Source organism: Paralichthys olivaceus, chromosome 4, assembly GCF_024713975.1.
Source record: "Paralichthys olivaceus isolate ysfri-2021 chromosome 4, ASM2471397v2, whole genome shotgun sequence".
Taxonomy (NCBI): domain Eukaryota; kingdom Metazoa; phylum Chordata; class Actinopteri; order Pleuronectiformes; family Paralichthyidae; genus Paralichthys; species Paralichthys olivaceus.
This window is the reverse complement of record NC_091096.1, coordinates 24,616,482-24,718,053: the sequence shown is the minus strand read 5'-3', so window position 1 is coordinate 24,718,053 and position 101,572 is coordinate 24,616,482. Positions and strand designations below refer to the sequence as shown.

Genomic DNA, 101,572 nt, shown 5'->3' with positions numbered 1-101,572 from the left:
AATGTGATTGGTCAAACTAGAAACTGAAACCAAAAGCGTGCAGCCACAAAGTCTTGTCCCTCACTTATAGATTCTGTATATTCACATGCAGAATCGGTTTATAAACACTACTTACACGACCAGCAGCCAAGTGAACATGTTGAACCATCACGTGACCAAGTCTGTAATCGCATTCTGCAACTGTCTTGATTTGTGTGATGATGTATAGACTTCCATTTCATTGATTTCAGGCTCCATCGTCTGTTTCAGACACTTTTCCTTTTTACAAAAATGATTCAAATAACATTGCTACAAAATAAAAAAGGCCCAAGAAGATTTGTGTCAGTCTTAAACCCATATTCATTGAGAACTTAGTTTCCAAAACCGACTTCACAAAAGGGAGATTAATGATTGTGAGGATGATGGAATATAAATGAAAACATGGATTAATACACCCAGATTCTCCATACCACTCAATCTGTAAGTGAACCAAAAGTAAACACAGCTGTTGTCACAACTATCTCCCAATGCCTTGCTTTTAATCATGTCTCTCTGTCGTTTCAGATCCAGTCACCCTCACTTCCCCTCACCTGAGTCCCCCCACACACACTCACCTGAACTTAGTGTATTTATACCGGTCAGTTTCATTCACTCTCTGCCAGATTGTCCAGCGTGTTCCTGCCCAGCTATCCTGCATTATACTCCGAATTCTTGCCTCCCTGTTCCTGACCTGAATATGACCCTGTTTGGATTATGTTTTCCCGTCTGGCCTGCCCCTTCGGATTTGTTTGCTGTACGGACTGATATCCCGGTTTTGACCCTTGCCTGTCTTTCTTCTGTAAATAAACCACACTGCCTGCACTAAGACTGTCTGTTGTCGTGCTCTTGGGTTCAGTTTTGTCTGATAGCTGAACTGCTAAGGTAAATAACATATGACTACAAGGTTGTTTCATGATATTCCCTCCTCTTGTTGGGGTCTGTGACTCTCCACACCTGCCCACCACAGTGCCCTTTCCATCCTGGAGAGGGATGTTAACAAGCTCTTCAGGAGACAGGACCCCGCAAAGCAGCCAGACCTGACTCTGCCTCCCCGCCCACCCTGAAGCACTGTGCCGATCAGCTGTCTCCAATGTTCACAAGCTTTTTTAACACCTCACTGGAGACTTGCCAGCCTGCTTCAAATCATTCCCATCCCCCAAAAACCAAGGACCACAGGACTTAATGATTACCGACCTTGGTTATAGTATTTTTCATATTTTATTTTTGCTTTTATTTTTATATTTTATATATTTATACTTGCACATATACACCACAGCAAATTCTTTGTATGTGTAAACCTGCAAACCCAATTCTGAGTCTTTCTCCTCCTTTCCTGTCTGTCTCTATGCTATCACTTTTCTGATTGAACAATAAATAAATAAATAAATCCTTCATCTGTAACACTGGTAGCAATATATCCTCTGATATCTTAGTTATTACTTTGGTGAAAACAATAACCAACATAATCAATAGTTTGAGCCATGATAAAACTGAGTTTAAAAAATAAGTTGCAATAGACCATTTATAGTTTAGGGGAACGAAATGCATACTGAACCATACTCTTAATAAAAACCTTTACAGATGCTTTGTGCTGCTTCTTTTAAGTTTTACATTTGTGCTACAAATCTTTTCACACATGGCATTGATATACTATGGCCTTGTTTACACTTGGCATCTAAGTGTGAATGGGGTAAATATATTCCACAACCAGGACACATCTGGATCACACTTCTCCAATTCACAGATACAGTATACAGAATGCTAATTCAATGCAAATGCATTCTTTACTACATTAAAGGACCAGCTTGTTGTTGAGTGCTGCGTGGCAAGCCAAAGTAACTCCGCTGATTTTTTGATGTCAAATAACTAGGACAACTTTCTGAGGATGGTTCTCGACACAGTCCTTTCTTTCAGCAAAGAGGTATGTTATTTATGTTTAGCAGTGGTTGCAGAAATAGATGATGTGCTGTAATGCATGTCATATGTTGGAGATAAATCTCGGTACATGACACAGATTGTAAGTCTTTCTGTCAAATTTCCATATCATCAAAAATGTAATTCAAGTCATGTGTTGCGTGTTGAAACTTTGTCAGACTTCACAGCATAAACAAGGTTTGTCTGAGAGCAACATCTTTTCTCTATTATGAAAACTTATTGATGTGTACATAGTCTGAGATCTTACTATGGGAACTAACACTAGCACACACACTGCTACTGCGGAAGCTTATGACTGACGGTTTTCACAAAAACATTTTGAGGTTCCACAAATCCTCTCTAAATGTTCCAAAGTAGTTTATCTAAAATACCACAAATCTGTCTGTCCATGTGTCTGTGTCTTGCATATCTGGAGAACTGTTCATCTTATCAGCTTAACACAATCCAGTGGTTAAGGGTCAAATCAATTGAATTTGTTGTGAACAGGACACATGATTTGTTTAATGTTAATTAAATTGGAATCAAAAGGTGGCCAGTGCACTGTAGCAGCTGCGGCAAGGACTCATCAACGTAAGTGACATTGTCGATCATGACAATGGTTCATTCACGACAATGGGTGCATTTATGACAATGGGCCTGTTAATAACAAAGGCAAAGAGAGATGATTCTGCACTTCAGTGTTCTGTGTACTGAGTCGAGCTGCACTGAACTTTGAGAAACAGGTGATCAGCTCTTTGTGTAGCAACGGTGGTGCAGCTTCAAGGTTCTGTGTGCTGAGTCCAGCTGCAGGTCCTTAACTCCCAGGTCTTTTTGTTTTAGGTTTCAGATGAAAGCTGCAACCAGCATTACCACAAGACAAGCAAACAGCCTGTTCCAAACAGGCATGTTTAGAATGGACACTAGTTCTAACAAATGACCATCTGCTTGATTAGTTTGGGCGAGGATAGCAGTACTAAGGTTGAGAGGCAAAGCCTGCTGGGCCTTAGACATTTTCTACATGTAGATGACATATCAGAATGGATTTCTCGTCTTAGTGCTGCCCACGGATATTCTGAGGTCCTACATTTGTTTTTTATAAATTCAATTTTGTTGCAGGCTGTACACACAGGACTTTATTTATGAACTAATGGTGCGTAGCTCAATTCCAGTCAAAGGCACAGAACAAGGACGCAGAGTCTGACTTTTAAATTTATAGCCGGGGGCGTGTGGTGTATGTGTGCTGCAGAGGGAAATGTGAAAAATACATTTTCACTAGGTGTTGTATGCCTGACATCAGTCATGATTGATCAAATCACCTTTATTCCCTTCCATTTAAAGCAGCGCATGCAAAACCACAGTGATGTGACAACTTCAAAATGGAAGAGAAAAGCAGACACCATATCATTTGTTCCCAGGGTAAACAGTGTCCTTGCGTGGCGGGTGCAAAACTGTCATAAGACAATATAGGATACCTTTGAAAAACTGAGGTTTAAATCCTTTGAGTTGTAAAGGAACCTATGCCATATATGGACCAGTTTAAATGGAGAAAATCCAAGCAGAAGTCAGAGGCAAACCACAGGGACAGTCTGATTGAGAGGGTGCCATCCCACATTCGACCTCTTACACACAGTATGTGGCTGTGTCAACAATCCCCAGCATGTTGCATGTTGACAGTTGATGCTGGATGGATCATTTACACCACAGCCACATGTGTATACACTATACTGTAATTAAAATGACGAATGTTGGATGGTTTGATTTCCCACACAGGGAACGTGTGTGTCAGACTGACATTCTGAAGGAATTTATAAGCTCTTGAATATGATCTGCTCATGTGTGCATTGCTACTTAAAGCTACTGAAACTGGATATGTCTTTGTGACACAGTTACTACCACAGTGAAGATTTCATGGTCATCTACATCATTTTTCCAGCAATATTCTCCACAGTTAACTGCTAACATTGTTATTGTTATTCAGGCATCTTGAAGCGCTTAAATTGAATTCACTTGTGCAAACCTGACTGTTTGGAATGGCCTGTTCTCTTTTCTTGTGTTATTGCTCCAGAGCTACTCCAGAATTATTCCTTTTAATAGTAAGTCCTCTAGCTCTACGATATACTGTCACTTTTTATTGCTTGTGTGCTGGATGTTGTATGCAGAGCTTTTTAAACAGTCTATGGTACAAAGTGAAGTAAGCAAGTTTGTCTTAATCCTACCTGGTTTATCTGCAAAGAACATTTTATTCTCATAGAATTTACCTTATTACTGTTCAGTCATGTGGTTTATATACATTTAAATGGTTTATTTAACTGCTGTTATTTTTTCATACGTTGCGTGTCGGCTATTTCAGAGGTCTGATCGACACAATCCTCAGACCTTAGTTTACAACTTTTCAAAATAAGAGGTGTGTAATTCACCTCAATATAATTCTTTGCAGTAACAAAACAAACCAAATATATTTACTTTGAAAACAAATTGTCAAACAGGAAGTGATTCTGTGAATGTTGTTGCAATAATAGAGTTTGCAGCCGTTGTGGGACAGTCTGTTTGTGTAAGTGTGTAAAAAATTATCAAATTAAACTGATGGCGATTTTTGACCCGTGGTTTGACAGTTTCCGACCGCTGGTTTAGTTTAAAATAAGAATGCTGTACACAACATAAACTGTATATAAGTTTGGACAACACGTCTACACTTCCTCTCACAATCCAGAAATCAAGTCAAAAATCTGAACGCTGCTACATTGTGCCAAGGCGTCAGTGATGATTGGGATGGAGCCATGGGTTTGAGGTCCTGCTGATAAATGCAAATTAGTAAAAATAGGTTAAAACCAAACTCACTGGAAACACAGCTAATTAATCAATGTGATGAGAACTACCTAAAATGACAAAAAACATCTTTGAAAAAATATGATTAAAGGTTCAGTGTAAAGAATTCAGTGACGTCTTGAGGTGAAGTTGCATGTTGAAGCTGAACACCCCTCACCTCACCATCCCCTTCCAAATATGAAAGAGAACCTGTGGAAGCCTTCAGTTGTCATGAAAACTCTACTTTGTCTAGTTTGGACTACCGTAAAAAACCAGGCGGCCTCCATAGAGAGGACCCACTCCTGATGTTAATATTAAGTATTTAAATATAAAGGGCCCATTCTAGGGTAAAGAAAACAACAATTCTTTGAATTCAAATCTACAATTGATTACACACAACACATCACTAAGCCTATTTCATATTGTATTTCTGATTCCTTTCACCTAAATCATACACACTCAACCTTTAATTATTGATTATAATCATTCATAATTTTGGCAGTTTGGAGGAAGCCGTAATGTCATCCATCTAAATATACAGTCTTTGGTTCACAATGAAAGCTTCAACATGCTAGGACTTATAATGTCGGTCTTAATTATAATTTTGTGTATATGAGCTTGTTGATTACAGGTGGACAAGTGAACATGAACTTCAGCAAAAGATGGGACTAGATTTTCTTTTTTCAACTTGCAATAACCAAAGTGAAACACATAACATTGACATATCGGCGTTTAAGTTGATTGGGCAAACTTTTATACGGAGCCCTTAAGGGCAAAATAAAGTTTCTGGTGGGCACCAGAAAGTACATCTGTCAGACCATAGTGCATTTCGGCTTGTTATGTTTCTGTGTAGAAATGACAGGAGGCAGTTATCTGCGCTGGAAAGATATTTACAGACTTTGTCAGATCAATAACTAATAAACAAAACATCCTTAAAACACAAGTGAAGCGAGTAATACATACATAATAAGCTTTATTTTCATCAAAATGAGCAGAAATCTGATCGAGAGGAAAACCCTTGGTCCCTATGCACAACCGGCAGTGAGATGAGTTTAACGCCGAAAACACATACTGCAAAAATATTAAATATCATGACAGCAGTACAGTGTAGAGTCACACAAATCAAAACCCCCTTAAACAGTCCAACTATCTGGCTCAAATTTCGCAGCTAATATCAAATCAATGGGTGTGTGTGTGTGTGTGTGTGTGTGTTTCCAGAGGGAAATCTGACCTTCATGGTGAAGAACAGAACAGGTGTGTAATGTGACAGTATGCCCATAAATTATAGGCCTTTTGAACTTTTGCAGATTTACATTGTAATGACTCTGGACAAGAATGAACCAGTTTAGTCACTTGTCACATCAAAGAGAAAAAAGCTCTATGAACTTTAATATGAACCACTGAGTCAGAAAAGACGGTATGGGTATAGGCTTACGAGAAACAAGATATGGGCCTCCAACTGTCAAAGGCTACCTTTAGGGGTCCTTTTTCCAAAATGCAGCCAGTGACTCAGGAAGCCTGGCTCGTTTTCAAGAACATTTTCCATCGACACTGTAAAGTCCTCCCAGGTTGTATAACTGGTACAGTTTGTCCAGTTTGTCCCGTCACCACAGGTGGTGGAAGCACAGGCAGAAGGGCCCACACACAGCTATGTGAGGACCCCAGTCCAGACACACCAGCACGCTGGGGAAGTGACTTTAATAGAATAAATGATGAAGGGCAGACAGGCAGATACAGACAACAGGTAAAAGGCAGCATGAACAGCAAACGGAAACACATTGAGACATGAGCAAACGATCTGGAAACTGACTGAGAAAAGGAGTTGGTATAAAAAAGGAGAGAAATGAGGCACAGGTGTGTCGCAGGGCTGAGAAGCTGCAGTGGTTGGAAATTGAAACTTGAGCAGGGGGATCTGGAAGTTGGACGACATCTGGTAGACGGGTAGAGCATGTCAAGAATAAACAAATATGCCTATTAGTGACATTGTTGTTGACTTATTAACACGTCTATCCTGTCCTGTCTGAGGTTAAGGTGACAAAAACACTTTAGAAAAGGTTCGGAGAAGATTGTGGTTTTGATTAAATGTAAGTTCACATGTCTGAAGCCTATGTGAACGTTTTATTTAGCAAAACAAACCAGGACCTTTTTTCTAAGCTAAAACAAGTTCTATGTGAGCACAAAACAAACACTGTTAGTGCAACTTTCTGAATACATACTGAACAACATAATGTCAAAGAACACTGTTGCGTTATTAGATAACACGATCCTATCGCACTTACATTTCAACCAGTCGTATGCAGAACAAGTTCATCGTAAAAGTGGGAGGAAGTGTTGGTGTGAGACGTTTTTCCGAATAGTTTAGACAGTTGCTGCTGCAGAAGCTGTAAATGCCTGAGCTGTGTGGTGTGTAATCACTAAAGAACGAGCACATAGTGCTACTCTGCAGCAAAGATACAGGGGACATCTGTCATTCAGATGAGGACGAATGTAGGTCACTGCTCCTCGTGTCTTTGCTGAGCAGGGCCTGATTAAAGCAGCAACCTATGGCCTAAGATCTCTGCCTCGCTGTCACTGCCAAGTTACACAACATATGAATGTTTTTTTTTTTTTTTCTACTGTCGTGGATGCTGCGTGATTCAACATCCTTTGTCACCGGGAATCCTCGCTCCACGCGACTCTCGCTTAGAAGAGCAGAGATTGGCTTACTCAACTGTCAATCAATCACGCAGGCGTTGATGCAAACCCGCCATGACACATTCCAAACAGATGGCCAGCCACCACCACACGCGCGCACCCCCACCCAGCCCTCACCCTGGACCCAGTCCCTTGGTAAGAGACCATAAGCTCCTTAAATTTTTTTCATGCTTACAGTATCTCTAATTTAGGTCTTTTCAGCAAAGCCATCACAGTCGCATTATTTGCACGAATACTGACGCTCTCGACTTTGGTTATCAGCTACCAATACTTTAATTCACCACATATATTGGTGATGCAACAGTTGAGATGTGTGCACAAATGTCTTAATGAGTTCAGAAATCTGTGGCTGTGCTTAAGATAATAGCATGCCAGGCGGCTGAGCGCTGGGTGTATTTTGGGGCAGGGCGACGACCCCTGACATCTGGGCCGGCAGGCAATGGAGGAGGAGGAGGAGGCTGAGCTAGAGCAGGTGTCTCTGCTGACATCTGCTTCAGTTCACTGGGGAAACACAAGCACCCTGCAGCTACAGCACTGACAATGCCACTGAAGTGCCCCGGCTCCATATAAACAAGGTAGACTTTTTCCACTTCTTCTTGTGGCCCTGGGATTATCTGGCCGGGTGCAGATTTGTTTCTTTCACAGGATTTGTTACACAGGATTGCTGGTTATGGCTTTTATTCTGTCGGAAATTTTTTGTCATGCTCTTAATGTAAGATTAAGGAAAGAAGAGCTGCTCTATCCGCAAAGTATATTGCACAATAGTAAAAGTCAGGAGGCTGCACATTCCAGATAAAGTGGTTAACTTTGGTTGTCCTTGATCAATATTCCTTCCTTTTGACGCTGTCTATGTTTCATGTTCATTTTCAATGTGGAAATGGGAAATAAATCATTTTTCGTGTCGAGAGTATTCAGAGGACTCGACCCAGATCTCTTACAGACATTAAAGAAAGAAATCTTTGGATGTTCACTCTCATGCAATATTGATGCTGTCATGTTTACTCATCAACCCACTTTCCTCCGGAATCTAATCAAGCTGACAGGACGACCCACAAGGCTGTTGATTCAGACACGCTATTGGTCCAAGTTTGCGCTCCATTTAGCCGAGTGAATTTTTAAAGACTTTGTAGTGTAATCAAAGGCTCTGTGAACCCCCCTCTCCTCCCTGACCAGTGCTCTGTAGATATGTCAGATGTAGCCTCTCTGTAGCTCGTATACAGCTCCGACTGGCTTTCACATCACACGTGTGTTTGCTATAATCTGATCGATCTTGCTGTGTGCTCCTCAAACAATGAATTATAATAGGACAATGATATGATAGCAAGTGTGGAGGTGGGGGCAGGAGGACAATGTGGTGAGACGGATTTATATTGACCTGAGGATAAAGACGGTGGGGAGCATCTGACAGGAGTATCTGATAGAAATTCTGAGCATGTACAGGGGTGGCGGTGAATAAAGAATCCGTCGTCTTATCACTGAGTCCACAATGAAGAGGGTCTGATGTTTGTTTTTAAAGGAAAAAATACACATGCACAGCGTTTTCTATCCCTACAACCAGTTCAGAAACACTTTAAGATCCTGAAGGTGAATGACACCAGTGCACGAGAAATTGTAATGACTTGTTTTCAAGGCGCATTGCTTTTTGAATGGTTTACTATTTTGGAGTGGTCCACCAGCAGTAATCTTTCTCAGCTCAAATGCTTTTTGTAGCCAGTAATGTACAATTTACATTTATTAATTTTGCAGATGCTTTTATCCAAAGCAACTTTCAAGTGAGGGCTAATAACTCAGGCTTCAGTACAGAAGGAGATCTTTAAGTAAGCACAGAATCTGTTAACTGAGACCGGATGAAGTGCACAGAAAGTGCTAGTGAGGCATGTTAGGGTGAGAGAATGTTCTCTTCAAGAAGAGATGAGCCTTCAAGTGATTCTTGAAGAGAGTACAATTGCTTATCTCTTAGCAGCCAATAAACGTAACTAAATGTCAAGAGGTGAATCTGATTGCAGGAGCAGAGTAGCAGCAGGGCATCCTGGGAAAATCTGGAAAAATGTGATGGTAGCCTATGATTTAAAAGTCTGATGTGTGGAAGGTGGCATGGTTGAATCCTTGAAAGGGCGGGAAAAAAGTGAATGGCGTCACCTTAGCTAAGGAGCGTAGTTGTGTCCGATGAGAAATTAATAACATGAACTCAGGACGTCGATAGAAAGTCTCATATCAATTTGGTTATTTAGTAACAATTCACAGGTCAACGTGACAAACTATTTAAGCTAACTGCTACATAATGTTCTGTCAGGAACAGGCTAGTGTTCGCAAGTCGCAGCTCTCCAAGCTACGTGGTTTGTTACTGTCAGTCTCTAAGGTGTTTGTCCCATTCACTCATGTTTATTGTGATGTATGTTTATAGGTTATTACTTTATTCAGAAATTATTGCATTTATTTCTTCCATAGAAAATGAACAGGTGAAAATGCTTCAGCACACAGTTTACACAGCACATAAATAGTAAAATAATGTAGCTATAACATCATACAGTGTTAGTAGTATTGTGCAAAGCTGTGTTTTAAAGGGTTTATAAATCACTTATAATTCTGTGATCATTTTCAAGTACATTTCCTGAACAGTTATGTCATGTTGTTAAATTACAGGGAAAATACAGGCAGGTTTGTTAACTTATTAAAGAATTAAAAGCTGATGTTTGTATTTATTTAGCTTTTTGTCAACACATACTCCAAGAGCTCAAAATAAAATGAATGTAGCTACTACCAGTAATGTGTGTGCAATCTAAATGAGTGTGTGTACTTGTGTGCTGCCCTGTAACACCATTGAGTTACAGTTACACTGGATTAGGGTAAATATTCCATCATTGCAAATAAAGGAACAAAAACAGCTTCACAATCTAATAACAGCATTCGCTTTCACAGTCATGGTACACAGATACAGGGCTACACTGCCTCACCTTACCCTGTTGTGCTACATATCACAACCTCCTGACTTTGGGCCTAGGTTTTCTAAGGGTTTTACGATGTCTGGACCCTGCTTGTATGAGTATTCAGAAGATGAAATACAATACTGACATGTTGAGCCTGCACACTCAAACAGAAATACAGGAGACTGATGGTGCAGCGGAGGTCAGCGCTCAGCAATGCCAATCAAGGCAAAAATGTAAATACTGCCATGAATGGGACAGTCTGGAGCCAATACTGCAGGAACTGTAAGATACAGACCAGGACCAGTGTCACACGCTGCCATGACCTCCCCCCACACTAATGTGTATTACACTGTCTTTAAGGTGGTTTAAAATAAATGGAAAGCATAACACAGTAACAACAACAGTATCCAGGAAAAGAGGAAGTGGATAATCATGTGGTCTGGCCTACAACAACTACCTACACAGCAGAGGCATTCTCTAACTTTAAAGTGGTACAAGTTGAAAAAGAAAATTTATTTTATTTTATTTTTTTTACAATATGAGCTGTATGTTCCTGAGCCTGTGCTGTAACTCACAGGAACCTCTCTCCAGAGACTGTGGGGGTGATGACATTCCCCCTATTTTTGTAAAAACATGTCACCTAGTGTTCCAACGTGGCTCACTCATCAATACTTGTTAATTGCATACAGTGATACTTTCTCCACAGAATATATCAACAGTATAGAACAGAAGATCCGTTATCCTTTAATACCAATGAATTGATCGCGCAACCTTTAGCAAGTGCGTCGCAGCTTAGCTGAACAAGCTAAAAGATTTTGTAATTTATCTGCACATAAGCACACTATTCAACATATATGGAAAAGAAAGTTAATGATAATATATATGAAGTAGGAGTATCAAGTGAAATTTGAATCAGGTTTTTTTAGGAAACCTCTTGAAAGTGATGTACTTGAAAATGATAGTGTTATCAGTATATTCTCCGTAAAATCATGTGCATTTGAGGAGAGGAACAGTTGTACAATAAAATGGATGAAAAGATTTATATCGACAGATTTGATGTTGCCTTCTTTTTGTAAATTCTGTTCAATAAATGGCAGCCTTGTAGAAAATGATCACCATGTCATGTGCATGCCCAGGCAGAAAGGAAAGGAGTTGTGTTTATTTGTCTCACCCATACCTTGAACAAATACATGTTAGGTGATTAATGGAGGCTGATCTTCAGGCCAGCAGGCTTATTTATGGAGAGAGGGGTCCCTCCAGCCTGAAGTCACTGCTGATCCCCATCAGCCTGTCTGGGGACAGGATTAGGGGGTGAGTGCGGAGGTGAGGACTTGTAGATAGATCAGCGGCCACTGGCTGAGCCAAACATGCAAACAAGCACATTTCCAACAGCACTAATTAACCTAACATTGCTGAACACATGTCCACCGAAGATTGATCTGCTGCTTAATCCATTCTGCGCAGATCCCAGAATATGATGTGATTACTACAAGCATATGAAGTGTACGAGCCATTGGTAAACCATGCATATCATGTAGAAGGATAGATGAGCTCTCTCTTCCTAGATTGGATTCTGTGGTGATCTCTGTGATCTCTTTAACCAGATTTGGTTGCGAGTGAATGCTGTACACTCAATTTATTTTTTGTTGAAGCCAGTGGATTTTGTATATTGATGGTATTATTATTCACAACAGCCAGTGCAGTCCATGTCATTATCATTTTGTTGTTGCAGAAGACCAGATTAGCTCTTATCCTGCTTATGAGGAATCCAAATGAAATAGCTGGGATTTAGTGTAATTAAATGGGATTCAGAGCTTGTATACAACTTATCCCATTTCGCCTGGAGTTTGCCATCTTTGTTTACAGAGTTTCTGTGGCAATGGCCAAAATAGTTGTAAAGCTTGTTGGTAACTAATTAACTATAATGAATAAATGGGCTTTTATCTGTATCACACTGGAGAAGCAAATATCTGGAAAAACTTTGCAGAGTAGTGAACGTTGTAGCCAGTAATCACAATGACAAAGTTCATTCTCTTAACATTTGAATTAGTTTTTGGTTTTGATGCAGTTTGTCATCATGTAAAAGAAAGAAAATACTATAAATAATAACTACAAATTAATATCATCAAATTCTATTCAGTAATCTGTAAATGTGTAACAAACATTTACAGATAATAGAGTGAAGTTATTTGTTGGTGTCTAGTCCAGTCACGCTATAAGTCTTGCTGCTCTAGATATAAAAAAAACGAAAGAGTTAACGAATAGCCAGGAGCAATAACCCGGTGTGACTATAAAACATGGCATTTACTTTAATTTCCTTAAATAGTAAGGCACCGATTTAATCAATTACATGATTTTCTTGGGCAATCATTTTAGTTAATGCGTTAGAATTCATTGGGTGCAGGATACTGACTACTCGCATAAAGTATGTAGATTTAGTGTTCACCTTCTTTTAACTCAGTTTTGGTCTGCACAAACCACTGAGGCAAATATAAGGGGCTGCCAAATGCTCCATTGTGTTCACCAGCTTGTTGCTAAAACAGCATCTTGCTGGTCCTGGAGAGGCGGTTGAGTGTTGACACTGAAAAAACACAACAACAAGTAAAGGATGCAGAAATGCTCCTTAAAAACTGAGAGGAAGTGCGGTGGTGGGTGATCATTTCCTGTGGAGCAACCCTGTCACTTTACATGCAGTCATTTGTTTCATTGTAAATATGAAATAATGATTCGTTTGGTCAGTTAATGCTAAGTCCCACTGAGTTTCACACAATTCACACCAGCACATTTCTGAAATCAGAGCATTTATAACCAGTTTGACCTTTTCCTCTGTTGTCCCGACATGTCATCTCTTCATGCTCACATACACATACGTCGTGTCCTTTGGGAACACATGGTAAATCCTTGACACTGTTTACCTCACCAGCCACACTCATCCATCTCTCTGGACATATCTTTAAGTGTAAGTCAACACCTACTTTGTCTTAGTACATTAGGAAAGAATCTACATAGTGAAGTTTTGAGTCAAACTCTTTTCAAAGTCTTTGAGCATGAGTGGATGCAAACAAGGGGAAGGATGAAAGGGGAAGGTTAAATGGGGGGTGAAAAATGCCAGTAACACAGCCGTGAGGAGCGAGGATGAAGGAGGTGGTGGAGGTACACACGCACTAATACACACATGCACGCATGCAAACACTCATGCACACACCCCCACAGCGAGTCGATATGCAGCAGATTTAGTTCCCTTCTGAATATGTAATGAGTTTAACATGCACGATGAGCCGCTGGTTGATTCCTGGCAAAGCAGCTGTGATCCAGGCAGCACATTCAGGATAATCTGCCGCCGAAGATAACGGGCAGAACAAAGCTGGGGAGAGCGCTGCAGGCAGAGGAAGCCCTCGCCGCTCTGCAGCACCAGCCCCTCGCAGCTATTTGATTGGAGAATTCCCCCGACATTACCTTCCGATGCCTCCAGGCTGTGCTCGTCTTGTGGGGGTGGGCGGCTCTGGGGGAGGCAGCGCTGGCTCGGGAAACATTGTGTTTAGAAAGTGTCTTTAGAGCAAAGACATTACTTTGAAAAGTTCAGCTTCCCATCAGTTTAGCTTTGATCATGTGGCATCTGATAAACTGAGGAGCCAAGTGGATCAGATTGTAGAATAATGATCTGGGCAGATCCTGATGACACATTTAAATGTTTGTTTTTATCTTTTCTTTTTAATACTGTCATTTTGGTTGCCATATAGTGAGTAATATTGGGAGCTGTGATTTCAAAAGCCTCTCTACTGCTAGTATAATTTAATATTCCACCAGCTGTATTGCAGTGCATAAAACTGGGTGATTTACAGGAGACAGTTTGAAAAGAGAATGGTTCCCTTGAAGTAGAGGACGCCGAGATAATCTCACTTTTCATGCCCATTATTGGTTATCTCCAAAGAAATTTCCCATAATGCAAACTTTCCTGAAGACATGTGTTATTTTCATCACCACCATCACCAAACAACTGTCTTCACAGTCTGAGCAGGGCTCCTTCTCACTACTATATCAATTATTGTAAACACTGTATCTCATTTATATTGCATTCATTAGCAAACTTGGGTCTATGCAGCAGTAATTAAAGCATAAATGACAAAAGGTCTGAGGTTTACTCACAGGGCAACACAAACGGAGAAGTAACACATCTCTTCTAAAAGTGAAAAGTTGAATTCTGTATGTGAAAAGCGAATGTTTGGCAACTTTAGGTATTGACAGTTATTTTCTCCTTTCTCTTCTCTTCTTATTCTTTTTCTTGTGGCTGCTCCCATTGAGGCTCACCACAGTTGACCATCATCATTATATTTGATTTGGCAAAGCCTAGACACTTGCAGTATAACCATTTTCTGCTAGGCACACCATTCATTTTAGAAAATTCAATCCCAATAATGCAGCATGGGCAGTGTTTCAGAGGAAAAGTGAATGAAATGAGTCGACTCCATGAGGCTTGTAACAAAGGAGCAAAGATATTTTCACTACACTGACCTCGTACATTTTACCAGAACCATTTTGTAGGCATAATAGCTGTGCAGGTGCATTTTTAGATGTAGTCATTCATTTTAACCTCAAGCCAATGTGGTGTAAAATGATCTCTGCACAAGTCATTTAAATTCCCACCATTTAACTTGAGAGGGACCTCATTACAGGCAATTCACTGGCTCTTTTTAAAGCCACCAGCGCTTCCAATGGCAGCCGCTGAATGAGGCTGTCCATAGTTGAGATGGCCGTTTTTGAAGAGGTGTATTTTTCTGACATGAATATTTCAAATGAGAAAAAAGGGGGCTTTTTGACTGGCATGTCGGCGACATGACTAATGATTTCTTCTTTTGACTCAGTGGGTGCGTTTCTGTTGAATCTGGGACATGGGGTGGGATGTCTTTCTCAAGCTCGGGTCCTCTACCAGAGGCATGGCAGTTTGAGCGTTCCGCGCAGTATCTTAGCTGTTCCTGTGACTGCACTTGTCTGGACATAGGCTTCAAATGTTGTACCTGGGATCTGCTGAAGCCACTCGCTCAGTTTGGGAGGCACAGCCCCTAATGCTCCTACCAACATGTATATCACATTGCATTTGACCTTTCACATCTATTCTAGCTGTGGCATATATATATATATATATATATATATATAAGCAATATAACAGTGTCGCTATTATTCTGTCTAACCATGCTGGGCCCATTATATGGATCACATATACCCTATATGTGATCCAGCAGAGAGAGCTAAATTAGACTTCTTTTGTGTAACACGTTCGTTCTAGAAATAAAATTAAGACTGTTCTGTTTTTCCGTTCTTGCTTTTCTGTGGCATTTTTTAACAAGGTTCCCAGTTGTGGTTGATGGGGAGTTTAAACAGCTCCTTCTCTTGCATCCAGTCTCCTGCTGGACTTGAATAACACAGTGACCTAGTTAGGAGGAAGCTGATGAACTCCCCCACCTTGTCAGCACTGACCTGAGACTAACGGAGGAAATCATCTCCTCCTATACACGATACTTGATGCAGAGTTTTCCTCCAAAGTGAAAAGCGCAAGAGTGGACCCAGGCCTATAGCTTGGGCTTGTGTGACACATAACAGCTATCTAATCACACCGCATACAAACAGTCCGGCTCTCTGGCGGAATGCCACTGGGAGCTGGCAAAAAAAAACCCTGCTCATCTGGCCCCCAGCTTTCCCTGGACTGAGCTAAAGACCTGCCGAGAGGAGGCTTCAACTCGCTACAGTCAAGTGCTGTTGGCAACCAATTAATGGTAGGAAAAGGTGAAAGGAAGGGTAGGAAAAACCACCTTGCACAGCACTTTTCTCAGGCTCTTGTTTCCATGGGTACAAGCTCTCCAAGGGGCTGATGTCAGATTGAAGCAGGTACCGAGACCACGGTGCCACCTCCTGTGGACTCAATTACATAGTAGGTTTTTTTTAATCAAAACTTTTCTGATGACTGCTGGAATGTGTGATTTCTCCCTTTTTCTGGTCTGTTGGGTATGTGTAGGTGGATTCTGTTTGAGGACCTTTTTTTTTTTTTTTACCCCTTATCCCCTCCCTGAGAGAGGGCGGCACTCTGCCATTGGATCATCTGCCAGCAGAGCTGCCCCTCTGCCAACTCCTTTTCATTCAAACTGAACAAACGCCTGCATTATTCCGGCTGCCATCTCCCTAGAATGCATCGCCCATCGCTCTGCCAGGCCACTGGGCCACACACTTAACCAACAGATATGTTTGCTGTCTGTTTTAGAAGATTTATCTCTTTAGCGGAGTGCATTTTGGGCGCTGCTTCCCCCTGAAGATCCAAAGGCATGTGCCAGAGAGCATGCTAGAGGATCACTGTCAGAGCTCAGAACCCCAGGAGCGTGGGATGTTGTCTGCTTATTTATTGGTCAGTGATGAGCCTGAGTGATATCTGAGTGCTGTTGTGAAGTGTTGTTTCACCAGCACCAGTAAACTGCCAGCAATGTACATTTAAGTATGTCCACGCTCCACATATCCCAGGGTAAATGTGTTTACATAGCACGCTCGGCTCCACACTGCACTCTCGCTAAGTGGCTGTTAAAACACTGCCCCCCACCTCCCCTTTGCCTGGTTAATGGCCAAGTGATGATGTGCAGAAGGTCAGACGGTAGGCTGCCATGACAGTGGCCCAGTGTGTTGGTGCGACCTGCCTGACTTCCTGCTGCTCAGAGTCATTCCTCCCACCGTTGTATTGCGTTAGCTCTAATGTTAGGGGAAGTGTTACTCTCCAAGATGTGATCAGTGTCTGGTCAAAAGAGGCCACATAGGATTTTTTTCCCCTAGTTCTGCTGTACTAACAAAACAGTCATGATGACGCTAGGTGCTGGCAAACTGCACTGCTGAGGTCATTATGCTCCAGGGCTACTGTTGATTGGTGTGACATGTCAGTCCATAAAGAACAATTTAGTCTACTCGCTACTGGATTCAGACGTGGTTTCATTGTCTGTGAATCCTCACTTTCTTTGAGAACCATATTTTATTAACCAAACTTAGCGACTTAGGTCAAACCTGGCTTTGATAATGACAATGCTGCGGTCTCAACAGATTACATACAGATGTATCTGTTATGCAGTTGCATGACTCATCACCCAAGTGAGTCCAAATCTAGATCTGCCACTAAGTCTTCTGATGTCATCATGGAGTCTAACTTGGACTGGCAGAGAGATGCTGTTAGATCCAGTGTCCCTCTCTTGCTCAGAGTGCTTGTATCCTCGTGTAATATAATACATGTATGGTGTCATTGTTTCAGGAGACAGGGGAGGATCTCTGTCTCCACATACCTGCAGTGTAACAGCAGGTCATTGTTGTTGTAATTTACAGCAGCCACCACAGTCTTAAAAGTCCATCCAAGCCCGTGGTGTTTATAGGCTGTGTCATACTGTATGATGATTTTCCCTTCAGCAGCTTCTATTCATCCTCCCTTGTAATACATCTCCACTCAGCACTTAAGTATCAATTATTAAGACAGGTAGATGTGCCTGTGTGTAACGCAACCACTCTTTTTCAAGGACCACTGAGAATGTAGGGGGAGGGAGGCAAAAAAAAACTGTGATGGTCATAAAAAATCCCTCAGAGAATATGAGATCAGTTGACCTGGTATAAATTCTTTCACCAGGTTGTACTTACAGGTTTCCTCAACCCAAAAAGAAGATACTGAAATAAACAAGGGCATCTATTTGTGGTTATAATATAGTAATACATTTTGCTGAAGTCTCTGGTTCCACCCCAATACAATGAAACCACCTATAACCATGGCAATACTTTTGCTTCCTGCTGTGCCAGTCTGTAAAAGAGAATGTAGACTGTGGTTTTATGTTGCCAAACCTGACAGTGATGTATGAAACCTACATTTAATGGTTATACAGCTCAACCTGACCCTTTCTCACAAAAGATATAAATGGATTCCATTGAGCTGCTACAGTTTTTCATGTCTTGTGCACGTTAGTCATAAAATTGCAAAATGTCTCCAAATATGTAGAAAATGTACAAGAAGAAAATGCTTATTAATGCAGGTTTCCATCCACTACTTTAATGTGAGTATTGGGAGTTGGTTCATTGAGATAAAGAGTTGATGTTGTTTTTTTCTCCAGTGAGATCAAACTTATGGGAGAAGATTAAAAAACAATGTTGATAACATCAGTCAGTGTGAGGAATGTTACAGTCTCCTCCTCTGATGGTTTCCTCAGATCTAGGAGCTTAAGTGACAAACATATCACATGCCTCATGGACGTCATGATTTATTCACAGTCTGTTTCCATTGGACTTAAAAACAGAACAAACCAACTTTGACATGCACCTCAGCCAAGCAAAGGATTTTTCTTTTCCCCTTCTGCATTTCACGTTTTGTTTGTACTCAAATTCATAATGATACAAATGTGCACAATAAACAGGTTTATTTATTGTCACATATTACCAGAGACATTTATCGTACAGTAATTATGAAAACATATGACACCTTATTAGGGCCATTATAGCTTAAAAAAGATCTAAATCTAAATAGTGATCCCATTAGTAGACCTTGACATCAGATCTAGCAATAAGGCAACACTTGTTATTCTATGCCAGAATCAGTTATGTTTGAATAGTTGAACTTAAACGTAGAACACAGGTTCAAGAGATAAAGTGAAGACTTACGTGGGCCAAGGCTATAAAAATGTATCGGAGCATTTCCAGCTTGAAATTTCCACTTTTTGAAATATCATTTAGAAACAACAGTTAAATGGAATTCGGAAAGTCAAGATGTGATCGGAAAGAGCAATAAAACCTCCAGATAAATAAAACTGCAGGTCTGCTGGGAAGACAAAGCTGAACCCACGTGACTGCAGGGAGGACACATGAGGGGTGGTGCACTGTTCCTCTGAGCAGCATTGATTCACAAACAGCATCTGCAAGGAACAGAAGGAAAACTTACTTGCAACAATATCATAAAAGTCAACATCTGAAGGTCTGCAAAAACACAGACAGATAAAAGACACACACAAAGTTAATTCAGTAAACATTTGAATCTGCAAAATGTGTGATTTTCTCAGGGGTGCCTGAACATACAACTGTACATCATAACCACATGTGATTAAATTATGATATTTACAAAGGCCTTGATTAGCCCTCTGTCAGACCATAGGCGAAAAAGACCTACAGCTTTCAGATGGATCATTGGTTTTCATGTCATATTTTATACCTTAAGAGGATTATATAAACAGAGTGGGACAGAATTTGATACAGTTAATTATAAATATGAATATGTTATTTTCCCTATTGCTTAGTTTGACATGACTGTAATCGCAGATTGCCTGTGTAAAATTTTAAAACACATTTTTGTAACACTTAAGGAATAAAAACACAAAACACGTACATAAAAACATCACTGATGCCATAGTAGCTTTAGGGATCTAATAGCTTTTTATGTCCACAAATGCTCAGAGTCCAGACAGATGGTATATTACAGCCTTGTGCCAGACCAGAGGGACTTCCTTTGGTATAAATGTGTCTGAGAGTCAGCAGAGAGGTTGCAGGGTGTGCTTCATCACTTCTCCTCGACTCGAGAATGGAAAAAGATGAACAGACTTGTGAAGAGAGAGAGGGGACACACATCACAGCACAGTGTTTCAGTTCCTTACAAATGTTTTCACTGAGACCAGGGAGGGGGTTAAAATCAGCCTGAGACAGGGACTGGGAATAGACGATCCGGGCTTACAGTTGTTTTACGCAAGATATTGAGGAGACGTCTGATAATCCATCCAGGCTCAGGGATGACATGTCATCATGGAAGATCGATCCCGGGGAAAGGTCCTTCGCTTAGTCGGTGAAGACCCCCTCAATCAGGCCACGGCTCAGCGCTCACAGCAGAGATTAACCAGGGACTCACTGTAAAGAGTGTGTCGTCAGATTCCCATGAGATTCTTAGATCCCGGCCAAACATGGCAAAAGGTTTCAAATATTCAAAGCTGCACTCAATATTTTTTATATTTACATCACACATTGATCACCTGGGAAATGACAGATGATCAATGCATGATGGGAAGGATGTCATTCCCTTGTCCCAGCCTGTATTAGCTGGTTGTTTCAGGCCCTCATATTCAGCTGGTGTCAGTTTTGTGTTAAGTGCAGCTGCATTATATATATATATATATATATATAAACCTCAAAACTCTATTGTACACTACCTGCTGACAGACCAGCTGCTAAAGGTTGTGATAGATTTCGCAGCTAAAGAGCCAGAAAGTGTTGGTGGAGGAGAAAACTGAGTTCAATTGTGAATACATCTCAGACAAGGTGTTTGAGGGGGAGGGGGACTCAGCTGTAAATGAATGCCGCTCCATGTCTGCTGCATCTTCAAACACGCGAGCCATGTCAATATTATTAGGAGACAATATGACAGACGTGGTGTTTTCAGCTTGCTCTGTTTATTCTGTCAAACTTGCTCTGAGCTGTAAACACAACGTTGATCTAAATCCACATGAAGGTGTCGGGTCAGCAAATACTGTTTTATGACCGAGTTGTTAGAATAGCAGAGGGAGCTACTATAAAATCAACTTCCCCCTCCATGTGCTTCAGCGTGACATTTTAGCTAACATATAATTCCCAATGCTGGATTGTGTGAAATAGGTTTTGTCATTCAGGTAATCTTGTAATGTGTAAAGTCTCGGATCTTTCCTCTCTTAATCTTGCTAAGACCATCACATTTATTTCAAACATTCTTGGTTTCACAAGTTGCCTCTGTAGCAAAAGCTGATTACAGACTTAAATTGTTTATTTTAGGGCTGGTTGAGTATTTATTAGTTAGAATTTATTTATTCATGTATTTATTCATTTTCTGGTTTCCAGAGATATTGCACCTTGCACCAATGACTGAACATGGGAAGTTGCAGTTTGTGATTCTCAAATGTAATTAATCATCAAGTGTGTGCATTCCTTAAATCCAGCAACCTTGAAGTCCAATGCTGTAATAGTAACAAAAATCTCCAAATCTCCCCCCAAAAAGCAAGTAGCTGAGAGTGTATTGTGGGGAGTTAAGTCTTTTTACCATCTGTTCAGTCATGTGTCCTCATGTTTAGAGTGTCTGTGTTTGGGTTTGACACCGACTACTGTTCTCCACCTAGACATTCACACACTGAGCTCTTTGTATCACTCCCCGTCGGCCACTAGCACAGTTGTATGGCATAGACGGGGAAATCACAGCGAGGAAACCACTGGTCTCCATCCATTCAGTCCCGGGACTCTCCTAGCATATCAATGCAAAGGCCTTATTCTGTTTGACTCCACAGATCGTGCCAGTCAGCCATGCAATGAGATTACAGACACAGCACTGCTCATCAATCACACAACAGGCATTGCAGTGATACCCAACTCTCCTGAGCTGTCAGTGATGAAAAGGCAAAAGATGTTTCTTCACATTTGAATGAAATATGCAGACTTGTCGAAGCGAATACCTCGGAACACACGCATGCACAAAACTGCATGAATATTAAAGTATAGCTTAAGTACAGGCTTGGTCATCTCAGGGCAGTGACTGGGAGATCGACGTGCAGCACTGTGCCATCTTTAATGTGCTGAAGTTGAGAGAAAAGTTATATTTTACCCTCTGCAGAGTTTTGCAGAAGTTTGCTCAAGTTTACACTTTCTACTGTTGCTGTGGCCCTGCGGGATGAGAGTATGCCGCGAAGCTCCTAAGCCCATTGCAGACTCAGTTTGCCAAAATGAACTAAAATATTTGGATTGAACAAATCCCTGCTGGTTACACGCTATATCCAGTTCTGCTACCGTGGTCGGTTTCCAAGCCCTGTCCACTGCCCACATCAGTAGTCATAGTGATTGACGGATTGATATTGAGCTTTTTTACACAGGGCAAGAATACATGTAGACACAAGTGACTTAGTGAGTGTGTGTGGGCTCAAGGGGTCTCCTCCTCTGTACAGTAATTGATCAGTGTGGACCCTCAGGAGACAGAGGGTGAGAAGAGTCAGGCAGTTGTGTCTGCTTGGCCTCAGCCCTGATTAAATTAGAGCACTGCTGAAAGCTGAGCAAAGCTGTGTGCTGCCTTCAGTGTTTTACATTCACATCTATGTCTCATAAATCCCTCATGCGAGAGCTAAACCTGATCGCCTTCACCTTCACAAGACCCTAGTGGATCTTTGTTTCAGTGTCCCCCTTGTGTCTCTGGGACACAGCAATTGGATACAATTTAGTGCTGTGCTGACGGAGGATCCTGATGTTTGTGAAATGGTCCGGGGTCAGAGCAGAAAGGATAGAGGTCACTCTCTGTGTTTTCATTGCACACACAACTCAAAGACTTCTGCTTGTAACTCAAGACAAAGCAAGTTGAGTGACTGCAAATGAGCACCATAGAGAGATTACCTCAAAGTGAGTGTGTGTGTCTTCACATGTTTTCTCTGCATGTTTAGCTCCTGTACAGCTGGGGTTTGACCCCAAAATGTTTTGAAAGAGTCAGAAGAAGAATATCACACCACAGAGCTTCATGTCATATAGAGACCCTGAGGCACTGAGGCAGCTGTGAGGGTCAGAGAATCATAGGGAACGATAGAGGTTACTGCAGAAATATGCCAGTAAAATGATAAATATAATGTGTAGCTACGCTGGCACTTGACTTGATAATGAATGTGTGTGTGTGTGTGTGTGTGTGTGTGTGTGTGTGTGTGTGTGTGTGTGTGTGTGTGTGTGTGTGTGGTCCATTTGATAAAAGAAAACTTTCCAGTTCGAGAGGATGAGGTGTCCTTCACTCTTGTGAGGCGCAGAGTTTGGATATTTCTTTGACATTTGCTGTTTTTTTAAGGGATAATTTCTCTTTTTGACGAAGAGAGGGAAAATCTGATGAAACTGCTGACAACTAAAGCAAACATTTGAAGTGTGACAAGGGACCACCACAAGGAAATGTCAAGGCTAGTCTTATAGTTGTCATAGACATTGAGCATAAGAGTTAAGTACCTGAAATCTGCACAGTAGTATATATACTGTATACTATATGCTATAAATTCCATTTACCTCTGAAGTCAGAGTTGGGAATGACATTACAACTGAGTTGACCACATTCATGTGCATATTAAGTAGTATTAACTATTATTTCATGGATAGAGGGAAGTGGGATTTGCTCTTGTCAGGTTATCAGAGGGGTGATGCTAACTCTTACATACTTTAATAATGATGTTTAGTTATGACATCATAATTATGTCATTTATACCATGTGATGTGAATGACCTAATACCTGGAATAATGCATTTCTGAACAATACATGATGTAATTTCCTGACTTCATTGTGAATTCTTCATGTTGTCACTTGTCATACAGACATCATACGATTGGGAATAATTATATCAACATTGGCTCTAGATTATATTATATTTCATTGGGGAGATATCTTGAAAATGTGTCACATCTGAGATACCATCCAATCCCTTTCCTATCTATGTGTTTTTGAGTTATTTTGCACACACACAACAACAACACAGGTGAAAACAAATGATGCAGTATTTTGTTCATACAAACACTATAACAACATTTCCACTGGGAAATGTGTCCTACCCAGTTAAAATGGAACAACACAGATGGATGTAGTGCATTATGAGAGTTGTTGGATCTAACATGATAGTGGTCATTTTTCCATCAATATAACATATTTAAATGCACAGCTCTGCCACGCAGTGAGCAAATGTCCAGAAACAGCGTAGCAGTAAGATAAAACCTGTCCAGCTACTTCTCAGGTTGTAGATTTCATAGTATACGGTGCATGACCTCTTTGAAGTGTGCGGAGGTATGAGAGGAAATACTGTCTCAGAGGAGCCAACGTGAACTATTTCAGTGGGATGCTCTATATCAGTTTAAGGGATGTTATTTTCTTTCATAGGAACTACCACGCTACACATCGCTTTGTCGTTGCTTTAAAACCAGCTCCGCTCTGATAGCCCCTCAAATGTGTCACAACGAGCTGTTGACTGTTTTAACTGTTGGAGATTGGAGAAAGCAGATTGGCAGTAAATTGTCAGCTGGGTTCCTCTGCAAGCTCCTGGGATCCTATGTGGGATGTCTCCGATTTTACTAGCTTGCCAAGGTATGTGTGTGTAGTGTAGTGTTTCCGTGTGTGTGTTTTTTATTGCCTTGCGCTGTAATTAACTGTCCAGCGTGCTTTGAAGAGGCCACACGAGACGGACAAGGCAGACTGATTTGTGATGCCTGGTCAGCATGTCACTTACGTAATGGGAAGTGAAACTAAAGGAAAAAAAACTCCCTTTCGATTCTCCTTTATTAATTTTCCAGTCACATACGCTGGGTGAGTTTGCCATCAGTTTTTATTGGTATAGATCCAGCCAGCACAGGCTGCAGGTACAATACAATCGAATGAAACATTGGCCATTTATACCTATTTTCAAAATCTCTGTGTACAATTATTTTGCACTGAAGGGTAAAATTACCACGAAAAGATCAGCTCAGTCATCAGAGAGAGAGACAACTGCTTGAAAATGTGTTCTCAGCCCGTGAAGAGTTGTATAAAAACTGATGATATTGTCAGGGTTGTGCGTAGGGATGAAGAATTTATGACAGAAAGCCTGCATCACAAAGTTGGGCTTCAGAACCTAAAAGATGAAGGAAGGTCTGATAAAGAGATTAGTCACATTGTGGGAAAATGTAGGATCCAGCAGTTGTGGACTGTGACCTGCTGTGTTTGTGGGAATAAAGTTTTGCTTCTTTTAAAAATCTAGTTAGTCTCCCAAACACTAAATTCCTTTGGTTTATAATTTCTCACTTAGTGTCAGTTGTTGTTTTTAGTTTATGTTGATTCTTAATAGTGTAAATAGTTTCATAAAGTGCGAAACCTAATGATTAAATATGAAATATTAATGGCTAAATATAACACATCTGAGCAGGTCTTGAGTTGAGAAAAGCGGACTGAAGGCAGGAGCTATACAGACTAAATATGGCAGATCTGTGAGTGTTTGGACACTGTTCTCTAACAATGAAATGCACAAGGGAAATGAACACCATCCCGCAGCTGCAAAGCATTAAAAAAAATTGATGCTGGTGAGGCAGCTCCAGGAAGATCTTGGTAAACAAAACAAAACAAACAAAAAAAATGATTAGCTCCTCAGAAAAATAAACATTTTGATGTATAGTTGGGAAGTTTCATTTGCAGTGACATTCCACAGTCATAGTCGTATACGCCACAGGGGACTTACACAGCAGCCTGACAGCATCAGGAAGTCTCTCATGCAAAATGTGTTTCCAGCACAGTGAATCGCAAACTTTTTTTCTTACTGACAAGCATTTACTTTAAGGGGGTGTACAACCTGTCCAATTATTTCAATATATTGTCAATAAAAAATACCCTGCTGCTTTGTGTCTATATCCATTTCTGTCTAGATGTTGTCATGACAATACAGTCTATATGCAGTCCACCAGTAGTTTATTAAGTATTCATTGATGTGCTGCTATAAAGGTGACTCTTGCAGACTTTTTTTTTTCTGCCACTTAGATGCAATCAACCTTGGAAGGCTACTGGCTTGTGAGTTCTTTTAGTCCCTGTTCAATTTGTAGAATGGCTCAAGTTGATCCATTTGAATAAGTGCAGGACGTAAAGGAGCCATACTTCCTCTGGTGCTCTTCGTGGCAATTACCCAGCACGCTCTCTGCTCTCACACTGGAGCTGCCTCTGTAATTATAGGCTGCTGGGACGGAGGCTGCGGCTTCGTCTTTCAGCAGACCAGACTTGTGTAAGCAACGGAGACATGCACACACAGATGTCCAAGCACGCACACAGAGTGGTGGAATTTGAGGGAAAACACATCATCCACACACACGATGAGACGCAATGTGTATTAGCCGCAAGTGTGAACATTTAGGCAAAAAAACAGGGAGGCTGATTCTGCTCAGTGTGATCAGACTGCAGCAGCGGAGGCACATGTTTAACATGTGCACGGAAGCCACTGCATTCCCCTTTTTTACTGTTCCAAAGAGCACATCTGAGCAGTGTGTGATTATCACACTGAACGTGTAGCACAGAAACCCTCAGTTACTCTGCGTTCCCTCCAGGCTACAGTCCCTGTGTTTCACACTGACAGAGCTGGTGGCATACAGATGTACAACACAGCTGCTGAGATCCTGGTGCAGCAAGGGTGAGATGTGAGAGGAATAAAGTAGCATCACACGTTGGGGGGTATATTCAGGGGGGGAAAACATGCACAACATAGCTCATATAATCAGGTAGCATCAAACTGAAGGTAGGATCGTGTGTTGCTGGGCTGACCGCTGATCTGGTTCACTGAAGCGGGTTATTTGCCCGGGCCTGTGGGTGGCAGACGTAAATGAATCTGTCCTTGTCAAATTTATATTGTTTTCTTTCTTGTCAATGGCACATGCACAAATGCAAAACCCTAAGTCTAGTAAAGTCTGGAGAGGAAGAAAACGTGTTCTATGGTTTTTGCACCTTTTTTATGCTGATCTTCCTGAGGCATCTGTTCAGACTCTAAAACACTGTACGGCAAACCAACAGCAGGACTTTGTGACTGTGGAGTCTTGTGGTATCTGATGTACAAGTCACCTCTCTGTAGTCGTCTTTGTGAGAAAACGTATTCAATAATGTACACACTTTAAATAACAGACCGTAAAATCAGTCAATCCCATAAACCATCGTGATGAATACAGGGTCAGCATTTGAGTTAGTGACTCATTCGTTACTCCGTCGCTAAATCAGTTCACCCAGGCTACGGCAGGTTTGATTCATTGGCCAATCACGTCATTGCATTGTTTCAAGGGCGCATCACACACAGCTTCGCCACATATATATATGAATAAATATAATATAAATTAGCAATTACAGCATTTTATATGCAAGTCATTATCCTTATGGGCTATTCAACTATAATTTATTGTGTAAGTCAACTTTACTTGTAAAGCATATATTAAAAACTGCATAGAGTTGGAGGCTACTGCTGGGTAGATAATGAAATAAAATAGGATTTGAGACGCAGATGCAAAAAGTAACACAGCTTATTCCACCATTCTGGTCATCTTTCACGTTTGTGCATTTCCATCTACAGCCACAGTACAAACTTGTTTCCCAAACCCTGGGAAACATGAAACACTCAAACACTTCACCCACCGCTCCTTCTGCATAGTGGTGAATAGATAATGAGTGAATAGTCATTTTTTGGTGAACTGTCCCTTTAAAGTGTCTTTAAATCAGGCTGTAATTCATTGAAACAGTTCTGACAGTGTGTCTCACAGACATTTCCCTGTTGCTTCAGAATATGGGTTAATACACCTTGATGGGGAAGTCCTCACACTGGCACATAGTTAGTTGTTGACCTGGAGGATGGAAACTGATGTCCATGTGAACAGAAGTAAAAGTATCAATTACTAGGACTGTAGGCTACTGGTGATCGGTTGATCTACTCATTTATCTTTGCGACGCCATAAACTCAGGTGATGGCTGCATTTGTCACTGTTGTCTGCTGTTTATTACCTGCAATACAAAAGGAACGTCTTACAAGCACATTTACGTTTCAGTAATTACCACAGCTTTGTTTTCAACCCTGTGCATTTGATTGTTGGTTTGTTTTTAAGTAAAATTGAGTTTTCTATATACTTTCACAATATTTTGTTCATAGATCTTGATGAAAAAGATATTGGCACAGTTAGAGGACTGAGAGTGTAACACTACAGCTTGATTGATTTTAAGGTATGCGCCCTACTGAGGGCCATTCTAGTTGTAAATGGGTAATAACATGGTTTATGTCTACATTTATCTAGAAAGAAACAAGTGACAAGTTGGCAAATAGTGTTTAAAAGGAAAATGTGAGTATTAAAGTGGTTTTAGTAACAAAACCTACCTACAGAAACGTACCCCTCTGCCACAGGATAGTCAGTTACACCCAAGGAAACAAAAACAGAGATATGTCTACTAAACTAAACGATACTGATGAAGAATTCTCACACCTTGAAGTCTGGACTAGGATTCATATCATTTTTTGTTTAGATCCTGTTAGTTTTGGTTTCACATTGCAATTAAGGCAGCACACTTAAGAATTTTGTATGACATGCATATGTTCTGTCATCATCACCCACCTGGGATTCATCTACCTTTACGAGACATTCTCAAATCAATTCAATTCAATTTTATTTGTGTGTATATATTTTTTTATTTGCTCAATCATAACATGCATTATCTCAAGGTCAACACCTTAAAACAATAGAGAAACCCAACAGCCCCCACAATGAGCAAACACTTTGGCGACTGTGGAGAGAAGAAACTCAAACCTTCAGCAGAACCAGACTCAGTGAACCATCTGCCCCGACCGGTTGAGGTGAGCTGAGAAAAATGGGGAAGAGGGGAGAAGTGGTTGGAAAAGAGGGGAGAGAAGAGAGAGAGAGAGAGAGAGATAGGGTGGAGGGGGAGGAAAGAGAGGAGAGAGAGACCAGGAACAGTTGTGTGGTCATCATAATTAAACTCTCAGAGTCAGACTAGTTGTTATAGCGAAAATGGTAACAGTGCTATTTATAGACATAATGATGTTATTAATGATAGCAGCAACAGTTCATTTAAATGCGTCTGACGTCAATATGTTCACAAACAAAGATAACAGTCATGCTACTTTTACCTTTGCTACTATAAGACAACAGTAATTACCTTCATGATCGCATAAACATGAATACATAATACTGGTTTTACTTCTTAATTTCAAAATAAAACTTCTAAGGACAGTACATCCGCTCTTCTTCTTCCACTGATTATATTGTGGTCATGTAATCAAGGACCGATGATGTATGCTTCGAATGTAATTAATGGCATGGTGCCACAGAATATTGGTGGTAAATGAGTTCTGAGAACCAGGGATTTGAGCCATTGCTGTGGGTAAAGCTATGATTCAGTCCACTGGAAAGACTTTGTGTTGTTTTTCTGATTAATAGGCTACTTTTCCTACTGTGCACTTCTATAACTAGTACACTGATTATTATAATAGAAAGCCAATATCTTTCTTTTTCTTCACTCCATTTCAATCCAAAATTTGAATAAATTAGAATACAAACAGACCTGCCATCGTAAAACAAAAGCTCTGGGGTAAATTTGAATGTAATTCATGTTTGCAAGACATTTGCAAGGCTCCATAAGTGAAAACAGCAGGGCTCCAGATATAGTTTGTCTTTGTTTCGAATGGCTGACAGGTTGTGAAAATAGATGGAGCAGGCGCTACACCTCAGGAGATCACTGATCCCTCTGGAGTCTCTGTAGCTAGTTTATCATTAATAAACACTTAGTAGTCCCATTTGCATCCATCCGTCCCTCCCTGCTTCTGCAGCTCCGTCACTCCGTCCCTGTACGGGAGATGAATCATTAACAGTTTTTCATTTTACAGATGAAACTGCCTGCAAGCTGAGAGAGAGCCAGAGTTGGATGCTTTTATACAGAAAGGAAACATAGGCATCATATTTGTCAGTATAGGAACATTAAGAAGATGTGTTTATTTGCAGAGCACATATTGTACACAGATGTAATGTTCCTTACAGTCTGCATCGTAGATGTTTATCAGGAACATCAAAACTAATTTCAGAAGAAACGAAAAAGAAATAGAACGTTAAGATGTAACTGGTAGTTGGGATCTTGTCTGCACTGTGGTGCAGACTTTAAATCACTGCAACTGATAAATCACTTAGTGCTTTGTTTGACCTGATGTCCTGAGATAATGAGAGGGTTAAGGACAGACTGAGAAACCACTGAGAGATTTATGGACAAGTCGATTAACAAATGAAAAATGTTGAACCCACAATACCTACAAAACCAAACAAGCCCTCTGGCGGCCGTGATCCACTGAGCTCAACGGAAGAAGTCAGAGGGACAATGTCTGCAAACACCAGACCGCTGCTCGTCTCCCATGTCCTCCTACAAGTCAACATGGGTTTCTTTTAATCACAACCACAATAACTGTGTAATCATAACCACATGGTTGTTATTATTATAACCATGATTACCCTAAATAAACCTATGCTGTCAGTCTAAAGGACAGTTACAAACATCTTTTCTTGTTTAATTTAGAAGACGTGGACTATTTACCAGCTAAAGAGCCAGATATTCCCCTCAGGAGCATAAAAATAATAAAAACGAGCTAAAAGAGGGTGATACTAGGACTTCTATTTATCAGGAGGACACACTACTTCAAATGCATGATAATGTTGCTCCTTATTAACTGGATGCATTGATAGGCTCTGCTTCATACATTTATATTTTTTTTATAAATTAACAAATAAAACTTATAGTGTGTGTTGTTTCAACCCATCACACAGTGCAAAATAAATTGAATTACATACAAATGTCAGCTTTTGCCAATTGTGATGCTGTCTACTAAGTACTGCTTTAGAACACAGTTGTCTCTGCATTCAGTCTGTTGTCACGCATGTCACAGTGTTTGCATGGATATTATTCTGACACTGAGCCATGAAACAAATGCCAGTTAACTGAGAAAACTTGTTTCCATAGCACTCAGAACTTATCTCTCACAAACAAGGAGTACAGCAGCATCTTGGGCCAGAGCAGAATGAAGATGCAAACATCAGTATCAGAAACTTGTCATTGAAACAAGTTTGACTGAATAAGTCTAACATTGAGAGAGTGGCTGTCTTTTGGACTTTCACAGCTGGTGGAATTGCACATCTCTGAATTCCTATAAAACCCTCAGGTGAGGAGAGGGGTGGCTGTGTTGGAGGACACGAGTACATTGGAACACTGGTAATTAAATAGCTAGCACAACCTGTGCCAGGTGGCTGGGAGATAGACCTGAGGCAAGCAGCAGGGGAGGATGGAGGCTTGCAGGCAAGTGGCTGGCTGCCTTCGGTACAGGTTGGACGCTTATAGGCCTTGTGCCAGCTGCAGGCAGACTGGTGGCAATGCATGTCCGATGTTGGCTGACCTGGAAGCAGGTGTGTTGGAAGCATGCATGCAGGTGGTGGTGATAGGAAAAAATAGGATAAGGGCAGAAGAAGCACATCCACCTGTAGAAGGCTACCTCGAGGGGGAATTCAGGGTCCCTCCAGGGAGCCTGGCTCTTCATTGAGGAAAATGTCCCTATAGACACAAACAGTCCTCGCTTGTCTGCTGGGTCCAAGGTGGCCAGTTTGTGCTGGACCCAAGTGCAGACACACAAACAGGCTGGTGTGATGAAGTGACTTAAGGTGTCACTAATTGGTATAACACAATCCGGATCTGGATGGTATCCTATCCCAACCCATACCTAGAACCAATACATCGTTGGGAACTTAAATATTATTATTCAAGACTGGACAGAGTCTTACATGTTCATTATTTTGAAGGGCAGGTCAAAAGCAGTATGTCTCATGTGTTTAGAGACTGCTGATTGTTAAAAGCAGCATTGTGAAACAACACTACACCATTTCAGCCTGGATTTAAAATCCTGGCTCAACAAGTTAGAGCTCTGTTCTCACACGAACAAGAAGAGTGGGTGTTGGATATAAGTGGAAAATAAGGGAGGAGAAAAGCAGCTGTTCAGTTGTTAAGATGTGTTGAAATTTACTCTAAAAGTAAGCACTATTGAAATTTATTTTATGTATTTATTTTTTTACATGAAAGGAGAAAGCAGCGTTTATCTTTTATGAGAGTACTTATTTATAATCCCTCCAATTCAAAGTGAAAACTGACAATTATTGTTAAACAGTCACATGGCAACCACACACAAACGTATCTGCATCATAATTCTTGTCAGACATTGTGATGTTGTGGATCTTTTCTGGGAAAAATGTTCTGAACCTCAGAATTTTTTTTGGAATACCTCTGGACTAAAGACGAAGGGCAGTCAGGCAGACAACAGGTAGCAGACAGCATGAAGTGCACAAATGGAAACACATTGAGACGTGAGCAAAAGTGTGGAAACTGACAGGGAGAAGAAGCTGGAATAAATACAGGGGAGAGAATGACAGAGGTACAGATGTGTAGCAGGTTGAAGAGGCTGTAGAATGGGAGCAGGGGGAGAGTCGAGAGAAATCATAAAATGTTATGTTACCATATGATTTGAATGACAACATGGAGTCAAAGAATAGGACTAAGCAGCAGCTAACAATATCAGCTGGATACCAGCCTGTGTAGCTGCTTTTTTTAAGCTTTTCAGTTTAGACCAAAATAGGACACCACACACTGATTTGCAAAAACACATTTTGATTACAAAGACATTTTAACTCAGAACATAAAAATGTTTTAATGAACATAGAAATATGCAAATCAGAGGCTAGTGTGTGGCTAATTACCACTTTTCATGAAGCACCAGTCTGGTGATTTTCCTGGGAATCACAATGACAACACACAGAATAGAGTCCTAATGGCATGGTCCTTGAAGCTGACTGAGGAAATATAATGGATGTGGAGAGCAGAGACCTCTTCACAGCTGCTAAATGTGATTTGTCCAGAGCTGCTTCTTTGGGCCACGCGCTCCATGCTGTCCAGTGGACCTTCTGCTCTGTGCTGACCCGCCTGCCCTCACCTCTCACCTCTGTCCATCACAGCTGCTGCAATGATATGATGGACGGGCGTTTTCTCCAGAGTTTAAGGCTCCCTTCTGGTGCTCGTAGGTGATTTATACGAGAAAGATAGTGGCAAGTAACACAGCGCTTTGAGATCTTAGTAGGTGTTTCTCGTGCTGGTTTTTTCACAGCTTGACAGAAGCAAAAAGCAAAAAGATGGGTAAAGGGCGGTTATGTAAAGGTAGCAAATGAAAAGACGAGCCTTTCTCATACTGTGTCTGCCTCCAGCTTGACTGCTGGGTAATATAAACAGTGGAGATAAGCTATAAAAGTTAACATCCCCATGCCACAGTTTCCATTAAAACACCTCTTTCATTGTGTTTCTAACAGAAATGAGCCTCATTAAAATTCATTGCACCACAGTTTCTCTCACAGACCTTGGACAGATTTTCAAAACAGGGCATGTTTTAATGCTTTCACTGCTGTGGCAAATGAAGATATTGTTGAGGGCTGTGGCATTGTGACATGCCTGAAACAGAAACCTCATTTCATTCACATTCAGGGACCACCAACAGCCTATCAGAGCCCAGTCCCAAGGTAGGCATCAATCATGGGAGCACAAGCTGCGCTTGCCTTGTGTGCTAGCTCCTCTAAAGCTAAAGAAAAGGCTTTGACAAGGGCCCATTATTCAGCAGCTCATCTCTTGTTGCTCCCACATCACCTGTCAGCTCGTCGGTCAGCCTCCTACCCGAGGTTGCAGTTGGTCATCAGTCACAACTCCAATGTGGCATTATTACAGCTGGCCCTAGGCCGTGTTTTCCTCTGTTTAACAAGGTGCTATTAGTTGTCAGTCAGGAGTGCAGGGCAGTAAGAGAGTGTTGATTAACACCAGAGACAAGCACAGGTTTTACATAACCTTTTATAAACAGATAGATTTTGAGATCCGTTTTTTTAATGTCGCGAAAACTTCTACTCATACTCCGTCTAATTGGAATTATGATAACTGTAATTGAATTATACCATATATTTAAGTCAATAAACCAATGCCCTCTTATTACTCGTACAAGAAATATATTTGTGAAGGAAAATTAAAGTTAATATTTAAATGCAGCAGATGTAACTGTTATTATATTAAACAGTCTTTCTTAATCAAATTATATTGATTGTAATTTAATTAACATTAGTCAGATTGTTTAGTATAACAAAATTCAGCCTTGCTTTGTGAACTACAGGTTTAATGTGTGTTTTCCTTGAATGACATTTTGTCCATGAATGTGCATAAAAAAGGAAAGAAAACCTTCAGAAACAACTTTACATTTTCTTTTTACATCTGGCATTAAAAACATACACCTGTCTGGAAGATACTGGACATGGTCTTAAGTGCATGGAATGAACCCACAGGTATTGATATGCACTTGGGCTGGCACGCACATGAACCCCTCAAGTTTATTAGATATTATTCCAGCACAATCAAGATCTTATTGATGTCAGTCACAGAATGCTTTGTTTCAAATGCCTCCATCCATGTTTAGTGGGGTTGAGGTGAGGCGACTGGATGAAAGCTCATGATATTGGTCCTCTTTGGTCTTTCAGGTGTGTTTGGGGTGATACAGTATGAATCATTATCCACAAAGATGTACAACGGAGGGTGTAGCATGTCTCTGAAGGAAGGAGTGGTTCTTCTTATCGGTTAATTTAGTGTTAGTTCAGTGCAGAACCCCCAGACTTGAATATTTTCCGACTGTTGCACCCTTGGTTTGGTAACTTTCTTCTCCACGGTGCTGTCTTATTTTTTCGTGGTCTTTCTGCAGTATAGCCGGAATCCACACATGTGCACCACTGCCATATAAGGGACTGATGTCCTACAGTTCCCTAAATCACAAATATAATTTCCCTCTATAAGCAACAGTAAAAATAAATATATATGAAGGTTGGCCAAATGGAATCGTTAAATAATGTACACAAAAATAAACACAAGTGCATCTTCTGCTTGGCACAAGTAAATTTTTTGCACAAGTTAAATTCAAATATTAGGCTGCAACCTCCAACCTCCACCACCACCAGTTTCTCCTGCTCATTTCCTTTCATACACCCCTCTGTCACTGCCATAAACATCAAATTGGGATTCATCAGTAAACAGGACTTTTTTGCAAGTCACCTCCTGTGAAATGCAGATATTTCTGAGCTCACCCCAAATGTTTGGCCTTGTTTCCCCCCCAAGATGTGGTTTAGAAACTGCTGCTCATCCTCTGAGACCACTACAAGACAGCTTTCCTTTGACAGCCCACTTGCTGAGTGGAGTCTTACGTTCTTAATTTAGCAAATTCTATATCTGTGATGAAGTTGCTTTTCCATCTCTCAGGAAACTAGGCTTGATGTGTTGCTCCTTTGATGGTGTGGTCACTTTTGGTTTGTCGGATCTGTCTGATCATGCTAAGTGAAGGACAGCTGTTGTTTTAGGGAGAACTAGCCTGCTGAGAAATGAGCAAAGGGCATCTAATCCTTTGTATAAATCTTGCATCCTATTGAACCTAACACATTTAATAAGATATTTATAGTAAACATTTAAAATAACTTACCCATGAAATAGAGGTTGACAAATAATTAGCTGAAAATGCATATGTACCTTGAATTTGCATCCTTGAAACGTCTTCAAGCAACTTCCTCTGGAGTTTTGCAGTGTGAAAGCCTTTGTCTGAATCATTGTGTTGAAATATCCTCACCTCATTGGATCAACATATGTTTATTTAATTAATCTGTTGAGTTCTATCCAGTAAATATCAATTAATGCACAGATGTGATTTGATTTAATGCTCATCTGTATTAGTCAAACACAGCCCCTATTGAGTTTAATGAAATATATTCAAGTGTACTTAGATATGTCATCAATCAGACCATGACATCAATCACATCTGTAATTGACCACATGGACTTGCCAATGTCTCACGTTCATATAGGGACTGATAAATGCATTTGAAAACAACATAAAATAAGTCCTTCATATTGTAAAAAAGTACATTTCTGCCTGTTCTAATATAAAAGCCAAAATTCTGCTTATATAGGCTGTGGTCTGCTTTAAACCTTGCTCGCTGTGTCGCTGCAGGATTAGGGTTTATAAGCAAGCAGCAGCAGACAAGGAAAACCACAAGGGAGATAGAGGAACATGACATGGGAATAGTGTGTGTGTGTGTGTAACAAAAAAAAATGAAAGTGTATCGCAGCAAAGGTGGGGGAAGGGCATGATTCAAATGGCATTTGTGATAAGGTGACATTTAGAGAAATCTCATGTCAATCTCCTTTGAACGAAAAGGTTCGATCGTTGGAAAAAAAAGGTCTGGCTGATGCTCACAAGTTGCAGGAGCAAAGGATCACACCATACCACACGACTCGTTTTTAAATTTGGAGCATTTGACTGACAGACTAGATTGACTGAGCAACAATGTGATTGTAACTTCTTTAGGTCATGATTAGGATAAAACACCTGATGCTTGAAGTAAAAATGTTACTGCTGTGATGGAAAGCCTTTGTATTCTTATTCACTCTTTAGAGTTGAGGTTGGTATATTTAAGTGAATTAATTTGAATGAAACTTAAGTAGAAAATAAGTTTTGACTTTGTTGTGATCATCACAAGCCAGTGGTCATAGTTCACTCTCCCCATGAGAAGATCAGAGGTAACAGTTGCCATGGAGAAACATGCAATCAGCTGGTGTTTCTCCCCCTTTCACCACACACACCCTCCCCTCACTCCCTTCCTCCGCCTGTAGACAGTACAGGCCCTGTTGTTGTCAGATAGTGATGGAGCATGTGCCGTGTGGGAAGGAGGATCTCAGCTGTTCGTCCTGGAGAACTCATCTCCCCTCCCGTTCCGGTCCTAGGTGAGCTTCAATACTTCCCCCAGACCTCCCTTTCCTTTTGGCTGCCATTACCCAAACTAAGCTCATTTGTCCCCCCCAAGAGAACCATGATCTGCCTTTTGTTCCGGCCTCAACCTCCCATTCATGTCCCCCAGGAGAGTAGACAAAAGAGGAAGAGACACTGAACCCAGGCCTGAACCCTTTGCCCAGACAGACTGCGTAAAGCGACCATAAAGAGATGCAGGGCTTGAATGGAGCTCTGCTGTGATGGGGAGCCCTTTAGCTTTAACTACATAGCCTCTGTCTCTGGGGTGTTCTCAATTATTATGTGTATCTTTACATTTCTATGACTCACAGCGTAAAACACGGTGGTTCTGAAAGCTCAATTCACTGCAACTAAAGAAAACATGAAAAACAATCAAATACACAAATGTGATACAAACACATGTCACACAAACAAACATCTGCAGCTTTATCTTATCAACACATTTTAATACAACAAAATATAGAAAACAAATAGAAATCCCAAAGCAGGGGATTACAAGCAAATACAGCAACGATAAAAATATAGATGACACAACCAAATAAAGCAAACGCATACACCAAAAATAATGAAATGTTCTGAAAGTTCAAACAATACAAGAGGAACGCTGCATGTAGAACCAAGGTATAAAATGTTTGAACAGCAAGCCACCATCATCAGCATCAAGGGGTTCTGGGTAAATGGCCACAAATAGTTATGTTAGTGACCCAAAAAGGTTTTTTCACACCCACAATCACAAGAACAGGATTGATTGTGGCGAAAGTGGCAAATAATAATATGACAAATTATTACAAATAATACACAGCTCTTTGTGTTGTTCCTTACCTTATTAAAACACTGTTCAAACAATTACAGTGTGATTTGGAATAAAGTGTTTCAACTCCTAAAGCTAACTGGATCAGGATTAAGTAAACCTGAACCCAAACTGGAGGTGTGTGTCAGAGCTACTTTGACTTACTGTTCACAAGAAGCATGTGCGGATGTGAACCAGGCCTCACAAGTTATTTCTGTTGCTCCTCTCACTTGAAGTGGGCGTCCAGCAGAAGACTCCAAAGACACAGCAGAATAATCAGTGAGGTAAAATAAGAAGCCTACTGGTTTCTTTTTTAGTTAAAGGCTTTAAGCATGTACTGTATCTGGTCTGCAGAGCAGTCTAGGAATATGGAGCAGGTTAACATCTCTGTTCGTGACTCAGCAATACACACATCATGGTAAATGGTTTGGTGTATATGGTTTGTCCATAACATTACACCAGGAAAGAAGCTGTTGCTCTCCACGAATATATATATTGTCCACATTGTTTACAAAAAAACCTTAATGTTACCAATTGATCCAGAGCCCTTGCTCAAACATGTTCGATACCTGCAATAGTCAATGAGAGCGAGCTGACCCAGACGCCTCACCGACCGCATGTTACGAGTTCCACATTCCGCATTTCACATTTCAGTTTAGAGAGTTTTAGAAAAGTTGTTTTCCAACCGCCATAAAAAACACAGAAGATGAAGTATCACGTGAGTATCTGTGAGAACCAAGTCTCTGGAAAACTGCTGAACGTTTCCTACACACGACAAGTGTGTGGTCTTCTGGCCAAATCGTCCAGTGTGTGTGTTCTCATGATTATTATATTAAAAAACTGTCATTCTGTGTCTGTGGTCTCTCAGGCAGTTAAAATCTGTTAGAAGAATCCTCTAGTGTGCACCAGGCCTGCAGGATAATGTCGGGGTATCTGTGCAGCTGAAGATAAGAAGATATTGGTGATGCAGCAGAATAATGACCCTGGATATCAAAGTAAATGTACAACTACTACTATTAGTATTATAGAAAGACAAAGAAAATCCACCTGTAGGAGTCAGAGCTCAGATCTGCAGAGAGAGACATTCACACCAAAACATGTCTGAGCTGAAGCAGCTCTGTAGGAACAATGGTCATACATTTTATGACCAACTGAAAATACAGACATTTGCTAGACAGACATGTGCAATAATATCTGAATTATAAAATCCAAGTATTAAAACTGATGACTCATTTTACAAGACTGACAAGCCTCAGCAGATGTTTGTGTTTCCTTGTGTTTCTATATCTGGTTGAGTCGGTTTCTTTCTGCTGCTGTTGTCAAACGTCAAAATGAACATGTGTCTGTCTTTTCTGTCTAAATCCTGCACTGTCAAACTGATGAAGCGGTTTTTCCATCTGCATGTGTTTTATCTATTTGCATGTGTTTTCTTAGGCTGAGGCACATTCAGCTCCCAAGTTCACCACAGGAAACAGTGATGAGTGTGCGTGCTCTGTGTTAGTATGCTGAGGAAGCAAGATACAGGAATTTAAATTCTTTTTGCAGCGATGCAACTTGCTCCTGATAGTAAAATATCAACTCTGGATCCTTGTTGTCAGGTTGAATCCTGCAGCTTACGCTTCTGTCATGCTTTGCGGCACAAATCACATCAAATTTAAACCGTAAGCTATATTATCGTAGGCTTTACAGCCTTGTAGGAATACTATGAACCTTCCGACATATTAATCTACAAGGCAATACAGTCTGACATATACAGAGGCTGCTTATCTGTCTCCACCTGTTTGATGTTAAATATGAGCTTGGGTTCAGTTAGGAGGCAACGGGTGGGATCTGCCATACTGTTCTATAGGGGCTCCCTTGCACGGCTTAAAATAAAAGAGATAAGGACCAAATATCAGCATATATCCGTGCTGTTACATATTATTACAAAAACCTGGTCTGGGCTGATATGTGTTGGGTGCAGTAATGGTGCTTGCAGGATCATTGTAAATGGGAAATGTAAGATTTTAAAGTGAGATAAGCATTGTTTTTCCTAGACGATGGTCAAAATGATGTTGGCATCAAAGTGTCCACCACCAACAACAAATAAATAATACCTCAGTTTGGCTGTTCATGATGCACACTGCCCTATTTTATATCGCAGTATTACGAGGAGACTCACCAGTTTGCAGTATATGAAATGAAATCCCAGGGTAGTTGAGCATATCAATGTCCGCCCGCAGGAAATTACAAACTCGATAAAAGGGAAATAATCTGGTGAAGTAAACTCTCCTTCAGCACAAGCAATGGCTCATCCCCCTCATCACTTATACATTTCATAACTAAACATTTTTAACTGGTCGCACTGATGGAAGCCTGCAGCTCTCTGCTTGTGCTGATGTTCAACTTTGATGATGTCAAGTGAGAAATATGGAGCCAGAAGAAATGCATTTAAAATCCTAATGCCTGTTTCTCAAATGCCAGTTAGAGATGGAGATTGTCCCTTGAGTTGACAGGTTTGACAGTAAATATGACATGAAATAAATATGGTATAGAACGAAGACACGTCGTTTCTAACATTTGTGGACATTTCCACAGTCCTACATCAGCAGCAAGTCAAGTCAGATTCATTTATATAGCATCAAATCACAAATTCAACATAACACCATCTATCCCTATTCACCTTGGATACAGGGTCAAAAAGAGTTTGATCTTGAACAGTGATATTTACGAATAGTTTAAAAGTTTCTAGTTGTAAACCATCCTTGTAAACCTGTGAAAATAATCTGCATGAGAAATTCAAGTGGACTGGATTTTTGTGGGCATCACTTTACAAGCTCAAGCAGTGGGCCAATAGATAATGACTTGAGAACCTTATTTTCTTTTTGTTCAAATGGCAAATATTTTTTTACTGCTGGTGATGTATTAGCCTCAAGTGTCACAGTTTTGTCATGGTTAGTTAATTGTGCTCTGATTTACATGCTCCACTCACTGAGTTTAAGCAGTAGTGTTAGTTTATTGCTTAGATTTGTTTCTTAATGATGCTATTTATTGTTAAACTGTAATTGGATCTTTAAATGAGCTTTTGCTTTTTGTTTTGTTGTGTCAGCTAACACTAGCAAAGCAGATGCATGAGATAAGATATATAACTTTACTAAAAGCAAATACAGCACCATCTTTTGTTAGTGTGACACTTTCTGCTGCAGTACACTTTACCATCTTCCACACTTTCCACCTTTAATTCAGATTTCTCTTGGCTTGGCCTTATCTAACCCTGCAGGAGGACAGAGGGGTTGAAAGATGAGATTCGTGTTCCCTGGGCTCACTCGGGTGTCCCAGTGGGTTTGTGTGGCATTGCCTCTCCCTGTTGCTCCTCTGTGAGGTCAGATCAAGAGGTCAACTCACCAAGGAGGCTCTCCCAGTTCCTGCTAGACACATTCCTCTGCTTTCTGAATTCAAGATGGACAGGATAACCACTTCACCTCGGTTTTGCTAACTGTCAATCAACTTTCCAAACAGAACAAATGTTTTTCCAAATCAAGTACATCGAGTGGTTTAGATGTGATTATTTTTCTTTTATTTAAAGTCTGGTTTTGTAATCATCAGTAGAAATATTAGGTAAGTGGCTAGGTTAAATTTTTAATCAACCTCAAACATGGAGTTTTCAGTTGACGAAATGGTTTAACATGTTAATTTATAGAGGGTTGGTGCTCAGTGATTAAAATGGACCTCGTTTATGAGAGTGTTGAATAATTGTGGGTTTTGGTTTATATTGCAAAGGTTGCATATTTTCCTTTATGTCTTATATTAGTGTCTTGCAGGTTACAGACAGTATGTTCACTGTCATCTTGGATGGCCGAAGCAGTTGCTGAATGTAGGTGGCGGCCAGGGGTAACAGGGTAGCAACTGTAGCAACATAAAGGGTGGGACTGAGAATGGCTATAGGGTCAGAGGTCAGGGACCACAGCACAGATACGAGGTCCTGACACTATGTTGAGGACATTTACTGGCCATTTCTACAGATGGGTGCAGCAGTTGTGACTGTGTGTGGTCTGTAATAGCAGCTCCTCTTAGCATGGCAGTGTGCAAACAACTTGTCCCTCTTCTTCTTTCGTTAAAACTTTAGGTTCAAAGTTGTGGATAATGTGCACATTTGTTTGATTTTGTGATTCTGTGCATCATGTATCCTACAAACCTGGGGGCAGTACACCATTAGCCTAGATTAGATTAAACCATAGACAGGTTCATAGTGTTGGTAGGACTAGATTTAATAATGGCTCTGGGTTTAAGAAAGCAACCAGCAGAGGTTGCAAAAAGAAGTTGGATTCTATAGAAGGCAATGAGAAAAAATTCTATAACTCACTTTATAACATCAGAAGACACACACAGGAGTTCGTGTTCTCAAACGGTCAAATAGATGATAAAGCTTGGTATGCATTAGACATGGATATCATTAACAACTAGTCCCATCTAATGGGTGCAGGTTGTGGGTGGTCGTGCAGCATCCTCAAGCTCTAAGTCAGGCTCTTTCCCCACTCCTCCAGATATGTATTTCTGAGGTTTAAAAAAAACTACTGGTCAAAATACCAAACTCAAGGCTTTATCACAGCAATTCACCAACTAATGGGTGACAGTACAGTTAGTTGCTACTTGGTATGTTGGCTGATTGTGTTACTTTGGAGACAACCAACTAGCTTTTCCCCTCACTTGTGTTTGTGTTGAACTAATTCAAGCTCTCTTTAAAACTACATGACTTTATATTTTGACCAGTTGGATAATAAGCAAGACGTTTTTAGCATAATTGACCTACTATCACCCAGTGTAAACATTAGACCTCAAGTTTCTGGCCACGTGTCTGTTCTGTCTTTTACTTTAGAGGGAGTTATCTGTACTAACTAGTCACAAGCATTTTTTGCTGCTGTGCAGGTACTGTTCAGTGGGTTCATCAAAGCTGTACTGAAGACATGTTTTATCTCACTCATCTCACTCTAAAAAAGGAAAGCAAATGCTTACATTTCACAAAATGTTGAACTATTTTTTAAAATCCAGGTCACTTGCTGCCTGATTCTCCACTTTCTACCAGATCTCAGGCGTGTTTATCTGACGTCTAGACTTCAACCCCTCATGTATTGGAGATTTTCTTTTTCAAATTTGATGCAAATAATAACAGTATTATCAGTGGAAACATAACCACTTGGTCTCTCTTTGTCTCCATGTCTCATGAAAGCTGTCTTGGGGCCCATCTATTCCCTGAGTTATGAATTATGAATCACTGCTAATAGGCTGCTTCTCCCTTGTTTAACTTAGTGAGGCCCCAGGCTTATCGCTGATGGCTGCTTCTACCTCAGTGCTCATCACCAGTATTATTCCTCCCTTCACTGTGTTATTGTCTCATTATTGCATTACTGAAGCAGGGGCTTCAATAGCTTGGGGAAGACAAGGTAGACTGGGTCTCTGTCCAAGTGACCTTCCCTGAGGACTTAACCCACACCGTCCCACCTTGGTGCTGCATAATGGATGAAGGACAGACATTGGGTGGGAGGGGAGGAAAGGGAGCGGTGGGCCCTTATTACCTTGTGATTAATTTTTAATGAGGTAAACAGGTCTTTCCAGGTCACCTGCAACCTCACACACCCATGGCGGGTGGTGTGTCTTCTCCATCGACTGCCTTATTGCTGCCCTCTTTGACATCTTCCATGGCTGCAGGGGCTCCATAGTATAATTAGGTCTCACTGTCATTGACAGAACGTGTGTCATTTCCCACAGAGTCCCTTCTCTTTCCTTCAAGTTTGATGCCATCAATTATACAGTGGCCAGAAGACCTTTCCCTCGCGCTTCCTCTTGCTGCCTTAGTTTTCCAGCAGCGGGTCCATAACTGTGAATATCACTTACACAATCAAGTTAATGTGTATTGCTTCATAATTAATTAGGTTGCACGTACAGGCTCATAAATTTGAGTTTAAACAGGTTGTGTGGTCCACTTGCAGCCTGTGATTCTTTTCAACATTCTGGCTGTAAAATTCAGTGCTGGTGTTCTATCTCATATCGTATTTTTTTTAAATCTCTGTATATGTTAAATGACAGCAAATAAAACTGAACATTGTTATGCTCTAATGGAAATAAAAAAGACTCCTTCAAGCAGACGTCTGGTTCCAGAGCAGCAGAAATTGGATGACAGGCGAGGATGCACATACGGGGTGTCATCTGGGAAATCAAGCCCGCTCAGTTCACTTGCTCTGAAAGTCAGTGAACAGGTACGCCTTCGCATACGAGAAGGTGGAGAGCTCCCACAGCAATTCTCTGCAAAGCCCGGGGAGGCTGTGAAGGAAGGAGAGAGAGAGAGAGTGTGACAGGAAGGTGAGAAAAGGAACAGATGGAGAGATGCGGGGAATCTACATTTACAGTCATTTAAACAGGTGCTATACATAGTACAGCTTTCAACCCATCATCTCATCTAAATGATATCATTACAGCCAGAAGTCATTAAAAAAAGATCGTTTCCCCTGGACTGTATAGATTTCCTCCCTCTCCCCGGGGAGCGGGGATGAAAATGAATTTAGGGCCCCTCAAGTCATTGAATTTGCTTTTTATCACCCGATAGCCGTGCTACATATGTGCCATTGTGCGGTATATAGGATTAGAGAGGATCTTTTCTGCCTGACTGGCTACCAGCTCTCAGCAACAAGATGAGGATCATTTCCCCTGCTGAGAAAAGCTCCACTCAGCCTAGACGAAACACTCAGCACACACCCCACTGGTGTTCGGTATGGATATTCACTCACATACCACCATTCTTTATCAACATGTGGGGGATTCGAGACTGGAAAACACACACATGTATGTCTCCGAAGGCTGTTTTATATTCCTCTGGCATCAAAACGACTTGCATCATTATTTCAAAGTTTGCTCAACAAATTCCACTGTTACTGAGAAGCTTGTTTATGATGCATTTAGCAAAAGAGAAAACCTTCACAATCTTGAAGACCCTTATTGTTCTCCAGCACCATAACTACCTGCAAAGCCCTGAATGATCAGTCGAAGGGGTCATATTCTGAATTAATAAGTGTCACGCCATCCTCCACACAGGCTCTCATGGTGGATCTTTTGATGCGCATTTCTCTGCCCTTTGAAGCTTGTGTTTTTTTCCTCAGACTGAAGGCTGGATGGGTGCTGTGTGGAGCAGATCCTCCTGAGCTCTTTGTTCCTGTGTTTATTTAACGAGGTTCTGCCTGTTTACGTAAAATTCTTGACCGCAGAACGGCTGGTAATTGCAACCAGTGTACACTTGGTACCCCGAGCAAATTGCAATCAAGAGATGGTTCCCTGACACAACTGTCTGATCCAGTATGTCAGGTTTCCACTTTGCGGCCCCCGTCTGAGCAGTTGAATGGTTGATTCAATGACTAAGACGGCATTATGCAGTCAATACTTTGACATATATATCATCTCAGTCACATCTACGTTTATTTTTGTCATTCACACAATGACTATAGGGTCAGTGACAACCAAACAAGTTTGAAAGATCCAGACAGTAAGAAAAACTCAAAGATACAAATCCCCTAATTCTTAAGATCCATATTTGACAGCATTGGTACACATATTTAGCCAGCCTCACCATTCTATGCTCTTGCATATACTAACTGCTTTTCTATAGATTAGTTTTCACTTTAACCAAATCCACTTTCACAGTTCCATATCCACACACAAAGGATTCACTTCACGTATTCAATGTTCTGCAGTTCTCGACAGCTAATGCTAGACACATGAATAGTCGTTGTCCATTTTCTCTAAATTGTTATCCAGTTATTGAAACGATTGTGGCACGACTAGTGGAGATGGGCATCAGGGATGACAGTGTTGGACGACAGTAACTTGGACGCTTGTCAGTTACAGCCTGTCATATCTCTTGGAAAAACTTGTCAGAAAACAACAACTTTTTTTGCTTTCTCTGAGTGAGCAACTTCTGTGACAGTTCTGTGACATGGCGTCTTTTTGGCAACAATTGTAAACATGGTGACGCTAAAGAGGAATGACGTTGCCTCTTGGCACCACGTTCCCAATCACCTGCAGAGTTGCATAAGTCAAACATTGCGACCATCAGAAATATTAAAAGAACACAACCTGATGAATCCTTTTGAGCTGGACAGACACTGTGCAAATTTAGAATTGTTATTGTTTAATTCAAGATGACACAACGAGAAAATCGACTGTGGTGAAAGGTTTATGGTCACAATATACATGCTGACACTGTATGGTCTCATCATCATGCTACTACATAAGTGCTCAAACTGTACATGTCTGTCAGCCCCCTTTACAATACTAACAAGGGAGATATAAGTGAGCAAATGTGCCATTCTGTGCCGAAATGTCCAAGAAACAGGCACCCAATATTTCTCTCTGGTATGTTGGTCATGTTAGGATACCAGCCTGGCCTCTATGTGTTGTGTCACCATGTCCTGGTTTCACTTTTGCCATTATGCGCGATGAGAAAAAACAGTGCTGAGTTTGGGGAATCTACTTGTGACGATACTTCAACTGTGCCAGAGCTTGGAGATGGCCAACAGACAAGGTCACATTAACACTTTGGAGCATCTGATCACTGCATGACAAAAACTCCAAAATGAGTCATGTGTCTCAGAAATCGGGTCAAAATCAGGCACAAATGGAACAGTGTACTTCCAGCTGTAGGCTGTGGCGAGTCTCTGCTGTGAACAGTGTGAATGACCCTTTGCTGGTCCAAGTTGTACCTGTTTTATAGAGGTCAACTCAGAGCCTAGTGACCAATACATCATCCATTTCTCATGTTGGGAATGCAAATGATGTTTATTTGGTAAGAAATCAGGGTATATTCCCATTCTATGGCCAAGATCCAAGATTAAACTGTTCCATATCATCTTGTTTCAGTGGAACAATACAGTTACTGGATTAACACAGGCAGAGGCTGCAAAAATATTTATCGTCAAGCTAACAACAGCCTGCAAAATCACACCAGTAACTGCAAACCATCTATCATCAAGCAAGCTACTTATTGGTATATCGTACCATCCATTTGACTTAAGTGCTCTACATAAGAGTGATGCAGATTGAATGAATCATAGACTGTATATAAAAATGGACAATATGACAACTACCCAAAAATAAAGCCTCTATCGCCACCTGGTGGCATACAGTCTCCTCCATATTGATGGATTGGACATGGACCAAACTAAAAATTGAAAATACACATCACATACATTTTTCTCAAAGATGTTTTCAGTTTAGGTCTCAGTAGTTATTATCACATTGATATTTGTTTGAGTGCTCAGTTGTCTGGCAAGGTTTGGTTTTAATTTTGCAATAAAATCGGGTTGCAATGTCATGATTGACTGCTGAGACCAACTCGTGATTGGTCGAGCATAGACATCGACAGGACCTTTCGTCATCGGCTACTTCCCCAGATTTTGGCTCCAGATGCTCTTATCAAGAATATTTTCCTTCCTCATTTGTCAATAGTGGGAGGAAGAGCATCTTCGTCCATCTTTATATACAGTCTATGCTTTGAATAAACTGTGACCTTATTATTTAGTTCACGCTCAATCAAACCAGCTTGCTTATTGACAGCTATGAATGATTAGCGTGAGCATGTTACTGTTAGTTGGAGTAATTCACCTAGCTCCACTGTAGCCACTATGTTATGAAACATATCAGAATTTGTTCAGATGCAGTAATTTCACTGATTTTGCTGTGACACATGAGACTTTTTATAGAAACCCTAACCACAATAGCATCAACGGACAAGTCAACATTTTAAAACTTTATTTTTGATGTCAGTTTATATTCACCATTTGGGATCTCACTCCCAGATTTCAATTTGTTGGTATGCTATGTTAATGCAGGCCTCTGTCACATCTTGGTCACTAACTACTATCTATCTATCTTGCTCTCCATTGGCTTGGCTTGGCTAGTGCAATTTGCAGCAAATGGTCCAACCCCAACCCCCCACCCCATGTCTTTCTCTCAGTCACTCTCCCTCATTTCAGCCTTGAGGCGTCCTGTTTCTTCAGCTCCTTCGCTTTCAGTCACAATGCTGTGGAGTGGGTGAATGGGTGGGGGGCATTAAAGAGAGCAGTAGGTGGGAGTGGAGTCTGACCGCATAGGGTCTACTGTTTAAGAGAAAGGGAGTTCTCTCTTTCACTCCCTCTCTCTCTCCCTGTCGCTCTCCGTCTCTTTCTCTCTCACTCTCACCCTCTTTCTCTCTCCTCACTGGCTGCACATCAGCCGGCTCTCTAGGTAGACTCGAGTAAACACTCTACGAGAACAGAGAGAAGAGGGAAGATGACAGAGCTGTCAGCACTCTGAGAGATACAGACTGGTGAGAACATTTGCCAGGGCTGCCTGATAAGACTCTGTTACTGCTTAGATTTTCCAATCAGAGGAGAGCATTGTGTGTGAGGTAAGTCACCTTCTTTACCTGTGTGGAAAGAATGTGTTTGAATGGTGAGCTGGGTGAAATGGCTGATTGCCTTACCTAATTAAGATGAATGAGAAAACTGAATTGCAATTCTTGACAAATTTATAACTCCAACCACGTTCTCTCAGCTTTTTTTTTCTCACTTTTGTATAAGTTGATGTTAAAACTTTCTGATTTTCTTTTTTTAGGAATTTTTATGAAATGTGATGTAGGGATGCAGCTAATGATTATTTCCATTTTCAATTTGTCTTTTGTAGATCCACTGTCTGAGGGTAACATCTTTCGAATGATATTTGTTTAAATAATAGAAATATCTGAAAATGAGCCCAATCAAAATGTGACCATTTTGCTTGATAATTAACACGTTATTAATTAGTGAACGGTCAATTGATTGACAGTTTTTTCTGGCTATTGTATTGATTGTGACCATAAAGATGCTATATTCTCGCTCCAGTGAAGAGTATGGGTGTTTAGCAAATAAAGGCAGCTTCTGTAATTCATCCTCATGTTTTACAAGAGAGGACTTCAGAGACTGGCTTAATTTTGCTCTTTACTGCATGCACCTGGGTACCAATTATGTTTTACTGTCAAAGTTTTTCCTCTTGCCGGCTATTTTCCATTTATTACCAGGGCAGTTAAAAAAAGACTAATGTCTTCATAGATGGAGGTCTGTGATGATCTACTGAATTATTCTACTTGCATTAGAGCTGATGCTGAGCTGATGGGTTTGCAGTGGAGAGTTAGTGTGTTAATGTGTGTGTGTGTGTGTGCACGCTGCTTGTCTGTATAGGTCCAGCTGTACACTTTATGGTTGCCAGCAGACAGTAGGCTTGTGTAACCCGGGAGACAGACAGCTGCTCTGTATTAGATGCCGCTGGTTGGTTTCTTTCCCAGATCTCCAGCATATACGTTGCTGTAAACCGGCAGCCTCGCTGGCAAATGTGTGCTTGCGCACACGCACGCTCACCATGTGCTTCCCAGTCTCTTATCTCCAGGTCATCTTCATTTGTTTGTCAGCTGTGTCTCATGGGGAGACAGACAGATAAACTGAAAGATAATCAGACAATATGAAGGAGATGATGTTTGATGGATTGGTAAATAAAATGAATTCACTGATACAGGGTTTTGACAGCATATTCTTGATTGCTACCAGTTGCTTACATTTCACTGTCCATCAATTTGTTTCCGATTTAAGCTTAAACTTATTTTAAGAATTAAAGCAAGCCTGAGTGAACAGTGGCCTCTGTGGTCACAAGCATCAATGACAGGATACGTGTCACATATGGTGTAACACAAGTAGTGAAGACTCATAACTGACATGGCTGAGTAAGTCAACTAGTTAGTTATATGACATACACGAGAATGTATTTATCCAACATTAGAACACATCAAACCACATGGAGCTAAAGGTCATACTGGACCATTCTGAAGCAGTGGATTTTTGGTGTGTATGTTGTCGTAGCTGCTTATTTCAACTTAAAGAGAAACCTGTTGTTATTTCTGCTTTCAAAGTGTGTCTTGCTTTGAAGTTTTCAGCCTCCAGTCCTACTCTCAGGGTAAACAGAACTGCATTTAGACTGGGAGTCCAAAGATCTTTGCTGGAAGCTCATACAATTCTTAAATGTGGGTCAGCAGATCCTAAAGACTGGGTTAATCAGAATTTATGGCAAGTGTCAGTGATTAACACTGTATCGCCCTGAAAGTGATTGATGGAACTTGTGTCCCCATGCTCACTCTGTACATCGCAGCCTGAGAAGGTTGGAAGGAGGTAGAGAGGAAAGTGGGTGTCACAGAGGAGAGGGAGAGGTGGGTGTGCATGGAAACGTGAGGTGGGCTGTGACAGAGGAGACCCGCAGGATACCAGGGCAGCGTGTGCTGGGTGGTATTCGTGTATGTGGAGACGATGCAGACACAATGGAGTAGTCTGGCTGTAGCTTCACATTCACTGCAGACATCTAAAATATCTTTCTTTAATTATTTTTCATTTACAAAGCTTCGTGTTTTACAGATATGTCAAGCATGGGTTTGTGCTCACACGACTGCCTCCTCATAAGCTACCTGACCCTCGGCAGCAGTTCAGGCTTGGTGCATTAACGTTTCATGAAGCTTTGGCTGCGCATATGAGTAGCCACTGATAGTGACACACTGCAAAACGATGAGTGGGAAACGTGCCTTTGTTTGGACAGCTGTTAGCTCCCAAGGCTCTGTGCCCTACAAAGCTCGCTGAGAGGGTGACTGTCTTTAACCCCACTTAGCTCCTCCACTGGTGATTGAAAGCAAACAATAATTGTGCCTATTCATGATGACCCACGCTGGGCAAGACTCAGGGGAGATGCAGAGATGTATCGGTTAATCGAAACTAATGTCAACTTTAATTCAGGCTGATCCAAACTCCCATCGTTGCCTCCTCTTCTTCCTTTTGTCCTTCTTCTTCAACATTGGCACTGGTTTCTGGGGACATGTCATATTGGCTCAAGATGTTGTGGTGTTCACTGTAATTGTTGACACAATGTATGGGTACAGCTTTCAAAAATGTTCAATTGGACTGTGTTTTTTCGATAGACGTGACCACCTGTGGTCCAGATGGTTCTCAGTACGTGAATGTAGTAAAGCCAGTGGCACATACAGCACAGGCAAACTGAAGATCTATTGTTCAGAGAGGTCTGGGGCTAGTAGTTTTAATCAATATTTTTATACAGATATTAATGGCTCTCAGAGGATGACATTGCCATCAGCCTCAGCTGTAGGTTTTCTTTGTGCTAATTCTCAACATTTTAACATATTTAACATGCTATGTACAATGGATGTATTGAGAAATAGTCCAGCCTCACAGATGTGTGAGAATATCTGCTATTCTTTCCAGAGGGGATTTTACCATATTTGGAACATGGATCATTTTACAAGAGAAGATTTAGATTTTTTTCCAGGATGTAGCCTATAAATTCATCACATCCAATTATGGAACACTAATCCTGTTTTGTCTAATTCCAAGATTCTTGACTGAACTTGACGGTCAGCATCACCGAGTAGTATGCTTTCATTTATCCACTAATTTAGAGTTTAAATAAATGATTAAATGACTCATACTTTACACAAGTGGGTGTATTTTCCCCACAAAAGTCACCACAGTCTTTTCCTGTGTCCTAGTCTGCCCCAGTCAGATTAACCATCGCCACAGAACAAAGACCTCCCTCAAACAAATCCAGTCTTTTAAGCATCCCAGATGGTTTTTAATGCTCCTCCGATGCTAATGTGTGACGGGAAATGAGTAGAAGTCTTGGAGCTGTGGGATCCGGGATGCCTTTGTATTTCCCTGCCCTCCATTGGTGCAGCCAATAGATGAACACATGTGGTAGGTACTTCATTTGAATACTTTACCTCCACCAGTAACTTCACACATTGGAATGCATGAGCTATAATGTTCTTGGACCATGATGGGGGGCCCTTTTTGAGAGGTGCAGACAATTTAAATTGGGAAAAATGGTTAAAACTGGGGGAAGCCAATGAAGAGACGACCCTGGGGATTCGGGTCATTAGGCTCATACAAGTGTCTGAATGGAAGGCACTCCCAATTTGGACACGGAACACGCTTCAGGCTTTCATCACAGACAAGGGCAAACAGATGTCTGGGTATCACAGCCAACATGCATGCTTCCATTTCTAGTAGAGAGAAAAAAATCCTTTCCATCCTGTTTGAATGGAAGTAACCAATAAACCTAAAGTGCAAAGTGTGAAAATATGCAGTATTTGAAAGGCCTTGAAAACTCCTGTACATGTTTACTCAGCATCCTCCCTGCAATGTCTTTATTTACTTTTCCAGTCCTTCAACAGCTCTAACACGCCACATAGAAAGGCTGGATTTACTATCCTCTAGTTAAAAAAATTATCCTACCTGCTACATAAATATAAAAATCCAGACAGCTCTTGGTCACTAAATATGTTTCTTCAGTCTGTAGGTCAACTGACTCATTCAGGCTGATAAATTTGCACACTCCTCTATGTTAAGTTTGCTGTTTGTGAGATTCACGTACAAAAGCTCACAAGAAGTGACAATCATGCAAAATAAGTCAGCCAACACTCTTTCAGATTGTGAGGAGGCTGTGCTCTCACCTTGCAGCTCATTACCTGAGCGGGAAGGTGTTAGTTACATGGTAAGTTAAGACAAGTCCCATAAGCCGACATCGATACCTCTGTGTAGCATAACGCAGGCAGTGGCCAGGGCCAATCAGATTTTTATAGTAATTGCAGTGCAGTATAAATGCATAGGAGAGGAACTAGGCAGAACAGAGGCCCATGAACTTACGAGTGTCTGGAAAAAACAGCAGGTGGATGCGCAGTAAAGGCTGCCAAGCCTCTACACCACACAGGGGTTAGGCTAATAAACAGTAGGCCACCAGTACCCAGCATGTTAAAAACCTCATGAACAATGACTAGCATCTAACCTCTCCATCTGGACCCAGTGAGAACAGCAGCGCAAGAGGGAGGCACCGCAGGGGAAGCGCCATAAAGAATATTGATGGGTCCTGCGTCGAGGCATGAGACAAGGCACAAAAAACTGAATTGAGATTTGACTGTCTGCTGTGTAATTGACCCAATGAGCACTGTCGTTCACTCAACATTCATCTCCTCCATATCTGAGTGTCAATGTCGGAAATTGGTTTTGGTTGAAGTAACCGAGTTTTTTGGTGCAGTATCAGTCAGACATGTCAACTCTGGCTCCAAATCACTCTGGCGGTTCTGTGAGCGTGATAGGACTCAGCCTTGGCAGTGCACCCTCTCTGAGTACCCAGATAAAGTGTTTCTGCCAGTATCTCAGATCCAGCCTCCCCGTCCGCCTTATCAGCCATGAACACACTTACCCCCACCACTCCCCCGTAATCTGTGTCATCGGATCCAGTGGGGTCACAGCAGAGAGCCAATGTGCGTAGCTTCAGTTTGATGAAACCAGTCTTCTTTTCTAACCTCAAAACCAGTGTATTCCCCATTTCATTTATTTTTACCGTATGGGAAATAATGATAACACAAAGAGTTGCAGTAAAAATATTGATATGCTTTATTGATTTCACGTTATTGCCTTCTATCAGATTTGTCTGGTGTGAGTCGGGATAGAGAGATTTTAATTGTCAGGGCCTTGAAACTGAGAGAAACCTTTGTCAAAGGTATAATAACTGTACATTTATCTAATTTTGTATTATAACCTAATTGAATCTAATCAGCCTGCCTATCTTCAAGTGTCATCAGGACATCAGCACAAATATTTCCAATTCTAATAATTCTGTTTTGAGTAAAATACAAAGACATTTTAAAACTCGTCACTGCAGTTTTCACTTCTCAAGTCATTTTCTTGAAATAGTTGAAAAGAATCTGCTGATGTATTAACAAAGATTAAAACATATTTCTGATTTCATAAGTGATTCATTAATAAAATAAGTCCTGACAACACTAATAATAGATTTTGGCCACTGGGGAGCAGTTGAACAATTTGCTCACACAACAATGACATATTTTTACCTCTGAAAATGGTTGGAGGTGATGTGTGGTTATGATTTTCATTAGTGATTAATGTGTCTTGATATTTGAATAAAGTTGGGTGTGTAACATAGCAGAAAATAAGCTTACGATCATATTTTCATATTATCTAGGAATCAACTCACTGACTAATTGGTTTAGCTTTAAACATGTTTGCAAAAGGTGCATCTTTACACAAGCAACAGACAGAAGAAAGCTGCCTGCTGCTGCAAGTGATGCCATGACAACAGTGCGAATGAACCACAACAGCAAAGTTAGAAGGCACAACCAGAAACAAAAAAATATGATATTGAGATTTTCGAATACATCTCTGCCACCATTTCATACTTTAAGCACATGTATCATTATTAACCTGAGAAGTTGGTTCTATTACCAAAAATGAGAGAAGTGACAGAAGTCTAAGCTCAGATAATTTTTTTGTTTTGGCCATTCATGTCAGTGTGCGCTGACCTGCTGAACCCAACCTGCCTGTGAAATATGCATCAGTCAAACATGACACAGCCGGAAAGACTGTCTGGAGAAGGAGACCTTTCTTCCAATTAGCTGTGTCCTAAAACCATGGCGTCACCACATTTCTGCCATGCTGTAATTGAACCAAATCTTGAACTCAGCCTTGTCCTCCCTGCTCACCCCCACTCCCTACAATGAAATGAGTCGCAACTAATGGCTATTCAGTCTATGAGCGAGCAGTTTGTGTCTTTATGCTGCCGTCTCTGTTTTGTGTACTCCAGCTCAACAGCGACATTGGTCATAAAAGGCAGAAAGAGAAAAATGCCGTGTGTCTTCTGCAGAATGAGGTGATAAAATTTGAAAACCGTTTTCTCAGAAGCGGCAACAACTGCACCATTGATCATGCATCGAGCAGTAAACTCAAGCTGCGCCTTTTCCCGGAAATTCATTCCTGTGTTTGATGATTATAACTCACAGCCATAGTGCTGTCCTCAGCAACTCACTATCTCTCTGACCTTGGTGGAAATACACAATCCAAATCAATATTCACCTGCTCTAGCTCAGGACACACTGTATGTGTGAGGTTTCTTTCCCCTCGTAGGCAAGTTGATGATCATATAAAACGTTATCAACAGATTGCAGTTCTAGTGGATTTGTGGCTCTCTGATATATGAAGGTGCAACTAGAAAAACAACCTTATTTCATGATTCTTGATGTGGAAGTGAGTGTCCATGACTAAGGCCCATTTCCTGGTCATTTCCCCCTGTTACAGTGTAAAAGTATCAGACAATAACCCTCCATTCAGTCCTTATAGCAGCGACCCAGATTTAGATTCTGTACCAAAGAAGGCAAGCTGAGTTTTTGTCATGGGCGACCTACAAAACTAGGGAAGCTTGATAAATTCTTCAGAATTGAGAAGGGGGACTGAGAATCCTATCAGACTGTTTAACATACAGTCCTGGGACTTGAGTTGTAGTTGTGGTCATTGAATATTTACAGCTTTTACACACCAAGTGGGGCACACTGCTTCATTATTCAGTTTGTTTGTTTTGAGACGCATGCTGCGGTGTCTGTTCACACAACTGACTGTTCGCAAATCTTTCTTTCCATTCCAGAAGACGCCTTGACTGCATCTCCATGTTGGTCTACTTTTAAATGACTAACAGCACTTTGCTGGAGCACACAGTGATGGCCCATAAAACGAATGACATTTTATAACATCTGTATTAATAACTCCTGAACTCTCCCTGAGTGATGGGTTTCTGTTGTTGGACCTGTCACATGCTCGAGTCTCTGGAACAGGTGAACTACAGTGATGGTTCAATTTGCCAGCATGGGGTCCTGGCTGAATTTGAAAGATATTCTGACCCCTGCATAAGATATATGCATTTCTCCCCAGTCAGAAAGTCTACCCATCAATCTCCCACTGAATTGAAAATAAAACTCTTCAAAAATATGGGAGACTGTAGGAGGAAAAATAACACTGGAGAAGTAATCATCTATTCAGCTTTTATTTATTTCAGTTTAAAACAGACTGTCCAAGGGGAAACAAGATCAATGCTAACCGATAGACCACTATGATGAAACAGAGCTTTGCATGCCATGCTGGACTGGAGGTATCCAGTAGCTTATGGGGATTTGCGCTGACTGGACTGTCCTGGTTTTATCTTGATCCTCTTGGTCGTCCTTTGTATGAAATAAATACATTCTCTTGATTTGCTCAAGGATTAGGGTTTTAGACTTACACAACATGGCAGGGAAAAAAGAAGCGCAACATCTAGGGACATGTTGGAAAGCACTTGACATTCTTGCTAGGATGGAGGGAGTTATTGCTACTGGTTAAGAGATGCAATGTTTTTTACATTACACTAATGGGAAAATCAGGGACGTATGAAAGCCAAGATTTATATAAAGACTCTCGGGATGCCACTGTTTACTTTTGGACTTTGTACATGAAGGAGTATCACCTTTCGTTAAAGTTTGTGAATATCACTGACGCACATCTATAGCTGTATGTTGCACACATTTGCATTACTATCGATGTTGACTAGATTTAATTAGACTTTCATCACAAGAGAAAATACAGCGTTAGACATTTAAAACACCCCATCATATCCTGTTCCTTTGTTAAAGAACTGCAGAGATGTGGATTGGTATGCTGGAGACTGGAGATTGCTGTAATCCTGTATCCTAACGACAGTCAACAGTTCAGTTTCTCTTATCCATGACTTAGATCTTTACCATAACCAAGTAGTTTTAGTATAGGCTAGACTAAACCGCTCCCTAAGCATGGATATAGCAGATCAGACAACAATTATATACAACATTTTGCTAGTGTTCAAATATACTTTGAAAGGCATTGGTCATAAAACACTCAATAGTCAATGTAGAATGAAAAAAAAAGACTTGTTAATGTGTCGCTGATTAATGGTCTTGTGAATATAAAGACACCAGTGCATTGTATTTTATGGGTTTGGTAGGGTTAGGGTCAAGGGTTCAAGGCTAGGGTAAGGGTCACATTTACTAGGGTCGGCTGTCTGATTTGTGCCCCCTTCCCCCACTTAAATCCTGAAGCAATAAAATGGTAGAATGAGATGAACCAGGACAGGCCTAATCACTTTTAAAATGGACCCCAAATGTGTCTTTGAAGAATTTACTGCTCTCGCTGTGTGAGGTATAAAACTTTAAGTGTTTCCCTTTGGACATCTTGAGAACAAGCTAATGTGGATCAGTTGCACCAGCAGCTTTCCCTTGGTAAAATTCTGCTCACATTTGACCACAAGGCGGGCAGCAAGCTTTGTTGCTGTTTGAGAAGCTAACTATGGAGCAAAACCAAGTGAGGGAATTACAAAGAAGCAGCAGTCAGACTGTATCAAGCCCATGTCTGTGGTGCCAACAACCAGTCGCATTAGCATAATGCCAGTGCCACGAAGGAAGTCCAAACAGAGGGATCAGCTCTGTGTTTCTCAGGGTCACACTCAGATTCTCTTCTTGTGATTGTTGTACTTCACATTAAAGATTAGTAGATGGCAGCTCAGGGGTGAAAAGGCCAAATCAAATTATTTCTCAGACTCTGTGGAAGTTTCTTTTCTTAGTTTATCTCTTGAGTGAAGCTGAGTTTTGCCAGCGCCAGAGATTCCCAGACAAAGCCTGCTTTGGTCTCTCGGGGTTGCCTCGCTCAGAGGTCCATGTGGAGAGCAGCCACCCTTCAAAGTGGGAAAGCCAACCATTCGCCCAAAACTAAAACCTTAACAGCAACTCAAAGCAATTTTCTGCCTATTTTGTGTTTTAATCCCTGGTTTGTGATGCTTGGTCACAGTGGTGTGACTGTTTGTGTGTGTGTGTACGCGTGCGTGCGTGTGGCTATGTCAATGTGACAGTGTTAGCAGCTGAGTGTGTGTGTGTGTGTGTGGGGGGGGGGGGGGGGGGGGGGGGGGGGGGGGGTCCCTGAGGGCCCAGATCCTCAGCTCTCCCATCAGCAAGCTACATTAGCACTTTTACAGTCTAGCCATCATGGAGGCGCTCATCCCTTCCTGTCAAATCAGGGGGGCTGTTGATGGTGGAGGGGCTTGAAGCCGTGCGATTCCTCAAAGCTGAGCTCATCTGTCTGCCTTCCTAACCACACATCAGGTTGGGATGGGGCGATCAAGCATCTTTTCCTGGAATATTACCAGCTGACTGACAGACCTCCTCTCTGTTCCTGTACACCTGAACATGCCCAGCCAAGAGTACCCTGTGTTTTCACTCATCACTGTGACTAGGTCAGGTGTGGCGAAGGAAATTAAACCCCTTCATACATATTCCACCACGGGTTAGAATATGCTATGTATGCCTGCCTGCAGTCATGCATTTTCATATCTGCTTATCCAGACATTTTCATGTGGGCTGCTAAGAGCTGCTATTAACCTTTAGAGCTGCCAAGCTACACACTGGTTTTATTAGAGGTAGGAAATGATCGTTGTCAGCATCTCTGACGAGGGGTAAAAGGTGCTATTATATAAACTCAGCCTCAGACAGACACTTACAAAAACAGGCATGGAATCTATGTTCTTAATTTAATTCTCCCTTTTGGTTCCACTAGTGACGGGCAAGGTTTTTACTTCATGTCTTTCATCACCTTTCTGCATTTAAATGAATGGAAATCTGATTATTAGAGGAACAACAAGCCTTAAGAATCAGTCCTCTCTTTCATAAATACACCTAACGTTATACCTTAGACTTTATACCTTTAACCAGTCTGTGTATTTGATTCAAGACTAAGATCAAACAGCAAGGTAAAACATCTGGTTTGAAGGTTTGCTTCTATTCCACAACCTCAGCACATTTTGTTTCCACCAGACCTTTTAAAAGAATCATGTCTCAGAAGGTGAGCGCAATAAGAATCATGTTACAGTACTAAAAGAAAACCCAGTGGCTTATGGGAAAGCAGTGCTGACCTGCCAGTTTGCAGGTTGCAGGAAACTTTGAGCATCTCACAGGTCTGTACAAACACAGATGGTGTACACACCGGCATTAGTCTGTCTGCTCCGGCTGTGGTCTGGACTGTGGAGTTAAGAGGAAGTTCTCCACTTTACAGGTGTTGTTGGTGGCAGCCTGTCTCAACATGATTCGAAAAAGAACACTTCAAATCTCCAAGGTCACATGCCGTCCCCAGCAGTAATTGCTGCTCATGGTACTCAGAGGAATTCTGAGAAGAATGCCCAAATGTCATCCAATACACTGCTCCACTAGGAGCAGAGGGGCTAAAATGGGTCAAAGACAGCAACAGGATTGGAAGTGATCTTTTGTTAGGGGCAACAGAAGGTTAATTGCTTTCTAGTGGGATACTGGAATATTTCACTCCAGTTATGATCCCTGGTGGAAGTGTGTGTGTGTGTGATGGAATATGTTGTTTTATCTATCCCAAATCACAAGGACAAACTAGACAAATGAATATTGACAGTGAAATCTTCCTTCAAAGTAAACAAAAAGTAAAAAAATGAATCTTTCTTATTGTAGGACTCAAGACCAGGACACCCATTTGATATTCTCCACTCCAGCTGGTTCTTTACCAGAAGACACGGAGCCAGGGTGTCATCATGTGGATAAAAGGCTTTGTTTTAGGCTGCGTGACTGTGGCACTGCTGATTCAGCTTTCCACAGCCGGCCTGGTGAGGGTCATCCGCCACCGCAGAGAGACCCTGATGCCCAAGAAAATACAGGAGAACCTCACCCTGCCCCACCCTGACCAGCCCGTAGTGTTCAACCACGTCTACAACATCAACGTCCCAACCACGTCCCTCTGCTCTGTGGATCTTGACTCGCCCGTAGGCACAGAGCTCAAACACAAGTCAAACCCAATGGACATGCAGAACACCGAGCACATGGAGCATACTGTGGATGGCGACAATCAGATTGTTTTCACCCACCGCATCAATATCCCCAAGCAGGCATGCGGGTGTAACAACCAGCTGCCAGACATCAAGGATATCCTGAACAGGCTGGAGATGCTTGAGTCAGAGCTGTCTGGTCTGAGAGAGCAGTGCAACAGCGGGGCAGGATGCTGTGGAGCTCAAGTTACAGGTATAACTTTTAATGTATGCACTGTTGTACTGTAATGTAGTAACACCAGCACTGTTCACTTTACGTCAAGTCAAATGTATTTCTAAAGTGCTTTCAGTGAATCATCTTTGAGCATAGAAAGGTCATGAATACACATTTCTAAAAAGGGTATGAATGCAGTTCAATCTTAAAATCTTCCCCATGTTTTTATGTGACCATAACAATGGATTTGGATCTTTTAATGGTTCAGTGTGTACGATTTAGGTGAAAGGGAACTATTGGTAGAAATCAAATATAAAATAATCCCAGTGATGTTTTCACTAGTGTGTTTCATCTAAATTGTACAAATTGATGTTTTTCTTTAACCTATAATGGTCTCTTTAAATTGAAATACTGACAACTGAGTGTATGCCACAGGTTTTCTCTCATGTTTGGAAGGGAGGCTGAAGTGAGGGGTATTCAGCTGCAACATTTATGTCACTAAATTCTACACACTGAACCTTTAACACATTAACCACAAATTGGCTGTATTTTATACCACTGCCATCCCTTTTCTATGCACACATAAGTTAATAGATTTTAATACAAACTGGTATGTAGTCATTGGCTTTCATTCAATTAATTATATAATATGGAAATAACATGGAAAAGTCCTTGAAATAATTGATTCATTACAGTCAATTTGAAGTCAATAGGATTGTTTATTGAAAATTCCCTGTAATATACAACTCTGAATTATGATTATAATTTTACGGCGAGTTCCCTTTAAACTTGACTTGCACTGGATATTAGCCCCCTCTCCACGTGTTCTGTCTGTCCTCATTGGGGGCGGGGAATCTTTTTCCCCATCAAAGGTCATTACAGAGCTGCATCTCTTCAATGACCTCTTGGAATTGTAGAGTTAAGTCAGAAACCTATTTCATACATGACAAATTGCTGTGAAAATAAAATGTAGTATTTCACTTTAAAACATGCCAAACAACTGATCTGGTCGTGTAAGTAAAACTACACATATCAGTTACTGACCTAACTGACCTTACCAAGTGCAGCCAGAATAAACCAAGAAGTTTCACATTGCCACTAAATGATGAATTCACCCAGATTGAATGACCAGCTTCTCATTCAGATCTAAGGACTGCTCCTGGCATTCTGTGATATTGCTGAGGCCAGAGCTTGTGTATGTTCTCATACTAGTATGATATTTTCATATTAGAATACTTTAAAACTACTTGCCTCTTTTTACATCCCTCAAGGTGAAGTATCCACAAAGCCCTACTGTAATGGCCGTGGGAACTGGAGCACTGACACTTGCAGTTGCACATGTGAGCCAGGATGGAAGGGTCCAAACTGCACCGAACCTGAGTGCCCCAACGACTGTCAGGACCAGGGCCGCTGTGTAGATGGCAAATGTGAATGCTTTGAGGGCTTTGGTGGGGATGACTGTGCTATTGAGCTCTGCCTGCTGGACTGTGGTGACTATGGCCACTGCATCGGCGGCTCCTGCCTATGTGAGGAGGGCTTCCTCGGTTCGGACTGCTCCCAGACCAACTGCCTGAACAACTGTCTGGGCCGTGGACGCTGCGTAGAGGATGAGTGTGTTTGCGATGAACCATGGACGGGCTTCGACTGCTCCGAACTCATATGCCCAAATGACTGCTACGACCGCGGACGCTGCATTAACGGCACCTGCTTCTGTGATCTGGGCTACGCTGGGGAAGACTGCGGCAATCTCACTTGTCCTGGCAACTGTAACAATCGTGGCACATGTGTGAATGGCGAGTGTGTTTGCCAGACTGGCTACAGTGGAGAGGACTGCTCAAAGCTTACTTGTCCCGCAAATTGCAACGAGAGAGGCCATTGCTTCAATGGGAAATGCATCTGTGATCCAGGATTTGAGGGTGAAGATTGCTCCATTCTTTCATGCCCTGACAACTGTAGCAACAGGGGCAAGTGCATTAATGGAGAATGTGCATGTGACACGGGATACGAAGGTGAGGACTGTAGCGAGCTGTCCTGCCTCAACAATTGCCAAGACCGGGGTCATTGCATTGATGGACAGTGCATATGTAACAAGGGATACACTGGGGAAGACTGCAGTATCAAGACATGTCCAAAAGACTGCATGGGACGTGGAGAATGCATTGACGGCAAGTGTCTATGCTTCGCTGGCTTCACAGGTAAAGACTGCGGTGAGCTGACCTGTCCGAATGACTGCTTGGACCATGGTCACTGCGTGAACGGACAATGCGTTTGTCATAAAGGTTTTGCTGGTGAGGACTGCAGTGAGAAGACGTGTCCCAAGAACTGTCTTGACAGAGGTTACTGTGTGGATGGCAACTGTGTGTGTTACGAGGGTTTCACAGGACTGGACTGCTCCACACTGACCTGTGCGGGAGACTGTCAGAACCAGGGACGCTGTGAGAACGGAGTGTGCATCTGTGACGAGGGCTTCATTGGAGAGGACTGCTCTGAGGGTAAGACGAACCATTAATACTTACTGAACTCTTTTCCACAGATACATAGAAGTGTTTCAATGGAATTCATATAATCTATTACTCATGGATATAGGTGTCTAAAAAGTTAGATTTTCAATAAATGCTTTCAATCTGTAGTAATTATTCTAGGCCAAAGATGTACATCAAGCTAAAAATTACATGTTCAACATTTTATTATTCTGCAAAATTGATTTGTAAGAGAAAATGTAATTAATAAATTCATACAATTTAATTTTAGTCTTAGACCTAATCAATAAAAATTCAATATTCACTCTCATTTTAGGGTAGGTTTTGGTCTCTAGCTGCTATTTGCTCCACTAAGTTCATAAGCTAGTTGCTTACTTTCATCTACCTGCCATCTAGTACAGACAAGATGTGTACAGTATGTTTAGCTGAAAACAGTTACCTGCTGCTGACAGTGAACCAGTTAGTCAATAAGTGAATTCTTTAAATTACCCTTTTCACATTACACAGTTATTTCACCCAATGTTCATATACAAATACTCACAATTGAAGCATTTAAGTAAATCAACATGGAAGCCATAGACACACATAATGTGCACCAGGGTTTCATATCTTATTTTTCTTCTGCCAGAAAAAACAGACCTTTTGGCAGCTAACAAGGTCAAGTTATTTATTCCCATTGGCAAATATATAGTAAGAACATTTTTACTTGACAGTACACATAATATCACTATTTCTCAATATGATTGGAAAATGTTTGAATTTTATCACAATGTCAAATAGTTTGGATCTCTCATTACACCTTAATATGCAGTTAAGTGGCTTGGTTTCAATTGCTCAGCTACTTTCTGCAAAATCATATGGAAAATACTCAGATGGGGTATCGCAAACTGCTGATTAGGAAACTGCCCTTGGTGAGGGATGAGGGGAAAATCTACCTCAAGAACAGTCAGAAATGTTCAAATATTTAAGACTCTGGCACTACAGCTCATAGATCAAGCAATGCATGGAAATGTGTGTGAAAACACATTTGTCATGTGTTCAGTATGATATCTGTTGTATGTCATTAAACTTTGTATCTGTGAACATGGTTCAAGAGTAAAATGTATGTATGAATCCCTAGCTTGAATTAGCGAAAGTTGAGTTGAGTTGGACTCATCTTCCTATTAGGACATTTCTGACAATGCAGTACTTGGAAAAAACTTTGAATATTACTGACATTTTAAAATGTTCAATGCATATAACTTATACGGTATTTGCCCACAGTCTCACCACCCAAGGACCTAAAAGTGATCGAGGTCACCCCTGAGACAGTGGACCTGTCCTGGGAAAATGAGATGCGTGTTACAGAGTACCTGATCACCTACGTGCCCACAGCCCTAGGAGGCCTGGAGCTGGACATGCGTGTGCCCGGGGATCAGAAGGTGGCCACCATTCGGGAGCTTGAACCTGGCATTGAATACCTGATCAGTGTCTATGCTGTTCTTAGCAACAAGAGGAGTGTTCCTGTCAGTGCGAGGGTGGCCACACGTATGTGATTCCTCTCTGTGGCGATTAACAAAATTCAATTTATTAATATAGATGAAATGTGAATAAGCATTTGGCTTCATTCCTCTCAGATCTGCCTGAGCCTGAAGGACTCAAGTTCAAGTCAGTTCGGGAGTCATCAGTGGAGGTACAGTGGGACCCACTGGACATTCCCTTTGACGGATGGAACATCATCTTTAGGAACACAGTAAGTCCCGCCATTCATCCTTTTAATGGAGCTTCTGTATCCCTGGAGGTGGCTGAACTCTAAAGCCTACCACATACTCTGTCATTATGCACATTTTCCTACAGTAAAAACCATATATGGACCACTGCAGACTTGCGTCTTCAGATTCGGTAATTCCCTAATGTGCGTACATGAGGATCAGAGTGATTATCCTGTGGAAAATGGTTTTACCAAGCCAGAATGTGAACACAGCAGTGTTAGCATGTTCTGACAGCTCCAGTGACCCGATGCAACACATTTTGTTTAATGCTTTATTTTCCTTTTTGAGTGCTCATAGAAACCTCTCCAAACAGTGCTACTGGAATCTGCTCAAAGCCATGCTCTGTAAAAGCGAATACCCTGTCAACTCTTAAGTCCAAACGCCACCCAGAGCGCCATTATGTATGATTTGGATGTGCACCCCCCTACTCCTCACATTATGCCAGGACTAGTCTTTGAAGTGGTTGATGACTGGTGTGTTTTGGTGCTGGCAGAAAGAGGAGGATGGTGAGATCCTTAACTCCCTTGGCCGTCCAGAGACCACCTTTGAGCAGTCGGGCCTGGGCCCTGGCCAGGAGTACGAGGTCAAACTGGAGGTGGTGAAGAACAACAAGCGTGGACCGCCTGCCTCCAAGAACGTCGTCACAAGTAAGTGTACACATTCACGCTGCTAACTGGCTTATCAATCTTTTGTTTCAGACCTACTGGGATGGTTTTATTCCAGAAGGGTGAACATTTACTTAGTTTGCAGAGGGTTCTCTTACTTAACCCACCCAAGCATTTCTGAAAAATATTTCACTCTCCTTTTTTTGAAAGACTGAGTTCCTCTGATAATGTATCTGATAATATGTCCAGGAACTCATCAATCCACCACCATACAGTATCTTTTTTGTTACCACAATGTGTGGATTTTATAACCCAAGAGGAATGTAATAACTTATAATACATGAATAATTACAATCATAGAACATATCATTGTTTCATGAACCTCTGTCTTTATTTCATTCTGTGAGGAACCTCAAACAGAGACGAGCATCACATTTTTACAGAACAAAAACATTGCATTAGTATTTCTTACCTCCTCCATATAAGTGGATTTTCATCTAACTGTGTTGAAGTATATTGGACCATTACCTCATTCACTTCAATGCCCTCTGTATATGTTCAATTTACAAAACATTTAAAAATGAATAAAAGGTTTTACACTTAGAGAGTTTTCAAATGGGATGTGTTGATATAACAAAGCACATGATGAAGTAGAACGAAACTCAGTCGAGTTCATATCTCCACCCTTGGCCCAACAGTCCCTGTACAAAACCACATATAATTACCAGTCCTCTAAATATAACACAATGTCCACAATATCCATGAACTTTTCTCTGGGAAATTGGTGAAAATGTCAAAAATGTCTTGGATCCACCCCTTTGTCCTGTTCCACACCAACAGTGAATGGATTGTTTCTTGACTAGTGTTCTATCCTTCCACTCAGTTTCATGTAAATCGGTTCAGTGTAACCACCAAAGCAACAAAAACCAACAGGGTGAAAACATAACCATAGGTAATAATGACATACAGTATATGAGGCTTCTCAAGCTTCTTCTGTACAGATGAAACTCTTCATCATCAGGTGGAAAATTGAAGACTTGACTTTGTTCCTTTTTTTCTTGGCGTCTTGGTTAGAGCTCAGTTATGAAACCTCACCACACCACAGAGTCTTTTGTTGTCAGCTGGTCTTAATTCAGCATAGCACTGGTAGTTTCTACTTTATTTGTGCACAGGTTATGACAGGCATGTAGTTTTCAACAAGTAGCAAAACAGCTAAGAGTATCGGAGCAGCCAACAGACACAAGTGGCACTCTCTCATTGTCAATATAACTATTAAGACTAAATAGTCTATTTGTATCATTAACCCCTGTCATGCACTGAACACTTGGTGGGACAGTGGGACAAGTGTGAATGCAGCTCTGTGAACAAATGGTCCAGTATATCCATGAATGTTGGTCCATCACATCCTTGATAAATTCTAACACAAGGGTCTGTGTGTCCTCAGACACAATGCAGGATAAATCTCTCCAAATCTATCAGTTGTGCGTTCTGGAACAGCTTAATTTAAATTTCAGGAAAATTATGTTTTGACCTTGATTTTCACTTTGATTTTCCATAAAAAAAAAAAACAGGTTTGCAAGATAATAAACCTGAACTTTCAGACACCCAGAGCTGCAGATTGACAATGGATTCTCCAGAAATAGAGGTTATTGTGTTATAAAGTGTCACTTGCAGCTGTCAACCACAAATGCAAAAACAGGTTGTCACCTTCATACCTTGCGCAGGTTCATTGAATTCTCCATCTGGCTTATCTGTCTTGCAGCTCCCAGCAGAGTACTGTAAACAGCCTGACATGTCAAACCTGAGAGATTAGCTCATTAGATTTCACTCGCATTGTTGTGATTTAGTCAGGGTTGTGAAAAGAGATATGGATTTTCAGCCCAATTGGCAAGTTATGAGATATCTCCACAGCTCCATCAGGCAATAAAGCCCGATGGATTGTAACAGTCCGAGAAACTGGGGGCCTGGGATCGATATGAAGAGAGAGAATGGGGTTGAGCGCGTGACTTCACCTGCCACATCAACCACCAAGCTATTTTTCTGTCTCTTGACTGGGGCGGGGGGAGCAAAGCTCCAGCGCTGCTGAAGCTGTTAATTGTGTATTTTCTTTAAAACGGCTCTGTGGCTGGCTGAAACTTAAACCTTTACTCTAACTGTGCTGGCTTTTACCCCTGGGACTCTTCTGTTTCCAACAAGCACAGCTATGTTCACCATATATTCAACACTACGTTGAATAAATGGCAGATCTTTCCAGCAGTGGGTCAGGCCACTTCTTTGCTTATTTGTAGTATGAGAATGGTCTGCACTGTGCCAGAATAAACAGAGGGATGTGTGGAAATATCACCAGAGGCCTGTCATATGAACCATTTTTCTTAAAAAAATGAATACCTAAGTGTTACCACACATTATGGTGGTGTTATTTTCATTTTCCTTAGTGACTTCTAGAGTTAAAGACCACAGATAATGTCTATTCTGTTGTTTTAATGTGTGGTGGTTGAATCTTACTTATGAGTGGCACTTACTATTCTACATTCGAAGGAAAATGCCCCATACACTTTAAATCTTTTATGTTACCCCTTATAAAGGGTTAAATAATGTAGATGATGACTTTTTTTTCTATAGGAAAAGTACCTTTAAATGTCCTTGCAATTGTACTGCAGTAAATAGCTACTACTATGAAAAGTTAAAACTCTCATTTATCAAAATCCTTTTCATATTTTCTCAGTATGTGGATACAGAAGAGGGTCAGTGAGACAGAGAGTCCTTGTTAGAGAATTACTAAAACAATTTATATTTATCACCATATTTCATTGGATTTTAGGTTTTTAATTTTTACAGTAAATCATAGATAATACAGAGCAATAAACTAAAAACACATTTGATCAATGCTAAATAATTACATATCCTGTCCCCTGAATCCTATTTTATTTCTCATAACAAAAAGCCAAATAATTCGGTCGATTAATTTTATAACAGTGCAATCTATCTAACCTGTTTGTTTTTAATCATAGATGAGGTCAAATAGCCTACATTTAGATAATACAAGACAATAGGATAATACAATCACTGTACATACATGGAACACACAAGTATGTGGAGGAGTAAGGAAATGATGTTCAATGAGTTATGTGTAATGAGTCATTGTTTATAGTTTAATAGAATTGGGTGAATTGGGTACTAACGGAGAGCAAGGGAGTAACAATAGTGACTTAAGAACATGACAGATTATAATTACCTTGTTGCTATTTAAAGAGCTAAAAACCAGGAAAGTCTTACCTTATTTTTTTACAATGTTTTTTTAAAATTCAAATAATGCTGTTTTAAAAGTCTTTGATAATAGTGCAGAGGTACGTTTGTTTTCTTCAGTGTACCTATACGCACATGTAGCGTGTATTTATATTGTATTGGCTCTAACACATACAAATGATGTTTGTTCATGAGTGAAACTGCAACATTACAAAATAACATCCAAGGTATTTGGGCTGTTATATAGTTTGTGTCTATACTTCATGTTTTACTCTTTAATTATACAGTAAGAATAAAGTATGCATCCTATAATATCAGGTATCAACCGTTCTTTGTATATGGCTTTTATTAGACAGAATGAACAAGGTTGTTCATATAGGGAACCATTTTCTTATGTACTTGTAAGACAAGAAACGTCAAACAGGATGAATATTTTTTATACCTGCCATAAATGCATGTATTCACTCATGCACACGAATATGTTCACCCTCGTGTCAGGTGGGTTATGAGGTTCAGAGTTCTCAGTTACTCTCTTATTGTCCCCCACTACACCAGCCTGCGGCGTGTACTGTGGGATTTGCATGCTGAGGGGCTAATTGTGTGAAGCAGGTCCCTCCGCTCCGCTCCCCCTTACTCCTCCCCCCTACGGCCCAGCCCACAATGTGTGGGAGGCACCAGTCAAGCAGTGGGGCTCATGAGGGCCAACGGCCTCCCAGGAGAATGGTATTGTGACATCTCCTTGGAAGACAAATCTTCGTTAAGCTCAAACATAGATTCTTCGTTTTATCAGCCCTGCACAGAGGCTTGACTTTCCTAAAGTTGCTTGTGTGTGACAAATCAATTTCAGCGCCGGTGAAAAGGCGCCCTTCATGGGCACAGGGATTTGATCTATAAATAGTTCCAATAACCTCATAAATGTAAAAGGCCTGTCACATTTCTCAGTACCTGCATTGCTGAAATGGTTACATTCACCCATCCACATAACACACTGGTGTTTGCCTCCACCCCACACCCAACCGTACTCCCTCCACCTGTGCTTCCCACCTTCAAGATCTATGATCGGGATTCATATCCATCGATTAGCAGAACAAAGGAAGGTGATAAGTTAACTGAAACACAAACTGAGACAAAACACAAAGTTGGTTTCTGACATATCTAATCAGCAGAGATTTTCACTTCGTGAGCAAAAAAACCCATCACAATTTGGAATTGCGTTAACAAATAAATATTGTCTGCCTGGACAAGAAAGAAAGAAAAACATCTGATTTAATTATTTCAGTTACATTTAAAAAAATATGTGCATCATGAAAAATCATCATGCATGATAGAGGGTCATATTTTCGACCACATGAGTTGGCGGTAGTGAGAGTTTTAAATTCTACGAAAAGATCCTCCTTGACAAGGCTCATGACAGTATGAACTGTTTTAATACATGTACATGACATATCATTTGTGAACTAATGCACAGGCTACCAAATGAGAATAACTTTAAGAGACTTGACAGCCAAAAAATATATTTTAAAACCTCTTTCATTAAATTCCTTTGAGCACACCTATATGCAAAATGAAAGGGGTTTGAATTGACTGTAATTTTTGCCCCTTTAGGGATTGATGCCCCCAGACAGGTGGACGTACGTGATGTGACAGACACCACAGCGCTGGTGACCTGGTTCCAGCCTGTAGCCCATGTTGATGGCATCAGCATCTCCTACGGGCCCAGTTCGAACCCTGCTGACCGCAGCATAGTGAAACTGTCCTCCACTGACACACAGTACCACCTGGGTGGCCTCACCCCCGACACCCAGTATGAGGTGTCTCTGACAGCTGGGATGGGAGAAAGGACCAGTATTCCTGTTTATGAATCTTTCCTAACAGGTAAGAATACTATGTGTTGGCTGTGCTTTGTTTTCAAAAGAATAAATGATGAAAATAACAGAACTTTTTCCCGAAATGATGTCATTAAAAGCCTTGATAACTCCCCCAACTGTAAATCTTGTCTTCAAATAGGAAGTTCTTAAGGTTCAGACCTAGATTAAAAATACAGTTAAATTAAAGTCCATTTATGTGTGTAGACCTGGACGCCCCCAGAGACCTGCAGACGGTGGAGCTGACAGACGAAAGTATCACCCTTGAGTGGAAGAACAGTCAAGCTCACGTGGAGAACTATCGCATCAAGTACGGACCTCTGTCTGGAGGCGATCACGGAGAGATGCTCTTTCCTCCAGGACCCAAAGAAAGCACCCAGGCCAAGATCACAGGTAGAGATAGACACACACACGCACAACACTTATAGTACAGAATGCAAAACTCCATCCAGGTTGGCATGCTGGCTATCTGAGTGCAGGGCAAAGACATATATTTATATATATATATATATATATATATATATATATATATATATACAGATATATACAAGTGTACAGATATTTTGTTCAAAATATGAAATTATTTCTAATACTTTTCCTTAGTAAGGGTTTATAATATAATATAATAAAATATAGTTAATAATACCTTTATAAATTGGCGCCAACTGGTTTACTGATACTTTATAGATATTCAACAAGTTTCATCCTTTTCCAGATAAAAGTTTGTTTGCCAGGGGGTTATGATCCTCTCTATAGCCAGATCCTCACCACCTCGTATGTGACCCACCAATCTCTCCAGATGTTGATGAATGGATTTCAGTCCAGATGTTCTTCCAAAAAGTACATGGTCTTAAAGTCAGTTTTCTGGGAGTTATCCTGGATAATGGGAAACAGCAGCTGGAGGAAGTTCTCACAATCTGACCGCCAAAAATATGTCATTGTTAATATCTGCAATTATTATAAAGGAGTGTTAATAAACCACAGATCTAAAATCAAGGATGCCCTATTAGAAAGTGGAATCAAGGATTTTTTTACAAGCTGGGAATCCAGAAGAAACACTGAAGTGTGATGGCAATTAGACCATTAGAAGACTTAAACCATGCAAGAGGAATAATGTTTAAAATCACACTGATACCGACACGTCACAGCATATCTGCTGCTAACTCACTGACTTTCTGAGACTGTTCATTACTTCGAACTGTTTCTGGATTTCTCTAATTAATTACCTCCACCTATACGTGGATTAATTAGGTTGTATATGCTGCAAAATACTGTATGAAGTCAAATTGTCCATTCGTACCACATCATTAATGCTACATTCCCTGTCAATTGAAAGATTTGTGTCTTTACCCTGTTAATCACTTGACTTTGATTCACCGGCTCATAACTGTCTCATAAATAAAGGAGCACCTCCGCTCCCATTAGGAAAAACAATCAGGCCAACTTTCCAAAAGGTTTCAGAAGTCCTTAACAGTGAGATGTTAACATGGACAACTCGAGCCCTGGTCTGTTTCATTCATCAAAGTATGAGATTTATTTTTACGAGCACTTGGAGGTGGAGCACGAGGGACTGTGTCTCTGAGACTGATGTAGTTATAGGGAGGACATGACAGCAAAGAGAACATTCAAGAGTTTAAAGTTCCTCCCACAACCGTTAATAAAGGCATTTATGACTGCGTATTAGAGCCATTGTAGGTTAAAAATAAAAAAGATTATTGAGTAAAAGACAATTTATGGAAGCAAAACCCCCAAACCTCCAATACTCTGAGGTTAAAGTCTCAGATTTATGAGTTTGAGCATCAGCAAGTACAACATACTGACAGATTTAAGGGTATCACTGGTTACGTCTGCACACAATTCAAATGAGATTTATACTTTTCTCTGAGTAACCTCTAATTTCAGGTTTGCCTGTTGGTCTGCTCGACTCTCTTGTCCACCACACAATACACTTCTCCATAACCAGCTTCACTCAGCCTCCTGCCTCGTCAGTCTGCCAGCTCTGTCTCGACTGACCCGTCCTCCAGCCCGGCACACAGCTCAGCCTAGTTTGGCGCCGTCCTGCAAACCACCACTCGGTCTTTCCCCTCAGCCTTCCCCTGCTTGAACATCAACATCATTATCTCCCCAATAAATCTTCACTTCATCACTTGTAGCTGTGTTCTATATATAGTATAGTATTTCCATACGTGAACCACAGCAGATAGTTCCATGATAAAAAAAAAAATTCTGCCAAATATTAATCTTTATTAACATGGCGTTTTGGTGCCATATTGAACAAAAAGGTTCTGAGGATAAAAAAGTAAATTAAAAAAAAAAAAAAAAAAAAAAAAAATATATATATATATATATATATATATAAATGAAATATAGCATGTTAGCCATAAGTAGTAGTTTTTTCATCAGATGCTCCCAAAATATGTTATTATTTATCAAAGCATTTCATTTGGAGCAAAATAATTCTGGTGTTTTTCCAATTTCAAAGAATCAGGGACTTTGCAGTTAACTGAGAGCTTAATTAATTTATGGCCCTGTGCTCACTCACTCACTTACTCACTTACTTACTCTCCATGTGACCATGCAATTAGATCTTGGCCAGTATTGATCGCTGCTTTAGTTCAAAACAAATATGTCCTGCTCAGCAGAACCAATGGACTGTTGGACCGTGTACTGTACAAACTCAGTGTTTTTATTCCTTTTGTTTGCTTTGAGCCCACAATTAGCTCATTACCACTTTGTTTCCAAACGACACAGCTGAAAAGCTTCAGAGGAAATAAAAAAAGAAACAGTGTGAGGTGTTGATTCATCTAATGCTTTGGGCTTGTGTTGGAGTTGCTCCGTGTTAAAGGGTCACTGTTTTATTCAGCCTGCTCATCTCCAGAGTGGCTCGTCTTTGTTGGGTGTTGGGAAGTGTTTGCCCGTCTACAAAGATGCCACTTTATTAGAAAACTACCCGGGAGGGGGGGGGGGGGGAGTGGTGGCATTCAGGTTACCAATGGAGTAACACTGTGGATTGTTTCACTGAGAGATCCTGCTCAAACAAGACAGTTGGACACCTTTTCATCTGTCTGCACCCCGGACAATATGAACTCATGCTTTGAGGCGGATGTGTTTGTTTCTGCACCGTGTGCGGCTGCATGGCAGGATTAGACACCATGAGAAACAACGAAAAACGCTTCCAAGAACAGGCTAACAGTGTCTTTGTTCAACCCAATTCTTTGTTCTTGGGAGGCCCCTCTCATGGAAATAAAGCACTGTGTCCATTCAGCCGACGTCCCCCTCCACTCCACATACACACCTCAGCACTTCTTTCATGCAGTTATTATCTGTAATTGCCTTCACGCTCATGATTTTATTGATAATGAGTTTCCTGGGCATTAGGTGTAATTTCATGCTGTAAGACTCTGTGTGTGATGACCTCTGTGGGAGTTAATAAAGGAATTAGAGGCGATTGGGCCGATAGAGGGCTTAATTGTGGAGACCAAAGGGCCACCACAGTCTGGGCTATCATAGCAATTGGTGTTTCTGCTCTGCGACAAGGGCCCTATAGATCCATCAATGCAAATACAGCGCTGATGTTCCCCGGCGAGCACAGGCTCACCATGAAATGTAATTAGGCGGCGATCTATTATGTAATCAAGCCGCATGAGAGTCTTTTTGTGTTTTGCCACAGGCACCGGAGCCATTAGATGAAACAGCTGGCCACTTGACTACAGAGCCTCCCCATCGTTCATTTAGTGACACCTCAGTGGACTTGCACAAACAAAACATGACGCTGCTTTTTATTTCCGTGTCACAGTGTTTTTATTTTGTGCCATTATGCAGGCCTGAGACCTGGCACGGAGTACGGGATGGGTGTCACAGCGGTGAAGGATGAGCGGGAGAGTCTGCCCACGACCACCAACGCAGTGACTGGTGAGATGCTTTCACATACTCAGTACTCATATGTGTGTGTGCATGTATATATCCACCTATACACTCTATGTATACACTTACACATGCATGTAAATGTAAATTTAATGATTATTTAGACGGATGATAAAGCATTCTGTCGCACAATTGCAGCATCTTTTAACAAGCTTCATCCAAACTGTGCAACTCAGCATTGCAGTGAGTGTATTATCCTGGCAGCACTGACAGCTACAGCTGAGCCCTGATTTATTTTCACAATTTTGGCTTTTTTTATTTTTTCAAAAAAGTGCACAGGAGAATGGCTTCAGGTTTTATTGTAGAACTGCTCCGGCATCCTCTGCAAAGCCTTATTATTGTTTAGTCATATTTAAATGACCAAAGGTGGATTTCTATTTGACTGCTCAGAAAGAAAGCCACACATTTGAAATAAATTAGTTCATATGGAGCTCACTGGTATTTTTCCGGTAGACACACTTTGACATATTAGGTGTTGATGCCGTCACATTTTAAACAGGACATGATTAGTGGTAGAGACTCAGGAGGTAGAGCAGGTCTTCCATGTGCCAGAAGGTTGGTGGTTTGATCACTGGTTCCTTCAGTCTGCGTGCCCTTGGGCAAGACACTGAATACTTTTTGATTCGGACAGCTGTTCAGTCAGAGGTCAAAATTATAGTGTGTATGAATGAGTGAATGTGGCTGGGGCTATAAAGCACTTTATGGTGGTTAACACTACACAAACCTTATATAAATGCAGTCCATTAACCATATTTCATAATGATGTGTCAGAGTAATACATTCCATTTGGTGTGTGAGAATTCCTTTCACATCTGGTCCAAGCACCCCACTGTTAAATGCATAGTCCAGGCACAGACACAGCTAGCTTTTACCTGGTGCAGCAAAAATGTTCAACTTTGACCGAGCCGATGTGAAAGTTCCTCCAAGAGAAACACAGATGCACAGTGTTTGGACACAGAGAAGTTCCAGGATGTTTTGACATTGTTTCTAGTCAATCACCACACATCAGGCTACAAACAGTAGCATCACTCTACATGTGTATTTATAACCCACATCAGAAAAGTGATTTCAGAAACGTAAAGTGACCTGTACCCACATGCATGTCTTTAACATCGTGCTTTGATGCATGACCTCACCGCGGATCTCGTCATTCTGAGTAAGAGTTTTCAAAAGCAGCAGCTGTGTCGAAATGAATGATCTATTAATGGAAAGAGTCCTCTTGTCTTCTTCACACTATTCTAGTCTGGATTCAATCTAAAATTCTTCAGCACACAGTCTTTCATTTTCTAAATATTTTCAATAATTAAACATTGAGTTTTCGATTTTCTTTAAAATCAAACTCTTTTTCCAGTTACTTTATGTTTAGTTATTCAGTATGAAATAGGTTGACTCCCTTTCTTTTAATGTGTAGCCTCTGTCTTTTGCTGCCCCAACTAATTTACCAGCAGTTCATCTCTTGTTTTAGAGAAAAGGTGAAAACAGCTTTATACAATGTTGAAATTCATGTACATAGGTCCAATGGCTTTAAGAAGGTTTGTCTTGGGGATGTTGCTGTGTCATATTGAATCTTAAACTCTCCTCTCCCCCCCTCATCAGCCCTGGATGCTCCCAAGGACCTGACTGTGACAGAGGTGACGGAGACCACGATTATGCTGGAGTGGAAGCGCCCGCTGGCCAAACTAGACTCCTACAGACTGGTCCACGTCTCGGCTGACGGCCACAGGGCTGAGGAGGTGGTCCCAGGCAGCTCTGAGTCTCACACCCTGAGGGGCCTGACACCTGGCATGCTCTACACCGTCAGCATCATCGCTGAGCGCGGCCGCAGGACCAGTGCTCCGGCAACCATCTCTGCGCCCACAGGTCAGCACTGAAAACACCCACACACCGTCCACTGTTAAAAGCAATTTTACTGATTGAGTGCTAGTGCCTTGCTTGACATTTATAGAGTGAGAAAACATACACACAGTAAAACATCTCAGATAAGAATTCTATTAGAAGCTATTTTGCACAATCTCAACACCTCCCTCATTTTAGAAGATTGAGTCATCTAAACTACAAAACCTGTTATATTTTCTCATTTACCTGAAGTGGTAGTCATGGCGATAGCTTAAACACTGTCCTGGTTACTTTTACCCTAAGTCATGTTTTCTATGAGAACTGAGAGTGTTTTTATCTAGAGCACTTTGTAGAAAGAGAGGCTGCAGTTTGAATGTTTTAGAGCTGCACTAATATCTTCACATGAGTCAGATTACTACACACAACCAGAGAGGTGGTAAAACTCTGCCTTTGACTGTATTAGGAGCTAAGCTGAGAGTTGTCATGTGGGATATTCAGTATCTGTGAAAAGTGTCAGAGGTGGAGGATCCCTGAATGCAGCTCACTGTTTCCATGAGCCATGAGAATATGAGAAGTCCTCAATAACCACAGGTTGTTTTTTTGTTTTTTTATCCTTCAGTGCCGCAGCCAAACTGAAGCAATGAATTGGAGTCATTGTTAGCCGCTGAATGTTGGTCACTCTGTCTCTACCTAACACCCCCCTCCCCACCCCACCACCCTTCAAGGCTCATTTGTAGCATGTGGGATTATTTTTTCTAAAACCTAAAACAAGAAACGACAAATGAGGAGATTGTGGCATATTTTCTTTGCTGCGGTCGGTGAGCCTCCAAGCCAAACATTTCACGAGTAAATCTTCCGGTTATGTAACGAGTGCCCATTAAACGCACAGCTCCAGGCAAGAATCGATACGGCGCGAGGAAAAAGTTGGTGGGCTTGGGAATAACTGTCTTTTGTTGCATTTTTGTGGATCTGCCAAGAAGAATACAGACTTCTGCCGTGTATGCATGTGTGTGTGTGTGTGTGTGTGTGTGTGTGTGTGTGTGTGTGTGTAAGTGTGGGTGGGTGAGTGAGTGCGTGCATGCACGTGCCTATTCTTTTTGTCCACTTGTCGGTGCACTCATGTGTGGCACGTATGATTGAGAGAATGATAGATATTGAGTGAATCTTTGGGTGTGTCTGTGTGTGTGTGTGTGTGTGTGTGTGTGTGTGTAGGGGGGTGGTGCAGTTGGAGGCTGGGGGTTTGTATGGACATGTGTGCACCCTCCAAAATGTTCATTCATGTGATAATTGTTGGCGTAAGCCCTGCTCCCCTCTGGTTTTGTGCGATTTGACCACGATGAACTGTGGGTCTGTCAGATAAAAGGCCACATGCTGGGACTCCTGTTAAAACATTGTCTTGGAAAATCAGCAGCCCTCTAATCCACAGCCTGGCCGATCTGCAGCCGTTATCATCTCCAGACATGAAGCGCAAACACAGCTCACACTGGTTTTTACAGGAGGGATTGAAGGAAAGAGGAGGGGCGGACGAGGTGAGATGAGGTTTGGAGCAGAAGCTGGGGGTTCTTCTTGTGCCTGAAAATCCTTGAAGCGATTACGAGAATTTGGTTCTGAGTGTTTCAGAAGAGCTAAAATGTGACCTGCACAAAACACCACTGACGTCTTAAAATGTGATGATCACAGGAGACACAAATGTTAAATTGAGCTTTTATTACCATCATTGTGAGGACTGGTTGTGATGATCTCACTACATATGATGAGAGTGCATGTGCAAAGAAAAACAATGAACAGAAAGCATGAAGGAAGAAAGATCACCGTCCTGCATGCACTGACGTGATCTGTGCTGCACATGTAGCTATCAAATGGCGGATATCACCATGACAAAGTGATATGAGATCATTTGATTGAATCATGAACACACATCTTCAGCTGCATGTGACAACATCAACTGAAGCCGAGCTTAAAGAGCTGGTTTCATTGAGTGGTATCTCGCCATGTGGACAGGTTCAAAGAGATCCGTGTCTGAGATCTCTGTGTTTGCAATACATCAATACAATGAAGATGAGTGAATCCTATTTGTGTTGAGGGGCTTACAATGCTGAAAAAAGACTTATAGAAAAATTTTGTTCAAAGTGAGGTCCTCTTTTTTTTAAATTATTGTAAGCGCCACAAATTAAGTATTATTACATCCATTGAAGAGAGGCACATTTTTAAAGCTTGTCCACTAAAACCAAAAATAACATGGCTAGATACCACTGGGTAAGAGAGACAGATGCCTTTTTACAGATTCAGTTTGTAGGATTTAGCAGCATCCAGCAGCGAGGTTGCTGAATGTAACCAACTGAATCTCCCTCCACCTTCCAGCCATACAGCAGAACCTATGTCTTCCCTAGAAGCATTATGTGGTTTGGTTATTCTGCTACTGTAGAAACACGGCTCTTCAACATGGCAGGGCTCATTCTAACCAGAACACAATTATTCTTAGATTCAGGTGATTAAGCACCATGGATATGATATTTCATGTCTGCCTTAATCCTTCACACTGGTCCTTCAACTGACTCTTAAAAGTTGAGAAATGGCCTAACATTAAGTCAGAACATATTTTCTCACTTGAGTTAACATTAATCTAATTTTAAATTACTTTTATAAAGATACTAAACCAAGTATAGCTATCTTTTCCCAAGTCCTATTGCCTGGGAGAAAACAATCGTCTTTATTTTTTATTTGGCTTTAAATCATTTTATGTAGCATTTAGAAACAGTTTAGAGACATTTAATAAATAATTTATAATGCACCATACAGTAATGTAGAGGTACACAGCTAAAGGACATGTTTATTAATGTACAGTATTTATGAATAGTTATATATATAATTATTCATAAATATTGTACATATACATATATAATTTTGTTTGTAGAGCATTTTGTTAGTAGAGCAGCCTCCACTTACATTACTATAAATGTATCTGCTTGCAACTAAATGTGTGTTAGAAACTATTAATTCAATCTTTAAAATTATCTTCAAAATGCTCACTCAAAGGTTTTGACCAGTTTATATATATTAAAATGGTCAGAGCAACTTTATTGCAACTTCAGGGGAGAAGTTTGCAGCTATGATCAAAGTGCTGACTCAAATGTTGCCCACACTAAAGGTTCTAGAAACTAATCAGACACATGGTGCAGTAAATCCATCGTCCTTGTCCATGTGAGCTCTCAATGATCAGCTGATTCCAGCAAACCCACCCCCGCCCCTCCAGCGCACTAGCCCCAACCCATCACATTCCTATTGTCTACATCCATTTGCTCTCCACTCTTCCACACGGCGAAAAGAGGATAATGGGAGCCTTGATGTTTACCTGGGCCATCTATCTCTGTCTTTTTCTAATCTACTCTGTCTATGCTCGCACACACAATGGACTCCAATTATAGGCAGCAGCACGTGGCCGTGCATGGCCTTCCCATGGGTTTGAAGTGGACGGCGTACTTTTGCCATTCTGGCCGGGCTACGCTGCACCTTCAAACATTAATGGCTAGTACACAGCCATTAATGCACACAAACTGCATCAGCATGTCTGCTTGCCGATCTTTCAGTCTTTCCACTTATATGGTAATTTAGAGGAGATGGCCATAGGCAGCCATTGAAAATGATGATTGTTCTCGCTGGCCTTTTGTAGTGTAAATAAAGCAATATTTACACTCAGTACAAAGTATAGGTCTTTTTTTTTCTTTTTTACCTCTGGACAGCAACCTTCAATGATTGAAATACAAAGGAGAGATCATCTTTTTGCTGTTGACATTTTCATGGAGGATTCATCCACTGCAAGTCTCTTTTGTTTCATATGTTTCACAATTACTATCAACTATCAAGAAATGAATACACCACAGGAATTTCATCAATCTGTGTATGTTTGTGTGTTGTAAGGTTAGACCAATATGCAAAAACAATTCTGGATTTTTATTTTCAAAATTGAAATCTGCAGTCTCCTCCAAAACATCCAGTATCATCTTTTTGATCTGTTTTGGTCTAACCTTTTTTGTCCCGACTGTATTTGTGTCCTGTCCCAGTCCTGTAACGTCATGTTGATGTGTTTGTCATCACCCAGAGGAGGAGAAGCCTGTGGTGACCAATGTCACTGTCAGCGATGTGTCATGGGACAGCTTCCTCCTGTCCTGGTCTGCTGAGGATGGGAAGATTGAGGCCTTTCTGATCGAGGTTACTGATGCAGAAACGGGTGCTAAGTGGCAAAACCACACGGTGCCTGCTGATGCTCGCAGCCTCGCCATCTCTGGCCTCTCCCCTGCCACCTGGTACAGGGCCAATCTGTACGGGGTGTACAGGGGGACAATCTTAGATCCTGTTTTTGCAGACACCATCACAGGTATCAACGCCGTCATCGCTGGGGTCTCCCTCTTTCCTTTGCTTCCTTCTTCTTCTGCTCAGACAATAACTTAACCAGTGTTCTTTTTTCCATGTGGACTTTATTATTTTGTTACTTGCAGTTGCAAAATGGTGTTGGTCTTCTTATAGAGCCCTGGTGTGGCTGTTCATCGCCAATTGGTGTTGTAGAGTCAGTTGTTCATATTTGCTTTCACACCATCAGATGCTAATTAGCACTGTTGACTTGCCCTTGCACTTTGAAAGAATAACAGTGTTAAGGAGTGGTGGAAGTGAAATAACTGAAGGTGAAGTACTAAACTGAGTCTGGCATTTATTGGCATGCAATCAGAAAACCCATAATATGATGAATCTGTGATTTACCTGTGGGGATGGAGGCTTCATTTGTTCTTCCCCGTGGACATACACTGATCAACCACATTAAAACCGGTAACTGGTTAATTGTATTTTTGACTTAGACAAGCTACCAAACCATGGAAAATGATTGAAACTATAAAATAAGCTTTAAATCGCATCACTGATGGTTTGAATATATATGCAAAACAGGCCAAAAATACATTCAGTGTGTTTTAAAGCAGCCCCCATTCTCTCAGCACAAACTGTTTACTCTCAGCGTTGGGAGCACCTTTCAAAATGGTCTATATAAGCGTTGCCACTACAGTGGAAGTTAATCTTCACAGAGTAAACAAAATATCCTTGCCATTCAGACAGTGTGCACAATCCAAATCCCCAAACAAAACCCCCTCATCAGCCATCCATCATGCATGTATCCCTTTGGGAAATAGGCTAATACTCCGAAGCAGCACGCACACAAAACCCAGTCTATTTGAGCCCTGCCACAAATCTGAGTCTGATCCACCTTTAAGCTGTCAGTCTGCCTCTTCACTCCGGCCTGGCACCAGCAGCACCTGGTCTGTTATGGGAACAGGCAAAAAGACATAAAAAAGGTCAGAGTGCTGTTTAACCGGGGCACAACAGGTGCTCTTGTTTACCTTCCTACTACTCCAATCATAGTCATTATCAGTGATTAACATGCTGTGAATTACAATGTGCCTAATAACAGGGCTGTGAGCAGGAAAACCAAAATCTGATAATGATGCCTTGTACTTGCCTCTAAGCACCTTCACAAACAAAGCGTAACTACAACAAAATACCTTCTGAGGTTCCTTATAAAACCTTTTTACCCAAACCAAAAGGTCAAAAATATCCAGTTTCATGGTGGTTGACAATATTTTTTCATGTCAGAATCTATGCGGACATTATCATTCAGCATTTCATTGATGAGGATCAGTCAAGTGGAAGCAAGATGGGAGGACTGACAGAGGAGAAAAAAAACCCTTAGGCGCTTTTGTCGCTTTGTGTGAGGGCTCTCTTCTGTATGCATGCCCAGTTCCCCCAAGCCTGGACCGCTCTTCATTCTCATGCTGCCATTGCCCCTGGGCTCTGGTGCTGGGGTGCCAGGGGCTTCTGGGGCCACGCAGAATATGGCATGCACTCAACATGGCCCATTGTCTGCATGCTAATGGATATGATTCAGCTTAACAATTTTCATTAGCATCACTTAATCCATAAACATTCTAACTTGTGAATACAAGTGTTGACTAATTTGATTGTGTTATGCATGGTAGTCATCCTCGTTCTGCTGGAGGACGATGTTGCAGGGAAAATAAAGTTCTCTGCTGAAAACAGGTTCATTTGAGAGTGGAGGGATATGGGGAACAAGGGAAGAAGTGGTGCTGGTGGGAGGGTGAAATCAGAAGCAGACGAGCACATGTTAGCTGATGGATGTGGCCCTCCCTCTCTTCCACTGACCAGCTAAAGCTGCCCGGCGGCTAATGAAGAGTGACAGCTCCCTGGGATTTGTCTGCTCTGCTTCTCATTTCCACTGCTTCTTCTCACATCAAATGCCTCATGCATTTCCCCTCACAATGAAAAAAGGGGTTTCAGGCTAGTTCAAGGACCCCTGAGACCCTCACATTTCGTGTAGCGTTTTAATGAGCAGTGACGCTGGGCTTTATTGAGGCTTTCCTGAGCCCCCTTATATCTACTTCTATCGAGGCTGCTTTAAAAGCTCTGTCCGATCCATGCATCCATCTGTGCCGCTACCGGAAGTTTCTCAGAGTAATTAGCAGAAACAGACTCATCCTCTGGAGAAACAGAGCTTTTTCTGCAGTCGCTGTAGGCTCCTGCTGCCTCTCAGCCTCTCTTCCTATCACTGCCATTATTAGCTGCGTCTAATGACTGCTTAATACTAGCTTTTACAGCACCACATGCACACGCTGCCATAGTTGTCTGTACTGAACTGTTGTTGGGTACTTCTCGGAAAGCAGGTGTTGTTTGACAAAACCTCTTCACAAAATTGCTCAAGAATGTGATCAGGCTTTTTTCAAAGAATCTCAAGCTGTACCCTAAAATATTAGAGTAGTTAATGGTGCTAACATCTGTTGAACTGTTTGACTAAAATAACTTCAATAATATCTTTATCAGCCCTGCTAGACAAAACAATATAGACCAGCATAATGGATGGCTCAGAAAGCTATTGTGATTGATTTGTGCTACCTGACCTACTTGAGTGACGACAATGAAGACACGTACAGTAGCCTCAGACTTTTTAAAAGACTTTAAAAACACTGCTAGCAACATTTAGGTTTGAAAACCCTGGGGTTTGTGGTTTTAGAACTGGGTGATACTTTTAGAAATGATGATGCAGACTAGAGTGCAGCTCAGGCCACAATTTTCTGTCTAAACTCATCCAAGCCCAAGAGTAAGTTGATCAAGCTTGAGCCATACCTGATGGGCATTACATTTTGTATCCAAATCCGACCCAAGCCCACCTGATTCCTGTTTACACCAGCATGTGCTGTCATGTGATATGGGTTTTCAGGTTTAAAAAAAAAAACATATTAGTTTGTACGCAACCTTAACTCTTAATTCTCCCAAATGTTTCTCACGTCACTCCTCGGATTTCAATTCAGCACAGATCGCCAGTTTTGCGAACAATAGCCAAGCACACTGCTTGACACACATAGAAACACTCCCTCTGAGAACAAGGCACAGTCTGTGGCCCATATACCATGGCTTATTAAATCAAAAGGTTTATTAACATTAATATTACATTCTCATCAAGTTTCAAAAGAAAATGCGGCAGCTCCTTAAAGTTCCTAAAAATATATTGTGGTCACATCCATGACCTTGACTGAATGAGCTGTCCAATATTTAATCACATTATTAACATTACTAACCATGGTGGCTTTATAATCCATTTCTCTTGGTCTGTAATAGACTCTTACTTTGCTCACAACTTACCCTCTGTTGCCTCATGTTCATTTCTTCCTTCTTTATTTTCCACAAAATCAGGCTGTTTATTTGTTGACTGATGCTGAACCACGTAACCAATGCTGGCATTTGCACGTAGACTGCTACTCTCTCTTTGACTGCCATGTTCCTCAAATGTCAAAGCGTTCTTAAGTTCCACAGAGGAGGAAAACTGACTTTCCCCCTATCACTCAGAGGACGAACCGGAGGTGCAGGCTCTCCTAGTGTCCGACGTCACCCCTGACAGCTTTAGGCTGGCCTGGATGGCTGAAGAGGACGCCTTCGACACCTTTGTCATAATGGTCAGCCAGGCTGAGGGCCCAGCCCAACCGAGAGAACTGGTGCTGGGCGGCGAAGAGCAAAGCGCTGCAATGACAGAGCTCACTGAGGACACAGAGTACAAAATTGAAATCTTTGGGCTTGTTCTGGGAAGACGCTCCAAGTCTGTATTCGAGTGGGTGAGAACAGGTATACAGTGAAAGCGTGGACCTGAGAATTTAGAGCTGTGAACTGAAATCTGGACCGGTGTTGTCGGCATAACCAGTGGTGTCGGTGTCTTTTATGGTAACAGCATGAAAAGTTATTGTGTTCCAACATTTGTCTAAAAAGGTTTCGTGTCAATGGCAACACAGACTTTTTGATGATGATCAGAGCTGGAAACGTCGTGTGTCTTGTGTCAACAGCTACATGTCTCGATCTGTCTGTTAGTTCTCCTGAGTGGGCCTCAGCAACATGACAGTTTAAGAACTGCTGATCTCAAGACTGCTGCTGGATCAAAATCTGAATTATTGTAGTTTAATCTGCTTATGATGCAACCTATTACTGACTACTACCCCAGGGTGGTCTAAATCCTGTAATGAATATCCATGAATTGAATTTGAAAATTAGCGGCTTCAAAAATAAAAAGCCTAAAGAAAATTTGTAGCGGTCAACCCCCACTCAGGACATTTACTTAGCTCTTTACTCTGCTCCTTTGGTTGTGTTGTCTTCGTTCAGTTGTCCTCCCAGATGTCATTGACTGCCTGGTCCCATGTGTCAGTGTCTCTCCTTTGTAAAGGAGGTGGGGGGGCAGTTGTCTATGTCACATAGGACGGGTGTCGCTGGCTGTGTCCCCTGTCCTCCCTGGGGGTAAGGCTTTACTCTTGGGTAGCACAGCGCATGTTTCACTTTTGTGTTTCCATGAAATGGGGGCAAGTTAATCCCCTCAGGTCTGTCACGCAAGATACTGTGGTTTGCTGTTAGCTGGAAAGGGTTTCTCCATGAGACCAGGCCTCCCCAGGCCCCCTTTGTCTGTCTACCTCACTCTCTTTTACACACTCGCTCTTTTGCTCTGTCCTAAAACGAGTGCCTTTCAGTGGTGGATCTGCCCTGGCTACAGTAACAGAATACGTGCGTGTGACCGTGTCTATGTCTTTTCTTGTCTGCTGCCGTTTTCCCATGAACAAATGATATTATAATATAAACATATATGCTGTGCATTCATTTAGATTAGTGCCACATATACTGTATGTTCTATTTTCCCTCTCCTGCCCATGATAAGAGGGTTATACACACATTGACTAAACCATCTGTTTTTGGTCTGTTTTTGCCCCCACCTGCTGTTTCTGTCTTGCTTGTGCCAGATCTGGGCTCACCCAAGGGCATCCGCTTCTCTGATGTCACCGACACATCCGCCACTGTTCACTGGGCAGTTCCAAGAGCTCGGGTGGACAGCTACAGGGTCACGTATGTGCCTGCTCATGGAGGTCAGTGTCCCCACATGTGGACAACAGTCAACTGACTAACATTGAAGATCTGGTGGCGTATTGCAGCTGTAACAAAGCTTAAAAAAAAACGAACAATGTCAAACAAATAGCATTAAGCATTCATTTTTGTAGTTGGTACATAAACGTAACAACAACATAAGATTTGGCTCAAACCTAGATCATTGCTGTTCCATCAATTTTATCGACCACGACCTGTAGGGCAACTTTTCTCTTTAATGAAAGACTGATTCTGCCCCCTAGTGACTCAATATGGCTATGGCTAATGTGTGAGGAACAGAGGTAAATGTAAACAGTCATCAGAAAACAATGTGATGATGATGATGATGAAGAAGATGATTATTCGTATTAATCCTCATCATTACATTCATTAACTTTTCCCAATTTAATCAGAGTTATTATTATGTGATGCCGTTGATGGATTACTCCAAGGATTGTGATTTCACCCCTTCAGACTCAGCGTCCATTCTAATGAAAATGCAGTGTTAAGATTTTAAGTTTAGATCAGTCACTAACTAGTGGAAAGAGTTTCCTCCATAGTTTTCCTTTATAATTTGTGAATATGGTATGACACTTAAATATGAATTTATAGCCACGCAGATGACACTTCTTTAAGCACTTAAAATACGCTGAAGTCATCATAACCACAGATAATGTGATATAAAAAGGAGACTACACCAAAGTCCATAAGGATGTTGAAGAAGTCTTGTGTTGTCTCTGTCCATTGTTATGAGCATGCAAGGACATAAAGGGAAGTTACTACTTTACACAATAATGTAGCCTCCACTCTACATTCACTTTGGTGTGTGTGTTGTTTTGACTCCCAGGTAATGCTAAGACACTGACAGTGGGTAACTCAGAGTCTCACACCGTGCTGCCCAACCTGACACCCGGGGTCACCTATGAGGTCACTGTCGTCGCTGTCAAGGGTCAGAGGGAGAGTGAGCCTGGGTCAGACAGTGTCACCACAGGTACAGTAACACCCATGGAAAACCTGCACTATAACACACACACACTATTGCACTTCTATTTTAGTGATGACACTCATTGTCCCCTCATCCTAACATTAACCATCAAAACTAAAGTCCTCACTGTGATCCATACCCTGACCCAAAAGACAAACCTCAAACAGCACATTGAAAGTGGGTCAAAGTGAGGACAGGCCAAAACTTTTCCTACATCTACATGTACACACACACACACACACACACACACCTTATAAATGTAATTGTGTCTATTTTCACCTTGAAACCAGTTGGTTAAAATTAATTAACATGTTTTTTTAAGTGTTTTCTTCAAACGAGTGTGTATTTATTTATGTTCAAACAGCAGCATGACCAGAGGTGCAGAGGTTCCCTTCTTAATATACATATGTCCAATGGGACAGACATTTGAGTATGTTCAACTGCCGACTGTGTGTGTGTGTTTGTGTGTTGCAGCTCTGGACAAGCCCCGAGGTCTGACTGCGGTCAACATCACAGACACTGAAGTTCTGCTGCTCTGGCAGCCTGCCATCGCCACTGTAGACGGTTATGTCATCACCTACAGTGCAGACTCAGGTATGTAGCATCGAAACATGTAGATATTATGAACACGCATATCAACGGGTTATATCCTACTTCAGTACAGCAGTGGGCTCGATTGTTTGATTGATGCCGTTGTCACTGCAGTCAGATTCTGATCACATTTAAATGATCATTACTACTTTTAAATGAAGATCTAATGTAGATTGAGTTTTGTGATATCTAGTGTTGAAGTTGCATGTTGCAGCTGAACACCCCTCACCTCACCCTCTCCTTCCAAACATGAAAAAGAACCTGTGGTAGCTTCAGTTGTCATAAAAACTCAAAAGGTGTTTAGTTTGTCCAGTCTGGACTAATGTAAAAAACATGGTGACCTCTGTAGAGAGGGTCCCCTCCATGTGAATATAAAGTATTTAAATTTAAAAGACCTTTTCTGGCGTAAAGAAAACTACAATTCATACAATTTAGATGAAATGAACTAGTGAAAACATCATGAGGATTATTCTACATTAAATTTCTGCCAATAGATCCCTTTCACCTAAATCTTACACACTGGACCTTTAAAGCAAAGATTAAAAAAATGTAGTTCTCCAGAAGCTACATCCATGCATTCATCTCATCTTATCCTGCCTGTGTGTGTGTGTGTGTGTGTGTGTTTCGTTTCAGTGGCTCCGGTGATGGAGCGCGTGTCAGGAAACGTGGTGGAGTTTGAGATGATCTCTCTGACGCCGGCGACGCACTACACTGTGAAGGTGTATGCGGTGAGGGACTTGTCCAAGAGCGCAGCTACTACAACTGAGTTTACCACCGGTGAGCGGTCCCATCTAAAACTTGATTTTGTGTCTTTTCTTTCAGGTTCAGCTAAATGTCAACATTGTCAGATTCTGAGACCAACAGGGGGAATGAACCATTTATAAAAGATTCCTGAACTGTAAATAAACAGATTTTGATTTAGGATTTTATTAAGAACCCCTTTAGCTTATGTTGAGCAGCAGCTTTTCGTCCATGGGGTCCACACAAATTATAAGAGACAAGACATCAGTAAAAACACCTACAGACAAACTACAGTATTAAGACAGAATAATATCTTGCTATTATTCTAGAGACATATTAGCTTACTATATCTGTGTTCATATACACTATACATTACAAATCACTACAGACAGAAAAAATTAATTCACATATAATAATATATTATTACATTTTTATTCAAACACTCTAAACTCACGTGTAAAAAATGAAGGTATGGATAAGAACTGTCCAATATATTAATATATCATTTATTTCTGTATTCTTATTTGTTACTTCCTACAAATCTAGATACATATCAAGGCATTTCTAACATATTAACTATTCTATTCTTATTCTTTACATAGTAAATATGTCTATACATGTTTGCCAAATTAAGAGGTAATGTGCTCTATTGCTTTACTCTTATTAATCAACACTTCACATGTCAAAAACTATAAAGGAATCTTCTGACATTTATCACATATCCATCAATGTATGATATGAAACTTAAATAATACAGTATGCGATTCTCTAAGAGGTTGTTTTGTGTGTAGATGTGGATGCTCCTCAGGATCTGGCAGCCAGTAACATCCAGACAGAGAACTGCATGCTGACCTGGAAGCCGCCCCGCGCTGACATCACCGGATACATCCTCAGCTACGAGTCCGCAGACGGCATCATCCGGGTGAGTGGGAAACCAGGACTCCGCTGATTCTGGTCTAACTGGTCATAAAGAAAATGTCTGAACAGGTTTCTTCCATCAGGAGGTGGTCCTGAGTCCCACTGCTGTGTCTTACAACATGGCTCAGCTCAGCGCCTCCACAGAGTATTCAGTCAGGCTGCAGGCCATCGCTGGTCCCAAGAGGAGCAGAGTCATCTCCTCTGTCTTCACCACCAGTGAGTAGATTCATGAACAGGTTTCATCCCTCGTCGTGTCAAAATATCAAACGGATTTAACAATAAACTGTAGTGACAGACATATACACCTATTTTAATTTGTCATAAATACTGGATTATTTAATAATCCACAAAAGAAGATTAGCTTCACAGTGATAGTATCTATAAGAATGTCTGTCGGGTCCACAATCATTAGATCGTGTGTGTGTGTGTGTGTGTGTAGCTGGTGTGCTGTACAGATACCCCAGGGACTGCTCCCAGGCTCTGCTGAATGGTGACACCTCATCCGGCCTGTACACCATCTATCTGGCGGGAGATGAGAGCCAGCCCCTCCAGGTCTACTGCGACATGAGCACCGATGGAGGCGGATGGATTGTAAGTCCGATACACAGACAGACAGCTGTGGACACCACAGGCCTGTTCTCTCTGCTCTGCTTTGAGGAACACATGCTCAGCTGGTAGTGGCCACACAACAATTTGGAGGATCGCAGACCCCTGCAGGCTCTGTTGTCTAAATCTACTTTCATTTTTATTTTATTTTTGTCTTAGAACATTTGTATCTTTTGCCAGATATGAAGTAAATACGTTTTTTCACTTACCTCTCAGGGAATCATAAATTCATCAGCTGATTATATAAAACACAGTCTGACATTATTACTCAGTTATTGTTGTTTCCTTTGCAGATTTTCCTCAGACGTCAGAGCGGGAAACTGGAGTTTTTCCGTAACTGGAAGAATTACACCGCTGGCTTCGGAGACATGAACGATGAATTCTGGCTGGGTAATTTCTATCAAACATCCGATCACAACACACAGTTCCACAATAGATAAAGATATGGTGATATAACAGTATGTTCAGCTTGTAACAGAGGTGATTTATACACAATGACAGCATTCACATGTGTATTTGATTGATTATATATTCATTGACAAATGTATGAACACAGATCTGTGGATTTACTCATTGTACAAAAGTTCTATATTGATTATTCTCTTTATTTTCCTGTTTTCTTCTATTGATGCTCTGCTGGTCCTACACACTCTCAACTGGAAACATAGTTTGAAGCTGAACAGTTTTAAGGGACATGTTCTAGGACTTTTGGTGCTCTCATATCTGTCAGTTGATTTCATATGATTTTTTAATAGTTTTTTTTTTTTTATGGTTCTCTATGAGGAATGAGCAAAACTAGTGAAACGTGTTAAAAAATATCTCCAAAAACGATAACAGCTTCCCTCACTGCTTCACACTCAGAACTGTTAGTGATACCACCACATGGAGAGAAATAGCTTATAAATGATCTACTGTGAAATGTAGAAGAAAAAGGAGGAGTCATTGGATTCAGTAGATGATGCCGAATAGACTGATATAAGCTGCACTCATTCACAGACTAAGCTTCAGCAAACGTGGTGCATACGATGTTTGGACGACAACAAAAGATTGTCCAAATGATATAATCAACATCTCATGAATCGTCTTTCCATGATTAGCAAACAAGCGTGTGGTCAGGTAATTACAAACTGCTATAACTCTGCTTCATCCTGTTGCAACCAAATGTGGCTCAAGTGTTCAGATTGAAACCAGTCTGAGTCTCATGTAGCTTTACCAAATGGATAATAGTCCCACACAGTGATGGCTTGAAAGACGATTCCACTTTAAAAATTCATAGCATGACTAAGCTACATTAGCCCTTAAGCAGCTTGTTGAAATCTCCCATAATTAATGAATAATTTAGCATAAAACTTTAAAAACTGCAGGACGACAGAAATGAAATTTGGCAGACAGCGTGCTGCAGTTAAACGCTCCACAGTCAGAAACTGATGTGACAGTGCCACCACGTGGCCAATTACAAAACTACTTTTGTATCCATAATTAAGTTTGATTCAATAGTGGCTGTTCAGGATGAAATGAGCTGAATTCCTGCATCAATGATGGAAAGGAGTGAAATGATAAGACTGTGAAATATGAAACAACTGCAGCAGATGCAGTAGTCAATGCAGATGTTCTAGTCATAATAATTTGAATTATGAAATTAGTTTGATTGGATTCACATGAAATACTCATAAAGTATTACATACTATATATTTTGTTATCCAAAGATAAAATGACATGATATATTATATATCACAATCTATATTTATATCATATATCTCATCTCCTCCTTCCCTCAGGTCTGTCCAACCTACATAAGATCACAGCTGGAGGTCAGTACGAGCTGCGGGTAGACCTGAGAGACAAGGGTGAAGCAGCCTACGCTCAGTACGACAAGTTCTCTGTGTCTGAACCTCGAACCCGCTACAAAGTACACGTAGGAGGATACAGTGGAACAGCAGGTAAACCGACTCCTGCAGCCAAACATGTACACAATGCTTTAGTTCAAGTCCTGAAGACAACTTTTACCGCTGCTCACAAATGTATAGTTTCATTTATATGTGTTTGTTTATCTGAAACAGTCAAGAGTTTTCTATAACTGGAAATTAGTGCTTTTGCTGGAGACAATTTTTCAGTGACAAATGAATTATCTGAGAAATCAATGTGTGTATTCATGCAAATGATGGAACTTTAAAACATTTTTTTTTAATATTCTGGATCAAATTTATTTTCATTATCTTTTATTATTTATGCTATCCTTTTAAAATCTTTTTTCAGGGCAATTTTTATTTATACAGCTAACAAATAATTATAATCATAATTATTTATAAAAAATATGTTTTAAAACCAAAAGTTAAATATGGTATCACATCTGTGACTAGCTTAACAATTTATTTTAATACCCTCACATTCGGGAAGAGATTTGTCATTTTTCTTCTTCTTTCACCCTCTGTCTGTTTACTAGCAAGACACAAGTGAACTATATTTGTTTCTGTCTTGAGGCTAACTAGCTGTAAACTGGATCCACTGGTAGCTTAGTCATTTGTTCGTCATCACACAGCTCCACACTAACAAAGAAAAACCAATACAACAGGAACAGGAGGTGGGAGGCGCTGCCTGTCTGACAGGACTGTGATGACTGTGCTCACAAGTGCACCTTCACTAGCCTCATGATTTGATTATGATTCAGCAGTCAACGATTCGAATGCACAACAATGCATCTCTGTATCACATCCACAACTCGAGACGCATTAGTCAGCGAGTTACTCTGCTCCACTGATGTTTTCTAATCATCACACTTAGAACTGCTCTTTATAAAAACCTGATGAATTCATATCTATGTTCCTGGATAAACGGGGCGTCGCTTCTTCTGCAACAATGAGGTTAAAACACTGCGCTGTGTCCTGACTCACGTCTCGTGTTGTGTAGCAGGTTTAAACAAGTGTCTCATAAACTTTGGTGCGACTCTAACAAATACAAAGTAAACATTAATCCTGTACGTGTCCTAATAACTTGTGATCAGTGATGGTGTTTATTGTTAAAGTGTAAAGTGAGTGCAGGTCAGAGGGGGGAGAAGGCTACAGACTCTGACAGAGTTGCAGAGTCCACGTCCACGTCGAGCTACATCTAAGAATCAAGAAATGTCCACAGCTCTGTGCTCAGCACTGTGCAGGAGACGTGGAGGAAGGGAGTGTAGAGACTAAATCTAATTCTCCTGATATTTAGATTGTTAATATATTATTTAATCAATATATTTGTTTGAATCTGTGCACAAACAGGAGTATAATAGTCATTTATTTAAAAAAAACTAAACAGGTAAAAGGACACTTTCTCTCCAGAAATAAAAAGGGAAGGGTCTCAAGCCCCCTTTGATGTCTATGTGTGCACCTGGTAGTGAAAAGGTTTCTTGTAAATGCTATGTGTTTGTTACAGTGTTCATCCTCTACCACAGTTCATTTCATTGATGCTCTCTCTCTCTTCTCTCTCACTCTCTCTCTGTCGTGTTTCCCTGTAGGCGACTCCATGACCTACCACCACGGTCGTCCGTTCTCCACCTACGACCATGACAACGACATCGCCGTCACCAACTGTGCCCTCTCCTATAAGGGAGCCTTCTGGTATAAAAACTGTCACCGTGTCAACCTCATGGGACGATATGGAGACAACAGTCACAGCAAGGTACAGTTCACTGCTGCTGCAACTTCTACAACAGAGAGTGATCCTTCTGGGGGCCACTGAGGGTCCTCCTTCACTCCAACAGATGAGGCCTCAGTTGTGTTTCCCAACAAAACAAATCGTACAGAGGGGGTTTCTGTGGTCAGCTCAGTATCTCTAGGAATTCTGTCTAATGCCAAATGGTCATTACAGCGCAGGAAGCAGTTTGCCCCTGATGTTTTTAATTACAGACTCTTCCTAACACAAAACCACCTTGTCCTTGACCTTGTCCTTTGTGACACTGACTCAGCTGGTGTTGAGCTGGCGTCTCCTCAGAAACTGGAAAGACACGCCAAGGTTAAAAATGTGTCCTAATGTCAGTGTCCTGTTAAAACTGTCCAGCGTGACAAGAGTTAGTTCAGAAGTAGGGAGCGCACTCAATAAAATAAAAAAAACAATCAACACAAATTATATATACATTAATCATAATTATATTTTTAGTGGCCAATCAATGGAAATTAATAATGACTGTGTTTTCATTAGCTTAGAATATATTGTTGCACATGTATCTAGAGTAGATACAGTAAAACTGGCTCTGGAGAGGAACTGTCATGTTACTGTCACCTGAAGGCCACTGTAGGTTCTGCTTCACAGTGTGAGATGAATATCTTAGTTGGAACTTCACCACTAGATGCCACTAAATCATACACACTGACCTTCAACTTTGGTGAAGACAACAGCCTGTAGTTGTGAGTGGGACACATCGCCCCCATCCTTTGTAGAAATGATACCCTGGTGTAGTGAAGAGAAGAAGCCAGCGTGAGGAAGAGTCAGTTATCTTCTTTTTCTCACTCAAGTGAAAACCACGGATGTAATTCTGTAACTCTGAGCAGTGGTGGGATGTCACAAAGTACATTTACTTTAGTTACTGTATTCTGAAATATTTTTCATGTATTGGTAATTTACTTAAGCAGATTTATTTACAGGTACTTTTCACTTTTACTCCAATGCATATATCAACACATATCTGTACTGTAGTCTGCATTTTTCTGGTACTAAACAAAATATACATAATAATGATATATTTGTATGTTAGAATAGAGAATAGGCTACACTGAGCAAGTACTATTACTTTTAAAACTCACTTGAGTATGCTTCAAAGCACTGATTTACTTTTACCCAAGTAGAAAAGTTAACATGGTACTTCTCTTTTTTCTTGAGTTAATTTTTGTCTATTTGTTTGTATTTTACTGAAGTAAAACATTCGAGTACTTCCTTCACCATTGATAATTGCATAACCCATGGTTGTTTTATCAACAGCAGAAGTATAAATCAAAACCTCAGCTGAAGGTATCTATGGTGGACCCTTGTGTCAAGTATAAATCCAATTTATTGACAATTAAAAAAATTATTTACCGTAACCTTAACCACACCACAGTGACCACATGCACTGAACAAAGTCTGGGGCTTCCAAGATAGTCCAAATTAAATGTGTTTGTCTGGCAATACAGCTGCTTTTGCTATAATATAAGTCTGTGATAAGAAAACAACCTCCACATGACCTGTCCTTCTCTCCATATGATTAACATTACATGATTTGTCTCCTCTTCCACAGGGTGTGAACTGGTTCCACTGGAAAGGCCACGAGCACTCGATCGAGTTCGCCGATATGAAGATCAGGCCCTCCAACTTCAGAAACCTGGAGGGGAGGAGGAAACGATCATAAATGACCCACCATTAACAACAACATCGCTACTTCTCTGTCTGGACTCCCCCCCCCCAACAAAAAAAAAAAACCCATCTTGAATACACACATCCACCCATCCATCCACCCAGCAGCAACCAAAGCACTGCCAAGAGCCCTGCTGCCTCCGCACGAAACCATATTCCCTCCCATTTGCTCAGTGATCAGCCGTGACTCTAAGACACCTCCGGCTGTGGAAATCGTGGCGATGCTGAAATCAACGTGCATGTTACAAACTGGAATTAAATTCAAGCCCACGCAGATTCAACTCACGCACCAAAGAGAGCAGAAACCACTCCACCTCACCTGATTCTGGCCCTCTCTCTCATGTTGCAGCATTTGTGGGTAGGCGTGAGCGCAGCTCGGGTAGTTTTTTCTATACGGTTCACCAATGTCACATCCAAGTTTGGGGTTTTACAGAGAGAACAGGCTGTTTATGGTACAATGTGGTCTCGTTTAGGTTCAGGGGGTCTTTGCTAAAACTGATAACACAGTGATAACTCAGACGGATTATCATTCTGTTCCTCGTACAGTCCTGTACATCTATGCGTCTGATTTAAACATTCGAAAAAGGGATATTCCTCAGATGGCAATATTCAGATGTCAGATATCTCCATCTAACTTGCCATTTGTTTGTCTTTGTGCGACTTCACTCGTGTCAGTGTCACTTTATCCTCCCCTGGTTCCCTCATCTCCCTCAACACAAGCCAACGTCTGAAGTGATAAGAGATGCAAATGTAAAGAGAAAAAAAAATCTATATCAAAGTATTTTACTGGCCACATCCCATGTCCACCTGGACGGCAATGTATCCATTCATCATGCTACAGCCACAGTGTTGTGTTTAAAAAAGTAAAGAAGGGAGAAAAAGAAAAGCAGACGTGTTTCAGATTTGTTTCGTTTCTCTCTGAATCCGAAGGCAGGACCTGTTATTGAGTATGTAATGAAATGCGGTGATTACGTTGTTCTTTCTTTTGTTTTTGCAAAATGTGAATACAGTACATACTGTATATGTACAACAAGAGAATGTTATGTGTTGTTCACACAAAATATGTTGATGCTCAAAACGTGAAAAAAGGCCAACTCCAATTGAATTCCAGTTGATATGGTAAAATCTCTATGCTTATGTTGATGAAAATTTTGTTTGAACAGGCCAAAACTAGAGAACTAGTTACAGTTTTTACCCCCCCCCAGCACCCACCTGCCCCCTGCCCCCTGCCCCCATCCCCTGCTTTGGCAGGATACTAAACCACTGACCTTCTAAAGAATGCCTGTGTAAATTAAGTCTGTTTTTATTGTTTTGTTTGTTTATAACTGGGTGAACAAGTGTTTCTCTGTAAGCTGTATTACAATAAACAGTTTGTTTGAAAGGAAGATGTGCAGGAGCTTTATTCATGTTAGGTCCATGATGAAGATAAAGCTGTGTTAAAATAAAACCATCCCAACTCAGGGTCCACTGGCCTTTCAACCACACCCCATGGTGTAGATAGGGTTTGCTTATTCTGTGAGTTACAATCATAATCTTAAGGTGCTGAATATGAATAATATATACTACTAAAGCTAGTTATACCACTACTTCGACTACCAATATTAATAATCCCACTGGATCATAGTGAGTAGTTAATAATGAATCCCTCATGACTTCATGGATGTCTCACAGTAACTATTTTTTGGGCCATCTTCAACTAAAGAGATACATCATCATCCTAAACTAACAAATAGCTTCTGTTCCAACCAAATTCACAGTAATAATAGTCCTAATATAAAACAAGATATCATCATTGACATCCCTCTGCTTCAGACTTGTTATAAGTAAGTTTCTGTTTCAGACTTGTTATAAGTTAGTTAACTGTCATTAAGTAAGACACCGTGCACAGTCTGAACACACACACACTTCCTCTTTATTGCATTTTAAATACACAAAGCTTTATTGGCATGACATTATGTTGCCAAAGCACAAATGTTGAGGACAATCACGTAATCAAATTAAAGACATGAATGTATAAGGAGAAAAAAACAACAGCAAGTGTTAATAAGACCATAGTCTCTCTCTCTCGCTCTCTCTCTCTCTCTCTCTCTCTCTCTCAATTTAATTCAATAGGCTTTATTGGCATGACTGTGTATTACAATATCGCCTAAGCGTTATAATATAAAGATAAAATAATATAAAACAATGTATTATTTTAGCAAAGTAATACATCATACATCAATAAAACTATATTATACTCTCTTATATATTATAGTCTATTATATATTCTCTCTCTCTCTCTCTCCCTCTCTCTCTCTCTCTCGCTCTCTCTCGCTCTCCCTCTCTCTCTCTCTCTCGCTCTCTCTCGCTCTCTCTCTCGCTCTCTCTCGCTCTCCCTCTCTCTCTCGCTCTCTCTCTCTCGCTCTCTCTCTCTCTCGCTCTCTCTCTCTCTCATTTCTTGGTGAAAGCCTCCGGTCGGGAATGGGCGGTCCTCCCCTCCCCTTCCCTCCCCTCCCCGTCCCGTCCCGTCCCCTCCCCTCCCCTCCCCCCACTGCAGCATGACTTCCTGGATTGCCACCTGTGTTGTTTCCTCGTGTCGAGTCGCTCCGACGGGACGCCAGCAGACTCTTCTCCTGTCGAGGCGATGAGGACATGTCATTCATGGAGGTTAGTGACGTTACTCGCTGTGTCAGCCGTGCTCGTCCTGTCGGCTCAGATCTTAGTCAGTGTCCTGATTAAAGAGCCAGTGAAGACCAGACCCCTCTCAGAGCAGGAGCACAGGCTGCTGTCCCCCAACTCATACCACTACATACTCAACCAGCCACTGTGCAGGGACGCCGGCCCCCTCCTGCTCTTCATGGTCCCAGTAGCTCCGCAGGACGCTGCAGCGAGGGAGGCCATCAGGAAGACATGGGGAGCTCCAGGTCAGGACACCCTCACCGTCTTCTACATGGGGGTCCCCGAGGGGGGGCAGGGGTCCAGCCTCCAGGACAAGCTGGAGGAGGAGAGCAGGGAACATGCAGACATCATCCAGATGAACTTCCTGGACAACTACCAGAACCTGACAATCAAGACTGTGATGATGATGAACTGGGTTGCGACCCACTGCCCCAGAGCCTCCTACGTCATGAAGGTGGACTCTGACATCTTCGTGAATGTGTTCCACCTCCTCCGGTGGCTGCGGAGCTGCCCGCGTCAGGCCTTCATCACAGGGTCATTGATAAGGGACGGCAGGCCGAGGAGGGACAGTAACAGTAAGTGGCATGTGTCAGAGGACCAGTTCCCTGAAGACAGATTCCCCCCGTATGTGTCTGGAGCTGGGTATGTCCTCTCTGCAGACCTGGCTGCCAAGATCTCCCGGGCATCCAGGTTTGTCCGCATGATCTCCATGGAGGACGTGTACGTGGGGTTATGTCTGCGTGTGCTGGGGGTCCGGCCCGTGTATGCCCTCAGCCTGCCCACCCTCAGGAATCTCTTTGAAATCAGAGACTTGGAGTACGACAGGTGCACCTTCGCCAAACTCATCATTGTCAACGGGTTTAAGGCTCCAAAGCTGCTGAAGGTTTGGCAGGATTTCTCCAAAGGCCACAGCAGCTGCTGAGGGTCAACTTTACCGAGTGTTTCACTGTTCAGACCAACGTGAGAACTGTAAAAAAGGAAGATGTAATGAAATCAGTGTCCTGCTGTAGAGGAAAGAAGCCATTACACACACAGGCAGCAGTGTGGATGTTCAGGTTCAAGGGTGAAAGGGTCCTGGGTAATGCTGTATTATTATATTATGCAGACATTATTCAAATACTCAAATAAAAAAGAGAATATATCTTCACTCCAGAATTACACCTTAAACCTCAACTCACAATCACTGCTGCTTGTCCTTTAATATTGTAAATTCAGTATCTTTGTATTTGGACTGTTGGTTGGACAGAACAGGCAATTTGGATACACTCCCTTGGAAACAGTGCTGTGCTTGTCTGAATTTTACATTTGACATATTAATGGATAATGGAAACCAGAGCAGATGGAGATAATATAGAGACTGAATGTGCCTTATTTGGTTTTAAGAAAAATGTCCATCCTAAAAGCTCCAGGTGATTTTGACAGTTCAACCCTCGAAATATTCAGAGAAGCAGCAGATTTCTGGCAATAATGTGATCGAAACAAAATAGTTCCAACTAATCAACAATTTTCTTTATAATCTATAATTTTTTTTAAAGTTGTGAACAAGGAAATGCTTTTTGTGTTTTGTATCATCATAATATGAGTAACTGACATTTTGTAAAGTAAATAATCAAAAAGACGGTTTATTTTCACTGATCTACGGATCAGAATGTTCAGATATATCAGTGACCAGGTGCAGAACACTGATAACTGAATAATGCTCTCATATGCCTGATGTTATATTTTGTGCACTTTACTTTGCTGTAGGAAAAAAGTTCACTAATCTTTATTTAAACAATGTTAGACAAATCTTCTCCTCTGAGAAGCTGGAACCTGGTGTTCTGCATTTTAGCTTTACTGACCGAGGTCAAATTAAAAAAGACAAAAACGCACTATAAGCAATGTGGGATGAATGAATGTCAGAAAGTCCTATTTTATAGGTATTGTACAGTAGGCCTGTCATAGTAGAGGTGTGAATAGAATATAATGTTTCCTCTGAATGTATCATACACACCAAAGACTGTTCAAAAGTTCATACATTTTACTGGCCTTGTACTTAATGTCCAGTTGGTGCCTGATGGGTTTGGGCTCCACGTGGACAGTAGTTTAAACTGGGCCACTTTACCCAGCAAAACATTTATCTATCCCTCTATCTCTCTATTCTTCTGTATATCTGTATATATCCGTCCATCTGGGCGTAAAATAACCCTCAGCATATTTGTTGGGTTACTGTGCCTATTTATTTACAGTGTGTGTCTTATGACGGAGTGCCTATTTATATATATATGTGTGTTGTACTTACAAAGGAGAACCAGGTGGTGGCAGTATGTATCAACTGCTGAGGTGTACTTAGTATGAATTTTAAATCTAGATACACTATAACCTTTTCCCAGGGATAATTATAAGTGCAAGTAAGTAAAGATGAGCTCTCAGAAAAGCCTTGAAGAGAAGTTTTTTTCTTTTCAGCTTCCACATAACAGCAGACTGACCCTGCTCACTGTGATTTACTATGTATGCACCGAATGCCTCATAGATCTATACTTAAGATGTTTTGCTGCATATAATTGAGAAAATAGAAAGCATCTGACTATATGATATGTTTGTTGTTGAGTCTGTAATCTATCAACTTAAATCAATGTACGTCTTTCATGTAATGGGACATGTTTTGATTATTCTATATTTCTTGCTGCTATTGTTTTTGCTATTGCCCATAACGCTTAGCAGATACATGCCAGAGTTAATGCTGTTTCCATCCAGAATAAATAAAATGCTGAACACCTTTTTCATGAGATTTATTCAAAATGAATTTATATTTGTGTTTTTTTACAACACGCAGTAAAATACGTTACAGTGTGCATTCAACTAGTTAGTAACTCAGCTTCAAAGCACATTCAGTACATAATAATGACAAATTTGCAAATTTATAATAAGTTTACAAGAAATTCCTGTTATGTTTTACAGTTTATCAACTTTTTTAACTTGCCATCCTGTAAAAAGTTGTCAGTAGTTTTTCTTCACTTGTTTTAATTGCATTTGGTAGATAGATGCATAGATGACTTTATTGATCCTGAAGGAAATTCAAGCATCCAGTAGCAGTAACATACATTGAACATACATTAGAATACATTAGAATTAACTTATACATTATTTGGTATTTGATTTGTTACAGTAATTTCTCACCATTGATCAGTAAGATGACTGCAAGGAAATTCAATTTTTAGGCAGGTAACCAAATGTCATGTCATACAAGCAGTATATTAATGCAGCATGCAGTAAGGACAAACATATCCATGCTTACCTGTTACCTTTTTAATTTAGTGTTGCACAGACATACAAAATCACATGTACAGTGGGAAGGGTCTGGAGAAAAGCTCATCAAAAAGAACAACAGTGAATCAAACAGAAAACCGGGGACAGGAACTCTCTCATGAGTGTGAGCACTTTATGGAAACTTTACACAAGAAACAGGAAGTTTGACCGAGTGGATTTATTGGCTTGTTCTCTCATAGAATTTAGTTCTACTTGATTGAAGTGTGTGTGCTTTGTGTAGTGTGATTACAATTAAAGCTATTTTCAATGTTGTCATATTTAATATTGTTGTTGACAACATCAAATCCAACAGATTCAAACTGAACTGACTGATGACAAACAGAATAGTGGCAGATGATACAACCATATATTGTTCAGTTTTATTTCTTTAACTCTGACCTACACCAAAAGAACCTCCTCACTCCACTGAGTTGGTATAGGACTCATAGGACATCACAGCAGGGGATGAGCTGTCCTGTTTTTAGTCCTTAGTCTCCAAAGATGCTGATCCTACATGTCCCACAATGCATCTGAGTGGAACCTTTTTACTAGAGGCCTCATGACTGCCCACTCACATTGTATTAACTACCACAGGCTTAACGTAATCATTTCATAATTTCCAAGATGAGATTATTTTAGTAATGTTGTGTAAATATTTATTTAGATGTGACAAATCTCCTCTAGTCACATTTAGCATGATACAACTGTTTCCTCTGGTGAGCACAGGTCCCCATGACAAGTTGACTATAAGTGTGACATCAGTGGAGTTCCCCTTTAATTATCAAGAGCTTCAGTGAACTCATGACCTGCAGTGCCTCATAATTGCCATAAACTAATTAACCAAGCCTATTTAAAGAAAATGTAATTGTAATTTTGTCCAAAACAAGCCCCAAAACACCAAACACAGGCTAGCACTGATAACTAACAGTGAAAATAAAACAGACATGATTCCATATGAGGTTTTGGTTAGACCAGAGAAACAACACTGATACGTTTACCTTTCTGATTAGCCTACACTAATCACTGGACTCACTTTAAAGCAGTGGTTGCCATCCTATCCATCAATAGGTCCAAAAATATAGACCGAATCTGTGATAAAAAATCATTGCTTGGTTGACCTGCTCACAACCATAGCAGGTCACAAAGTTTTGAATTGGAGTACACATTATTTTAAGGCGTCAAAAGCAAAATAAAGTGTTGGAACATGTGCCTGAAAAATGTTTAGCTCATATGTTAGTTGAAGGTGTAAAAACAGCTGCATCATGCTAGTGCACATGTGCACTTACTTACTGTACATATTAAAGTAATACAGAGCTCAGCGGCTCTAATTCAGCCATGTAACGCTCTCCTCCATTCTCCATACTGTGTCCATTTGTCTGTTGTTTTTGTGCCTTCTGTTCGAGTCTATTCACTGACTGAGTGGGAGTTTAAGCTCTGGGCCAGAGCTTCACATTGTTCAGAACACTCCCACCCTGTGCTGCATCGAGATACTTCTCATCAGCACAAACAGCTTTCAGAGCAGACAGTACCTTATTTATTATTTTCATTACGAGGCCTTATACTAATGTTTAGATTATATTAAGGGCGCTACTGTTATTCCTTGAGTGGGAGCCTGATGGGTTTCTGAGAGGATCCACAAAGAGAAATAATACAATCTATATGCCATCTAATAATAATTATTATTGCCAGTGCAGTAATATGGTAATGTCCTCCAACATGAAATGGGGCTTTTAGAGTGTGAATGCACAGTGTGAACAGATCCATCACAGTCTACAAAGTTTCAGCTC

The 101,572-nt window shown here is 41.1% G+C and overlaps 2 protein-coding genes across 5 annotated transcripts; both read left to right on the top strand.

Moving 5' to 3' along the window:
* Nucleotides 1–7,866: 7,866 nt before the first annotated feature.
* Nucleotides 7,867–94,004, top strand: tncb (tenascin Cb). 4 transcript variants are annotated; one of them, XM_069524321.1, is made up of 23 exons: nucleotides 7,867–8,006; nucleotides 58,953–59,516; nucleotides 60,749–61,969; nucleotides 63,221–63,484; nucleotides 63,574–63,689; nucleotides 64,202–64,355; nucleotides 69,165–69,434; nucleotides 69,632–69,817; nucleotides 73,247–73,336; nucleotides 74,945–75,208; nucleotides 79,284–79,559; nucleotides 83,087–83,359; nucleotides 84,514–84,636; nucleotides 85,482–85,625; nucleotides 86,094–86,213; nucleotides 86,844–86,987; nucleotides 87,743–87,873; nucleotides 87,953–88,085; nucleotides 88,309–88,460; nucleotides 88,769–88,865; nucleotides 90,254–90,415; nucleotides 91,969–92,132; nucleotides 93,724–94,004. In XM_069524321.1, exons 2-23 carry the CDS (start codon nucleotides 59,033–59,035, stop codon nucleotides 93,832–93,834), a joined length of 5,079 nt encoding a protein of 1,692 aa, XP_069380422.1. In that variant the 5' UTR covers nucleotides 7,867–8,006; nucleotides 58,953–59,032; the 3' UTR covers nucleotides 93,835–94,004. The 4 variants fall into 4 exon arrangements, with proteins under 4 accessions (XP_069380422.1, XP_069380421.1, XP_069380423.1 ...); XM_069524320.1 differs by lacking the exon at nucleotides 7,867–8,006 and adding an exon at nucleotides 47,554–47,957; XM_069524322.1 differs by lacking the exons at nucleotides 7,867–8,006; nucleotides 83,087–83,359 and adding an exon at nucleotides 47,554–47,957.
* Nucleotides 94,005–96,356: 2,352 nt separating this feature from the next.
* b3galt8 (beta-1,3-galactosyltransferase 8) lies at nucleotides 96,357–99,251 on the top strand. Its single transcript, XM_020093557.2, has one exon. It carries the CDS (start codon nucleotides 96,463–96,465, stop codon nucleotides 97,417–97,419), a length of 957 nt encoding a protein of 318 aa, XP_019949116.2. The 5' UTR covers nucleotides 96,357–96,462; the 3' UTR covers nucleotides 97,420–99,251.
* Nucleotides 99,252–101,572: the final 2,321 nt, after the last annotated feature.

What these genes read in the sequence shown, in the direction of transcription:
- tncb (XM_069524321.1), top strand. Translation starts at nt 59,033, where the DNA reads ATGTGGATAAAAGGCTTTGTTTTAGGCTGCGTGACTGTGGCACTGCTG. An exon ending in GTATGTGCCTGCTCATGGAG is followed by an intron (nt 84,637 to 85,481) that starts GTCAGTGTCCCC and finishes TTTGACTCCCAG; the next exon opens with GTAATGCTAAGACACTGACA. An exon ending in TACAACTGAGTTTACCACCG is followed by an intron (nt 86,988 to 87,742) that starts GTGAGCGGTCCC and finishes TTTTGTGTGTAG; the next exon opens with ATGTGGATGCTCCTCAGGAT.
- b3galt8 (XM_020093557.2), top strand. Translation starts at nt 96,463, where the DNA reads ATGAGGACATGTCATTCATGGAGGTTAGTGACGTTACTCGCTGTGTCA.